Here is a 144,179-nt window from a genome sequence, read left to right on the forward strand (position 1 = left end):
GTGACCTGACAGGCTGTGAGCAACTATAGACAGAAGAATAGAATGTGTAAAAAGCAAATAAAAGAAGCAAAAATAGCAACAGAAAGAAGGATAGCCACAGAAAGTAAAACGAATCCCAAAATGTTCTTCACCTATATAAACAACAAAAGACTGAAAATGTTGGTCCCCTCAAAAATAATCTGGGTGTAATGGTGGAGGGGGAAGAGGAAAAGGCCATACATTCTTCTCTACTGTATTCACAGAGGAGAATCCCATAACAGAGGACATGACTAGGGATAATATAAATCCTCCCATAAATCTCACCTGCCTAAGTCACCGGGCCCAGAAGGTATCCATGCTAGAGTTTTTCAAGAATTAAATACTGTGTTAGAAAGACCTTTATTCCTAATATTTAAAGATTCTATTACGACAGGGATTGTTCCACAGGACTGGTGCATAGCTAATGTGGTACCAATATTCAAGAAGGGGTCAAAGAGTGATCCTGGAAACTACAGGCCCGTAAGTCTAACATCTATAGTAGGTAAAGTATTTGAGGGGATTGTAAGAGATGCTATACTGGAGTATCTTAATGAAAATAATCTTATGGCGCAGCACCAGCATGGATTTATGAGGGATCGGTCCTGTCAGACTAATCTGATCGGCTTCTATGAAAAGGTGAGTTATAGACTGGACCTGGGGGAGGCTGTGGATGTTGTGTATCTGGACTTTTCAAAGGCATTTGATACTTTGCCGCATGAAAGGTTGGTCTACAAAATGAGGATGCTGGGACTCGGGGAAAACGTATGCAAATGGGTAAGTAACTGGTTGTGTGATAGAAAACAGAGGGTGGTCATTGATGGAACATATTCAGATTGGGTTTTAGTTACTAGTGGGGTACCACAGGGGTCAGTGTTGGGTCCACTTCTTTTTAATATTTTTATTATTGATCTTGTTGAGGGGCTACAGAGTAGAATCTCCATTTTTGCAGATGATACTAAACTGGGTAAAGTAATCAGCACAGATGAGGATAATATCATATTACAGAGGGATTTGGAGAAGCTAGAGGCTTGGGCGGTCAAATGGTAAATGAAGTTTAATGTGGATAAATGTAAGGTTATGCCGTAGAAATAATAAATACAGTTATGTGCTAAATAATAAAACACTGGGTAAAACTACTTCCGAAAAGGACCTGAAGGGAATTGGTGGACAGCAAACTCAACTTTAGTGATCAGTGCCAGGCAGCAGCTGCCAAGGCTAATAAAATAATGGGATGCATCAAAAGAGGTATAGATGCTAAAGATGAGAACATAGTTTTGCCTCTTTATAAATCACTAGTCAGACCACATATGGAATACTGTGTACAGTTTTGGGCTCCGGTATATAAGAAGGACACAGCTGAACTGGAGTGGGTGCAGAGGAGGGCAACAAAGGTCATTAAGGGAATGGGTGGGTTACAGTACCAGGACAGGTTATCAAGCTTGGGGTTATTTACGCTAGAAAAAAGACTTCTTAGGGGCGATCTGATCACAATTTACAAATATATGAATGGACAGTACAGAGATCTTTGTAGTGGTCTTTTTACTCCTAGGTCTGTAACCATGACAAGGGGGCATCCTGTACGTCTAGGGGAAAAAAGATTTCATCATCAGCATTGACGCGGGTTCTTTACTGTACGAGCGGTAAGACTGTGGAACTCTCTGCCACATGATGTTGTCATGGCCGATTCATTAAATAAGTTCAAGGGAGGCCTAGATGCTTTTCTTGAATAATATAATATTACAAGTTATGGGCATTAGATTTCCGGTGATACGTTGATCCAGGGATGGTTCTGGTTGCCATTGGAGTCGGGAGGGAGTTTTCTCCCTGTGGTGGGGCGGTTGTCGTCTGCCTCGTGGGGGTTTTTGCCTTCCTGGATCAACACAGTAGGATTTCCCTAGGTTGAACCTGATGGACTCTTGTCTTCTTTCAACTTTATTTACTATGTTACTATTGTCTCTCTGCCAGTCACTTTTGTAGCTGCTTTTGCCTCTGGTCACAAGAGATTTTAGTTTATGGCCCCATGAACTATGGGGCCCCATGAATCCTAGCTAAGACTCACAAATGTGTCTTCGACAAAGATGTGGCACCCTGCACCAAACTGCAGTCTGGTGTGGGATCAGTGATCTCTTGGCACCTATGCCTCCATCACCTGTTGACTCTTTGCCCTTCCTTGGAACACTTTTGGTAGATACTAACCACAACAAGAGATGTAATCACCCAGCTCTCTCACTGTCACAATTTGACCCTTTTAAAAGTCACTTTGATACTTACATTATCTTAAGGAACTTAAGGACTTCTAACAGGCGCTTTTCACACGATGATCAATGCTATTCATGTCACCTGTTCCAAGTCACAGCTGCCTCTATATATCTAGACCTTATCTACATTGTGTAGACATGCTGCATTTTCCCTGATGTCAGAACTGACATCATTACCATAACTACAAGATAACCAGAAATAAGAGGTCTGGATGTTCCTGTACAGTCAGCGATGATCTCTGCACTGAAGTATAATATGAGATTATAGACTGTAAGAAATCCATAGAGGTCTGATCAGAGTGTGGAGAAGTGGCACAGCCATAGATGAGATCAGGAGAATCATTACACCTTCAAGTTACTACACAGACACAAATACAAGATATAATTCTTTATTATACAGTTATCCCTCAACGTACAAGAGCCTCAGGCTACAATATTTTCATCATACAATGTTTGTCTTTGGACAATCATAACAAGACCAGACTCAACATACAATGCTACAGTCAGGATCAGTGGCACATGTGAATATCTAGATGATCAACCAATAAAAGTGGCAATTTTACTGGTAAAACCCCAGTATTACTGCAGTAATTGGCTGTCTAGAATCTCCTCTCTACAGTATAGTGTGATACTACATGTCCTGTACTGCTGTGTGTCTAGTATCTCCTCTCTACAGTATAGTGTGATACTACATGTCCTGTACTGCTGTGTGTCTAGTATCTCCTCTCTACAGTACAGTGTGATACTACATGTCCTGTACTGCTGTGTGTCTAGTATCTCCTCTCTACAGTATAGTGTGATACTACATGTCCTGTACTGCTGTGTGTGTGTCTAGTATCTCCTCTCTACAGTACAGTGTGATACTACATGTCCTGTACTGCCGTGTGTCTAGTATCTCCTCTCTACAGTATAGTGTGATACTACATGTCCTGTACTGCTGTGTGTCTAGTATCCTCTCTACAGTACAGTGTGATAATACATGTCATGTACTGCTGTGTGTGTCTAGTATCTCCTCTCTACAGTACAGTGTGATACTACATGTCCTGTACTGCTGTGTGTGATAGTACAGTGTGATACTACATGTCATGTACTGCTGTGTGTGTCTAGTATCTCCTCTCTACAGTAGTGTCATACTACATGTCATGTACTGCTTTGTGTCTAGTATCTCCTCTCTACAGTATAGTGTGATACTACGTGTCCTGTACTGCTGTGTGTGTGTGTCTAGTTTCTCCTCTCTACAGTACAGTGTGATACTACATGTCCTGAACTGTTGTGTGTGTCTAGTATCTCCTCTCTACAGTACAGTGTAATACTAGATGTCCTGAACTGTTGTGTGTGTCTAGTATTTCCTTTCTACAGTACAGGGTGATACTACATGTCCTGTACTGCTGTGTGTCTAGTGTCTCCGCTCTACAGTACAGTGTGATATTAAATGTCATGTACTGCTATGTGTCTAGTATAACCACCCTACAGTATAGTATGATACTACATGTCCTGTATTGCTCTTTACCTTTGCCCAGATAAGTTGCTCCTTTAGGCACCAGGTGGAGGCAAGCTTCATTTTATTTTTCTGGGACCCTGTGTCATCTGTACAGGACCCTGTAAATGCTCCAGGCCAGTAGCGAAATTTGACGGGGGGCAGGGGGGGCGGCCGCCCCCGGGCCCACTCTGGCAGGGGCCCACTCAGCCGCCCGCCATCTTAAGCTCCCCGGCCGCCGCCATTTTAATCCGCTGCGTACGGCCTCAGGCTGACGGGGGCGAAATTTGACGGGGGGCAGGGGGGGCGGCCGCCCCCACTCTGGCAGGGGCCCACTCAGCCGCCCGCCATCTTAAGCTCCCCGGCCGCCGCCATCTTAAGCTCCCCCGGCCGCCGCCATCTTAATCCGCTGCGTACGGCCTCAGCGCACCGCTGCTGGTGCGTGCGCCGTCCTGGCCCGCCCACCTGCCAATCACCGCTGGCGCCGCGCTGTTCCGTCTCCCGCGCTCGCACCAGGACTCAGTGCCGGACGGCCGCCTAATGACTGCTGCAGCACACCGACAACCCAGCTGGTAAACAGGCCGATGTGGACACAGGGGGAGTTGGACATGAGGACACAGGGGGAGCTGGAGCTGGACATGTGGACTGAGGGGGAGCTGGACATGTGGACTGAGGGGGAGCTGGACATGTGGACTGAGGGGGAGCTGGACATGTGGACTGAGGGGGAGCTGGACATGTGGACTGAGGGGGAGCTGGACATGTGGACTGAGGGGGAGCTGGACATGTGGACTGAGGGGGAGCTGGACATGTGGACTGAGGGGGAGCTGGACATGTGGACTGAGGGGGAGCTGGACATGTGGACTGAGGGGGAGCTGGACATGTGGACTGAGGGGGAGCTGGACATGTGGACTGAGGGGGAGCTGGACATGTGGACTGAGGGGGAGCTGGACATGTGGACACAGGGGGAGCTGGACATGTGGACTGAGGGGGAGCTGGACATGTGGACTGAGGGGGAGCTGGACATGTGGACACAGGGGGAGCTGGACATGTGGACTGAGGGGGAGCTGGACATGTGGACTGAGGGGGAGCTGGACATGTGGACACAGGGGGAGCTGGACATGTGGACACAGGGGGAGCTGGACATGTGGACACAGGGGGAGCTGGACATGTGGACAACAGGGGGGGCTGGACATGTGGACACAGGGGGAGCTGGACATGTGGAAAACAGGGGGGGCTGGACATGTGGACAGGAGCTGGACATGTGGACACAGGGGAAGCTGGACATGTGGACACGGGGGGAGCTGGACATGTGGACACGGGGGGCTGGACATGTGGACACAGGGGGAGCTGGACATGTGGACACAGGGGGAGCTGGACATGTGGACACAGGGGGAGCTGGACATGTGGACACAGGGGGAGCTGGACATGTGGACACAGGGGGAGCTGGACATGTGGACACAGGGGGAGCTGGACATGTGGACAGGAGCTGGACATGTGGAAACAGGGGGAGCTGGACATGTGGACAGGAACTGGACATGTGGACACAGGGGGAGCTGGACATGTGGACACGGGGAGCTGGACATGTGGAAAACAGGGGGAGCTGGACATGTGGACACAGGGGGGGCTGGACATGTGGACACAGGGGGAGCTGGACATGTGGACACAGGGGGAGCTGGACATGTGGACACAGGGGGAGCTGAACATGTGGACACAGGGGGAGCTGGACATGTGGACACAGGGGGAGCTGGACATGTGGACACAGGGGGGGCTGGACATGTGGACACAGGGGGAGCTGGACATGTGGACACAGGGGGAGCTGGACATGTGGAAAACAGGGGGGGCTGGACATGTGGACACAGGGGGAGCTGGACATGTGGAAAACAGGGGGGGCTGGACATGTGGACACAGGGGGGGCTGGACATGTGGACACAGGGGGAGCTGGACATGTGGAAATGGGGGGTGGGGGATGGACATGTGGAAACAGGGGGGGCTGGACATGTGGACAGGAGCTGGACATGTGGACACAGGGGAAGCTGGACATGTGGACACGGGGGGAGCTGGACATGTGGACACGGGGGGCTGGACATGTGGACACAGGGGGAGCTGGACATGTGGACACAGGGGGAGCTGGACATGTGGACACAGGGGGAGCTGGACATGTGGACACAGGGGGAGCTGGACATGTGGACACAGGGGGAGCTGGACATGTGGACACAGGGGGAGCTGGACATGTGGACAGGAGCTGGACATGTGGAAACAGGGGGAGCTGGACATGTGGACAGGAACTGGACATGTGGACACAGGGGGAGCTGGACATGTGGACACGGGGAGCTGGACATGTGGAAAACAGGGGGGGCTGGACATGTGGACACAGGGGGGGCTGGACATGTGGACACAGGGGGAGCTGGACATGTGGACACAGGGGGAGCTGGACATGTGGACACAGGGGGAGCTGGACATGTGGACACAGGGGGAGCTGGACATGTGGACACAGGGGGAGCTGGACATGTGGACACAGGGGGAGCTGGACATGTGGACACAGGGGGAGCTGGACATGTGGACACAGGGGGAGCTGGACATGTGGACACAGGGGGAGCTGGACATGTGGACACAGGGGGAGCTGGACATGTGGAAAATAGGGGGGGCTGGACATGTGGAAAACAGGGGGGGCTGGACATGTGGACACAGGGGGAGCTGGACATGTGGACAGGAGCTGGACATGTGGACACAGGGGGAGCTGGACATGTGGACAGGAGCTGGACATGTGGACACAGGGGGAGCTGGACATGTGGACACGGGGAGCTGGACATGTGGAAAACAGGGGGGGCTGGACATGTGGACACAGGGGGAGCTGGACATGTGGACACAGGGGGAGCTGGACATGTGGAAAACAGGGGGGGCTGGACATGTGGACACATGGGGAGCTGGACATGTGGAAAACAGGGGGGGCTGGACATGTGGACACAGGGGGAGCTGGACATGTGGAAAACAGGGGGGGCTGGACATGTGGACACAGGGGGAGCTGGACATGTGGACAGGAGCTGGACATGTGGACACAGGGGGAGCTGGACATGTGGACAGGAGCTGGACATGTGGACACAGGGGGAGCTGGACATGTGGACACAGGGGGAGCTGGACATGTGGACATAGGGGGAGCTGGACATGTGGACACAGGGGGAGCTGGACATGTGGACACAGGGGGAGCTGGACATGTGGACACAGGGGGAGCTGGACATGTGGACACAGGGGGAGCTGGACATGTGGACACAGGGGGAGCTGGACATGTGGAAAACAGGGGGGGCTGGACATGTGGACACAGGGGGAGCTGGACATGTGGAAAACAGGGGGGGCTGGACATGTGGACACAGGGGGGGCTGGACATGTGGACACAGGGGGAGCTGGACATGTGGAAATGGGGGGTGGGGGATGGACATGTGGAAACAGGGGGGGCTGGACATGTGGAAAACAGTGTGGGACATGTGGAAAACAGGGAAAGGGGGACCTGGACATGTGGAAAACAGGGGGAGCAGGACTCGCAACTAAGCTGAAGGGGCCTCCAGTCATATATAGTGCACTGTCCACTGAGCTTTCCCATCCCAAGGGGTTTTCTGATTCAACCCTACTTGGCCCAGTTCTCTCTGGCAGCTTCATAGAGGAGCTGGGGGCTGATCTGGAGATCCTGGGGGGAATGGGTGCAGAGGTCCGACCCCTCCAGTCTCCTACGAGATAAGGGACAAGTATGTTTAAATCAGAAAGCTGTGATTCAGATCACAGAGAGCAGGGTGCAGCAGCCTGTAGTGGCTGCCCTAGTTAGCTAGTGATTGAGCCTGCGGTACCTCCCTGCGAGTGATGCACCTGTCTTAGGCAGAATGCAAATGATCTACCTCTATGGTATATGGGTGAGTCAGTGTATAGGGAAAATAATAGTCTTTGCATAATGGATTTAACTTTTTTTTAACAGTTTTAACTACAGATCTCAGGTGAACCTGTTATACTGCCCATACATCCATGACATTGGGATAGTGAGCGACTCCGATGAGAAGACACCCCATGTAAGTCACTGTATTTATCTGCGCTTTAGTCACTTATATGTTGTGCAGAGCCTTTGTACCATTGGTATATACCTGTACGGTTTATGGGTCAGTTTATAGGGAAAATAATGTATTTTTGTTTTTTTTTACAGTTTTAACTACAGATCTCAGGTGAACCTGTTATACTGTTATACTGCCCATACATCCATGACATTGGGATAGTGAGCGACTTTGATGAGAAGACACCCCATGTAAGTCACTGTATTTATCTGCGCTGTAGTCACTTATATGTTGTGCAGAGCCTTTGTACCATTGGTATATACCTTTATGGGTCAGTTTATAGGGAAAATAATGTTTTTTTGTTTTTTTTACAGTTTAAACTACAGATCTCAGGTGAACCTGTTATACTGCCCATACATCCATGACATTGGGATAGTGAGCGACTCCAATGAGAAGACACCCCATGTAAGTCACTGTATTTATCTGCACTGTAGTCACTTATATGTTGTGCAGAGCCTTTGTACCATTGGTATATACCTTTATGGGTCAGTTTATAGGGAAAATAATAATTTTTTTTTGTTTTTTTTACAGTTCAAACTAGAGGTCCCAAGAGAACCTGTTATGCTATCTATACATGCATGAAATCCACATTTCCAGCTGAGAAAGTAGAGTAAGCCAGAAAAAAGTGTATCGTAAGGTACTAGATGCATCTGTGAAATAAACCATAACTCTTACAGTCTTTAAAGGACAACTCCCGCGGGACCTCCAAAAAAAAAAAAAACACAGACACACACAGACAACATACTCACCATCTCTCCGGTGACGATCGCCACTCGATTCGCCCGCCGTCCGCCTCTCCGTCGCCGCCGTCGGCCATCCAGCGATGTCTCCGAATTCCGGGTCCAGGGGATGGAAAAAGGCTGCCAGTGCGCTTGCGCACCGGCAGCCTTTTCATTGGCTGGAGCGCATCACATGGCTTCCAGCAAGCTCAGCCAATCAGGGCTGAGCAAGCTGGAAGCCATGTGATGCGCTCCAGCCAATGAAAAGGCTGCTGGTGCGCATGTGCACCAGCAGCCTTTTCATCCCCATTCACTTTGCATGAAGACGCCGAGGAGGAAGAAGACCCGGACCGCCCCTCGGCTCTGACGTCGTCATCACCAGATGCTGCCCCGGAGAAGAGGACCGTGACGATCGTAATAGGTAATGTATACATTCCTTAACTTCCGGGGTGGGGGGTCGGGGGTCCGAAAGTGGGGGAAGGGGGCCAGGCCGGGTATTTAACCACATTACAAAGTTATATAACTTTGTAATGTGTGTTAAATGAGCAAAAAAAAATTTTTGTGGGAGTTGTCCTTTAAGTAACATAAAAAGAACAAATAATTAAATATGGATACGTAGGAGGCACCGATATAAGGGATGTTACTGTCAAATAAAACAATCTTCCCTAAACTTTTTTTACTAGCTTTTAGTGACATATTTCACAGCAAGCCCCATGAACATAGCCTGCCAATAGACAGGACCTGTCCCATTGACAAGAATCCTAAGAAACATTATTGTGCATATTCTGTGACCTTTGATCAGGGAGCTGCTATTGTCTCATACTAGTGTTGACCCACTGTCTAGTTTTTCCCACAGCAACTAATCAGAGGTTAGGACTCATCTTACCAGAGCTTGTTAAATGATAAATCTGTTGCTGTGGGAAAAAAACAGATATTGTGAGTTTCAGGCACATTGATAATGCTGTTACTACAATCTGGGCCAACATGTCAGTTTTACCATAGGCCATGTTCACACTGTATAATAAATATGGATGGAAATAAAGAACATGATCATTATTTTAGGCCGTACTTATCCAAATACGATTTTGCCCTTAATTTTAAGTTGTAAGAACCTAGCCTTAGAATTTTTTTTCTTTCAGTTTTAATTAGAGATTTGAGGGGAACCTGTCATACTAGCCACCCATCCATGCCTACCACATTTCAAGCTTGGAAGAATAGAGTAAGCCAGAAAGACGCCACAGCAAGTCTTTTGCAAGTTACTGGATGCACCTGTGAATTGAACCATTACTCTTACAGTCTGTGAGTAACATCATAATAGGAACATGAAATGTAGAACTACATTACATAGCCTAGCTTGCAATATTATTAATTGTAAAGCACTGGTATAAGGAATTTCACTTGGAGAATGAAGAGTTACAGTAAAATAAAACGTGAAATGCTAAAAATCATTTGACAGTTTATCACTTTGATACTTATTTAGTCCACTTATTTTTTCTATGCTTGCAATTTTTTCCTAGGGTATGTTCACACTGAGTAAATTAGGCGGAATTCCGCAGCATAACTTTCCGTAGCGGAATTCCTCCTGCCAGTTCTGCTGCGGAATTGCACCTAATTTACTCGATGTGAACATACCCATTTACTTACTGTACTTTGTAAAATTTAATAAAAGAAGTTTTACACAAAAAAATCACACCACACATCAATCACTGTGATCATAAGATATGGCTGGGTGAAACCAGGGAGTAAAGTGCTCTGATACAGGCTTCATGTCTCTACTCCAGACTTGTCTAAAGTTATTGGCAGTAAGGCTAGATTCACACTCACAGTAAAATTACAGTAAAATATGCTGCATTAAAGTCTATAGGAAAATATCAGTTTGTGAAAATATTTTAAACACATTTTTTTTTTTTATGTTTCCACAGACGTATGTTCTAGACTTTAATGTAGTGCAGTATTACATTTAAAATACAGTTGTCTTTTTATAACAATTTTAGGGCCAGATCTTGCTTTTATTTTACTGTTTGTGAACATAGCATAACACGTCAGTATTGTATGGGGCGGGCCGTAAGACATAGATTTTTAAGGGATATCTTCCTGGTTATCCTCCTTGTTTTTATATGCTCCATATCTTACTAGACAATGACGTATTTTGTTTTTTATTTTATTGTCTTCATAATTAAATAATTTCAAAGCAAACTGACAGAATATTCATATCTTTATTATCAGGTTTCGTTGAGAGACAGTACCCTGACCCAAACTTGCACTGGTTCTGCACTGATTAAGAGATGACAGCACTTGATAAAGGTAAGGAGTGCCCTTAGATGGGTGCTATTCTAGTGGAAAAAATGCACTAATTCCACTCCACGGACACCACTAATATGCAGTACAGATAAATGCCCTAGCTGATAATCCACCACATACAATTTTTACTGTCCCAGCTGGGCCAGCCCAACTGCTTGTCTGATCACCCATATTGGCATATGTGAATTTGGATCATCAGACCTGTGGTTGGGTTTGAACTTGTGGCTGTAATACAGACATTAAAGTTATGTTCATATTAGATTAGTGTAAACCTGTCATATAATCAGAACTTGTCATTGAGAGAGAGAGAGAAAGTAAGAATCTGGGAAACTGGGAGAGAGAGTTTTCTCACTGAGTTCCTCAATTTTCTTTTTAGGCTAGAAACCATGGATAAAAAATACAAGTCGGGTGCCCTGAAGCGCAAAGAAAGAGAGCAAAAGAAAAGGCAACTTAATTCTTGTACTCCTTTGACAAAGTTTTTTTTTGTAAGCCAACCACCTGCACCTTCAGAAAAAAATAATGATGTGTCTCATGAAAATCAGTCAGGCAGCCTGTTAGTGTCTAACCAAGAAGACACAACTACAATAGTGCATGACAACACCCAGGTTCCCCTGGAGCACTCACAAGAAAGCCAACAACATGATAACTGTAGTAGTGATAAAGACATAGCCGACTTAAGCAATCCAATTGCTAGTTTAAACACACCTAACAGTCCTACTAATCAGACTGATGAGCTTGATGGCAATCCAGGTCTTAGCAGCAGTGCATCTGGTCCTGATGGCATATTCACATTAAACACTGAGGAGCCTTACCCTACTGATCCATGTCTTTTCATAAACAATACTCTTACTACTGACATAGTAAGAGTTCTATTGGAACATGGACCATGTCAGCCAGGTTTGAATGATCACTATGATGATTTTCCCTATAATTTAGAAAAAAGGCGATTCAATCCATCTTGGTACAATCGTAAAGTGGGAGACTCGTGCACAGTTATTCGCCAGTGGTTAATTTACTCTCCAAAAAGTAATCGTCTCTACTGTTTCTGCTGCTGGCTGTTTTGTCTGAGAAATGAAAATGGGGTTCTTTAACTTTAAAAAAGGTCTTGAAAAAATAGAACAACACGAAAGGTGTAATACGCACCGAGAATCTGAGAAAACATTTCTTTTGACTAAATACCGCATAAGTAAGGACAGCACTGTCATTGCAGGGCTCATTAGAGGTGAGAGGGAGAAGATAGAGAATAACAGAAAAATTCTTCACAGGCTTATAGATGTAACTCTTTTTTTAGCAAAACAAGGTCTTGCATTCCGGGGTCACAGGGAACATTCTGGCTTGGGTGACCCAAATGTCAATGAAGGGAATTTTTTGGAGCTGCTTAAATTGCTAGGGCAGTATGACTGTGTTCTAGAACATCATCTGAAAAATCCAGGAAGCCATGTAAGATATCTAAGCTCAGAATCCCAAAATGAGCTGATTTCTGCACTTGCATGTGAAGCTTTAAGCACTATCATAAATGAAGTGAAATCAGCAAATTTCTTTTCTGTAATTGTTGATTCCACAATTGATGTAACAAGGATAGACCAGTTCTCCTTATCGTTAAGATATGTTACAGAAGCAGGTAATATCACTGAGCGTTTCGTTAAATTTGAAAAACTTGCAGATGGCTGTGCTGAGTCATTCTATGATATATTAATTAACATACTCGCCAAAGAACTTGGCCTGAATCTAAGTCTAATGAGAGGGCAAGCCTATGATGGGGCAAGGACAATGTCAGGCCACTTAATGGGGTTGCAAGCTAGAGTGAAGCAACAGTGCTCTGAAAAAGCATTTTATGTTCATTGTTGTGCACACAATTTAAATTTAGTTCTAATTGATGCTGTGTGTGCATTATGCAGTGTTAAAATTTTTTTTGGTACACTTGAAACTCTGTACCTATTTCTAACATCCAGCTTACCTAGATACAGAATTCTGGAGGAGGAACAAAATAAAATCCTGGAAGGGACAGTATTAACATTAAAGAGGCTCTCCGATACACGATGGGCTTCCAGGAAGCAGGCAACTGAAGCAGTAATTAAAAGCCTACCTGCTATCGTTGAGGCTTTATGCCGTATTAAGACACACAATGCCTCCACCCCAAAAACTGCTGCTGAAGCAGATGGTCTGGTAGCAAAACTAACCACTTATGAATTCAAGCTAATGCTAGTTTTTTGGAATACACTATTAAGTAAAACATATGTCCTTTCGAACTACCTACAGAAAGAGTCATTGGACATTAATACAGCTGTACATCTAATTGATGCATGCATGACACAAATCAGAGAGCTGCGATCAGATGAGGCTTTTGCAGCCATAGAAAATGCAGCTATGGACTTGGCTTCCAAGTGTAACCACACTACTTCATATCATGAGGGAAAGGTTCGTAAGAGGAAAAGATTTTTTGATGAAAATGCAGAAGATGAGCCAATTGTGGATAGCCGTGCTCGCTTCAGAACGGAAGTATTTTATTATATAATAGATGTTTTTGTAGAACAGTTTGAGCACCGTTTTTCAGACTTTAGAGAAATTGCCAAATTGTTCTGTCCACTTAATAGCAAATACTTTCATGAATCAGATGTTACTGATAAAGTGATCAAGCTTGCCCGTTTTTATTCAGGGGATGTGTGCACAGAACCAGAGGTAGTGTTAGCAGAGTTCCTTACATTGCGTGATATGTACAGTGAGCTGTCAATAGAGAAGGAGATGGTGTCCACTGAACAAATTTTACCATTTCTCATTGCCAATGACATGCATCGAGCCTTTCCAAATTTAAGTATACTTTACCGCATTTATTTAACTATTCCTGTTAGTAGCGCAAAAGCGGAGAGAAGTTTCAGCCGCCTGAAACTTATTAAAACACGTCTGCGTACATGTATGCATGAGGCCAGACTGTCTAATTTAACGTTGCTCAGTATTGAGAGAGATATTGAAATTGATAAAGACAAGGTGGTTGGCAGATTCTCCAAAGTGAAGCAGAGAAAAATGGCTTTATAAGAAGTGTCTTTTATTTCTATGTAGTTCACTGGACTTATTGTGTAGTTCCGTTTTTTTTTTTTTGTTTTTTTTTAAATCTAATGTACCATTAAGGTACATTGCTAATTTGTTTTTTTAACTTTAGCGCTTTGCGCCGGATTGTGGTCCTTCTTTTTAAAATGGCACCCAGTTCCTGCTCTCAGTGCTGGTTTTTCCCCGATCACCATCCTGGCTCGGAACACTGTGAGCAGGCCCGCCGCCCCCCAGTGCGACAAAACCTCCTCCTCTCTGTGACACTGCTCCATTACAATTAATGGATCTGCGTCACAGAGGGGGAGAGGATATGGTCACACTGGGGGGCGGCGGGCCTGCTCACACTGTTCCGAGCCAGGATGGTGATCGGGGAAAAACCAGCACTGAGAGCAGGAACTAGGCACCATTTATATGGGTTAATCAATTTTTGATTAATCAATCAAAGTTTTTTTCTGAACTAACATAAATATCAGTTTGGTGGGTTCTACAGAATAGAAAATGTCTGTGCCCTTCTGAGATTACTTCCTCATCTCAAACTATTTATTGAAACAAAATCCAACATCAGTGGTGGGTATACTCCAACAACAAATGTCTCAGTAACTTGTCATGTTGAGCATCAATTACAGCTTGACTGTGACCTCTCCTGCTGTTGCCATTTGCCTTACTGTCTTCTGAGGTTGAATTATGAGCCTCTACATGTCAACTAAACTGACCTCATAATTTCTCTATGGGATTCAGGTCTGAAGAAAGTGCGACCACTCCATGTGGAGGTCCCCCAGTCTCCAGCAGCAGCTCCATGTGAGGTCCCCCAGTCTCCAGCAGCAGCTCCATGTGAGGTCCCCCAGTCTCCAGCAGCAGCTCCATGTGAGGTCCCCCAGTCTCCAGCAGCAGCTCCATGTGAGGTCCCCCAGTCTCCAGCAGCCGCTCCATGTGAGGTCCCCCAGTCTCCAGCAGCCGCTCCATGTGAGGTCCCCCAGTCTCCAGCAGCCGCTCCATGTGAGGTCCCCCAGTCTAGCAGAGGTTGTTCATGCAGAGACAATAACTGGATTACTTATGGACTTTTCCATTTACCATTCACAAAGTGCAGAGAAGATCTGTATGGACTAGACACACCTGCCCTGTGCACTGTAACACCACCACTAAACACACCTGCCCCACACAGTGTAACGCCACCACTGCTAGGCACACCTGCCCCATACACTATACCACCACCACCACCAGACACACCTGCACTGTACACTGGACCACCACCAAAGGCAGCTGTGTCTGATGCATAGCTCTCTCCTTCTAAGCTGGACAAGGGACCAGTGGGCCTTGGTGCGGTTTACTTTTCATCAGTGAACAGCACCAAGGCCCACTGGTCCCTTGTCCAGCTTAGAAGGAGAGAGCTATGCATCAGACACAGCTGCCTTTGGTGGTGGTCCAGTGTACAGTGCAGGTGTGTCTGGTGGTGGTGGTGGTATAGTGTATGGGGCAGGTGTGCCTAGCAGTGGTGGCGTTACACTGTGTGGGGCAGGTGTGTTTAGTGGTGGTGTTACAGTGTACAGGGCAGGTGTGTCTAGTCTATACAGATCTTCTCTGCACTTTGTGAATGGTACATGGAAAAGTCCATAAGTAATCCAGTTATTGTCTCTGCATGAACAACCTCTGCTAGACTGGGGGACCTCCCATGGAGCTGCTGCTGGAGACTGGGGGACCTCCCATGGAGCTGCTGCTGGAGACTGGGGGACCTCCCATGGAGCTGCTGCTGGAGACTGGGGGACCTCACATGGAGCTGCTGCTGGAGACAGGGGGACCTCACATGGAGCGGCTGCTGGAGACTGGGGGACCTCACATGGAGCTGCTGCTGGAGACTGGGGGACCTTACATGGAGCTGCTGCTGGAGACTGGGGGACCTCACATGGAGCTGCTGCTGGAGACTGGGGGACCTTACATGGAGCTGCTGCTGGAGACTGGGGGACCTCACATGGAGTGGCTGCACTTTCTTCAGACCTGAATCCCATAGAGAAATTATGAGGTCAGTTTAGTTGACATGTAGAGGCTCATAATTCAACCTCAGAAGACAGTAAGGCAAATGGCAACAGCAGGAGAGGGCACTTGTTTCAGACCTGAATCGCATAGAAAACCAGCTGGATCAGCTGAGTCCAATGTAGAGGCTTGTAACTCTGTACCCCAGAGCCTCAATGACCCGAAGGCTGCCATGCCTCAGCAGACATTAAGGCGACTTGTGGATAGAATGAGACTTCGTTGTCAGCTGTAGTTGATACTCAATGGCACATGACAAGTTATGCAGACAGTGACATGTTGTTGGTGTACCACTGGTGTTGGCTTTTGTTTCAATAACTTGTTTGATGAGGAAATCACTATTGCTGCTTCTACCTTAATGCCCTGTGGTATAATATCACTAAAGCATGAACTTTTTATGTGTATTTCACCCTCAAGCCAAATATTCCTAACTTTTTGTGAGTAGTATATGATGACATATTCTTATAAATATGTTAAAAGGTTTTTGATCATCTAGCATTAGTTGAACAGTTTTTTTCTGTCTGATAGAAAACAATTGTGTGTGTGTTGGCCCAGCTGTACATGTGATTTGTACTCACCTACTTCTGTGATTTGGCAGGCATCTGTTTAGTATTCTAAACTGTATGTAATGACATTAAACTGATATCCTACTTTGAGTTTGGTTCATCTACTGTTGTCAAATCTTGCTAAAAGGGCCCTCACTTCTCTTTGATTTATTGTTAAATGTGCAATCTGTATCTGTAAAAATGTGATTTTTTTTTTTGTGTATGTATGTACTCCCAAAATTGGAAAAGTGCTGTGATATGTTTGTGCTATACAAATAAAATAATAATTATTTAATATCAAGGTGGTGTGGATGTACATTTCCTTTTAGGCAGCTGGGCTAAGTATATCAGTCTGCTTCTATACTTTGAAAAGCATTTATGATTAGTACTTTAAGGGGTTACCCAGGATTAGTACAGCATAGCCACTTTCTTCCAAAAACAGTGCCACACTGGTGTTGTGCAGTATTAAAACTCATCTCCATTTACTTCAGTAGAATTGAGCTTCAATACAACACACACACACACACAGGTGTTTTTTTTCTAGAAGAGAGCAATCATGTTTTTTTATCCTGAAGAACAGCTTTCATTTTATGTGTCTATATATGTAAATGTAGAAGCCTCTAACACTGCTCTTAATCTTAATTCACTATGAGTAATGGAGCAGAATATACCCTTTATTATTTAGAAAGCATTGTTGTCAAGTGAGGTTCCCTTTGGGTAACATAATCGGTTGGGGGCCCACTCAGACTTGCTCGCCCCCCCTAGGCTGAACCCCTAGCTACGCCCCTGCTCCAGGCCTTTACATAGGAAGTAACATACAGTCTTCGGTAGCTCTGACTGTTATATGTAAGGACTTGCTTCATTCCTATTATTTATCTGCTTATTGTTCTTTAAATCTTTATATTGGGATGACATTTGGGGCTTTGGAACCAATTACCAGTTTTCCATAGAGTTGTGGTCTCACCATACAATTGTTGTCCTGAAATTTCCCTGGAGCAAATAGCGAAAGGGATACATGTGAGTGCATTGGCTGCCCATAAAGAGGGATAGATATTTATGTTTGTAGTCTGATCTCCCCTTAAGGGAGATCAGTTGTTTTTCATATTTAAAGCCTATTTTACAGGAAGAAGCATGATCAATGGTTGGTTACTGGGCAGAGTTCAGTAGGTATTCAACTAATTGGTCAGAATCCAATGTGACATCATCATACCAGCTTGTTAAAAGTACCAGATGCCGGTAACCGTTTATACAGTTATTTCAAGACGAAGAAGAAGGAGCTTATCCCTATACGTCAGGCATGTCCAAAGTCCGGCCGGAGGGCCATTTGCGGCCCGCGTTCCGAACTTTTACGGCCCCCCAGGTATCCAGCTTGCTATTATCTGCCTGTGTTATAAAGCATATAGCATGTAAAATGGTCGGCCCTCGCACATGTTCACTTCATCAAATTTGGCACTCTTCGAAAATACGTGGTGGACATATCTTGCTGCGCAATGGAAGATCTTTATTATAAAGTACTGTCCAGAGCATCGGGTTTAGGTGGAGAGGACTGGTTGAAATGAAACAATGCCTTTGCATTACCACCAAGGATGAAGAGGCTATACCTACCAGGTCCGGTGTACGAGCTTCGGGACTCCCGGGGTCTGGCAGATCCGTTATGGCCGACGAGGTGATTGATCCGAGCAGCCCGTTTCATCTGCCTATTGCCAATGCGGGAAGATCCGGTCAGATGACAGGATGCTAGAGGCAGAACCGGAGGCGGGGAGGAGTACATCATTCGCAGGCGGTCCGGAGGGCGGCAGAAGAGAGCGAGGAAGATGGAGTAGCCTATCCAGCCTTCGGGCAGTAGCCAGAAAGGGCAGTCTAAGAAGAGGAAGACGCCAGCTGTTAAGGTTTCGGATCCCATTCCTGCAGCGGTGGAGAAGGGGGCCAAGAGGGCAGATAATATGGGTGAGTGTGGTGCGTTTAGCGCCCCCCCCCTGCGATGCCGGTTGTTGGTTCATATACTGGGCAGGCTGTTTCTATTGATAAGACCTTGTCTGGGATCGCCACATTATTAAACATGTTGGGCAGTGATAAAATGTCTAATACTGTTGATTTAACTAAGTGTATGTCTCCCCCTACTAACATGGGTTTGGACTCCTTTGGGTCTGCATGGGTTAATAAGTCGGTTGATAATGAGATACCTGTGTTGGACTGTTTTTGCTCTAGTGGGTCTCAGGCTGAACAGCTTGTCCCTGCCACAAAGCCTGGTATACCTGATGTATGTTTTAAAGAGGTGTTGCCATTTAATGTCTCACCTTTGGGCTTTTATCTGACTCAATCTACTAAGGATAAGATTTGGAAGTTGGAGTTTATTGATTTGTTTTCGTTGTTGCTACAATTCAAAGTGCGTAAAGATGACAAGGATGTGAACGACAAAAAGAAACCTGTTATTTATAAATCCTTTAATAATTGGTTGCAAGCTTTTTGTATTTACTCATCTGTTTTGGGGGAACGTTATCCAGCTGTTTGTTCCTCCCTTTTTCAGCATGTCGACATAATATTGGATGCGTATCGTAGCTTTGGCGGTACGGCATGGCTACATTATGACGAGATGTTTTGACAAAAGTTGTCTGTATATCCGAACCTAAAATGGGGACAAAAAGATGTCGGACTGTGGATACAATTGATGATCCCGCAGAGGAATCGTCCTACGGTGTTGGCCACTCCAGCACAGTCCTTTCGTAAGGGACTGTGCTTTGCCTACAACAAGTCTTCCTGTAAGTGGGCACAGTCGTGCAAATACAGGCACGAATGAGCACACTGTGCCGGATCTCACCCGGTGTCCCAATGTTTTAAAAGATTGGGTCACAACGTGCAACAAACAGGTGTTGTCAGAGATTCGGTTCCAAAAAGCACTGACACCTGTGAGACAGGACGTAATGCGCAAATGGCTAGACCGGTACCCAAACACACGGATGGCTGACTTGTTGATCTTTGGCTTTGAAAATGGCTTTCCGGTTCCCAGTTATACGGGTAAAGGCTGTTTGTTTGCTGATAACTCTAAGTCGGTGTTGTTTAATAAGTCCGAAGTGGATAAAAAATTGACCAAGGAGTTGAGTGATGGGAGGGTTGAAGGTCCTTTTCCATCCCCTCCCTTTTCTGATTTCAGAATTTCTCCGTTAGGTCTTAGTCCTAAAAAAGAGCCACACAAGTTTAGGCTTATACATAATCTTTCTTTTCCCGAAAGGTTCGTCTTTAAATGACTCGGTCAATAAATCTCTGGTGTCCGTTCGTTACAGTTCTTTTGATACCGCACTTGATTTAGTTAAGTCATACAGGCGGGATGCCTTGTTTTTTAAGGCCGACATTGAGTCGGCGTTTAGACTGTTACCCGTTTGTCTGACAGGTTTTAATTCTCTTGGCTTTATGTGGCGTGGTAATTATTACTTTGATAAATCCCTCCCTATAGGTTTCTCTATGTCCTGCTTTTACTTTGAGTCTTTTTCGTCCTTTCTGGAATAGGTGGTTAAGGAGAGGTGTGGTGTCAGTTCATGTTGCCATTACTTGGACGATTTTTTATTTGTAGGGGGTTCGAGTTCGGGTGAAAAGTTGTTATCCACGTTTGAAGTGGTTTGTTCGGAGTTTGGTGTGCCTTTGGCCCGGAACGTCCTTTTTTCAGAAATGGTTTGGTATAAATTCGATATCTGCTTGCTTTGCGATAAAACAATTGTTGAAGGGGGTACGTTTGTCTAGGGGTTCAGTTCCGGATGGGCGTAGGCCTGTTACATACCCTATGTTGTTGCTTTTGATGAATGCTTGTGATAAAATTTGTTTGTCCACATATGAGGCTGTCCTATTTAAAGTTTCTTTTTCCTTAGCATTTTTTGGTGCCTTCCGTATCGGCGAAGGATATGGTTTATTTGTCTATTAGACGATCCAAAACTGATTTGTCCGGTAGGGGTTCAACGCTAGTTCTGGGATCTATTGTGGGTAGTGGCCTGTCCTGTTCGTATGACTCTTGAATACCTGTTGGTCCGTCCGTGTTCGGCTGGTTCCTTTTTGATACATCAGGATAGTCTGTCTTTATCCAGATATTAGTTCGCCTTTGTTTTTAGGAAATGTTTGGCGGTATTGGGGATATTGACTTTCATTCATTATGCATAGGCGCGGCGACCGAGGTGTTCAGAATTGGACTAGCCCCCCTAACATTCAAACTATTGGTAGATGGACATCTGATAAATAAAAGTTATATATTAGACCTCATCTGTGTTTTTGATTCCTTTCAGGTCCGACGCCAACTATCGTTTGGATTTTTAGACACTCCTTCGTTTACTGGGCGCACAGGCATGCATTGAACAGATCATATACTGCTAACTTAGGTCTGGAGGGTGTGTCAGTATTTTGGGCGGGAGTGAGAGGGATGCGTTGGCAGAACTTGGTAGATCTGGTGGAGGGTGTTTGCAGGGTCTGGCCGTCGCCCGACGTACTTATCATACATTTGGGTGGTAATGATGTCGGTCGTGGTCGGACTGACTTGTTATTTAGTGATTTTAAACTTACGTTTAGGGTTTTGCATTCTCTATACCCGAATACTGTCTTGTGCTTTTCAGAAGTCATTCCGAGGTTAGTGTGGTCGTTTCCTGGTTACACTTATCTCGATATGATTAGACATTGTCTTAACAGAGGAATGTCTAATTTCATGGCCACGGTTGACGGGATTTGCTATCGTCACTTGGATTTGGAAGGTTTTGTGCCCGGTCTTTATCGGGTAGATGGTGTCCATCTATCCGATGTAGGCTTGGATATTTTTAATCTAGGGATGCAGAGCATTATTGAGTTGGCCTCGGCTCGGTTGGGCTTATGCTCGGCTGCGCCGGCATTGGTGGGTGGGTCACCCGAGGATAATTAGGGGTGGACATTGTTGTTGTTGTTGTTTTTTCCTGCTATTTGGTTAGGCTTAATTTTTATTTAATATATAATTCGGACTTTAGTACACAGTTTTTAATGGAATTTATATATTGTTATCTTTAATAAATAAAGATAAGTTTTTGATACATGTTTAAGTTGAGTAAACCTTAAATAAAATCCCGTGGCCATGTATACCACATTCTTCGGAAATTGTTGTCTGTGTCTTAATTTTTAGATAAATGGGTTTGGGCATATGCCATTTGCACATCACATGGAACTAAATAATAGTGTATGGTGAGGGACCACTCTAAACTATCCTAAGATTAATATTTTAGTTACTGGTTTCTTCAACATCCCATCACTCCTCCTGTACAGAGCATCACCCCATCATTCCAATCTCCCCATCATTCTTCCTGTGCAGAGCATCACCCCAACATTCCAATCTCCCCATCATTCTTCGTGTGCAGAGCATCACCCCATTATTCCAATCTCCCACATGATTCTTCCTGTGCAGAGCATCAACCCCATTACTCCTCCTGTGCAGAGCAATACCCCTATCATTCCTCCTCTGCAGAGCATCTCTATCCTCAGAATCTCTCCCCAATCTTCCGCCTCCTGCAGAACATAGCGCCAGTCCCTTTCTCCACACTATGGCCCTGCAGTTAGACGCTGCTCATACATTCAGCTCCCCGGCTCCCCTGCCCTTGTATCTCTCCTCTATGCCCCCCTTGCTCTGTATCTCTCCTCTATGCCCCCCCCCCTTGCCCCTGCCCTGTATCTCTCCTCTATGCCCCCCCCCCTTGCTCCTGTATCTCTCCACTAAGTCCTGTTTTTCCCCTGTATCTCCTCTATGCCCCCACCCCCCTTGCCCCTGTATCTCCTCTATGGCCCCCCTGGCCCCTGTATCTCTCCTCTATGCCTCCCCTTGCCCCCTGTATCTCCTCTATGCCCCCATTGCCCCTGTATCTCCTCTATGCCCCTGTATCTCTCCACTATGCCTCCCTTTGCCCCTGTATCTCTCCACTATGCCCCCCCTTGCCCCTGTATCTCCTCTATGCCCCCCCCCCTTGCCCCTGTATCTCCTCTAGGCCACCCGGCCCCTGTATCTCCTCTATAGCCCCCGGTTCTCCGGCCCCTGTATCTCCTCTATACCCCCGGGTTCCCCGGCTCCTGTATCTCCTCTATACCCCCTGGTTCCCCGGCCCCTGTATCTCCTCTATACCCCCTGGCTCCCCAGCTCCTGTATCTTCTCTACAGCCCCCTGGCTCCCCGGCCCCTGTATCCCCTCTATACCCCCCGGTTCCCTGGCCTCTGTATCCACTCTATACCCCCCGGTTTCCCAGCCCCTGTATCCCCTCTATACCCCCTGGTTCCCCGGCCCCTGTATCTCCTCTATACCCCCCGGCTCCTGTATACCCTCTTTAGCTCCCGGCCCCTGTATCTCCTCTGTACCCTTCGGTTCCCCGGCCCCTGTATCTCCTCTATACCCCCCGGTTCCCCGGCCACTGTATCCCCTCTATAACCCCTGCTTCCCCGGCCCCTGTATCTTCTCTATACCTCCAGGTTCCCCGGCCCCTGTATCTCCTCTATACCCCACCCCCCCGGCCCCTGTATCTCCTCTGTACCCCCCCGGCCCCTGTATCTCCTCTGTACCCCCCGGCTCCTGTATCCCCTCTATAGCCCCCGGTTCCCCGGCCCCTGTATCTCCTCTATAGCCCACCCCCCCGGCCCCTGTATCTCCTCTGTACCCCCCCGGCCCCTGTATCTCCTCTGTACCCCCCGGCTCCTGTATCCCCTCTATATCCCCCGGTTCCCCGGCCCCTGTATCTCCTCTATACCCCACCCCCCCGGCCCCTGTATCTCCTCTGTACCCCCCCGGCCCCTGTATCTCCTCTGTACCCCCCGGCTCCTGTATCCCCTCTATAGCCCCCGGTTCCCCTGTATCTCCTCTATAGCCCCCTGTTCCGCAGCCCCTGTACCTCCTCTATACCCCCCGTTTCCCCGGCCCCTGTATGCCCCCGGTTCCCCGGCCCCTGTATCCCCCCTATAGCCCCCAGCCCCTGTATAGCTCCTCTATACCCCCCAGTTCCCCGACCCCTGTATTTCCGCTATACCCCCCGATTCCCGGCCCCTGTATATCTCCTCTATAGCCCCCGGTTCCCCGGCCCCTGTATAGCTCCTCTATACCCCCCGGTTCCCCGGCCCCTGTATATCTCCTGTATACCCCCCAGTTCCCCAGCCCCTCTAGCTCCTCTATAGCCCCTGGTTCCCCGGCCCCTGTATATCTCCTGTATACCCCCCGGTTCCCCGGCCCCTCTATAGCCCCCGGTTCCCCGGCCCCTGTATTTCCACTATACCCCCCGGTTCCCCGGCCCCTGTATATCTCCTCTATACCCCCCGGTTCCCCGGCCCCTCTATATACCCCCCAGTTCTTGGCCCCTCTATCCCCCCCCGGTTCCCGGCCCCTCTAGCTCCTCTATACCCCTCGGTTCCCCGGCCCCTGAATATCTCCGCTATACCCCCCGGTTTCCCGGCCCCTGTATATCTCCTCTATACCCCCCGGTTCCCCGGCCCCTGTATATGTCCTCTATACCCCCTGGTCCCCCAGCCCCTGTATATCTCCTCTATAACCCCCCGGTTTCCCGGCCCCTCTAGCTCCTCTATACCCCCCGGCTCCCTGGCCCCTGTATTTCCGCTATACCCCCCGGTTCCCCGGCCCCTGTATATCTCCTCTATACCCCCTGGTTCCCGGCCCCTGTATATTTCCTCTATAACCCCTCCCCCCCGGTTCCCCGGCCCCTGTATCCCCTCTATAGACCCCGGTTCCCCGGCCCCTCTATACCCCTCAGTTCCCCGGCCCCTGTATACCCTCTATAGCCCCCGGTTCCCCGGCCCCTCTATCTCCTCTATACCCCTCGGTTCCCCGGCCCCTGTATATCTCCGCTACACCCCCCGGTTCCCCGGCCCCTCTATCTCCTCTATACCCCCCGGTTCCCGGCCCCTCTATCCCCTCTATACCCCCGGCCCCTGTATATCTCCTCTATAGCCCCCAGTTCCCCGGCCCCTGTATTTCCGCTATACCCCCCGGTTCCCAGGCCCCTGTATTTCCGCTATACCCCCTGGTTCTCCGGCCCCTGTATTTCCGCTATACCCCCCGGTTCCCCGGCCCCTGTATATCTCCTCTATACCCCTGGTTCCCCGGTGCCTGTATAGCTCCTCTATAGCCCCCGGTTCCCCGGCCCCTTTATTTCCGCTATACCCCCGGTTCCCCGGCCCCTGTATTTCCGCTATACCCCCTGGTTTCCCGGCCCCTGTATTTCCGCTATACCCCCCAGTTCCCCGGCCCCTGTATATCTCCGCTATACCCCCCGGTTCCCGGCCCCTGTATATCTCCTCTATACCCCCCGGTTTCCCGGCCCCTGTATATCTCCTCTATACCCCCCGGTTTCCCGACCCCTGTATATCTCCTCTATGCCCCCCGGTTCCCCGGCCCCTGTATATCTCCTCTATACCCCCCCCCCCCCCCCCGGTTCCCCTGCCCCTCTAGCTCCTCTATACCCCCCGGTTCCCCGGCCCCTGTATATCTCCTCTATAACCCCCCGGTTTCCCGGCCCCTCTAGCTCCTCTATACCCCCCGGCTCCCTGTATTTCCGCTATACCCCCGGTTCCCCGGCCCCTGTATATCTCCTCTATACCCCCCGGTTCCCGGCCTCTCTATCCCCTCTATACCCCCCGGTTCTCCGGCCCCTGTATATCTCCTCTATAGCCCCCGGTTCCCCGGCCTCTGTATTTCCGCTATACCCCCCTGTTCCCCGGCCCCTGTATTTCCGCTATACCCCCTGGTTCCCCGGCCCCTGTATTTCCGCTATACCCCCCAGTTCCCTGGCCCCTGTATCCCCCCGGTTCCCCGGCCCCTGTATTTCCGCTATACCCCCCGGTTGCCTGGCCCCTGTATATCTCCTCTATACCCCTGGTTCCCCGGCACCTGTATAGCTCCTCTATAGCAACCGGTTCCCCGGCCCCTGTATTTCCGCTATACCCCCCGGTTCCCCGGCCCCTGTATTTCCGCTATACCCCCCGGTTCCCCGGCCCCTGTATTTCCGCTATACCCCCCGGTTCCCCGGCCCCTGTATTTCCGCTATACCCCCGGCCCCTGTATATCTCCTCTATACCCCCCGGTTCCCCGGCCCCTGTATATCTCCTCTATACCCCCCGGTTCCCCGGCCCCTGTATATCTCCTCTATAACCCCCGGTTCCCCGGCCCCTGTATATCTCCTCTATACCCCCCGGTTCCCCGGCCCCTCTATCTCCTCTATGCCCCCGGTTCCCCGGCCCCTGTATATCTCCTCTATACCCCCGATTCCCCGGCCCCTCTATCTCCTCTATACCCCCCGATTCCCCTCTATCTCCTCTATACCCCCCGGTTCCCCGGCCCCTCTATACCCCCCGGTTCCCCGGCCCCTGTATATCTCCTCTATACCCCCCGGTTCCCCGGCCCCTGTATATCTCCTCTATACCCCCCGGTTCCCCGGCCCCTGTATATCTCCTCTATAACCCCCGGTTCCCCGGCCCCTGTATATCTCCTCTATACCCCCCGGTTGCCCGGCCCCTCTATCTCCTCTATGCCCCCGGTTCCCCGGCCCCTGTATATCTCCTCTATACCCCCGATTCCCCGGCCCCTCTATCTCCTCTATACCCCCCGATTCCCCTCTATCTCCTCTATACCCCCCGGTTCCCCGGCCCCTCTATAACCCCCGGTTCCCCGGCCCCTGTATATCTCCTCTATACCCCCCGGTTCCCCGGCCCCTGTATATCTCCTCTATACCCCCCGGTTCCCCGGCCCCTGTATATCTCCTCTATAACCCCCGGTTCCCCGGCCCCTGTATATCTCCTCTATACCCCCCGGTTCCCCGGCCCCTCTATCTCCTCTATGCCCCCGGTTCCCCGGCCCCTGTATATCTCCTCTATACCCCCGATTCCCCGGCCCCTCTATCTCCTCTATACCCCCCGGTTCCCCGGCCCCTCTATCTCCTCTATACCCCCCGGTTCCCCGGCCCCTCTATCTCCTCTATACCCCCCGGTTCCCCGGCCCCTCTATACCCCCCGGTTCCCCGGCCCCTGTATATCTCCTCTATACCCCCCGGTTCCCCGGCCCCTGTATATCTCCTCTATACCCCCCGGTTCCCCGACCCCTGTATATCTCCTCTATACCCCCCGGTTCCCCGGCCCCTGTATATCTCCTCTATACCCCCGGTTCCCCGGCCCCTCTATCTCCTCTATGCCCCCGATTCCCCGGACCCTCTATACCCCCCGGTTCCCCGGCCCCTGTATATCTCCTCTATACCCCCGATTCCCCGGCCCCTGTATATCTCCTCTATACCCCCCGGTTCCTGTATATCTCCTCTATGCCCCCGGTTCCCCGGCCCCTGTATATCTCCTCTATACCCCCCGGCCCCTGTATATCTCCTCTATAACCCCCGGTTCCCCGGCCCCTGTATATCTCCTCTATACCCCCCGGCCCCTGTATATCTCCTCTATAACCCCCGGTTCCCCGGCCCCTGTATATCTCCTCTATACCCCCCGGTTCCTCGGCCCCTCTATCTCCTCTATGCCCCCGGTTCCCCGGCCCCTGTATATCTCCTCTATACCCCCGATTCCCCGGCCCCTCTATCTCCTCTATACCCCCCGGTTCCCCGGCCCCTCTATCTCCTCTATACCCCCCGGTTCCCCGGCCCCTCTATACCCCCGGTTCCCCGGCCCCTGTATATCTCCTCTATACCCCCCGGTTCCCCGGCCCCTGTATATCTCCTCTATACCCCCCGGTTCCCCGGCCCCTGTATATCTCCTCTATACCCCCGGTTCCCCGGCCCCTGTATATCTCCTCTATACCCCCCGGTTCCCCGGCCCCTGTATATCTCCTCTATACCCCCCGGTTCCCCGGCCCCTCTATCTCCTCTATGCCCCCGATTCCCCGGACCCTCTATACCCCCCGGTTCCCCGGCCCCTGTATATCTCCTCTATACCCCCGATTCCCCGGCCCCTGTATATCTCCTCTATACCCCCCGGTTCCTGTATATCTCCTCTATGCCCCCGGTTCCCCGGCCCCTGTATATCTCCTCTATACCCCCCGGCCCCTGTATATCTCCTCTATGCCCCCGGTTCCCCGGCCCCTGTATATCTCCTCTATACCCCCCGGCCCCTGTATATCTCCTCTATACCCCCGGTTCCCCGGCCCCTGTATATCTCCTCTATACCCCCGGTTCCCCGGCCCCTGTATATCTCCTCTATACCCCCGATTCCCCGGCCCCTGTATATCTCCTCTATACCCCCCGGTTCCTGTATATCCCCTCTATGCCCCCGGTTCCCCGGCCCCTGTATATCTCCTCTATACCCCCCGGCCCCTGTATATCTCCTCTATAACCCCCGGTTCCCCGGCCCCTGTATATCTCCTCTATACCCCCCGGCCCCTGTATATCTCCTCTATAACCCCCGGTTCCCCGGCCCCTGTATATCTCCTCTATACCCCCCGGTTCCCCGGCCCCTCTATCTCCTCTATGCCCCCGGTTCCCCGGCCCCTGTATATCTCCTCTATACCCCCGATTCCCCGGCCCCTCTATCTCCTCTATACCCCCCGGTTCCCCGGCCCCTCTATCTCCTCTATACCCCCCGGTTCCCCGGCCCCTCTATACCCCCCGGTTCCCCGGCCCCTGTATATCTCCTCTATACCCCCCGGTTCCCCGGCCCCTGTATATCTCCTCTATACCCCCCGGTTCCCCGGCCCCTGTATATCTCCTCTATACCCCCGGTTCCCCGGCCCCTGTATATCTCCTCTATACCCCCGGTTCCCCGGCCCCTGTATATCTCCTCTATACCCCCGGTTCCCCGGCCCCTGTATATCTCCTCTATACCCCCCGGTTCCCCGGCCCCTGTATATCTCCTCTATACCCCCCGGTTCCCCGGCCCCTCTATCTCCTCTATGCCCCCGATTCCCCGGACCCTCTATACCCCCCGGTTCCCCGGCCCCTGTATATCTCCTCTATACCCCCCGGTTCCTGTATATCTCCTCTATGCCCCCGGTTCCCCGGCCCCTGTATATCTCCTCTATACCCCCCGGCCCCTGTATATCTCCTCTATGCCCCCGGTTCCCCGGCCCCTGTATATCTCCTCTATACCCCCCGGCCCCTGTATATCTCCTCTATACCCCCGGTTCCCCAGCCCCTGTATATCTCCTCTATACCCCCGGTTCCCCAGCCCCTGTATATCTCCTCTATACCCCCCGGTTCCCCGGCCCCTGTATATCTCCTCTATACCCCCCGGTTCCCCGGCCCCTGTATATCTCCTCTATACCCCCCGGCCCCTGTATATCTCCTCTATACCCCCGGTTCCTCGGCCCCTCTATCCCCTCTATACCCCCGGTTCCCCGGCCCCTGTATATCTCCTCTATACCCCCGGTTCCCCGGCCCCTGTATATCTCCTCTATACCCCCGGTTCCTCGGCCCCTCTATCCCCTCTATACCCCCGGTTCCCCGGCCCCTGTATATCTCCTCTATACCCCCGGTTCCTCGGCCCCTCTATCCCCTCTATACCCCCGGTTCCCCGGCCCCTGTATATCTCCTCTATACCCCCGGTTCCCCGGCCCCTGTATATCTCCTCTATACCCCCGGTTCCTCGGCCCCTCTATCCCCTCTATACCCCCCGGTTCCCCGGCCCCTGTATAGCCCCTCTATGGCCCCCGGTTTCCCAGCCCCTGCATTGCCGGCGTCTCCTCCACAACATTTCGCCACACTGACACAATCCCCGCCCCTTCCCGGTCACATGACCCACAGTTAACCCCTTCCACCCCGGCGCCTCCCTCGCACCTTTGCTGCTGAGGGCGGAAGCGGAAGTGTCAACAAGGTAGAACGGTGAGTCAGAGGCTGTGCGGTGTACTGTGTGCGGTGTGTGGCTGCGGAGAGCGACTGCTGCTGTGGGCGCCATGTGTGTATGTGTGCTGTCTGTAACGCGGCCTCATACAGCCCGGCTCAGCAGGCGAGCTGCCATTGTTGACATCACGGAGTGTTAGCTGTGATTTACGTAGGACTGCAGGTGACTGCTGCCGCCTTACACATTCAGCTCTGCTACATCTTGGTGTCATGGCTGCCTATGACGTGTGTGATGCCTGATCGTCCCAGGGGACCCCCAACCCAGTGATCAGTGGGCCCCTCTATAAGATGCTGATGGAGATGATGTGCTCTCCAAGCTGTGAGGCTCCATCTGCTGCACAACTACAACTCCCATCCTCATCCATTGGCTGTAAGGGCATGATGGGAGTTGTAGTTCTGCCATAAGCTGTGGACCACTGTGGTAGGAAAGCTCATAAAGAGCAGTTATAGGTTTTATCCTCATCTCATCTAATGGTATATTCACACAATGCGGACCGGGTCACTAAAAATCTGCATGTGAACATGCCCTATAAAGAAACACTCTAATAAGGTGGTCAGGATGTCCGCTGTCAGCTGCTGACAACCAATATTTAATAATAATCTTATAGTGCCAACATCTACTGCAGCGCAGAGGTAAATGTACAAACTGACCGGTGACACAAGGAGTGAGCGCCTGTCTCCCAAGAGCTTACACTCTATGAGGGAATATGGTGGGCAGAAGAGACCACTTAGTGACACTTTTATGATTCACTCTTGGATTGAGTTTACTGCTGATCCAAAAGGCGTCTGAGGTGCACATATGGGGGGGTTGTTCCAAATTGTCCGTTCATGGACCACAATTGCGGAAGTTGGGAAGGGCCTCTAAGACAATGGCAGAGCAGACAATGTAAAGTGCAGCTCCGGCTGTGGTGATTTGGAATGTAGGCGCACATGAAGGTGCTTGCATTCTTAATCAAAAGAAATGAAGTTCATTCGGCCGGGATGAACTTCAATGACACCAGCCGTTCTGTGACACGCCCGGGTCACAGAACGGCCGGTGTCTTACATAGTGTGAACCCGGCCATAAAGTACAATTTGACCTGCAAGAAGCATGCCCTCATATGGGTCTGTAGATAGGACGATAAGAGCTAGGCGGCAGTCACACTGGGCAGTTTTCCAGCCAAAACTAAGTGGGTTCAAAAGTTATGGAAACTCTAAAGAAAGGACTTGTAGTTTTCCTTCCTGTTGAATCCACTTATGGTTTAGCCTAGGGGTTGGCAGGTAATGCATCAGTACAAATGGACAGCACGCGGATGGTACATGTTGTCCGATTAAAATGCACCCGTTGACTTTTATGGGAGCCTACGTTCCGCAAAAAAAGGATCTCATTTCTGCAGATCCTACTGTTTCTCTAAAATGGATCAGCGGCCAAAAACATATGTTTTCAAAACGGATGTGTGAATGAGGCTAGAGGGGAGCACAACTCAAGCATGCTCAAGTCTCATCGTTCGGTATTTGATCACCGGTAGCTGTAGAAGTTGGATGCAGCCCTTAGGCTTTCTGAAAAACCTGGATACAGCTTTAGGGTACGTTCACACTTACCGGATTCGCAGCTGATTTTCTGCTGCAGATCCGCAGCAGATTTCATTTAATTAACTGAACACAACATCAAATCTGCACCATCAAATCTGCTGTGGATCTGCTGCGGATCCTGTAGGTGTGAATGCACCCTTAAGCTATGTTCACACACTGTCAAAATGACGGCTGTTTTTATTGGACAACCGATAGCTGTTGTTTTATAATAACTGTTATTTGTATAATAATGGCCGTTGTTATGAAATAACATCCGTTATTTGTCGTTAAATAATGTTTGTCCAATCAAAGCGGCCATCATTTGACGGTGTGTGAGTATAGCCTATGGCTGTATCTATGTATCCAGGCCAACTAACAATGATTAATATGGCCATACAAAAGATGTGATAAGCCGACAGATTTCTGACCCCCTTTTTTAGGATTTTCGACAATGATCGTTCCGTACAATGGAGCCAAGTCAGATCACATGACTACAGCTGAATGTATTACTGTCATAGTAAAACTGTACAATACTGTAACCTCTGTGAATCTCACCATGCCTGTGTTATATCCTTCAGATTACACACTACATGGAACCTGCTGCTTAGTAAAATGACGGATCAGGAGAACAACAACAGCATCTCAACAAACCCGTTTGCTGCTCTCTTTGGGTCAATTGCAGAAGCCCGGCAGTTTGTAGCTGGACAGAAGGAGCAACAGCGACAGCAAAATGGCAAGTAAAATATGGAGGGTGAAGCCAGGGTACTTATTGGCATAAGGTTAAAAAAAAACAAAAAAAAAAACCTCCCCTCTTTTTTTCTTTTGAACCTTTAGACTTGAGGTGCCCGATTTAATGGGGTTCTTAAACAACCACTGTGTGGAGGTTTGTGAGCAGTGTTAGGTGACTCCTCCTTAGGCTGGGTTCACACTGCGTTTTTTCAATCCGTTTTTTTAAAACTGATGCATTTGTGTGCATCCGTTTTGATCCGTTTTTCCATTGACTTCCATTGTTAAAAAAAAAACGGATCAAAATGGATCAGTTTTTTTTTTTACGGACACAAATACGTAGCTGACACTACTTTTGTGTCCGTTTTTCATCCGTTTTTTTGCAAAAAATGGATTTAAAAAACTAATTGCAAAAACGCAGTGTGAACCCAGCCTTAGGGTTATCTGCCAGGAGTGGATTTGAAAGGAGTAGAAACCTCAGTCTTTCCTTTATGACCTGTTCTCTGTTTATAGTCTGTTCCTGGCTTTGGCTTCAAAAATCTGTCTGCTAAATCTCTCTGTGTAAAGGCACCCTTATGCAGCATTATATGTTACACATTGTTGCTAATGGCATAAGACTTGTGCATTAGTAACCTAGTTGTCTCCTTGACCTGTGTAGAATATGCTGGGGAGAGTCAGGACGACTCTGACAACAGTGTCTCGGAGAGCCTGGATGACTGTGATGACTCTGTGGCAGAAATAAATCGCTCATTTCGCTCCCAGCAAGAGATATGTGAACAGCTGAATATAAACCACATGATCCAGAGAATCTTTCTCATCACATTGGATAACAGTGAGTAGGAGTGGATTCACTTTTTACAGTTTCTGTATTCCGCAGAAGGGTCCTAGGTTAAAGGGGTTGTCCAGTGAGAAATTTTAGTAGTAAACAAAAAAAAAAATCTTTCTAATAAACTGGTTTCAGAAAGTTATAGAGATTAGTAATTTACTCCTATTTCCTGCAGGAAATGTTGTTTTTTTTTCAGTCTGACACAGTGCTCTCTGCTGAGACAGGAACTGTCCAGAGCAGAAGCAAATTCCTATAGAAAACCTCTCCTGCTCTGGATAGTTCCTGTCTTGCACAGAGATGTCAGCAGAGAGCACTGTCAGAAAACATTTCTTGCAGGACATACAGCAGCTGATAAATACTATAAGACTTGAAATGTTTAAATAGAAGTAAGTTACAAATCTATATAACTTTTTGATTTGAAAGAAAAAGATTTTCGCTGGATGACCCCTTTAATATTTCAATGTATAAGTATTGTATGTGGCTACAGAGGCTATTATTAATGGATACAGGGGGCACTGCCTCCGCCTGGAGAAAAGAAGGTTCAATCTCTTTACAATGAGAAAAGTGAATCTGTGGAACAGTCTACCACAGGATCTGGTCACAACAAAAACAGTAGAGAGCTTCAAAACCGGCCTAGACAAGTTCTTAGACCAAAATAATATAAATGCATATGTATAGAACCTATCATCATCTAACCCCTTCCCTGTATCCTCCCCCTCCTTGTATATCCCCCTTCCCTGCATCCATCCCCTCCTTGTATATCCCCCTTCCCTGCATCCATCCCCTCCTTGTATATCCCCCTTCCCTGCATCCATCCCCTCCTTGTATATCCCCCTTCCCTGCATCCATCCCCTCCTTGTATATCCCCCCTTCCCTGCATCCATCCCCTCCTTGTATATCCCCCTTCCCTGCATCCATCCCCTCCTTGTATATCCCCCTTCCCTGCATCCATCCCCTCCTTGTATATCCCCCTTCCCTGCATCCATCCCCTCCTTGTATATCCCCCCTTCCCTGCATCCATCCCCTCCTTGTATATCCCCCTTCCCTGCATCCATCCCCTCCTTGTATATCCCCCTTCCCTGCATCCATCCCCTCCTTGTATATCCCCCTTCCCTGCATCCATCCCCTCCTTGTATATCCCCCCTTCCCTGCATCCATCCCCTCCTTGTATATCCCCCTTCCCTGCATCCATCCCCTCCTTGTATATCCCCCTTCCCTGCATCCATCCCCTCCTTGTATATCCCCCTTCCCTGCATATATCCCCCTTCCCTGCATCCATCCCCTCCTTGTATATCCCCCCTTCCCTGCATCCATCCCCTCCTTGTATATCCCCCTTCCCTGCATCCATCCCCTCCTTGTATATCCCCCTTCCCTGCATCCATCCCCTCCTTGTATATCCCCCTTCCCTGTATCCATCCCCTCCTTGTATATGCCCCTTTCCTGCATCCATCCCCTCCTTGGTTGAACTCGATGGACATGTGTCTTTCTTCAACCATATTAACTATGTAACTATGTTGGATGTATTGCTGTAATTGATAAGGATGATAAAATTTCTATATCCCACAGGTGACCCCAGTATGAAGAGTGGCAATGGTATACCTCTACGTTGTGTGTATCTGGAGGAGCTAGGTTCTGAACTCGATGGACAGGACTGGTTGGATATGGATAATGTAGAACAGGTAAAGTACATGACAAAAATGTCAAGATTATTTGTAATAATTCTTTTTTACAAGCCTAATATCACTTTTTACAGGCATGCAAGTCATTTGATTAAAGCAAGGAAGGGGAACCTTCGGCCCCCCAGCTGTTGGAAGACTACAATTCCCATCATGGGAATTGTAGTTTTGCAACAGCTTGAGGGCCGAAGGTTCCCCATCCCTGGATTAAAGATTGCATAGTTTCTTATGAATTTTATGATCCTGATTTCAGGCCTTGTTTACACGACTTCTTCTCCCTGAACCGGGGAAGTACATGATCTGCATGACCTCCTCAGGGGCTCCCAATTTGTCTGCAGAACGAGATGCAGGGGAAAAGCATATAGTTCCATTCCTATTCTCTTGTTTCCAGAGAGCCAAGAAAGAGGTAAGCGTTCCTCACTGCTGTTATACTGTGCAGGATACATTTTGTAACATTTTGTAACCCGATGTGTATATATACTCGTCTCCACAGGTCACTAAAGTGCCAGAGAATCTGCTGCCATATGCGGTGCGCTGTAAGGCTTTAACAGTCTCAAATGCACGCACTGTTCTGCTTACCCCAGAGATATACCAAGGGCAGGATGTCCCAGCTCAGGTGGTGGACCTCATGCTTGAAGGTCTACGTGGAGCAAGTAAGTCCTTGATAATTTGCAGTCTTATATAAAGCATAAATATGCTCTGTAGCTATGTCTAGCTTGCTAGATTGGTGGAATCCATGAGTTTAAGATGGGGGGAGGAGGTTGAACACTTCATGTCCTATTCTAATCTAGATTATAGCCTTGCTTGCTTCTTAAAGTGTTACTGTTGTTATAAAAAACCTTTGACATGTCACAGAGACATGCCAAAAGTTTGAGTGTTCAGACCCATACTGATTGGGAGAGGACTGCTCTGCAGTGTAACCTCTCCTCCCTCCGTGTAAGAAAAAAAAGAATCGGGCTCCATAGACTTAGGGCCCTATTCCACCAACAGATCTGACGACAGATTATCTGCCAAAGATTTGAAGCCAAACCCAGGAACAGACTATAAACAGAGAACAGGTCATAATGGAAAGACTGGATTCCTCCTCTTTTCAAATCCACTCCTGGGTTTGGCTTCAAATCTTTGGCAGATAATCTGTCATCAGATCTGTTGGTGGAATAGGGCCTTTACACTATGAGCCCGACTCATCACATAACAAGCAGCTGGGAGAGGACCGCACTTAGCTCGGTCTCGCAGTTTAGTCTCCTGATTGGTACAGGTCCGAACACTCAGACCCGGCCCGATTAAAACTTTTAACATGTCTGTTTTTTATAACGACAGTGACACTTTAATGACAGAAGTAGGCATCATATTACATACGCTGTAGAAATAAACCCTAACAAACCGGGTTAATCTCTGTTTAATGCTCCTGTTTCAGACTTTGATGAGATAGTGGAATTTTTGGAAGAGGTAATCGAAGCCCTGCTGGCCGATGAGGAGGTGCACTCCTTCAGTGAAGTTTTTCATCCTGTATTTGATGTGATCCTGGAACGTATCAAGGACTTGGATCTTTGCCAGATGCTGCTCTACACCTACCTTGATCTCCTCCTGTATTGCACCCGTCAGAAGGACATTGCAAAGGTGACTTGCTGTACTTGGAAGCCGTGTGTTACTGGGTTCATTTTATGTCTACTTTTGATTTGCTATCTAGTTTTGCACAAATAATCTGTTTTACTTTTCAACTTACCTTTTAATGTATACAGACAGAGATATCATATCTGTAAGGCTATACACATTGTGCCCCTTTAACAGTATGTCTTGAGAAGCATTGAATATTTCAAGAAACCATCAGTTTCTCCTTAAAGGGGTTGTCCCCTCAAAAGCTATTCCTTACCCTGACTGTAGGGTATAACTATCGTATTGGGGGGGTTGTGGTCTGATTTCAGGGACTCTCCGTGATCTCAACACCCATCAGAATGGAGTGTCGGGATGCACATGCTTCGTTGCTGCTCCATTCATAATCTGTTGGAGTTGTGAAGCTGGCTGAATGCTCCCACAGAGAATGAATGTGACGGCAATGTGCATGTCCTGCCGCTGGTCCCAACAATCTGCCCTCTTCAATTAGATAGTTATTAGAGATGAGCAAATCGGGTTCGAGTCCATCCCAACCCGAACGTTTGGCATTTGATTAGCGGTGGCTGCTGAAGTTGGATAAAGCTCTAAGGTTGTCTGGAAAACATGGATACAGCCAATGACTATATCCATGTTTTCCACATAGCCTTAGGACTTTATCCAACTTCAGCAGCCACCGCTAATCAAATGCCAAACGCTCGGGTTCGGATGGACTCGAGCATGCTCGAGGTTCGCTCATCTCTAATAGTTATCCCTTATCATGAGAATAGAGGAAACCTTCTGATCATGGGACAACCCCTTTCAACCTGACAACGGACTTTCTCAATTGTCCTCTTCTTTCTTAGGTTTTTGTGAAGTATATTCAACCTCAAGATCCATCAAATGGACACCAGTATCAAAAGACATTGCTTGGGGAGATCCTTAGTATTTCCTGCCTTCTGCGGACCCCAGGAGTAATAGAAAATCATGGCTACTTTGTGAATCCCTCACGCTCCAGTCCACAGGAAATAAAAGTGCAGGAGTCCAATATACATCAGGTAGTGTAAGTCACGGCTTAAGGCCCAAAATAGAAACTTATCCTATTATATACTAAGATACTAGAACAGTTCCATGTCCTGTCTGTATCATTAATTCAATTTAACCTCTTTATTTTACCTAGTTCATGGCTCAGTTCCATGAGAAAATTTTCCAGCTTTTGAAGAACCTTCTCCAGTTGTCTCCAGATACCAAGCATCTCATCTTGTCCTGGTTGGGAAACTGTCTACATGCCAACGCAGGGCGTGCTAAAATCTGGGCCAACCAAGTTCCTGAAATCTTCCTACAGACGTATGCCTCGGACAGCTTCTTCCTCAACCTGGGTGCGGCTCTGCTTCGGCTGTGCCAGCCTTTTTGTAAGCCAAAGTCAGCTCGCTTGTTGACATTCAATCCCACTTACTGTGCTCTTCGAGAGATCAATGAAGAAGAACGAAGGAGTCGAAACATACATATGAAGGGTGAGCAGAAACTCCACATAAGCATGCATCTATGTTTTTGGCAATGGATACCGCAATACCCTAAACCATCCATAACCTGTGTATATCTTTAGTAAATGTCCTTATATTTGTATACAGGGCTGGACAAAGAGACTTGTCTTATCCCCCCTGCTGATGATCAGCAACCAGAATTCCCTCAGAACTTCAACTTGGTGACTGAGAATTTAGTGCTGACACAATACACCCTTCATCTAGGCTTTCACAGGTATCTCCTAATCTTAGCTCTTATTTGTACAGCCTTAGTCTAATTTAAGGGACACTGAGGTTTTTTTTAAAAAAACATTGACTTGTTTTGGTTTAGATTAGGTGAGATCAGAGTTTTTTTTCATAATGTATCTATAGGGTCATCCCAGGGTGTGTACACAGAGTGAGGAGAGCCACACACTTTGCCCCGCTAGTTCTAACAATTATTTTGGGTCAAAACACCTGGACTCCAACCAATCAGAACTTCAACCAAAAGTTTTTGAAAACTCAGGTACCTTGTAGGTTATGGGCTTGAAATGCTGGGCCCCTCGAGGCTTAGCATAGCAGAACAGAAATAGTGTCAAAAACATTGTCATAAGGGACATTGTCAAAGTCTTGTTTGTTTTTCTCTTGCCATAAGTAGATATGCTGTTAGATCAGCCAATTGGAATAGAGGGATCTGATCCTGGTTTATCAGGTGTTTTGTTGACCAAAGAAAGCATGTTAATGAATTTATTGTGTTATGTGCATACAAGTTTATAGGAGTCACTTTTATAGTGATCAGGAGTAATCTTGTTTATTTTATTTTAAAATTCTTTATAGGTTGCATGAACAAATGGTAAAAGTAAACCAAAGCTTACACAGGCTACAAGGAGCATGGCGTGATGCCCAGCAAAGTGGCAGCCCCAGCGCTGAGAACCTACGGGAACAGTTTGAGCGACTCATGACCATCTATCTGTGTTTGAAAGCAGCACTTACTGAACCTCAGACTCTGCAGAATTGCCTCCACCTCCAGGTCTCCACTGCTCTTCTCTTGGTGCAGATTGCTTTGGGGAATCGGGGGACAGAACCAGTCTCGCTTACCTTTCCCATACCTGATGTGCAACACAGTGCCCTTGCATACGTACCAGGTACTAGAGCTTATATTTACTGATGTTGTATCTCAATTGCTGCACATCCCACCAGGAAAACTTCCACTACTTTATAGTTGATGTTATATACAGACAAATGATTTTCATGCAGTTTTTTTTTAGCTCAAGACAAAAGTGGATCCAGCAGGAAGGAGAAATCCTTTTCTTCTATAGTTGTCATTTTTTCATCTTCATTCCACTTCTGCTTGAAAACTAAATGAACTGTCACAAAAATTACCATAAAAACAACAACAACTAAAAAAAAAAAATGTTAACCAGTCAATGCTGGTTCTAGACTGGCATCATAGTATAAACAGTTTTGTGCAAATCTTTGTGTGCTTCTACATAGATCATGGAGGGGTATATAGTATCAGCAGTTCATGACAATAATTCTCTCACTGCAGGTGCATATAGAAAATAGCAGCCTCTAACCCCAGGTTTTTGTGTTTGTTTTGTCTGTGCCTGTATAAGCAAGTTCAAAAAGCATACAATGTGGCATGGTTTAATATATACATGTTCACACCTCTTTCCGATCTGCAGAATTCTTTGCTGATAACTTAGGAGACTTTTTCATCTTCCTGAGAAGGTTTGCGGACGAGGTTTTGGAGACTGCTGCAGAATCTCTGGAACAAATTCTGGATTTTATTACTGTCTTTACAGGCAGCGTTGAAAGGTAAGTTATGGTATATATGGCATGGTGTAATTGCTGTAACTTTTTCTGAGTGAAAAGTCAACAGATACCAAGCAAGACCAGTAAAATTGGGTTATTTCTGAGATTTTTGTTTCTATCTAACTATGCTCAGGGCTTATTTATATAAAAACAAAACCCTATGTTATCTCCATGTTGGTCCCGGCTGCGCTGCATATCTTTATGACGGTGTCTGCACAAGGGTCTTCCCACTCAACCAATCAGTAGCTGCAGCCATGTCCCACCTCAGCCACTGATTGGCTTAGCCAGAGGTCCTTTTGCTGACAGACACAAGGAGGTAGTTGTATATACATAATCTCTGGACTAACCCTTTAGGGTAGCTGCACACGTACTCTATCCCAGAGGATTTGATGGTGCGGATCCGCAGCAGATTTTATCTACATAACTGAACACAGCATCAAATCTGCACCATCAAGTCTGCTGCGGATCCTCTGATCTACTGATCTGAACTAGAGATTAAAAAGAGAATTTTGCAGTTTTGCAATGCTTTGTATGATCAGTGGGGACAGGAAGTAGAAGCTGAACACCATGTGCATTCTGGATGGTGGCACCAACACCTTCACTACTCTAGACTACAAGGAAGGCTAGCATTATTCCCTTCACTACCCTGAATAAGACTTTTTTTTTTTTTTTCAAAACTGACTGACTTAAAATCAAAATTTATTCTGTTACTAAAAAGACTATTGAATGAATACTTTCAGTATAATCTATGAAAATCATTGTCTTTTCTGTCTAGGATGAAAAATCCCCACCTGCGTGCCAAGCTGGCAGAAGTACTGGAGGCGGTCATGCCTCACTTGGAACAAACTCAGAACCCACTTATTTCCAGTGTTTACCATCGCCAGAGAATCTTTTGTTCCTACCGACATGCGCCACGTCTGGCAGAAGCGCTTATAAAGGTGTTTGTGGACATAGAGTTTACTGGTAGGTGGTTAAACAATTCTGAGCTATAGTAGTCCAGTAGATACATTGCATGCCACATTTTATAATCTACAAACCATGTATCTTTAGGTGACCCACATCAATTTGAGCAGAAATTTAACTACCGACGTCCTATGTATCCCATCCTAAGATATATGTGGGGGCAGGACACTTATCGGGAGAGCATTAAGGTGTGTAGAGATTAATTCTATCTTCTTATCATCATCACTTATCTGTTCCCATATAAAATATTCTGAATGGATCTTCTTCTATAGAACCTGGCGGATTATGCAGCTAAAAATCTTGAAGCTGTAAACCCTCCTCTTTTCCTGCGCTTCCTGAATTTGTTAATGAATGACGCTGTATTTTTACTAGATGAGGCCATACAGGTAAGAAAATAATCTAGTGCAACCTTTAAAGGGAACTATCAGGAGGTTAGACACATCTAACTTGCTGATAGCACCCGGGACACTGAGACAGAAGGTATGTGTCTTACCTTCTTCCTGGGTGAGCTCACTCCATTGATTATGAATGGAGCGTATAGCTGGATGACGCTGTGGGGGCGGGTAGTAATCTAACAGTGCTCCCGCCGAAGATTGTGCCGTCTAACAGCATGGGATCGGTGCCGAGGAGGAAGATAAGACCCATATGTTCCTCCTCAGCATCCTGGGCGCTATCAGCAGGTTAGACTCAGACCCATCTGCGTCTGTATCCTGCCATTAGTGGTGAGCTGTTGCATTTTTTGTGTATTTGCCTGTCACATAAAGGCCATATATTTTATAGCCTCTAAGTGACAACCTTATATTGTTTGAGGTTGTTTTGCTAAACATTATTCATTTCTTTAAACCAGTACCTGAGCAAAATAAAAGTTCTGCAGATTGAGAGGGACCGAGGAGAGTGGGACGGGCTGAGTGCTGACAACCGAAGGGAAAAGGAATCCAATCTACTCTTGTTCGGACAGCTAGCCCGCTTTCACAATATTATGTCCAATGAGACAATTGGGACTTTGGCTTTCCTCACCTCGGGTAATGGTGCAGTTCAACATTTCTAACATCATTTATTTGCTGGTGATATCTTCTGTTTAAATATTATGATTGCTTTAGATTTTATTTTCTATAATACCCTAAGGGTGGCAGCACAAAGTATTCGGCCTAATTATTATTTTTTTTGTCACCTTTAGACATTCGCTCGCTATTTGTCCAGCCATTTCTAGCGGAACGGATCATCTCCATGCTGAATTACTTCCTCCAGCATTTAGTTGGCCCTAAGATGGGAGCTTTGAAGGTAAAAGATTTCAGTGAATTTGACTTCAAGCCTCAGCAGCTCGTCTCGGACATCTGCACCATCTACTTAAACTTGGGGTAAATATGCCACAGAAAAATAGCCATGGAATCCTGGTATAAGGTTCAGAGCATACCTTCATGCAGCTGATTTCATAACTTAAATAGTAAAAAAATATATTCTCTCTGCTTTAGAGATGAAGAGAATTTCTGTGCCTCAGTGCCAAAAGATGGTCGCTCCTATTCTCCAACACTGTTTGCACAAACTGTGCGAGTGCTAAAGAAAATTAATAAGCCAGGGAATATGATAGTTGCATTCACAAACATGGCTGAAAAAATTAAGGTGAGATAATATAACGCCACCTTTTGAGTTTGACTTTTCCTTCTTTTTATTATTATGTTGACATACCATCTCCCGGTTCCTACCATGGACAGCAGGGACTTGACTTTGGTGCAGTTGGCATGATGAGTGACATCTATACAGAGCTGTTGTGGCCTTTTGTATGTCACAGGCCAGGCCTAAAAGAAGCCTGCTGCCTAGAGCTGTAGGCGACAGAGCCAGTAGCAGTGTTAAAAGCAGTGTTCTCCGACTTGGAATTCTGGGAAAAGTGTCATGGATTCCCCAGTACTAGCAACTGACAGAAGTTAGGCTTTTTGGGTCTAGGGGACAGTCTCCTCCACTATGTTCACTATTACTTTTTACTGTACTGTAGAAATGCAGCATATCATTGTCTTTTTATAAAGCTTTAAAGAAATGCACATAGTCAAAATAATTATTTATAGAAAAAAAACCTGATTTTAGTCCTTAGCAGATCAGCAGCAAAGAGAAGAGGAGACATACGCTGATGCCCCTGATGAGTTCCTGGACCCTATTATGAGTACAGTCATGTCAGACCCTGTTATCCTCCCCTCCTCTCGGGTCACAGTGGAGAGGTCTACCATTGCTCGGCATCTACTCAGGTAACGGCTCCAAATAGACGTTATAATCTAAATCATCTTCTACAATGTATAAGGCCAAACTGAGTCATATCAATGCCTCGGGAATGTTAAAACTTAACTTTTATTATATTCTAAAATATTCACCATATAATCAAAAACTTATAATGTACACCTACACCAATCACCAAAAAAATCCAAACTCAGAAAAAACACCTATAAACCATAATTGCCATTCATTTACTGGTCTTACCGAAGTCTAGTGCCAGAGGTCTGGTCTTATCACTGAGATTTGCTGCATGTACCATACAAAATACAATAGGGAACTCTTATGATGGAAGTCCCTATACCTATTCCCCAGGTGCGGGATAGGGTAAAATTTAGGCCAGAGTGTATTGGTCGGTAGGGTGGGAGTGACTATCTGCCCCTCACTAGGGGGACCCTACCCTAACCTGCCCTAGGCAGAGTTAATGCCCTAAAAAGGACGGCCCCGCTCCTGGATCCTAGCCCTAGGCTCCTATGCTCCTCCTATCTCTAGTGACGGCTAGCTGTCTCACTGTTTGGCCCTATGATATCTCAGGGGGCTAGTGACACCCTTCTAAACGTATATATCTTTACCATACATAATAAAGTGCATTTGTATGAGGAGGTGTAAATGTTCAATAAAGTGCTTCCATATGGTAAGGTGCACTCTACATTAAAGTGTATCATGCATAAAGTGACAATGCCATGTATTGCACTACTCACTATCTACTCACTATACTTTATTATGTATATGTATATATACTCACTATACTTTATTATGTATGGTAAAGATATATACGTCTAGAAGGGTGTCACTAGCCCCCTGAGATATCATAGGGCCAAACAGTGAGACAGCTAGCTGTCACTAGAGATAGGAGGAGCATAGGAGCCTAGGGCTAGGATCCAGGAGCGGGGCCGTCCTTTTTAGGGCGTTAACTTCGCCTAGGGCAGGTTAGGGTAGGGACCCCCTAGTGAGGGGCAGATAGTCACTCGCACCCTACCGACCAACACGCCCTGGCCTAAATTTTACCCTATCCTGCACCTGGGGCATAGGTATAGGGACTTCCATCATAAGAGTTCCCTATTGTATTTTGTATGGTACATGCAGCAAATCTCAGTGATAAGACCAGACCTCTGGCACTAGACATCGGTAAGACCAGTAAATGAATGGCAATTATAGTTTATAGGTGTTTTTTCTGAGTTTGGATTTTTTTTGGTGATTGGTGTAGGTGTACATTATAAGTTTTTAATTATATGGTGAATATTTTAGAATATAATAAAAGTTAAGTTTTAACATTCCGAGGCAGTGATATCTTGTTGTATATTTGGGAAGAGAAATATCAGTTATTGGCAGTAAATTTTTCAAACTTAGAGTCACTGTCGTATTTTTAATTTTTTTGCAGAAATCAATAGTCCAGGCGATTTTAAGAGGCTTTGTAATTGGGTTTATTAGCCAAATATGCCATTATCTGCATTCAAAAAGCCTTTTCCCAGGTCCCCCCCTCCCTCCTCTTTCCCATTCACTGCAAAATATCAGGAAATTGTGACTTGTTGCATCAGACACAACCTTGTCTGTTCTATAGAGAGGGGAGGAGGGAGTTAGTCGGCAACAGAGAACAAAGGATTACACAACACGGAGGTGGGTGACAGCCGTATTCAAAGGTCAGTTCTGACTGTCAGAGGAGATAGCCGGGTGATTAACTGTAGATTAACTCTTTGTTGTCCTGTTTTGGTGCCTCATCTCTCTCCACCCCTCCCCTCTCCATAGACAACCATGAAGACAGGGGGTAGAGCTTCAAACTGCTTTTTCATAAAAAATGCATTTTTCGCCTAATAAACCCAATTACAAATTTTCTTAAAATCGCCTGTACTAAGAACATAGGCGATGTATACAAAGTTTTACCTAATTTAAAGAGATGTTTTGTCTGGCAGTCCAACACCCTTCTAACATATGTGACCAATCAGAAAATATTTTTGATATCTCTTTTTCACAATTAATACCACAATCACCTACTATCAGGAAAAGTGTTAAATTGCAGGGTTACCCCACTGATGAGACCCCCCCACATATCACTAATATGAGTCCCCCATTCCACTTTCATTTTCACGATCAATGAAGGTCTCTTCACCTGGATCTCCCCCTATTAATTAAGTTTTATCACATGAAGTGAAATGATCTCCATACTTTAAGATATTCAATAACATATAATTGTGTCTACCATTTTTTTTTTTTTTTTTTTGCAGTGACCAAACCGACCCATTCAATCGCAGTCCTCTAACTATGGATCAAATCAAACCAAACCGAGAACTAAAGGACAGGATCTTGAAGTGGTTGTCCGAGCGGAAGCAACAGAGTGAAGACAACAGACATTAAGCTTCATAGACTGACTGACTTCATCGCTTTCTAGCAGAATTGTTCAGAACCTGGTCATGCACTTCCCCTGCTGAGCAGCTGGATTATATGGGGAGAGATGGGGGCTGACCTCAGGACCTACATACCAGAAAGCAGCTACAGGGGGATCCTGCAGCAAAAAAAAAATATTTTATCATATGTAACTTATATTTAACTACATATCTGCCAAAGTGGTCTTGAGGAGTCACTTTGTCTATTGCCTGCTGTTGTAATTTGGGAATGTCTGTAAGACTCTAGCACAGTAGATACTATATCAGCCATTACACACATACCCATTTTATGTGATCCAGCTCTGGAATCTAAAGGCACATCCTCAAATATGTAATTTATGTAATTCATGAATATATTTTATTTTACACATTTACAGCAGAGGTAGGCGAGCTTTTTTTATTTTTCAATATTGTCAGATAACAAAACTACTGTCTTGCTGTGAATTGAAGTTCAGCAAGGATGGCGACTTCACGTGAACGATTTTTAACCTTTGTGGTAGAACTAAGCCTGTACATTGAGACACGGTTAGGTAGAATAGTGTGGGGAAATACAGGCGGGAAGAGGTGTGGTCTCAATGTGTAACTGGATATTAGGTAGATTCTGGCTGTGGACCTGTGAATGTGTAATAACCTGGGTTAATAAATTATAAACTGTTTGTCTTTGCTTTACACATTTTATTTTAGAATCTGTCTATTGATAACTTGTTAGTCTAAGGGCCCTATTCCACCGGACAATTATCGTTTGCATAATCGTTAACGATCTCAAACGACCGCTATTGCGAATGACCTGAAAACGTTCACTCATTTCCATGGAACGATAATCGTTACTTATGATCGTCGTTGCGATCGTTTTTTCTTCGCTATTTATTCGCTATTGCGTTCGTATCTATTGCGAACGACCGAACAATGTCTTATTCAATGCGAACGCTTTGCGAACGAGCAACGATAAAAATAGGTCCAGGTCTTATAAAGCGATCAACAAATTCTCGTTCGGTCGTTAATCGTTAACTGCATTTCAACCGAACTATTATAGTTTAGATTCAAACGATTTAACGATAATCTGAACGATAATCGTCCGGTTGAATAGGGCCCTAAGAATTGTTGCTGGGTTATCATTCCCATAGATTCACATATGCAGACACTATTACAGTTTGTGAAAGATTTACATCTGCATCAGAGGCTATTAGATGTTTCACTCACCTCACACATAATGTGATCGTGACACCATTAGGTAAAAAAAAGCTCCAAAATATTAGTATATTAAAGGGGTAGTTCACCCCAAAATGTTTTCTTTCAAATCAACTGGTGCCAGAGATTTGTAATTTACATCTATTAAAAAATCTTCAGTGTTATAATACTTATCAGTTGCTGTATGTCCTGCAGGACCTGGTGCATCTTTCCAGTGTGACATAGTGCTCTAAGCTGCCACCTCTGTCCATGTCAGGAACTGTCCAGAGCAGGACAGGTTTTCTATGGGGATTTGCTACTGCTCTGGAGAGTTCCTGACATGGACAGAGGTAGCAGCAGAGAGCACTGTGTCAGACTGGAAAGAATACACCACTTCCTGCAGGACTTAAAGTAGCTAATAAATGCTGGAAGGCTGGAGATTTCTTTAATAAAAGTAAATTACAAATCTCTGGCACAAATTGATTTGAAAGGATTTTTTGGGGGGTGAACTACCCCTTTAAGCTAGTTTCACACAGGGTGCATCCACTGTGAATTTAATGCAGAAAAGTGGATCTGAATGTATATCCTCACTAAATGGTACAGTGCTAAAAGTGGATCTGCATGTATATCCTCACTAAATGGTACAGTGCTAAAAGTGGATCTGCATGTATATCCTCACTAAATGGTACAGTGCTAAAAGTGGATCTGCATGTATATCCTCACTAAATGGTACAGTGCTTGGTGTCGATTCAGCATTGTAAATACAGTGGTGCCTTGGATTACGAGCATAATTCGTTCCTGGACCGTGCTTGTAATCCGAATTCACTCTTAAACCAAAGCAAATTTTCCCATAAGAAATCATAGAAATGCAAAAAATTGGTTTCACACCCCAAAAATAATGATTTATTATTCTGAATAACATGTAGGAGCCTGCAGACAGCGGGAATCAGACGCCGAGAGTTCTGGCTCATACGAACCAGAAATCCGGCAGGTTCGCTCATCTCTAGTGAGCACATACATGCAGCACTCTCTGTCCGGGGAGAGAGTGGTTACAGCTACGAAGAGATTACCTCCACCGTCCGCTCCCCTGGTACAAGCCCCAGCCTGAAGTGCATCTGCTATGATTTGAAAGGTGAGGGAGAGTTCCTGGGTCAGAGTACAGAGCTGTAGACCCCACTATGCAGACTGCCGCTTCTCCACTCCCCCTCCCACCCAGTACAGGGTGCTCTTAAACCAAAGCAATGCTCTTAAACCAAGTCTCAATTTTAAAAAAATTGAGTTCTTAAACCAAAACCAAGGTACCACTGTATACCATTAATCCAGTAATGGCTGCAGCAGAAATTTGTAGGGGCCGGGGTATTGAGAAGTATTAACATGGAGTGCAAGACCACACTAGAAAGGCCCACCAGGTGTGATGATTAATCTGGAAGGGGCCCACACCTACTGTAATATGGGGCGGAAGCACTGGAGCAGCATGATGCTTCCGGAATTGACAGCAGTTGAGTTGTTAAAGGACACCCTTTTAAAACTCCCTCAGGTACATAGTCCGCTCTAAATACGAGCAGTGTACAGAACTATCAGAGGCACCATAGCCTTATACTGTACACCCACAATGTAAAGCTATGGTGCTTCCAGAAGTTCTGTATAATGCTAGCATTAGGAGCAAACTACATACCTGCTGGAGCTTTATGAGTGTATCCTGCAAAAATATAGGTACCCTTTAATAGCGGTCTCAGAGGCTGTTTGGTGGTGAGTGTACTCTGTACACAGTTTAAATACATCATGCGGGAATATATAATTCAGCCAGCAAAGAGTAGCAAAACTGTACAAAACTTCTGGGCAAAGTGGATGTTTGTGCAACATTTTGTCACTGGGGAATGACACATTACACTTCACACATACTATGCACAGCTCACATACATTGCACTGCATACACATACTATGCACAGCTCATATACATTACACTGCATACATACTATGCACAGCTCATATACATTACACTATACATACTATGCACAGCTCATATACATTACACTGCATACATACTATGCACAGCTCATATACATTACACTGCATACATACTATGCACAGCTCATATACATTACACTGCATACATACTATGCACAGCTCATATACATTACACTATACATACTATGCACAGCTCATATACATTACACTATACATACTATGCACAGCTCATATACATTACACTATACATACTATGCACAGCTCATATACATTACACTGCATACATACTATGCACAGCTCATATACATTACACTATACATACTATGCACAGCTCATATACATTACACTGCATACATACTATGCACAGCTCATATACATTACACTGCATACATACTATGCACAGCTCATATACATTACACTGCATACATACTATGCACAGCTCATATACATTACACTGTATACACATACTATGCACAGCTGATATACATTACACTGCATACACATACTATGCACACAGCATACACACTGCACAGCTGACTTATTACACAGCATACACACACTGCACAGCTGACTTATTACACAGCACACACACTGCACAGCTGACTTATTACATAGCACACAGCATACACACACTGCACAGCTGACTTATTACATAGCACACACACACTGCACAGCTGACTTATTACATAGCACACAGCATACACACACTGCACAGCTGACTTATTACATAGCACACACACTGCACAGCTGACTTATTACATAGCGCACACACTGCACAGCTGACTTATTACACAGCATACACACACTGCACAGCTGACTTATTACACAGCACACACACTGCACAGCTGACTTATTACACAGCATACACACACTGCACAGCTGACTTATTACACAGCACACACACTGCACAGCTGACTTATTACACAGCACACACACTGCACAGCTGACTTATTGCATAGCACACAGCATACACACACTGCACAGCTGACTTATTACACAGCATACACACTGCACAGCTGACTTATTACACAGCATACACACACACACTGCACAGCTGACTTATTACACAGCATACACACACACTGCACAGCTGACTTATTACACAGCATACACACACTGCACAGCTGACTTATTACATAGCACACACTGCACAGCTGACTTATTACATAGCACACACACACACTGCACAGCTGACTTATTACATAGCACACAGCATACACACACTGCACAGCTGACTTATTACATAGCACACAGCATACACACTACACAGCTGACTTATTACACAGCATACACACACTGCACAGCTGACTTATTACATAGCACACTGCACAGCTGACTTATTACATAGCACACACTGCACAGCTGACTTATTACATAGCACACACACACACTGCACAGCTGACTTATTACATAGCACACAGCATACACACACTGCACAGCTGACTTATTACATAGCACACAGCATACACACTACACAGCTGACTTATTACATAGCATACACACACTGCACAGCTGACTCTCTTAGCCTGCGTCAAGGAGCAGTCATGTGACCGTGACGTCTTCCCTGTTGTAGAGAGGATAGGAACCGATCACAATCATAGCGCGAAACTGGGAGGCGTGACGTCAGCAGTCCGCGCTGCTCCTACTTCCGCCGTGGTGATGCCGGTGCGGGCGCTGAGTGCTCGGCTGTAACGCTTATACAGGACATTGCCAGGTGACGTCCCCACAGGCTTCATATCATGTGCTGCGCCAGTACAGAGCATTGTATACAGCCGTCCTGCAGCCTCATTCACTGTGTTTACATACATCATATACAAGATGTTGCCATGCTGCAGAGCATGCTGGGAGTTGTAGTTTTGCAATCACTGTAAAGCCATATACTAGAAAACAGTGGTATACAGTACATCCCTGTAGTGATGTATACAGGTCACCCCCATAGTAATGGTACCTGTCACCCCTGTAGTGATGTATACAGGTCACCCCTATAGTAATGGTACCTGTCACCCCTGTAGTGATGTATACAGGTCACCCCCATAGTAATGGTACCTGTCACCCCTGTAGTGATGTATACAGGTCACCCCTATAGTAATGTTACCTGTCACCCCTGTAGTGATGTATATCTCATCTGTAGTCACTTATACAACTCCTATAGTAACAGATATCACTGTGTCATCTTATTCTATCACATCAGGAATGCTCTTCCAAGAGTCTTTGTCCGGCACACAATCGCACGTCATTTACATATTACATGAAAGTATATATTCTGGTTACAGATTCCTTTACATCAGTGCTTTTCATGTTGTTCGCCCCCCTTCTGCACTTTGCTCAGTTACTGTCTCTGACAGATTCCCTTTAAAGGGGTAGTTCTCAAAAAACAATTTCTTTTAAATCAACTGGTATCAGAAAGTTATACAGATTTGTAATTTACTTCTATTAAAAAATCTCATGTCTTCCAGTACTTATCAGCTGCTGCAGCACTTTGTCAGACTGGAAAGAATACACCACTTCCTGCAGGACATACAGCAACTGATAAGTATGGGAAGACTTGAGATTTTTTAATAGAAGTAAATTAGAAATCTATATAATGTTCTGACTGACACCAGTTGATTTGAAAGATTTTTTTATTTGTTTACTACCCCTTCAAGCCCCTTTTGTTAAATTACAAAAATTGCTAAACTTTTTCTTTCAGAAGCCGATGAGATTCAGTGATGCCTTCGTTTCGGCAAGTTGGGGAGAAGCAGTTACCCCATGAAATTATATTTATGTCATGGTCTCCCAAGAGGGATCTTATTGCACTTGTCAACAAAGCTGGAGAGGTAAGTGACCAAGTTAGACTTCATTTTCAGTGCGGCTGGGGGGGGGGGGTTAATCCTTACTTTATACTTTTAATTTTTTTATTTTGTCAGGCAACCCTTTAATTTTATAGAACTTTAAAAATGTTATATATGTGTGAATAGTACAGGTGTGTCTATCATCTGTCTGTATTTTACCTGTTATGCTGTCCTGCCAGGTGTTGCTCCATAGACTGGCAAATATTCAGAGAGTTTGGATTTTACCCCCTAATGAGAACACAGGAAAGGAAGTGACATGCTTAGCGTGGAGACCTGATGGCAAAAGTAAGTGGTCTGCTTTATGTTTTGTCTGTCTCTTTACTATGTTACATTTCTTTGTTTATATGTTTGTACCCATAGTATTGGCTTTTGGTCTGGCCGACACCAAGAAGATAGTTCTTTGTGATGTTGAAAAGCCTGAAAGCCTTCATTCTTTCTCAGTGGAAACGCCAGTGTCCTGCATGCAGTGGATGGAAGTAACGGAGGAGAACAGGTAGGTCCATAGGAGGATTGCAAAAGCAGCACAGAGATTTTGACTTAGGGTCCTATTACACAGGCCGACTACAGCCGATCATTTTAGTTACTGGACCTATTAGACGGCCCGATAATCGGGCAGTAAGGGCTGCATGGACATTGTTAGCAATGTCCATGCAGCCCTTCCCTAAACAACTGATACCTTACCCCTCCTCGCTCCCAGTCTTCTCTCTTGTGCTCCGCAGCTTTCCGATCCTGGTGGCTGCAGCGTCTGAGTGGCCTGTCAGCTGACAGGCCAATCACAGGCCTCGACAGTCCCGGATTGTGATTGCCTAAGCGGAAGCTGCGGAGCACAGGAGAGCAGATCGGGAGCGGGGAGAGGTAAGGTATCAGGTGTTTGGGCAATCGTCAGCCTTCGGCACCCAGCAATTTTAGGTTCGAGCGTAAACCCTGATTCAGCCGGTTATTTCTCCGTGTAATAGGGCCCTTAATTTGTGAGAGTGAGAGTATGACCATGCACAGAACTTCAGGCTTTTATTCTATGTGCTCCTATGATAATTTGATAATTTGCATTCTCTATTTTTAAATATCCTTTTTATATTTTATCCTAGTGTGTTAAAGTCATTTTATAGTTCAGAAGATGAGTCCAGTGTTCTTCTTCCAAGGTTGCCTCCATTGCCCAAAAAGTAAGGATATATTGTTGCTTTACTTAACTTTTGTATTTCACTGGAATAGGTAAAAAACATACCTACCTATTAAAGGGGTTGTCAGCTTTAGCTCTTCAGGGTGCTCCCAGGCTTTTTTGTGGCCTTTTTCTGGTCTCCAAAAAACTGCCATAGATTATCTTGGTGTTTTTTTGGCATGATAGCCTTTTTTATGTCTTTGGCATTTTTGAGGCAAACAGAAAATATTCCTTTAACCCTTTGAGGACCAGGCCCAAAATGACCCAGTGGACCGCGCAAATTTTCATCTTAGTGTTTTCGTTTTTCCCTCCTCCCCTTCTAAGAGCTCTAGCACTTTCAGTTTTCTATCTACAACCCATGTAAGTGTTTGTTTTTTACAGGAATAGTTGTACTTTGTAATGGCGTCTTTCATTTTACCATAACATGTATGACGGAATTCCAAAATTAATATTTATGAAGATATAAATTGGTGAAATCGTAAAAAAGAATGCAATATGGTAACGTTTGGGGGGTTCCTGTGTCTACGTAATGCACTATATGGTAACAGTGACATGATACCATTATTCTATAGGTCAGTCCGAACACAACCATATGCAGGTTACACAGATTCTCTAATGTTATATATATTTCTCGTGCGTCTTATTGGGGGACACAGACACCGTGGGTATAGGCTGCTGCCACTAGGAGGCTGACACTAAGAAAAAACAAAACAAGTCGGCCCCTCCCAGCAGGCTATACCCGCCCACTGGCACTGAGCTAATTCAGTTTAGCTTAGTGTCAGTAGGAGGCAGACGCAGGTCTGGTTGCTCCAGACCAGTTTCTGCTTGTGTTTTTTTCTGTAAATTTAACTCTTTCTTTTTACAGGTCGGGGCACGGTGGGTCATTTAAAGACTCACCCTGATCCCCCCCTCATGCAACCAGGGCACAGACCCTAACTGGAAAGGGGCTGTTTACCCTAGGTTGCCACCGGCCGGACCCAGCGCCCAGGACACAGACTAGCCCTGCTGTCTGTTTGCTCCTTATGCGGACTTGCTCCGCCAGCCCCTGCCCGCCCAGCCCCCCAAAGCTGCGCGCGGCAGCGCGGCACAGTGCCGGCAGAAGATCCTATGGGCTTCAGAGGGGTAAGTAGTTCCTCCCCGGCTCTCTCTTCCCTCCCTCCCGTGGGTTGTACGGGTCCCCCGGTCCCCTCCAGCGGACGCCGCCCCCGCCCGCCGCCCTCTCCCGCCGCCCCCTACGGCGGCCCCTCACATGCGCTTCCGGCTCCCGTGTCCCCCGCATCCTCTTGCGGCGTTCCGGTCTTACTACCGTCACCGCATGCGGGGGTCGGGTCCTGGGATGCCGGTCTTGTAGGTGCCGGGTGCGGGGCCTCCTCTTCTCCTACGGGCCGCGACTTCCGGGGTCCGGCCCGTGACTTCCGGTTTCGCGGCCTCCTCTGTCCGCACGCCGCTCTTCCCGGTCTTTTTTTGTATTTCCCGCGCGCGGTCTTCTCTCCCGCGCGGGCCGACGCCTGACGTCACCACGCACGCACGTGACGCGTCACTCCGCTCGTGACGCGCTCCTGTGCAGCCCGGTCGGTACAGCAGACTGCAGCTCCCCGGTCGCAAGAGCCCTCATTCTGTGGGACTACAGCCCCCAGCCTGCCGTTCCTGGCCAGCTTCTTCTGCTCATCTTGCCCTCAGCAGCCGTCCTGTGCCCTGACCGGACCTCGGCCTTTTTTTGTCCGGATTTGTCTGGTAAGGCCTCTCTGGGACTCTTATGCCTGGTTGTTTTTTCTATTACTGTCCTGAGTTTTTCACTGTATGTTTTTCTGTTATTCTGCAGGCTTTTTGGTTACTTCTTAGTCTCCAACAGCTGCCTGCCTGAAGGAATTCACTAGCTGGCTGGTTTTACTAATATAGATATATATATTTATTTTTTTCATTATGTCTGACTCAAGATCTGAATCCACACGCCGCCAGCATCCTCCTCCTTCCTCTGTTACCTACTATTTCTGTACGTCTTGTAACACTAAATCTGCTTCTGGCCACTCTCAGCCTCTCTGCGCTGCTTGCTCCATGCAGTCCTGTTCGTCTTTGTCCCCTACTCAGGACCCCCCACCGGAGTCTGAGGAGTCTGCCCCGGCCTGGGCGCGCTCTCTCTGCCAGTCAGTGTCGCAGATGGCTCAGTTGTCTCAGTCTGTGGCGGCCGCCCTCGACCGCCTGTCTGCTACTTCTTCAGCGCCCGCCCAATCCCGACCGGCAGTCAGTGGCGTCCGTCCCGGCAGGAGCCGCTCCCACAAGCGTCCTCGCCGTGCCTCTTCTCGCTCTTCCTCTGGCTCCCCTGGAACTAGCCTGGCCCCCACGCATCTCTCTCCTAACAGGCGATCCCATTCGCCAGGAGATCTGTCGGATTCAGAGTCGGTTTCCAACTCTGATCCTGAAGATGTTTCTCACGCGGCTTCCACTGTGGACAGCCTTGTGGCCGCAGTCCGCGATACCTTCCAGTTGAAGGATGCTCCGGACCCATCACCTGCTGATGAGGTCTTTTTCCATAAAAGCGGCCACCGTGTCCGCAGCACTTTCCCCAGTCACAAGGAATTTGATGACCTGTTTTCCAAATTTTGGAAGACCCCAGACAAGCGTTTCTCTAAGCCTAAACACTTGTCGGTTCTTTATCCTTTCCCCGAAGACCTCGTGTCTCGCTGGTCAGGTCCACCTTCTGTGGATCCCCCGATCTCTCGGCTGACCAAGGTCACGACTCTTCCGCTGGACAATGCGTCGTCTCTTAAGGATTCCACTGACAGACGCACTGAGTCCTTAGCTAAGTCAGCTTTTGAGGCCGCTGGCTCCTCTCTCCTTCCCACACTTGCTTCCACTTGGGTGTCTAAGTCCATTTCAGTGTGGGCTAAGCAACTGAGGGACGGCCTTACATCTGGCGTATCGGCCGAGGACTTGGCCGACCTCGCCCAACAGGTTCAGGACGCGGCTCAGTACCTCTGTTCGGCTTCTCTGGACGCTGCAGCCTGTTCGGCTTTTGCGTCGGCCAATATTGTAGCCATTCGCCGGTCCTTGTGGCTTCGGGAGTGGCGGGCTGACAACGCTTCCAAGCGTTCTCTCACCAGTCTTCCTTTTGCGGGCTCTCGTCTCTTCGGGAAACGTCTGGATGACATAATTTCCGATGCCACGGGGGGGAAGAGTACCAATCTTCCCCAGCAGCGCCCCAAGCGTCAGGATCCCCGTCGCAAACCAGGCTCCTTTCGTTCCTTTCGGTCGCTTCCGCCGTCTCGCTCCGGAAAGTCGGCGGCCCCTCAGAACAAAAGGTCCGGTTTCTCTAAGAACCGTTCTTCCTGGCAGGCGCGATCTGCCGCCTCCCGCCCACCCTTTAAGCCTGGCACCTCCAAGCCCTCCTCCTCCTGAAGGTTTTCCTCCACCCGGATCTCCTCAGGTGGGCGGCCGCCTCCTGTTGTTCCGGGAGGTCTGGCTTGCTCATGTTCAGGACGCCTGGGTGCGAGAACTGATCTCACAGGGTTACAAGATCGAGTTCGTTTCCGTTCCCCGCGATCGTTTTTTCCTTTCTCGTCCTCCCAGGTCCCCTGCCCTGGCGGACGGTTTTTTCCAGGCCATCCCTTCCCTCCTCTCGAAGGGAGTGATTGTTCGCGTCCCTCCTCTTCAACGGTTCCGCGGGTTCTATTCGAACCTATTCGTGGTTCCGAAGAGGGACGGTTCGGTGCGTCCAATTCTAGACCTCAAGCGTCTGAATCGTCACGTCCGACTATCTCACTTCCGGATGGAGTCCCTGCGTTCTGTGATCGCATCTCTGGAGCCAGGCGAGTTTCTTTCTTCGGTGGATATTCAGGACGCGTATCTTCACGTGCCGATTTATCCTCCTCATCAACGTTTCCTGCGTTTTGCAGTAGGGGAAGAGCATTATCAGTTTGTGGCTCTTCCGTTCGGCCTGGCTTCGGCTCCGCGGGTTTTCACGAAGACCATGGCGGCTGTCATGGCTCTTCTTCGGGCTCGAGGTGTCTCAGTAACTCCTTACTTGGACGACATACTCGTCAAAGCCCCATCCAAGGACCAGAATTTAGAGAGCCTCCACATCACCCTGGATACGCTCTCCCGCTTCGGTTGGCTGCTCAACCGTTCCAAGTCCTCCCTGGTCCCTGCCCAGTCCATCGTTTTTCTGGGGATGCGGTTGGATTCAGTACAGGCCCGCGTTTTCCTTCCAGAGGACAAGTTGCAGTCCCTTCAGGCCAATATCAGAGCTCTTTGCAGCCACCGCCCTGTGTCCATACGTTCCTGTATGAGGGTTCTGGGGAAGATGGTGGCGTCTATGGAGGCGATCCCTTTTGCCCAGTTTCATTCCCGCCCCCTGCAGCTCTTCCTGCTGTCACGGTGGGACAGGTCACTCCCCTCTCTAGATCGGAGGGTGAAACTACCGGCTCGCCTCCGCCAAGACCTTCAGTGGTGGTTGCGGTCTCCGAGCCTCTCTCTGGGTCGCTCCTTCCTTCCCGTTCATTGGCAGATTGTGACCACCGATGCCAGCCTGCGGGGCTGGGGAGGGGTTTGGAACGATCTGACGGTTCAGGGAACCTGGTCGGCCAAGGAAGCTTGCCTCCCCATCAACATCCTCGCACTGCGGGCGATTCGGCTCTCCCTTCTGCACTGGCAGACACAGCTCCACGGTCTCCCCGTTCGGGTGCAGACAGACAACGCCACTGCAGTGGCTTATGTGAATCATCAGGGCGGGACCCGCAGCAAGGCCGCCATGATGGAAGTGGCGCTGATCCTCTCCTGGGCGGAGGAAACCGTGCTTGCCTTGTCCGCTGTTCACATTCCGGGTGTGGACAACTGGATGGCCGACTATCTGAGTCGTGCACGGGTGGATCCAGGGGAATGGACCCTGCATCCCGAGGTGTTCTCCCAGATCTGTCGCAGGTGGGGGACACCGGATGTGGATCTGATGGCGTCTCGCTTCAACCACAGACTGCCGAAGTTCGTCTGCCGGACGAGGGACCCTCTGGCTCTGGCCTCGGACGCCTTGGTGATTCCCTGGCGTCGGTTCAGCCTCCCTTACATCTTTCCTCCTCTCCCGCTTCTGCCGCGGGTGGTGAGAAAGATAAAGTCGGAAGGACTTCCGGTAATCCTCGTGGCCCCGGACTGGCCACGGCGCGCCTGGTACACGGATCTCGTGAACCTCGCCGCCGACGTCCCCTGGCGTCTACCAGACCGACCGGATCTTCTCACTCAAGGTCCGCTCTGCCACCCGCGTTTAGCCACGCTACGTTTGACGGCGTGGCTGTTGAAACCTGGATTCTGAAATCACGTGGTTTCTCTGATGCGGTCATTAGGACCATGATCAGGGCCCGGAAGCCTGCATCGGCAAGGATTTATTATCGTTGTTGGAAGGCTTTCCTCCGTCACTGTGAGGCCTGTTCTGCGCCTCCACTTCCCTTTTCTCTGGCGCAACTCCTGGCCTTCCTCCAGGCAGGTCTGGACGCAGGCTTAGCTCTGAGCTCTCTTAAGGGCCAGGTTTCTGCCCTTTCAGTTTTTTTCCAGAGACCATTGGCGTCAGTTCCTCAAGTCAGGACTTTTCTCCAAGGAGTGGCGCGCATTGCACCTCCTTATCGGCACCCAGTTCCCCCGTGGGATCTGAATCTCGTCCTGGATGCTATGCAGTCCCCTCCGTTTGAGCCCCTCCGGGAAGTGCCTTTGGCCATCTTGTCCTTTAAGGTGGCTTTCCTGGTGGCGGTTACGTCTGTCCGGAGGATTTCGGAATTGGCAGCCCTTTCTTGCCGTCCTCCCCTGCTGGTGTTGCACCAGGACAAGGCGGTACTTAGGCCCGTGGCTTCTTTTCAGCCCAAGGTGGTTTCGCCTTTCCACCTCAACGAAGATATTGTTCTTCCCTCTTTCTGCCCGGCCCCCTCTCATCCAAGGGAGCGCGCGCTCCACAAGCTGGATGTGGTTCGCGCCCTGCGCATCTATCTCTCCAGGACAAAGTCTCTTCGACACTCGGACTCACTCTTTGTCATCCCTGAGGGTCCTCGAAAGGGGTCAGCAGCGTCTAAGGCGACCCTGGCTCGCTGGGTCCGCTCCGCCATCGCTCAGGCTTACCGGAGTAAGGGTAAGTCGCCCCCGTTCCGGATTGCAGCTCACTCGACTCGTTCGGTTGGGGCTTCCTGGGCCATTCGTCATGGGGCCTCAGCTCTTCAACTCTGTAAGGCCGCCACGTGGTCCTCGCTGCACACCTTTTCTAGGTTTTACCGTGTGGACACGTTTGCATCGGCCGATGCGAGTCTGGGCCGCATGGTCTTGCAGGCAGCAGTGGCTTCTTCCTCTTCTTAGCTCCACTCTGTCTCTTCCCACCCAAGGGACTGCTTTTGGACGTCCCACGGTGTCTGTGTCCCCCAATAAGACGCACGAGAAAGGAGGAGTTTTTACTCACCGTAAACTCTCTTTCTCGTAGTCTTCATTGGGGGACACAGCACCCACCCTCTGTTGTCTGATTAAGGTTGCCTGTTGGCCTGTGTTTTTTTCAGATTTTGAGTGTGGACTGTTTTTTCTTTATGGTTGTTTCGGCTCCTCCTACTGCTTTTTCACTACTGAATTAGCTCAGTGCCAGTGGGCGGGTATAGCCTGCTGGGAGGGGCCGACTTGTTTTGTTTTTTCTTAGTGTCAGCCTCCTAGTGGCAGCAGCCTATACCCACGGTGTCTGTGTCCCCCAATGAAGACTACGAGAAAGAGAGTTTACGGTGAGTAAAAACTCCTCCTTTTTTTTTAAATGAAATCCTTTTTTTTGGCAATTAATTATAAATAAAATAGCCCTATTGTGACGCTTATAACAGTTTTATTTTTTCACCTACGGGGCTGTATGGGGTGTCATTTTTTCCGCCATGATCTCTAGTTTTTATTAATACCATATTTGTGAAGATCGGACGTTTTGATCACTTTATTATTTTTTTTTTTTATATATAATGTAACACAAAATCGGTAATCCGCGCACTTTTTTCCCTCTTTTCGTCCACGCCGTTTACCGTTCACAATGACGCTTGTTATATTTTAATAGATCGGACAATTACGCACGCTACGGTATATTATATGTTTATTTTTTTTTATATGTTTTATTTATATAATGGGAAAGGGGGGTGATTTCAACTTTTATTGGGGGAGGGGTTTTGGGGTAGTGTATTGGTGTTTTTAACTTTTTTTTTTACACATTTGAAGTCCCTTTGGGGGACTTTTACATACACTACTTTGATTTATACACTGATCATTGCTATGCCATAGGCATAGCATTGGTCATTGTTATCGGCGATCTGCTCATTGAACCTGCCTGTGCAGGCTTAGTGCAGCAGATCGCCGATCGGACCGCACGGAGGAAGGTGAGAGACCTCCGACGCTCCGTTTTACTGATCGGGACCCCCACAGTCACACTGCGGGGGTCCCGATCGGTAAGTGACAGGGGACTCCCCCTGTCACTTACACTTAAACGTCGCTTTAAGTAGTTAATGGCACGCGGCAGCGCGATCGCTGCAGCGTGTCATTACCGGTGAGGTCCCCGCTGCTGATTCAGGGGGACTCAGGGGGAATTGATCTACCCCTTGTGAAAATGATAAATTCAAGGCTAGACCAACATTATAGTGTAAAAAATTTAATATTTCATTTTCACTCCACATTGTTCCACATTTGTGCCCGTCACCAGTGGGGTCCATATGCTCACTCCACCCCTTGTTACATTCCTTGAGGGGTGTAGTTTCCATAATGGGGTCACTTGTGGGGGGTTTAACTGTCTTGGCAACACAGGGGCCTTTTAAATTCAACATGGCCCCTCGAAATCCAATCCAGCCTCAAAAAACCAAATGGCGCTCCTTCCCTTTTGGAGGCTTACCCTGCACCCGCATGGTGCTTTATGTCCACATGTGGGGTATTTCCGTACTCAGGGGAAATTGCTCTACACATTTTGTGGTTTTTGTTTTTTTCATCTTTTAGCCCCTTGTGAAAATGAAAAAATCAAGACAAGATCAATGATTTAGAGTAAAAATTTTAAAAAAAATTTACATTAAGGGTATATTCACACGAACTGGCTCGCAGCGAGATTCTCGCTGCGAGCCCGGCAGGTCCTGGCAGTTCCCATATACTACATACTTGCTGCGGTCTAAACGACCGCAGCGAGTATGTAATTCTGCCGCCCTTAACCCCTTCTGCTCCCGGCCGGCTCCCCCACTGTAAGCATACTTTACCTGTCCTTGCTGCACGGGGTCCCGGCGTCCTGCTCTCCCGTCCGGCCAATTAGTGTGTTGCCCAGCCGCAGCCACTGATTGGCCGGACGGGAGAGCAGGACGCCGGGACCCCGTGCAGCAAGGACAGGTAAAGTATGCTTACAGCGGGGGAGCAGAAGGGGTTAAGGGCGGCAGAATTACATACTCGCTGCGGTCGTTTAGACCGCATCAAGTATGTAGTTTATGGGAACTGCCAGGACCTGCCGGGCTCGCAGCGAGAATCTCGCTGCGAGCCCGTTCGTGTGAATATACCCTTAATGTTGGTCTAGCCTTGATTTTTTTCCATTTCCACAAGGGGTTAAAAAATAAAATAAACGCGAAACGTGTAGGGTAATTTCCCCTGAGTACGAAAATACGCCACATGTGGACATAATGTGCCATATGGGCACAGGGCAAGTCACCAAAGGGACAGAGCGCCATTTAGAGGCTGGAATGGAGGATGGAGGCCATATCGCAATTACAAAGCTCCTGTGCTGCCCCCCACAAGTGACCCCATTCTGGAAATTACTCCCCATAAGGAATCTTAACAAGGGGTGCAGTGAGCATATGGACCCCACTGGTGACTGGCACATATGTAGAACATGTGCCGTGAAAATAAAAAATACAATTTTTTTCACTTTCACGTCCCAAATGTGGCCTTCACCAGGGGTCCATATCCCCGCTGCCCCCCTTGATAAATTCCTTATGGGGTGTAGTTTCCAGAATGGGGTCACTTGTGGGGGGTTTCTACTGTCCTGGACGCACAGAGGCTTTGTAATTGCATCATGGCATCCTCTAATGGGAATGGCGGCTATACTATATATACTATATACTATACTTAGCTGGGGAAAAGGGACAATTGTAATTTATTTGGCGGTATAAGGCCAATTATTAGTTTATAAGGTTGAAAATGACAGGAGTCCATCAAATTCAACCTGTGTTGATCCAGAGGAAAGCAAAAAACCCTCGTGAGGCAGACGACAGTAGCCTCATCACAGGGAAAAAAATTCTTCCCGACTCCATAATGGCGATCAGAATAATCCCCAGATCAACGTGACCCCTGAAATAGTAATAAGGGACAGAATTTAGAAAATGTAGAACCCCAATGACGTGTGGTACGCCTTGAAGCGATCCAGTATGCAGAGGCCGGGGCGATCAGGACAGGTGACACACTGGAAAATGGTGTCCTTCCTGATCCCCCTGTTACGCCACACTCTGCACTTCTTCTGGGGTCTCCTGTTTTCCAGTGTGGGGGACGTCACCTGGAAAATGTTGCCCTGGTGCGATACGGGGTCCCTCACATCCAGAAGCGCTGGGTCCGCTCCATGGCTGCTAAATATTAGGGCTCTATTACTGCTTCTGATATTTTCGGATCATGCCGCAAGCTACAGTAGCTCGGGCAGCGAGGGACCGGAAGAGGGGGTGCTGGTATAAAAGTTATCCCTGTACAGGTGGTAACCTTTATCCAGCAGTGGGAAGATCAGTTCCCGGACGATCTTCCCACTAACTCCGAGGATGGGGGGGGGGGGTCATCTGGGGGTGGATTTGGGTGTCCCTTCCTTCATACACTGTAATGGTACATGTACACTGCAGAATGGCGAAGGATAACCCTTTGTGCATTCCGCAGCTGGCACCCAACGGCAGACTGATGCGGGCGGATTTCGCTCTCCGTCCAATGTGTTCATTCTTTGGACGGACGATGGAATCCGCCCATGCATAGGATGGAGTCTGAGATGGGTGGAGACACACGATCGCATCAGTCCGCTGGCGGGTGCCAGCTGCGGAATGCACAAAGGGTTATCCTTCGCCATTCCGCAGTGTGCACGTACCCTAAATTTGTAAATATAGGGATTGGTATATGGGGTATGTAGTGGTGTAGTGTAAAACTTTATTCAATGTAGTGTAGTGTAATATAGTGTTTTTTTTACGGGGGGGGGGGTTAACATTCAGTATAAAAAAAAAACCTACGCCAAAAATGGTGTTGCTGATAAATGCCACACTTATGTGCGGCACTTATCAGCAGACCGTGGCAGTAGGATATAGAAAAAAACACCCTACGCCAAAAAGGAGGAGTTACTGATTAGCAGCGCACTTACGTGCAATCCTGATCAGCACTCAGCGGCGTAAGGGTGCGGAAAATACTAAAAAAAAAAAAAAATGTGGAAAAAAAACAAAAACATTTACTACATGCTGAACATCCCTATAGCTGCTGATAAGTGTATGACACTTTTCAGCCACTAGAGGGCAGCAGAGTGCCGAAAAAAAAGTCGAGGACATCCGAGGGGCCGACGGAAAAGGCCGAAGACCCGAACGGAAGAAGATGACGTCACGGAACCCGGAAGACACCGATCGGGACCCCGGGAACCGGTGAGTATGGCCAAATACCTGCTCTGGACCCCTCCGCTACCTAGCTGAGGGGTCCAGGGCAGGTATTTATTACCTTTGAGGACTTTGATCATGGTGATCGGCCGGCCGGTCACGGCGATCGGGACGTTGCACCCTGGCCACCATTACTTTTAACAATAATGGCGGTCGGTGCTGTCTCGGACAGCACCGTCCGCCATTATTTTCCGGGTCATCGGGTCACAGACGGCCCGGAAAGGTTCCGATCGCCGCTATTGGCTGATCTAAACTTATCAGCCAATAGCAGCGATCGTCGGCATGGGGGGGGGGGGGGTTAACAACCCCCCATGCCGACAGGGAGAGATGGCCTGCAGTGTATTTCTGCAGGCCATCTCTCCCGATCGCATGCGGCCGGTCCGCGGCGCCCTCTTAAAGGACCCGCGTACCGGTACGTCATGGGTCCTTAAGAGGTTAAACAGACATCAAAAACACAGTGTGAACCCAGTCTCAGACAATTTTTGTTATGATGGTCTCCTGTAATAAGCATTAGGACTGTGGAGCCGGTAAGCCGCAGTTCCAACTCCAATTCTGACTCCTGAATCTTATCAGGGACCGATCCCGACTCCAGCTCCTTCATAAATGGCCAATAATTTGTCCAGCTAGTTTAAAGTTGACCTGGCTCAGCAGCTTCTTCCTAATGTCCTACATGATCCTGGGGCGACTTCTGAGGGAATAAGGAAAGATATAAAGCAGCTTCTCCTGTGTGTGCAGTGGATGCAGCCAGTCTCCAGCCTCCATGTCCTGAACAACTCAGAACTAGACTAGATGGGGCAGGTGGTCTTTTATGCTGACAATCTTCTATGCCAGATACAAGTGATATAAAGGTCAGACATAGGCCCAGATTTATCAGATCCCTGTCAGTGTCCACACTCTTGAATCAGCTGAGCCCCATGGGAACTGCCTGCTCAGCTGTGCCCCGCCTCACTCACTGATTGGCTGAGCGGGCGTTTCTGAGTGGGACCATAACATCACAGGATAGGCAGCTTGGTGGGGGACCATGAGCAGTGACGGTTTGCTGCAGTGGCATGGGGACTGGTAAATAGAACTTCTTTATTATGATCCCACCACCATGAAATTCATATGAAAACTCAATTATAACATTTTGAAAGATTTTTTTTTAAAGCTGGAGTTGGTACATTTTATTCCAACTCCACAGCCCGGATAGGCATATGCATTTGCTCCACTGCATGGGGTGGGGTTGGGCATCAATTTCCACAAATCCTATGACTGTATGTCAAAAGGTAAACATGTTTCTTATGTATTTCTGTTTGTTTTTTATAGTTACAATACCACGGCTAAAATATTCAGGTAAGGCAGAATAAAACATGGCTGTAGAGTCATTGAAACTAGAAAAACGAAAGTATTAGTACAAAAAAAATATAAGAAGTAAAGCTTTTTTATTACCCCGGTGCATAGATATAGCTATTACATGCTTGTTATGGTGCCCCCTTGTGGTCATATGGTAAATGCATCTAACAGAAATACTGTGTACACACACAGGAGCACTATTTTTAAAGTGATTTGCTGGGACTTTTACATTGATGGCCTATCCTAAGGGTCTTATTAGACGAAACAATTTTTCATTTTCTCTATTTAAAGTTAACAAGAATTAACTTTATAGTCGTTAGTTACGATCGTAATTTCGATCGCTCGCATACTCTGTGCTCCTTCTGATCTCAGTGAACGAACAATATGTACATACAGCGAAAGATTTGCGAACGATTAACAACGATTTTATGGTCAGCTAAAAAGATGCGATCAACGGCACGCAAACGCATGTGTACTCACAGAAAGATTATCGCTTAAATTCAAACGGTATTAGGATTTTTCGCACAATAATCTTTCCGTATAATTGAGCCCTAAGTTTAGGCATCAGTATCTGATAGGTGGAGGTCTGATTCCCAGTATCCCCATTGACTAGCTGAAGCTCTGGCTGTCCAGACCGGATGGGAATTGTAGTTTTGCAGCAGCTGGAGGGCCTGAGTTTGGCACTTCTGCCATGGAGTGTAATCTGACAGTCACAGAGCAGTCCTCTTATGTATGAATCTGACATGATACCAGATTATAAGTGTAACTAACTGTTCTCATTGTTTTTCTTTGTCATAGTGAAGAGAAATCTGATGAAATAATAAAGCTTTTGGGAGATGTGCGGTAGGTATAAAATGACAAAAAATGTCTATAAATCTTTCATCCATATGCTCTCCTTATTTTTCTGGAAACTACAAACCTGAGTGTATATAAGCTGACGGGTACTTGCTGGGATTTCTATATGCTCTATGTGGTTGGCACTGTATCTACACCCCAACGGTGAACTCCTACCACTGTAAGATGCCATTTTATGGCAGACTTTTGACTCCAAATAATTTCATAATGATGGACATGACTGCAATCACAGCCATCATTATGAAATAACGACCGTTATTTTGGCACAAAATGATGCCCCCCCCCCTTCCTAAAAGAAGGCCATCAATTGGCCAAGCAAGACTGAGTGTGAACATAGCCTTAAAATGAAATGACAAAAAATTCATAACATGGTCACCAAATGACATAGCTAGTAATCTGTATTAGTCTATCTGTTACCCACTAGACTTTTCATCAAGGTCTGCTTTTACTGAACTGAAGACATCACTTATTTTACTGTCTGAGTATAATACATTTTTTTTCCCCCCATCAGACTTAATGCTTTGGTCCTTGGTGGAGTCTCAGGGGAGATTGAAATCTATGCGTATGGCATGTACAAGATTGCCACAATTACAGAGGTATTATATCTATCAGTGTTTATTATAGTTCACTTCAAATAACCTAATGTTATATTCTTTCTGGTTGCATTTTACCTAAATGTCAGCACCATCAGTTATTAGTGGTTGGCCACATTGGATTTACTTTCTATTATTTATGTAGCACAGCACTGTACTCTACGTGTGTTCCTTATTTAATATTAAACATTTATTTATTAATAAAAAAATAAATAAAAATATATATATATATTTATTTATTTAGTATTAAACATTGTAGTGTACCTCCAATTTTATATTGGCCCATGCTCTACTACATGCAATATCAGCTATGTATTCTTTCCTACAAGCATTGTTAATGGAGGAGCTATACAATGGCTAATGAAATGTTCATGTGTAAACAATATGGCCCCACAAGGCTTCAGTTTCTTGCTATACATGGTCCTTACCATTAGAAGAACACCCACAAGTGTTGGTAAGATTTGTACCACATTACCTATTTCAGGTGAGCAGGTCTGACCACTGGGCTACTGGCAGAAGTGTTTGGGTGGTATCGTAATTCTGTGTATGGCATCTTTTTTTCAGGTCTTTGGGTCATGCCTTGGCTTATGCTTATCCAGTGATTTAAAGTCCCTTTCTGTTGTTACTGAGCTTACAACAAACACAAATCCTGAGATAACCTATTTCCAGGTGAGTGAGTATATTCTATATATGAAGGACATATTGATTGTCCATATTTGTTCTTGGTTCTCCTAATATGTTCTATCTTTCACAGCTGGATACTAGTTTGCTGTCTGAATATTTACCAGAGGTCACTCGAATGGCAAGAAAGTTTACCCACATCTCAACTCTTCTTCAGGTATGTTTGTAGTGTTCCGCTGTTACGTTGTAACTCCAGCTTTGTTTCCATTGGAGGCAATGCAGGCGCTTGGTATCATTTTTGTTTCTCTTTGTGAGACAAATAAATGCCGGAAATTTATTTCATGTGTATGTTATACCAGTTAGACAATACTACATTCAATTGAGTTTTAATGCATGAAACAAGAAAAAAAGGATGCTTTGGATTAAAATTGGAGACATATGGAGGAACAGCGAGGAGCTGTGGAAGCCTTATGCCGTATTATAATTGTATACATCCTATAAGCATCCTATACCCTTATGTTTGAGTCCTAAAGTACAGGCCAGACTGATATCACATTAGCAATAGGTTAACAAGATGAAGTGTATGCTCAGTAGCTCATTCTGGAAAGAGGCTTCTATGCACTTTTATTTATCATTTCTTTTTCTTATAACAAACATTTTCCTTGTGCTGTTTGTAGTATTTAAAGTTATCTCTGACCTGTATGTGTGAAGCTTGGGAAGAAATTCTAATGCAGATGGATTCTCGGCTAACAAAGTTTGTACAGGTGAGTATGCGTTCATTTATTATGAATTGGTTACTATTTAAAAGGGTAGTTTTAGAGAAAAAAAAATCTTTAAAATAAACTGGTGCCAGAGATGTCTAATTTATTTCTATTAAAAAAAAAATCTCAAGTCTTCCAGTACTTATCAGCTGCTGTATGTCCTGTAAAAAAAATTGTGTATTCTTTCCAGTCTGGAGAGCAGGAGAGGTTTTCTATGGGGATTTGCTACTGCTCTGTACAGTTACTGTCAGGAACAGGGGTGGCAGCAGAGAACACTGTCAGACTGAAAATAATGCACCACTTCCTGCAGGACATACAGCAGCTGATAAGTACTGGAAGACTGGAGATTTTTTTTTATAGAAGTAAATTACATATTGAAGCCTTCCATAGAAATACATCTGACATAAGAAACCTTGTGTGAATGGAGGCTAAACTTAATGGAAAAATTAAATCTGTGTTACCTATTACTTCCAGATTCTTGCCAGTGTGTGTGCTGACACCTAATAGAACCCGATAGAACAGTGCAGATATTAACACAGTCTTCTCTTTGCTTTCAGGAAAAAAATACAACAACTTCTGTTCAGGATGAATTTATGCAGCTCCTGCTTTGGGGTAAAGCGAGGTAACCTGCTTTCCAGCCCAGACTATGAATACTGAGGCAAAATTCCCATCTCTGGTTTTGAAAGTTTACCAACAATGCTTTAACACATTGCGGGCCATTTAATAAAGTAATATCTTTTTACTTTTTCTTTGCCATTAGAGTAGACAGTCATCAGATTTTGTTTGAAGACTGTCTACTCTAATGGCAAAAAAAGGAAAGTTTTCGTAACTGTGGGCCAGTGTGTTGAAGGTCTTGCTAACATTACTTCTATTTTTGTTTTCTTGCCTTTAGTCCCGAGCTACAAGCATTACTGATGAATCAGCTGACAGTTAAAGTGAGTTTTAGTTTATCTTTTGTCAAGTCAAATCTGCAAAGGTTAAAGTGACATTGTGACCCTCTTTCTGTGTGAGGACATCTCTACACAGCTGTAAATCCAAAATTCTGCCGTTTTCTACCTTACTTTATAATAGATTACTTGGTGCTTGGTCCAGTAATTATCATCGGTAAATTTTGCCACCTGGGCGGGACTTCACGGCTGCAGCGCCACTTGGCCCTGCCCCATCCCTTCAGCAGACATTGGAATGGGCTGTTCTAGAGGGGGTGGGGCCTAGGCTCTAGGCTGGCCTATTCCAGTGACTGCTGGGGAGAAGGCCTAGATGGCGATGACATCACAGAGGGGCTGGCCTGCCCAACAGTTGTGGGCGGGGCCAAGTGGTGGTGTGCTTGTGAAGCTCCCCCCAGATGGCACAGTCCACCGACAAAAAAAAGCATTTTTTACTGGACTAAGCACCAACAAGTCTATTTTAAAGTAAGGTTTGAACAGTGCAGAATTTAGGCTTTACAGCTGTGTAGAGAAGTCCTCATACAGAAAGGGGGGTGAGTGTCAGTAAAATATAATAACTGTCACTGTTTTCAGGGGTTGAAGAAGCTAGGACAATCTGTTGAGTCTTCATACTCCACTATTCAAAAGCTAGTGATCAGTCATCTACAGAGGTAAGGTCCACTATTGTAGTCATTGCGGGTTTCCGATTGTTATACCAGTCATTGCAAGCTGATACTGGTCATTGCAAGCTGATACTGGTCATTGCAAGCTGATACTGGTCATTGCAAGCTGATACTGGTCATTGCAAGCTGATACTGGTCATTGCAGGCAGTTCATTCTTTTTTTATGCAATTTTTCCAATACATTACAAACCATAGCCAGACAACGAAACAATTAGAAAACTCACAGGCATCAGGGTACATAAAAGCAGACCAGCTAGTAGATCTCATCAGAAGTCTCATGCAGGCTATGGGAATATGAATCTGGAAAGTCAGTGCCTGAGACAGCATAAGCGTCCCATAATGTTGCTTCATAGCCGGAAGGAGTATAGGATCTGGATAGCAATCTTGATACCTCAAGCCCTAAATCAAGGGCTGTAATAACAGTATACCCCAACAGAACACATACCATAGTCATTCACACACCATTTACACCCTGCCACCTACCTGCCCCTCATCCCCAGCTCCGAGAAATGAACAGCCTCTTGTCCTCATGTCTGTATTGGGGTGACGGTATCTGGTACCGCTAGCCACTGTAGCCAGATTTTGTCAAATTTTGGGGGGCAATTCCTTTTTTCGTAGAGCACCCTATATAAAGGAATGTATGGATTGACCAGAGACTTCCAGTGTGATAGGGAAAAGCAGTTCATTCTTTACATTATTACAGACACCACCATACACTGTCTCTGACCTGCTTACATACAGTATACTACTCATGTACATACATTGGAGATATACATTCAGGAACACTCCCAATGTTTACCTTTAATAAAAACATGACGACACTAGTTGGTGTGTATCCTCTTTCCTGTTTCTGATCCTTATGACAAATCCACCCCCTCCCCTCCATCTACTGTATGTATAAAGGTGGCCATACACCTTCAAAAACTGACAACAAAAAGTTTGTCCGTCAATTATCTTTCTAGCCTGCAGCCTGTCCTCTCCATACACAGGAACATTTCACACTGCTGATCATTCCTGTGTTCTCTATGGGGAAGGCAGAGGTAAGCCGCGGAGAGAGAGAGAGAACCTTTAGTTTGCCTTTAGTTTGCCATTTAGTTATTGAAACAAGGGCCCATATCATTTATCTATAGAGATGCCTCCTAAAATGTAAATGGTACAATTAATCGAACCATCTAAAGGTTCTGTAAATGAGTGCCGACCACAGGTGTGTTTATAAGGGTCCTTAGTCAGTCCTAGGTGAGGAGCAGAAATGTTAGATCCTAAGTAATAGACCTATAATGCCGAACCATGTTTGTTCTGTAGAAGTTGCTTTTTAACCGTTTAAATTTACAAATTAATAGATTATATTTCATAGTGATGTTTGGAATCACCTTTGATTACATTGCTGCTTTTCCTTAAGCGGTTGTCCAGCATAAATCTTTTTCTTTCAGATCATCTTGTTTCAGAAACTTATATAGATTTGTAATTTACTTCTAGTTAAAAATCTAAAGTTTTCTTATACTTATCAGCTGCTGTATGTCCTGCAGGAAGTGGTGTATTCTTTTCAGTCTGACTCAGTGCTCTCTGCTGACATATCTGTGCGAGACAGGAACTGTCCAGAGCAGTAGCAACTCTCCATAGAAAACCTCTCCTGCTCTGGACAGTTCCTGTCTCGGACAGAGATGTCAGCAGAGAACATTTTGTCACACTGTAAAGAAAATGCCACTTCCTGCAGGACATACAGAAGCTGACAAGTATGGGAAGAGTTGAGATAGAAGTCCTTTACAAATTTATACCAGTTGATTTGAAAGAAAAAGATTTTTGCTGAAGTACTCCAGAAAAAAAATTCTTTCAAATCAACTGGTGCCAGAGATTTTAAATTTTCTTCTATCTCAAGATCTTAAGTCTTCCAGTACTTATCAGCTGCTGTATGTCCTGCAGGAAATGGTGTATTCCTTCTAGTCCTTTGGAGAGCAGATGTTTTTTTATGGGGATTTGCTACTGCTCTGGACAATTCCTGACATGGACAGTGGTGGCAGCAGAGAGCGCTGTCAGACTGGAGAGAATACACCACTTCCTGCAGGAGATAAAGCAGCTTATAAGTACTGAAAGAATGGAGATTTTTTTTAAACAGAAGTAAATTACAGATCTCTGGCACTTTCTGACACCAGTTGATTTGGAGGGGAAAAAAAATTTCACTGAAAGACCCCTTTAATTCCCCACTGTGGGAAAAAAAATATATTTGTATTATTTCTGAGGTTTCTGTAACTGTTCTTAATACTACTGAGATTGTTGCGTACATAACTGTGTGAGGGATTACATAAGGTATGTACTCTGTTCTTGCAGTGGGTCGGAAGCTTTGCTGTACCACCTTAGTGAGCTGAAAGGCATGGCCCTATGGAGGCAGAAATACGAGCCACTTGGCTTGGATGCAAAAGCAATTGAAGGTATGTTCAAAGCCCAGGTACCATACACATGCGATAGCTGTACGCCAAATATTTGGAATCTTTATACTTTGATTGGCAGCTGGGTGACTATGACATTTGGGGAAACCATTGGGAGTTGCTATCAGCTGGTTGTTTCCAATTCAGCCTTATGGGCAATGCTGTTTCATGGACAGATGGGGCATTAACAGAATGACCCTTCCTGTCCTTTACTTTTATTCAGTCATCAGTCAAAGATGTGCTCCACCAGACCTGCATAATATACAGAAGGACCTGAGGGAAAGGGATTTCTATTTAGGCTTGTTATATGATGGCTTCTATCCACTATAATACACATTGGTACTATTCTCTGCTTACAAGCGTTTTCTAGCAAGTCATATCTAATATGGTGCAGTGAAGATTCTGCATAATATACAGGATATTTTATGACTCTGTGCCTACCAATCTTAAAGATGAGATGCGGGTAGCTTTACTCCAGAATCCATCACCCTGACAGCTGGCCGGAAATTATGCAGTTGCAAGTCGGACTTCTTAAATAATAGACAATATTTGTCATCTAACAAACTTGGTAAATTAGAGGTCAGGTAAGGGCTACATTGGGAGTTTTTATAACGCATCTGACTTTCACTTTTGAGTGACAGCTGCAGACCACCACTCAATTCTCAATGGGGAGAGCGCTCAGGTGGTGGGTTGATGACTGAGACAATTCATACATTGCAGTGACGTCATGGGCCTTCAAGGGAACGATTCCCCATTGAGAACTGAATGGTGGTGACTATGTCTAGGCCCCTATTAGCATAACTAACAGCACCAATAGCTAGTGTAGGGGGCTGCAGAAAATATAATATACAGCTGCATAGAAGCAGCTCAGCATGGTTGATGGTGGTTGATGTTTTCGGCCCCACACACTTGTTCCATGATGTGTATTAAGAGAAGAAAGATGGCTGTTCCATGTTCCTGTGAGACACATAGCTGTACTACTATATTCTGAGGGATGGTAGGCCATGAAATGGGAGATTAGATTATATGGCCATAAAGCCAAGAAAGATGTCGTAGTTTTTGTAATAAAGAGGAAAATTTTAAGAGAATGAATGATTTGGCCTTAAAGTAAGAGAAAACCCCTTTGGGAGTCTTAAGTATCCATGTGAATAAATATGCTCATTTTTTATTCTGTTGCAGATGCCGTAATGTCAGTGGGTTCCTTCATTCTTAAAGCAAATGAGCTTCTCCAGTAAGAACCATTTGATTGTATTGGTGATGAATTTCATGGGTTGTAGTTATGGGTAGGTCACCCCGTCGCCCATCATGTAGAAACATTTACAGGGATTCACTTAAATATAGCTGTACATTAGTTTCTAGCTAGGAATAGATGTAGTATAGTCTGTGGTCATAGCTTAGATACCATATATGCATTATTAATGTGGCTTATATTATCCAACATTGATACAGACTTTCTGCCTTCTTTCAGAGTCATAGACAGTGGTATGAAAAACTTCAAGGCATTCTTTCGATGGCTGTATGTAGGTAAGAAGGATGACCAGTTTTTCTTCTCTATGGGATACAAAGAGTGGCACATAACTAAGGACCAATTCCTTTCAATACAGTTAGACATTTATCGGTATACAGTATGTTCAGCTTAGAGTGACTTATATTAGGACCGTCTATAATGAACATTGGTTGTCTTTGCAGCCATGTTGCGGATGTCAGAAGATCATGTTCTACCTGAATTAAATAAGGTAATATATCAGTGTTCAAAAATAACCACTTCTATCTATCTATCTATAGTAGAAAATTACTGTAGCACTCCAGATGCGGTGAAAAAAAATGGGTTTGTTTATTTGCCCATGAAACAGTGTGTTATGGGCAAATCCATTTTTTCACAGCATCTGGAGTGCTACAGTCATTTTCTACTATATTTGGCTCTACCGTTGGTTTCCGGGAACGACCGCAGGCACCCGCCTCACGATTGACCGAGTGCAGCGACAATTTGTATTTTTGTATCTATCTATCTAAATATGATATAGAGCAGCACAACAGGATCAGGTAAGTTGGTGCCAGCGGATAGTCCCTGCCAGGGACACAGTCAGCTACTCAATGGAAATATATTCCGCAGCACACAAGGATAAGTGCAAAAAAAAGGTTGGCTTTATTACATCAGTGAATAAACAAAACTCGGCATACGGTGAGACGCGACGTTTCGATGATCTCCGATGATCACGCTTGAAAATGATGATGGAGATCATCGAAACGTCGTGTCTCACCGTATGCCGAATTTTGTTTATTCACTGATGTAATAAAGCCAACCTTTTTTTTGCACTTATCCTTGTGTGCTGCGGAATATATTTCCATTGAGTATCTATCTATCTATCTATCTATCTATCTATCTATCTATCTATCTATATAAAACGCCTCTCACTTCACCTTTACATATTTCAATGTGGGTATATATTGGAATATCATCCGAAAGGTATTCAAATATATAGAGTGGGGCAGTAATAAGGCCTCAGTAGATTGCATGGTTTATTGAAGCATAGGTCTGTGCTGTGGGCATGCCATGTTACACATCTGAATACTTTTTTTTTTTTTTATGGTACTTCAATTTATACTCATGGCAGAGGGGATGCAAATGAGGCCTTAACCCTTAGGCGACCCTGGACGTACCCGTACGTCCAGCGCCACCTCCATGTGTTCAGAGCGGGGCCGCGCTTTGAGCCGCCGCAGTCCCGGGTGCCGCTCGTAGCCCGGGACCGTGGCTATTAGCAGGCACGGTCTGATTTCCGTGCCCGCTATTAAAGTAATCGGATGCAGCTGTCAAAGTTGACAGCTGCATCCAATTACTTAAATGCAGCCATCCCTGGTGTCTAGTGGAGTGGATCGCTCCTCTTGGACGTTGTCCCGGAGGAGCGATCCACACATCTTACTGCTTCCGGTGTCAGCGCTGTAATGGCGCTGATCCCGGCTCGGCACTCTATTGCTTCTGGCTGCCAGAAGCAATCAATGTGCCTATCTCATCGATCAATGAGAGATCAGTGTACTTATACTAGAAGTCCCCCAGGGGGGCTTCTAGTATAAGTGTAAAAGATGGAAAAAAAAGTGTTATCAATAAAAAGTCCCCTCCCCTAATAAAAGTCAGTCACCCCCCCTTTTCCCATGTTATAACTAAGAATAAATAAATAAACATGTTTGGTATCGCTGCGTGCGTAATCGCCCAAAATATGAATTAATCACATTCCTGATCTCGCACGGTAAATGGAGTAAGTGCAAAAAAATCCCAAAGTGCAAAATTGCTCATTTTTGGTCGCATCAAGTCCATAAAAATTGTAATAAAATAGATAGAAGAACACATTATGGCGCAAAAAATGACACCTGACACAGCCCCATAGACCAAAGGGTAAAAGCGCTATAAGCCTGGGAATAGAGCGATTTTAATGAACATATATTTGTTAACAATGGTTTGAATTTTTTACAGGCCATCAAATACAATGAAAGTTATACATGTTACATATCGTTGTAATCGTAACAACTTGAGGAACATATATAACAAGTCAGTTTTACCCCAAGGCAAACGGCGTGAAAACGAAAACACCCCCAAATAACAGAAATGCGCCTTTTTTCTCAATTTCACCACACATTGAATTTTTTTCTGGTTTTGCAGTGTACTTTATGAAAAAATTCAGCCTGTCATTGCAAAGTACAATTAGTGGCGCAAAAAATAAGGGCTCATGTGGGTTTCTAGGTAAAAAAATGCAAGTGCTATGGCCTTTTAAGCACAAGGAGGAAAAAACGAAAACGCAAAAATTGAAATTGTCCCAGTCCTCTAAGGGTTAAAGGTCAGGTGACTAGTATCAACATTTTTTTGTTTGGTTATTTGTCTATGTGTAGATGACTAAGAAATGAAAGGCAAAGAAAAAGCAAGTGTGCACCCCACTGATACAGACGCAATAAATCAGTCGGAATGACATTATTTTAGTAAATCCCAAAAAGAACACCAAAGTAGTAAAAGCACTTAAAAATCCCAAAAGGGATGTATGAAAATAACAGGTAAACCGGAAGATAATCAAGATATTACCTACACTGAGCTGTCTTCAATATACTGATGCCATGTATGAGCGAAATTAAGGAAAATAAACTGTTGTTACAGTAGTAACTACAGAAGGAATGGATTAGGATGGTCTAAGAGTAACTACCACACTTTACATTAATAGTCACCAATCAGAAAAAATATATATTTTTAAACCCATTAAAAAAAAATGATCTCTCAATGTGCAAATACTGTATAGACAAGGGAAATGGAAGTAATATCCTGGGATATATCACTCAGTGTAGATGAATGCCCACATGCTATAATAAGTAAATAAAAGTAGTTCAGTACACATGACGTAATGCTCAGTAAGCTATCACTAATGCAAGTGCAACAATAAAGACCACCCCATGTAATGCAAAGGAAGGAAAAGGTGCAACAATTTGGGTGGAGTGGATTTATTGCGTCTATATCAGTGAGGTGCACGCTTTATGTGTCTTTCTTTTTCTTTGCCCTTAATATATGATTGTTTATTGACATTGAGTGGCACCCTTTGGGTTTAGGTGCATATTGGTAGAGCCCTCTTTTCTTCTTTTTTTTTTCATTAGATGACTCAGAAAGACATTGCATTTGTGGCAGATTTTCTGACTGAACACTTCAATGAGGTAAGTCTCCATTATAATTACATAGTAGTTATGCAACATCATGAAGGTTTATCTTTACTTTAGTAATGCAGTATTTTTTCTTCTGTAGGCACCTGAACTGTATAACCACAAAGGCAAATACTTCAATGTAGAACGTGTTGGTCAGGTAAAGTATTTTTCCTTTTGTCATTACTTCCTTGATAACCTAGAATCTTTCCTCACTTTGGAATCTATCATCAAGATTTTTGCTATATGATGGGCATGCATCCTTGGGTCTCTAAAGGCCCTATTACATGGGTCTGGAGGATATCGTACATGTCGGCTGATCGTTGCCTTTTAACAGGAGCTACTACACCAAGCAATTATCGTCCATAAAGGCCAATAAACGCTTGGTGTAATAGGACCTTTAGTCAGAAAACAACAGGGCCCCATGCTTTAGGAAGTGCCACAGCCTTAAAGGGGTTTATCCCAACTGACAATGTTATCCCCTGTCCACAGGATAGACAATAACTATCTGATCACAGAGGGTCCACTAGGGCACCTTGTAATCTCGATTGTGCACGCATGCTGCCACTTAATTCATTGTCTATGAGACAAAAAAACTCTGTGATCAGATAGTTATCCCCTATTCTGTGGAGAGGGGATAACTTTGCAGGTTGTTAAAACCCTTATAATGCCTGTGGCCAATGGGTGCAGAGTGCAGACATCTGCTCTTCATGTCCTTTGAAATATTTCTGTGGCGTGTCATAAGATGTGTAAAGGTGAAACCTAACTCTCTGAAATCTCTTTAGTATTTAAAAGATGAAGATGACACCTTGATGTCTCCCCCTAGTACAGAAGGAAACCAGTGGTTTAACTTCCTCCAGAACAGTACACCTCTGAAAGGTAAAGTACAAACTAGAATCTATGAGAATAAGTATAAAAGCTGCAGCACCCACTGTTCAACAGTAATATATCCCATTTATTAAAAGCGGGTCAGGACACAACCAGGCAAAATTAGGAAGAGTAACACAGCACCATTGTATTTTCTTTAGTCTCTGGAGTAAACAGAGTAATAATTAATATTCATTAGGCCTTTCCAATAGATAAGTCTTCAATATTAGATCCATACATTTCCTGGCCAACTCCCAAAGCTAAGTAATGAACAGGTCCTTTCTGCCATACTTAGCAACAAAACGTACAATGTTTTGAAGAGCAGTATTCAAACAGCAGCTGATTCAAATAATAAAGATGCTGCAGCTTTCTCATCACTCATGCGGCTTCTTTTTTATAGTAGATTGCCTGGGATGCCAGAATTCACTTCCCGAAAATCTAACCTTAAAGCGACTCCGTACCCACAATCTGACCCCCCAAACCACTTGTACCTTCAGATAGCTGCTTTTAATCCAAGATCTGTCCTGGGGTCCGTTCAGCAGGTGATGCGGTTATTGTCCTAAAGAAATACTTTTAAACTTGAAGCCCGTGCCCTAACTTTGCACAACCTCTCTGTCCCTCCTCCCCACCCTCTTTATCATTAGGAATGCTCCAGGCAGATTGTCTCCTATTCCCCACCTGTGTCAGCCCGGCACATGGGCTGGATCCTTAAGGCACCTGTGCAATGTTCAGCATGAAGAAAATGTTTCTGTGGCTTTCCTAATGCTGAAGAGGGTGGGGAGGAGGGACGGAGGGGTGGTGCAAAGTTAGGGCAGAGATACTCCCGTTTGGCACGGGCTTCAAATTTAAAAGTATTTTTTTAGGACAATAACTGCATCACCTGCCGAACAGACCACAGGACAAATCTTGAATTAAAAGCAACTATCCGAAGGTACAAGTGGTTTGGGGGGGGGGGGGGTCAGATTGTGCATACAGAGTCACTTTAATGGCCTGTCCTGAGGCTTATCCTGTGGCCTGCTGCAAACCATATCAATACCACTGACAATTTTGGAGTTTGCATTTCAACAAGATCTATGGCTTTTGTTTTCAGGGGTGTCTGTCTGGAGTTTACACATCCTAGCACCTGAGAAAACAGTGGACAAAAGCTGTCCTATTGACATGAATACGAAAGATGTCTGGGCATGCTCTGTGATGTTACTTTATTGGATCAGATCTGCAGGGCAGCTAATATTAAAAGCAATGGAAGCTTGGAAAAAACGCTTGAAATAGTGTCCAAAACACCTGTCTTTTAAAAATCCGCATGTGATACTGATTTGGCAGCTGTTTTGCAGGCGGTTTATTCAAGTGTTTTTTACTAAGCTTGTAAACATTAAGGTGAGAAAGAAAGAGATAGTAAGCCCCCTACTCTGATGACAGGGGAGCAAGTTATACCATTTCATGCCCTATATCATCTGGCTAGTAAATCAAGAGACATGCACAACACAAAGTATCATATGCTTTTTTTTTTTTTTTTTTTTTTTTTTTTTTTTAGATTACAAAAAATCTATTTTATTACATAATTAAAACCAGCAATACAATAAATACATGTCAGGAGGTCTAGCATTGAGGCAGCAACAACTGCAGAAATCAGTCTCTATTCACATGGTGATGGTAAGACTTGCTATCTATCGCTTAATAAACCCGGTTGTTTTACTTAGTGGCTATACCATAAGGGTGGGTTCATACCGAGGAACTCTTGTGAATAATGTCCACGGAACTCCACAGTATGTCCGCGCGCACGGACGCACACCACTCCATGGGCCGGCGCACTCCGCCATCCGCCGAAAGAAGCGACATGTCACCTCCCCCGGCGGACGGCGGAACACGCCGGCCCACAGAACGGCGTCTATGGAGCTGGCGTACTACACACTGCGGAATTCCGCAGACACCATCCGTGTTAATTCCCCAGCATGAACCCACCCCAAGACAATACACAAGTGTGTCGTCCCAACAAACATCCTGATCAAATCAAAAAAATCGTGTGCTATGCTTTTTTTTTTTTTTGTTTAAACAGCTCTTTTATTTTCTTCATAATAACATTACATACTCAGGAAAGGCCAGGCACAGCTGAGCCCCTCCACACATCAATATACAAAAAAAAAATAGTTCAGAATAATTCCCCCCACCCCCCCCCCCACCCCCCCCCACCCCCCCCCACCCCCCCGCCCCCCCGAGGAAGAGAGAGATAAAGGCCAGAACGAAAGAAAGAGAAAAGAAAGGGGAGAAAAGGGACTCTGCATGACTAAATTAGGCACCCCCACCATCAATCCAGGGACCCCACAGCTTGTTATACCTTTGTGTAGCCTTCCGGGAGCAACTCATTGCCCAGTACAACTCATATTGCCTCACCCTACCCACCAATAGCCTCCAATCTTCCAAAGAAGGGGGGATATCCCCAAACCACCTCCTTGAAATTACAACTTTTACCAGGGAGCTTAATTTATTCAGCAGTGACCCCATTGCCCCATCATTGCTGTAACCGCCCAACAGGAATTTAGGGACCTCTGCCCCCACAAGAGGGCCAACCACACCCTCTATATAATCCTTTGTTTCGGACCACAAGTCCTGCATCTTAGGACAATCCCATATAAGGTGCCAGAGATCCGCTTCCTCCGCAGAGCATTTTGGACAGCAAGAATTGCCTCTGCACCCTCTCCTAAATAAAACCTTCGGGGATAAGTATAGTCCATAAAGGATTTTAAGCTGTATTAACCTATGTGAGGGGTTAACAGACACATACTGTATACCCTCCACTATATTCCCCCAAACGTCATCAGTTAGAATCCCAATTCTTAATTCCCACTTCTCCCTGGCCCTGTTCAAGTGACCTCTACTTCTAGTTTTTAACAATCGCCTATATATCTCAGTGAGACACTTTTTCCCGGTCATGGGGGACCTCAGATACTCAAAAAATTCATGCCTCTGAATATCCCATATCCCTTTATTTAAAGTGTTCCTGAATGCGTGACCTAACTGTGTATATCTAAACCAATGTATATTAGACCGTGTAAATTTGAGTTTAAACTCCTCTAAAGATATCAAAGTCCCTTGTACTATTATTTGTGATATATATTTGATCTCTCTCAGCTCCCATCCAAGGGGGTCCTGAAGCGAATCAAATTCCTTTAGGTGACTATTCCCCCATAGAGGGGAGAACTGAAAACTCCCAGTGACACTACACAGTTTTTTAAGTGCCTTCCATATCCTAACGTATAATTCCACATGTGAAATAATTCTAACTCCTCCAAACCCCCCCTCTAAACCCCCCAAAAAATCCTCGTAAACATATCTAGAATTCCCCAATATAAACTGAGTAATTGGTGAGACTTCCCATTTCCTGAATGTCTGGGCCCCCATAGCAAGGAAATATAATCGGAGGTCGGGCAAAGCCATTCCCCCTTCCCTACCTCTCTGAGTCCAATTATGATATCTTATCCTAGGTCTCGTTTTCCCCCAGATAAAAGAGTTTAACATAATTTCAATCTTACTAAACCAGGCATCCGGGATCCATACTGGCGCAGAAAATAAAATAAATAAGAATTGAGGCAAGATAACCATCTTAATTATTCCCATACGGTCGGCCATTGATAATGGAAGCCGGCCCCAGAATTCAATTTTCTTTTTGGTCTTCAAATAAAGCGGATGCAAGTTAAGTGCGATATACCTGTCCATTCTAGCAGAGAGCTTTATACCAAGGTAATCGATCGAGTCATCCATGTCCACCACCTTAACAACTGGACTAGACATATGAAATTCCTCGCCAACAGGCAGCAAGGAGGACTTAGTCCAGTTAACCTTTAGTCCAGAGACCTTACCGTATTCAGACACTATCTATTACTTTCCGAACGGCGTCCTCTCCTCCCTCCAGGAAAAGAAGAATATCGTCCGCATAAAACAGGAGTTTCTCATCTCTGCCCTGCAGACCAAATCCTCTCACTTCATTGGACATTTTCATTTTTATAGCCAATGGCTCTATAAAGAAAATAAACAGCAAGGGGGACAGAGGACACCCCTGTCTTGTCCCCCTCCCCAAATTAAACCAGTTTGTAGCCCTGCCACTATCAACAACCTTAGCTATGGGGAAGGCATATAGAAGTCTAACCCATGCAATAAACTGATTGCCGAGGCCGAATGCCTCCAATACCCTCCACAGGAACCCCCATTCCACCCTGTCAAAAGCCTTCATGGCGTCCAAGGACAGGATGGAATGGGGGGCCCCCGACCCCAGCTGCACATTAGCAAAAGCCCTCGAAATATTATCGAAAATGACCCTGCCTGGAACAAAGCCTGTCTGCTCAGCCCCGATCAATTCCGGGGTAACCTTGCCCAGTCTAACTGCCAGTACCTTGGCTATTATTTTGCAGTCACAATTAATAAGTGAGATAGGTCTGTAGGATTCTATATATAGCGGATCCTTTTGTTTTTTCCCTATTAGGATTATGCTTGCTTCCCTCATGGAGGGAGGGAGGACGCCCCTCGAGCAGGATTCATTGAAGGTCTCAAGCAACCATGGCAACAGGATATCAGAAAATTCCCTATACACGGCGAACGGTAGTCCGTCCGTACCTGGGACCGATTGGCCCTTACAATTCCCCAACGCATTGCTAAGATCGCCCAACGTAATTGGGGAATTCAGAACCTCCCTTTTATTATCCTCCAATCTTATTATCTCCAGTTGACCCAGCCAGTCCCTCATCTCTAAATCGTTTCCTTCCATTTCTGAGCTATAAAGCTCTGAGTAGAAGTCATGAATGACCCGATCAATCCCCTCCCTAGAATTAGTCAGTTTGTCGTTTTTATCATATAAAGCTGAAATGGAACTCCTTGGTTCATGGCTCTCGATTATTTTTGCCAGAAATTTACCCGGTCTGCCTGCCTCAGTAAAATATCTGCGTCCCTTAAAGAAGACTGCGTGTTGGGCCTTAGAGACCAGGAAGGATGAGTACTGTGCTTGTTCTCTCCTCAGTGCTTCCCCATTGTCCCTAGATGGCATCTCCACAAATTTCTCTTCTGCCTTACAGACCTTTTCTTTAAGCTCCTCTTCCTGAGCCCTAAATTCCCTCTTTTTACGACAAACTTCTCGATAGAGGATCCCCCTCAAGTACGCCTTCATTGTGTCCCACACTATCAAGAGGTCAGTTGAGCCTTTATTGCTGTCCCAAAAAGCCCTTAACTCTTCCCTAATCTTCTCTTTATCTTTAATAATGGTCAGCCAGTGTGGATTAAATCTAAACACCTGATGACCTCTACCCTCGTACCAAGGCCCTCTAATTCTTACCACTAATGGGGAGTGATCCGACACCGTTCTTGCTTCATATGAGACACTATGAACCCATCTTAAAAAGTGGTCATTGCAAAAGACCAAATCTATTCGGGAGGCAGTCATATGAGTTGTACTAAAACATGAGAAAACCCGCCGCTCCCCATAGAGAGAGCGCCAGATGTCCTTCCACCCCGTCTCTCGAATAAATTTAGCCAAAGGCGTACTATGTGGGGGTGCTGATTGCGAACCCCCCCTTCTATCCAAGTTGTTATCCATCACCGAGTTTAGATCACCACACAGCATAAACGGAGGGTCCCCCCCTCTCCACTAAAAACCTAAACAAATCATATAATATCTGTGGTGAGAACTGGGGAGGAATATAAACAGATGCCAATACCATCTCGGTACCAAAGATATTGCAATGTAAGAAGATATATCTTCCTCTATCGTCTATCTTTTTGGCCAACAAAGAAAATGTTATTCTATTATGAATGTAAATGGTGACTCCTGATGAATATGAGGAAAATACAGAGTGGTATGTCCGGTTGGCCCAGCGCCGCGACATTCTACCTAAGGTCTCTGCCGAGCAGTGGGTTTCTGCCAAGCAGATCACTGCTGGCAGGTGCCTGTTTATAAGATCAAACATGGCGCATCTTTTATTCCGATCCCCCGTTCCTCTCACATTCCAAAATAAAACCTTAAGTTCTTCTCCCATTTATACAGATAGGAAAAAAAAAAAAAAAGAAGCCCCCCCTCTCTCCCCCCCTCCCTCTCTCCCCCCCTCCCTCCACCCCCCCCCCTCCCTCCACCCCTTCCCCCCCTACACCATGGCCACCCCAACTAGTGGACAGCCTCTATTCCAACCGTCTGTACCCACCCTCCTCCCCCCCCACCCCCCCAGCAAGAATCCACTCCCACAGGCCGGGCCCCCTAGCCCCACAAGGCATGCAAACAGAAAGGAAAAAATATGACAAGGGCCAACCACCCTCCCATGTGGAATTAGTCACACCCCCTCTCCATCCATCCAGGCCGAGGCATCCTGAGGATTAGCAAAAAAGAATGTCGCATCTTTATAGATAACTCTAAGCCTGGACGGAAAGATAAGGGAGAATGAGATCTCCGCCTGCTGCAATCTCTTCTTAACTTCCCTAAAACTCATCCTCTTAAGTTGTGTGGCCCTGGAAAAATCAGGAAAAAAAGAGATCTTGCCCCCATTGTACATCACTGGAGATTTCTGTCTCGCTAGTTTCAGGATTGTATCTCTGTCCCCTGAGCAAATGGTTTTAATGAGCAAAGTTCGTGGGGGGCTGCCTGGAGCCAATGGTTTCATCGGAACTCTGTGGGCGCGTTCTAATCCAAACATACTAGAGAATGCCTCCTGTCCAAAAATCTCCAGCAGCCAATTGTGACAGAATTTTATTTGAGTCTCCCCCTTCAATGTTCTCCGGCAGACCAAGAATCCTAACATTCGACCTCCTGGAGCGATCCTCCAGGTCCGTAATTTTCGCCTGTGCCGCAGATAGCTGTCGTGCGTGGTCATTAGTTATTCGTTTCAATTCTCCAACCTCTTTCTCTATTGTGGGGACGACTCTGTCATACGTGTCTATTTTATCCCTTATTTTGTCCATATCACCTCTCACAAAACTTATATCTGCTGACAGAGCTCCAACCGTCTGAGCCAAGTCCGAGACCAGCTTATTGCAGGATTTGATCTCCTGCATAATATTGTCCAAGGTGACTGTAGGTTCCAGATTCGTAGGCCCTAGTACAGGCTCCTCCCCCTCCTCCTGTAGAGCAGCAAATCTGGAGCCCCCCACAGAGAGACGGCTCCCGTGCTGATTGGCCCCTGCTAAGGGGGATTTGAGATATTTCTCCAAGTTTGCCGCTTTCTCTTTTGGGGAGGCTACTGCTGGAGTCTTTTTAACGGCTTTGCCCGGCATTTGGCCACCGTCTCCCCTGCTGGGAAGAAAAAAGAATGAGGGGTTGAGGCCCCACCAGGAGTTCAAGAGCGTTGGGCCAATACAATAAAGTGTGCCATCCCTTACAGGGTACTCACTACTCCTCTGGAGTCAGTCAAAATAAAGCTCTATGCGTATTTCTAAACACAGCCTCCTTGTCCTCCTGCATCAAAAGATATCAAAGACACATTAATTTCCGGCCTCCAGTGCCAGTATCGGGCACCCAAAGTTCTACCGCTGCTCCCTTGAGTGTATTGGTGGTCAGCACAAGGAGCCCCCCTAATGAGTCCATGCCTAGCCCAGTAATAAGGCGCGAGGCGTCATAAGCGGCGTTGCAATATCAATCCAGGGGCCTCAGCCACCTGGCAGGGCGGGCGGGAAGAGGGGGGGCACGGGGGGGGGGACGGAGCCAGGGAGCAGCGGCGGGCAAGACAACCGGCCCACCGCCACCCCGAGGCAGCCCCGACCCCCCCCCCCCCCGGACCCCCGACCGCGCACCCGACCCCCGCACCCACATCTCCTTAATAGTACACATGGGGGGTGGAAAGCTCTACGACCACAGTCCAGTCCAAGCATATCATAGGGGTTTTACCGTATTATCTCCAGAGCGTTTTATCGTTACGTCCAGCCGAGGTCCCGCCAGCGCATCACAGCATGGAGGGCGGAAGAAGGAGAAGGAGGAGCTCCTTATCACCTGACCGAAGGTCCTGGACGGAATGTCCTGTCAGCTGCATACGTCCGCCGAGCCCCTCGCAGCCCGGCCGGCGGAAGCCCCCAGCCAAATCCCCGCAGCAGGTACATAATTGCCAGTCAATCTCTCTGTGTCCCGACCTTTACCCCGCAGTCCTCGGACCAGGCCCCTGGGTTCAGGCGTTTAGCTTCGGCGTCTCGGGTAGCCGGGATCCGCGGCATGCAGAGGGATCCATCGAGGGGGTGGGAGGGAGGAGAGCAGGTGCGTCCTACGTCATGACGCTCCGGTGACTGACAGGTAAAGTATCATATGCTTAAGAAAAACTTAACCATAAAATTATCATCTAGTAAAGGAGCATTGCAAGCAGTTGTATAAATTATGTGCTGTAATACTAGAAACGTGTAGGATTAATGTAAGGCTCTTTCCTTTACAGAGAGTCCATTGCTGTTCCCTTACTATCCAGAGAAATCACTTCATTTTGTGAAACGACATATGGAAGCAGTTATTGACCGATGCCTGGCTAAACCTGCTGTAAGGCTTCTTTTAATTTTATGTATTTATTTAACACATCAAACGTTACTGTTATTTGTAGTACCTTTTGAAATGTGAAAAGTTTAAGATTGCATTGATGTGATCCTTGGATACAGCCAGGAGGAGTGTGCAGTAGTGAGCTCCATTCCCTGCTCGGCAGAATATCCCACTCATCCGCAATATACAATGAAGCGAACAAGTAATAACTAATTGACAGCTGAGAAAAAATGGACATTGCCTGGTGTGATCAGTAATTTTTGTCTGAGGACATGTCAAAGTTAGAGATGAGCAAATTTACAGCACTTTAATACTGTAAATTCACTCATCTCTAGTCAAAGGTTACTACAGATGACAGTAACGCTGCAACAATTAACATTTTGTTTGGTAATTTATTACTACTCCTATTACCTTACTTTATCTTGCAGGATGTTATAGGGAGGTCTGTCCAACAAAAACTGAGCATTCCTCTATATTGTGCATCAGAGAGGTAACGTTCAACTCATGTTCATTCCTTGAAGCAGATATATATAGATCAGTTAATCTGTAATGGTGTACTAATAATATTAAAAGGGAAACTATCAGCAGGTTAGACAAATCTAACCTGTTGGTAACTCCCTATTGTGCACAGGGCACTGAGGATAAAAGTCTCTTACCTTCATCCTCGGCACAGTTTCTGTGCAGTTTATTCTGAAATCCTCTGCCTGGTAAGCACTGGGGCAGGGCTACGGGCAACAAGCATCGACCCAGGGGCCGGCCCCTCCATTGGTAATCATTAGAAGGGGCAGGGCCAGCTGAGAGCCGTAGTCCTGCATCGCGCAGCGATCCTCCCCCAGCCGGCCCCAGTGATCATCAATGGAGGGGGCTAGCCGAATTGGTGCCCAGGGAGCAGTAGCCCCGCTCCCAGTGCTCCTAACAGCTGACCAGGTAGAGGATTTCAACAGCACAGGTAACATAGATACCTTCATCCTCAGCGCCCTGTGCACAATGCAGAGCTATCAGATTAGTCAAACCTGCTGATAGTTCCCCTTTAAGGATAAGGAAATGCACAGAATTTTAAAATGATCATCAGATTTGTAAGTTTGCAGAAGAGTGTATTTATCCGTTTTAAGAGAATTATTTACAGCTGTAAGAGTCACATTGGAAAAGTTTTATTGCATTTGAGAGGAAGAGTTCTCTGAGATCACACTGCTTCAAATGATCCCATAGACTCCTTGTAGTGCTCCCGGTTGTCTGCACAGTGGTTCTCTGGCAATAGCATCTGGTAATGGAAGAATCCCACAGTGGTCTATGATGGACCAGAAGTTTGCTTATAATTTGAGTATAATCAATCAGTACTATAGTAGGGCTTAATGTTTTTCTGATTATTATTATTTTTTTTTTTTCTTTTTCTTTTTTGCAGTGAAGATTCTTGTCCAAGGCTAATTTCTCTACCATCTCTGTAAGATATTTACTACCTCAGAACTACATATTTTTTGAAAATTGTAGTGATCTCGTTTATTAACCACTATTTCTATCTCTTGTTTTGCAGCTGGAATGATAAATCACAGAATCTCCACTATGTCATGTTCCGTATGAGGGAGAGCTCTGACACTAAGCTGTTTATATTCAGGCAGCCTACAGATGTTTCTAGGTATTAACAGAATAAGTACTGGACTAGAATGAGTTTATTTTAAGTTTCTATTTTTGTCTAGATTTTATAGAACTTGTTGGGCTTGTTGAAATCCGAATTCCAAAAATTGTCAGTAGTATTAAAATTGGTTGTATGTTCTGTAACCCTTAGGGCTAGCGCAAGAGGGTAAAGTCTGCATGATGTGAAAACAGCACTAATTTCTACATTAAGGTTACAAACACACTTGGCGGGTCTGCAGCGAGTCTCCATGCTGCGTTTTTGCAGCGAGACTCGCTGCAGATCCCGGCCCTATACTTTTAATGGCAGACAAACACGCAGCAGGGATGTACATCCCTGCTGCGAGTTTGTCTGCAGCCCACCCCATTAACCCCCCGGCCGCGGGAGCTGATACTTCACCTGATCCCGGCTCCGGCGGTTCCCGATGTCTTCAGCAAGCCGGAGCGGGGACCAGGTGAAGTATATGCTCCAGCCAGCAGCCCCGGCCGCCCGATCGCACCCCCGCAGCACCGATCGCACGCCCCACCACAGCAACGATCGCACGCCCCCCCGCAGCACCGATCGATTACACGCTCCCCTGCAGCCCCGGCCGCTCGATCGGGGGGGGCGTGCGATCGGTGCTGCGGGGGGGCGTGCGATCGGTGCTGCGGGGGGGGGGGGGGGGCGATTGGGCGGCTGGCTGGAGCATATACTTCACCTGGTCCCCGCTGCGGCTTGCTGAAGACATCGGGAACCGCCGGAGCTGATACTTCACCTGATCCCGGCTCCGGCGGTTCCCGATGTCTTCAGCAAGCCGGAGCGGGGACCAGGTGAATGGGGTTAATGGGGTGGGCTGCATCCCTGCTGCGTGTTTGTCTGCCATTAAAAGTATAGGGCCGGGATCTGCAGCGAGTCTCGCTGCAAAAACGCAGCATGGAGACTCGCTGCAGACCCGCCAAGTGTGTTTGTAACCTAAAAATGTGCAGTTTTACCTTTTACCCTAAAAGCCATTTCCCATTGATTTTAGGAAATTGACTTTGAACGCCCATTCTCAATTAAATCCAGTGGCGGATTATAACGTGTGCGGTTCGGGCAGCCCCCAGGGGCGCGAGGCATTTTGGGGGCCCATGGCTGTTTGAACTGCCCACATCTAATCTCACTGCAGCTGCACATCAGTCAGGTGCCCACCAGACAGTTCTCCTTTGGGCCCCGAATAACGTGCAGCTGCATGTGGGAGTTAACAAAACGTACCTCCCACATGCTCCCCTATCATGGCAGGTCTCCAAAAGGACAGCTGGGAGACCTGTAGCAACGCGGGAGCGTGTGGGAGGTAAGTTCTATTTATCTACATTAGGGAGCTGCACAGGGGGCCATTTACTAAAGGGGTCACTTTACAGGGGGACATCTACTAAAGGGGGCAATATGCAGGTGAAAATCTACTAAAGGGGTCATCTAATAAAGGGGGCACTATAAAGAGGGCCATCTACTTTAGGGGGACTACACAGGGGATCCTCTTCTAAAGGGAGCACTACACAGGGTGGCATTTACTATATGGGCTGCACCGAAGGCAATCTACTTTAGGGAGACGATCTATTGCAGGGACATTCACAGTGGATGTCATTCACTATAGGGTGACCTACATAGGAGGCCATCTACTATATGGGGGATGCAATATCTCCAATATAAGTGTCTCTGGGGGTGTCTAGCAGTCTCTTTTCTCTCTCCCAGTGTAACTGCTTACGTTTATAGCTAGTTTTTACTAGGAAAATATAAACCTATGAGGATCGCTTATAGGTTGGACTATTAATATGGTCACAGACTAGAGAGACTTAGAATTTCATGAATCCTGTGATACCAGCATAATATTACTTTGTGGGGGGCACAGAAGAGGCATTATTTGTTTGTATGAGGGGGCTCCTTACTTTGCATACATATTACTTATGGAAGAGACACATGATAATTTCTCCGTACTTGATGTATTATTGATTCACTCCCACCTAGCATAGACTATAGTAAGACAGCGTTCACACAAGACAGAATATATGTGCTTCACGTATAGAGAAGTATGAGAACATTACAAAGGACATGTTATAGGACAAGATGTGTTGCTAGAGGTTATTGTCATTTATTGTTTGCTGTGTTTTATTCCTAGAAGTGTGAATAAAGCGTTTGTTGCAGTGGAGTTTGGAAGTCCCTTGAACAGTAGTGCAAGTGAAAATCCAGGATCAGTGTGAGTATGGCCTGTGTGTAGTATCTTACATCGTAACCTAAATCAGTAATATGTTTTTCTGTTAGAGTAGATGACCAAAGCCTATTTCTTCTGTACAGTTCTTTGCAAACACATTACTATTAGTTGTTATATACTCAACAACACTGAACTATGGATAACACTTTTCCGAACCAGGCCAATACACTTTCTCCTTCATATATTCTTCCTTCTGTCCTCCTGGCTCGAGTCTTAATTGAACCTATCGAAAAAGTCTGTCTTTATAAGGAGTTATACTGCAGTCAGTATTTGTAAAGGTCTCTCCTTCATCACGGCTATTGAGCACTTGTTTATAATAGTTATATTATCATATAGGACTCTGCCCACATTGGCACAGTAGGCCCCGCCCCCTGTGCAGCCATTGAAATGGGGTAGCCTAGAGGGGGGCAGGGCCTAGGTGCTTATGTGGGGGGAGAAATGGGGCACCACTGCCATTAATCCCCGCCCCTTAGGCACTGTCCACCAACAATAACATGCATTTTTGAGGGGAGAGACCACCAAGAACTCCTTTATACAGTAAGGGTACGTTCACACATTCTTTTAGAGGAGAGTGGAGGCGCCCTATACTTAACATTGAGACAGCGAGGCAGGCGGAATTCCGAACGGAGTCTGCGGTGGGGATTCCCCTCGGAATTTCCGCCTCTTTTCCTCAGTGTGAACGCACCCTAAGATATCAAATGTCCAGAATATAAGCCTCAGAATGGTGCTGAGAACTCTGTATATGAAAAGGGGGGAGAATATCACTTTAATATTGTCTTTTTCTTAATGTTTAGACATTATAGTTGTCTTGATGCTCGTTTTTATGAAGATGATGTTCTGACTTTAGTATTAAGAGATAACAACGAACCAGAGGGAAAAGACAGGATTTTGTCTCTTCTTCCACTGTCTTCGATATATTCTGATGAAGAGACAGACTTTGAGTTTATTAGAGACACTGTTAAGAGGTAAGCAGTCATAATTGTCTTTATAGGGCCCAAGTGCAGCCCCCCAGGTGAAGATCGGCTGATTATTTTGGTGTCGGCATCCAGTCAATTAGTTGTTATATCCTGTGGATAGGCCATCAATTAAAGTGACTCTGTACCCACAATCTGACCCCCCCCCCCAAACTGCTTGTACCTTTGGATAGCTGCTTTTAATCCAAGATCTGTCCTGTGGTCCGTTCGGCAGGTGATGCAGTTATTGTCCTAAAAAAATACTTTTAAACTTAAAGCCCTTGCCAAACGGGAGTATCTGTGCCCTAACTTTTCACCACCCCCTCCGTCCCTCCTCCCCACCCTCTTCATCATTAGGAATGCCACTGAAACATTTTCTTCATGCTGAACATTGCACAGGTCCTTGACGATTCAGCCCATGTGCCGGGCTGCCACAGGTGGGGAATAGGAGGCAATTTGCCTGGAGCATTCCTAATGATGAAGAGGGTGGGCAAAGTTAGGGCACAGATAATCCCCTTTGGCACGGGCTTCAAGTTCAAAAGTATTTTTTTAGGACAATAACTGAATTACCTGCCAAACGGACCGCAGGGCAGATCTTGTATTAAAAGCAGCTATCCGAAGGTACAAGTGGTTTGGGGGGGCGGGGGGTCAGATTGTGGGTACAGAGTCACTTTAAAGAGGTCTTACCTGTACTACTTCCCAGTGTTCACTACTGCCCTTTGCATACATCTAATGGTGCGTTTACACAGAGAGATTTATCTGACAGATCTTTGAAGCCAAAGCCAGGAACAGACTATAAACAGAGAACAGATCATAAAATAAAAACTGGGATCTATTCTCTTCTCAAATCCATTCCTGGCTTTGGCTTAAAAAAAATCAGATAAATCTCTCTGTATAAACGTATCATAAGACAATGGAGCAGAACAGGTAAGGCCTTTTTCTGCTCCCTTACAAACCCTTTAAAAAACAGATGCACCAGTATTGTTGTATCATAAGGAATAGAATTATTGGGGCACATTTATCAATGTACGCCACAGAGAAGACCCAGGCTTGGATTCTCACAGACTCTACATGTATGGAGGCCATGATTCTATATGTACTCTACCTTACTATCTATAAAGCAGTGTAGTATAAGCAGCCATACAACCTCTATTATTTAGACTCAATCCCTAACAAGAAGGCTTATAAATCAGACATTGTAAGTGTGAATGTGTTGCACTGTGGAATCTGTTGGCGCTATACAAATAATAATAAATTATTATTATTATTATTATTATTATTAATGGGTTGGAGTTCAAAAAAATCCCACCCAAATCTGTATTTCCAGTATTTGTATAGACCTTTGGCTGTGGGTTATGTAGTATCCAAATGAATGGAGCATCAGCTTGTGTGCCCCGCCACCACTTCATTCATTCTCTATGGGACTCTGCTATGTTTGGAAGTCTCTTGGACAGTGAAAAGAGCAGTGGCCAAGCATGTGCACTGCTGCTCCATATCCTGTAGCTACAGGATAACTTATAATCTTGGGGTAACCCCCCCCAAAAAAATTTTTTTTGAAAGGGGATTTCTAATCCATAAATACACTTCCCAGTTTCCACGTTATCTTTCCATTAATCACTTGTGTTTTCATTGACACAAGATGTAGTGTTTTTTTTTGTTCTTGTGATATTGCACAGGCTGGAAGAGCAGTACGCTGACATCCCCTCTCGCACTGTATCTCTGGAAAGTCAGTGGCGCGTGCTGGAGAATATCAAAGCTCATTACGTGTCTGTAAACGGTATACGCAAAGTAGCATCTGTGGTAAGTACTATGTTAGTACCTGTGTGGATCAGTACACTTTAAAATAAAAAAAAATTACTGTGGCACCCCAGGACAGGCATACAGTTCCATTTAAAGGAAAGGTCCACCCCTGCAATGTAATTTATGTATAATTTCTGTGCATCTTAAATGAAAAGCAACTTTGCAGGTACTGTAGCTTTAATTAAATATCCTACAATTCTGAGTCTATATTTCCAGTGGAGACCTATGTGCGGTGGCCACTAAATAAGACTATTTAAAGGGGTAGTGCGGCGCTAAACAATTATTCACTAAATAACACACATTACAAAGTTTTATACAACTTTGTAATGTATGTTATGTTAGTGGATGGCCCACTTCCCCGTGTTCCCTCCCCCCCCCCCACGCTAGACACGGAAGTGTAGTGCTCTATACTCACCTGATTCGTGTCGACCCCTGTCCGACATCTTGTGACAATGATGTCATCTTCGGGAGGCCGGCCGAACCTCTCCGACCGTCCTTCGTGCAGGCCCCCTCTGCCGCGTCATCAGCTGCTCAGCCGCGATTGGCTGAGCATAACTGTGCTCAGCCAATCGCGGCTGAGCAGCTGATGACGCCGCAGAGGGGGGGCCGCATGAAGGAGGGCTGGTGCGGTCCGTCTGGTCTCCCGAAGACTACGTCATTGTCCCCAAGATGGCGGCCGGGGTCGACACGAATCTGGTATGTTTAGTGCACTACACTTCCGGGGGTGGGGGGGACACAGGGAAGGGGGCCATTCACTAACATAACATACATTACAAAGTTGTATAACTTTGTAATGTGTGTTATTTAGTGAATCATTTTCTAACGCCGCACTACCCCTTTAAAGAGTTGTTCCATTTGTCATACTTGCAAAGGTTGATCTTGCCTTTGCAAATTTACACGTGCCATAGCTCATGGTGTGCAGGGGCAATGTGTTCTCAAACGGTTTCTTACTGTATAATGCAATACCAAGTCATATCCATCCTACATCATTATCCAATAGAATAGTGTGGTCTAGTATTAAATACAGAAAATAGTTGTGATTTATTTTCCTGTCATGCAGCTAAGTTCCAATCTACGACATGTGCGAGTCTTTGAAATGGATGTGGAAGATGATGGAGAGGCAGACGAAGAAGAGGAGGAAGAAGAATCTTACTCTCAAGACGTAACTGAGGAAGACTTGGATCACTCCACAGAGGATGCACAGAACAATGGACTAGAAGCAAGAGATGTTAGAGAAGACAGTGTGGAGTACTGATGGTAGATGAACACAGAGACCTAGAGTCATCTTCTGTAGACTTCTGTGAAGCTCATTTAGCGATGTCTCCGTGTCAATAACAGGATCCAGAAAGAAAACTCTGCTTTGTATGAATGTTGTTTTTTACAATATTATCAAGTGAGTACTATTAACCTACATGACCAACCCTAGGTTGGTGTTTTTTGTTTTCTACTTCGAGCTATAAGGAGCCCAGGAAAGAAAGACTCTTACTTCTTTAAGCTGCGTTCACACTACGTATATTTCAGTCAGTATTGTGGGCCTCATATTGCAACCAAAACCAGGAGTGGATTAAAAACACAGAAAGGATCTGTTCACATAATGTTGTAATTGAGTGGATGGCCGCCACATAACAGTAAATAACTGCCATTATTTCAATATAACGGCCGTTGTTCTAAAATACCAGCAAATATTTGCCATTAAATGGCGGCCATCCACTCAATTTCAACATTGTGTGAACAGAGCCTTTCTGTGTTTTTAATCCACTCCTGGTTTTGGTTGCAATATGAGGACCACAATACTGACTGAAATATACGTAGTGTGAACGCAGCCTTAAGGGGTATTTCAGCAAGGATTCCTACATGTGGGAGCAGGTACAAGTGGCCCCAAATCTACCTGCTTGTTACTGGTGTAATAAATCCTAAGATTTTGTACACATTGTTTCATGTTTTTAATTTATGTGTATAGGAGTTAATAACACTTTGTGCATTTGTGATTTTTCTCCCCATAGTCGTAAAGCTCTGTTACATGAGGCGATAACACAGGTGTGCAAAAAAATATTTTTCAAGAGCTGTTTTGGTTATTCCAAACAATCTTTATGTTTTGGGTGCATTGAATCCAAAAGTAACCTCGTTTTGTCATAGGACATCACGTTTTTCTGACCATTTAGGTAACTATGTTAAATGAGGCAATACCTCAAATTAAATGAAAATAGACTTGAAAATGTATACATATTTTAACTGGAATAGCTCACTAACACTTACTAAAATAGATTCTTCCATTGAGGCTCCTCCTTGATACATGTACGCTTGTGAGTAGCATCTGGGATGTCTCTAGGAAGCACCCAACAGTAGTCTGCCATCATTGTAATGCTTCATCTTTCCTGGTATCTTCTTTCCATCTCTTTAAAGGGGTTATCCAGCACTACAAAAACATGGCCACTTTTCCCCCTCTTGTCTCCAGATTGAGTGGGGATTGAAACTCAGTTCCATTGAAGTAAATGGAGTTTAATTGCAAACCGCACCTGAACTGGAGACAAAAGCGGGGCAAAAGTGGCCATGTTTTTGTTGTGCTGGATAACCCCTTTAATGTCCTGAAGGAATTGTTCACCTTGCTCTTTACTCACAGCTCCCACATTTTCAGTAAAGTTGTCAAGGTGAGAATAGAGGAAATGCACTTTTAAATTCATCAGGCGACCTAAAGCTTGAAATGCTTTTAGCAATCACCCAACGATCTTTTTGTAGTCAGGATCTTTGTTATTGCCTAAAAATGTCTCTATGGCCTCTTTAAATGCAACCTTTCTTCAACTTTGCCTCAGAGAAGCATCAAAACTTGGTGATCAAGTGATTTTACAAATTTCTTCCTCAATTCCAATTTTATGTAGAGAGGTGGTAGAAGAACTTTATGGGGAGGAACCAAAGTTTCTCTGTGGACATTTTTCCCACCAGCTGTGAGCACCCTCAGCTGTCAACTTTTCTTGGTCCACTGATTTTGTCGGTCTTAACTGACCCATGGACACGGAAAAGAAGGGTATTTGATATACCCAGCTTGTTGTGTGAGCAGCATGCACAAGACCCACACAACCAACCATGGTCATATTTAAGTTCACAAAGAACCAATTCCAAGTTCTCGTAGCGTTCCTTGACGTTTACGGAATGACATACAGGGGTAGGGACCCTGTGGAATAATACTGCTTTGAGACATTTTACCCAGATGCCCTATGACAGCACCCCTGGAGAGGACCTCCCACCGCAGGACAGGAAACCTGAGAAGATAAAAGTCTGACACTCCTCTCCACACCTCAGTTCAGGTTTCCTGTCCGGCGGATGGGAGGCCTCTGAAGAGTCCCATAAGGGATGAAGTTACCTTCTCCACGCCAATGATAAAGAAAAAATCTTTCACAATCTAGATGTCAAAAGATGCCTCACAAAATACTTACAAACCACAGAAAATCAGAAAACCTGTTAGTACAGTTTTCAGGTGTTAACAAGGGCAAGACAGCCTCCAGGCCTACAATTAGCCGCTGGATAAAACAAGCAATTACTCTAGCATACACTTCTCAGAGTAGAGATCCACCTTCTTACTTCTCAGCTCATTCCACTAGGGCTATTGGCAGCTTCTTGGGCAGAAAAGGCTGATGCCTCCTTAGATCAGATTTGCAGGGCGGCTACTTGGTCTTCACCACATACCTTCCTACGCCATTATAGGCTTCAGCTAAATCCTCTTTCCGATCTGTCCTTTGGTAGAAAAGTTCTTTCTGCGGTAGTCCCTCCCTAATTAAATTTCTAGTTTTTCCTCCAGGGGTGCTGTCATAGGGCATCTGGGTAAAACCAGAATTACTTACGGTAATGATGTTTCCGTAAGCCCATGACAGCACCCCTGTGGTATACCCACCCATATTATTATTATTGATAATATTATTGTTTCATTGTTTATTTAAGTTTACTCACTAGTGAGAATTGTTGTTCCGCTGGAATACTCTTTAGAACTGAGGTGTGGAGAGGAGTGTCAGACTTTTATCTTCTCAGGTTTCCTGTCCTGCGTTGGGAGGTCCTCTCCAGGGGTGCTGTCATGGGCTTACGGAAACATCATTACCGTAAGTAATTCTGTTTTTTTAAGAATCTATAAAAACAATCATATGGAATTTTGAATTGACCCATCAAACTTTTGACATTGATGCAATAAACTAACTAATTTTCCTGGGTAAAGTAAGGGAAGAATTCCCTTTCACGATGTCTGAACCATGAAAAAGATACTCCTGGCAACTTTTGAGCCTTGATCTGAGTAACTCAGCAGCATTTTTGGGAAGATTCAAGTCTATTTTGGCCTTGTATCATCTTCAAAGTAAGAAATTGATTCATCATCTGGTTCTGGTATGACTTCACCTTTTCATTGAAGCTAATAGTTATCTCTTCCAAGGTAGCACGGGTCTAGATACTGGTATATCTGAGCCATGGGGGATGGGACGAATTGCTGAGTGAAGATTAGGGTATGAAATGGAATTCTTCCATTTTGAATTATACGCTTTCACATGACATGAACATGGGTAACAATCGTCACTCGTCTTTTGCTCTGGCCATATCATAGGAGTCCCATAACGGAAAGCTTTTTTCTTACCCTTGAACCAATTTCGGAGGTCCTCAACACACCATTTGCATACTTTGAGACACCCAAGCTTTATCTTGATCTCCAAGCTTTAGGCCATGTTCACACAACATATGCTTAGCATAAATCCCAGGCGTTGTTACAATTGGCAACAACAGCCATGATTTATGGTAAACATACGTTGTATTAAAATGAATGGAATCCCGGACGGAGCGTATATACACAGTATACGTTCCGACCAGGATTCCATCTGGCCACACAAAAAACTGACATGTCAGTTTTCTGCAGTCGCTATTCATTGAATAGTGGCCACACAGAACACGTCAGTTCCGGCTAGCTCCGGCCGCATGCTCCATTGTGTGCAGCAGTGAATTGGGATGCATGGGTACACGGGTGCACCGGCATCCGAATTCACTAGAAATTAAGATGGTACGGCTGGTACGGCAGTACCGGCTATGAGGATCTTCAGTAACAGCTGGTGTTATACACTATGTGAACATGGCCTTAGTCTGTATACTTTTTCACAGTCTAATATTTAGCTGTTGCTTCAACACGGTATATTCACCACAAATGGAACTGCGAATTAATACACTTCCGCTGAGCCATAATGCTAATTTTAGGAAACTTGGTTGAGTAACACAAACTGAGATGTAAAAGTGTAAACAGGTGAGAACCAAGAAAAAAAACCAATTGAATCATTCCCAGGCCTACGCATTCAGCTTGCAAAATGTTAATGCTTGTTTCATTAGCTCATGCTGAAAGTTATTATCTTTGAAAGTTATACTTTAAAATTTGGTTGAAAATCCTAAGATCGAAAAAATACCAAACATTTACTAAATCTGAAAACAGTTTAGCATTTTGTGGTAAATCCTGACAGCTGGGATTTTTAAAAAAAATTAGATGAAAATAATCAAATTTTTTGTTGCAGACCTGTGTTATCTGCCGAATCAGGCCAATTTCAGTGGATATTGTTCTGTGTAATAAAGACAACATTGTTGTCTTTCAACATATTTAAAATTATCGGCTGCCAACCACACATCGCTCCATGTAATAGCTGATGCGAGGGTAAAGAAAATAATAAAGACATGTACTTACCTCTCCGTGTTCCCCCAGTGTTTTCTCCTGCCTTATTTTTGTGTTCCCCACTCACTACAGCCACCTCCAGCACTTTCGAACTCGTCTCTGAAGTGACAACCAATCAATGGCCGCAACAGTGTCTTGTCATGGCCAGTGATTGGCTGAGCGGTCTGTCACTTTAGAGATGGAACCAGAAGTGTGAGCTACAGTTGCAGACACAGGTAAGTACATCTTTATTATCTTACATCTTTAAACCTAGGGCTGCACAGACAATGTGAAAGTTGTTCATGCAACCTTTGCTGCAAGATAATCGAGCCATATAATAGGCTCTGCAAGCTAGAGCCGATCTGACAGATTGGCCCTTTATTCCCCAGAATATCAGGCTGTTCAATATGGCGCTCAGAATTTGTGTAATTTACATATGACAAATGCGATTTTGCTTATGATCACAAGCAGTGTATCACAATGGAGCCTTTGACTGAAAAACAAAGTAAAAATAAACGACCTGCAAATACAAACTCCCTGGGTCTGCTGTAATCAAAATCATGTAGGGCCCTATTACACTGATATGTCCACACTCCTATCTACATGCAACTCCCTGTATATATGTGTATCATTAGTCTATTATGTGTTTAGTGCATGAAGCTATCGCACTACTACAGCAAAACAAATGTTTTCACCAGAAAAAGAAAAATGCGGAATTTACATAGCAAACAAATCTTTATTAATTCCATATAAAAACATGATTTAAAAAGAAAACCAAACATTAACAAGAACGGTGGCTATCCCGGAGGCAGTAACAACAAATTCTTATTATAATCACATGTGCTGAAGATCCCTGGCAAAACAATATATATAAATAGGCAGAAAATAAATCTGTGTTGATGGACTGTGTGCTCAGAAAAATGCCTTCTAGTAGTTAACCCTATCCTAGAGATGCAGCAAGAGTATACCTTTAGGCTATGTTCACACTACGTAAAACTACGCCGTAGTTCTCGCCTCAGAACTACGGCCGTAGTTTTGAGGGTGGAACATAGCCTTATTTTCAATGGGATACCGGCCGGAGCGTACACACATCGTACACGCTCCGGCTGGGATCCCATGCGGCGCCGGAAAAAAACTGACATGTCAGTTTTCTGCGGACGGAATTCAGTGAATTCCGGACGCAGAAAGACCTGTCAGTTCACACAGTGAAGCGAGCGGCTCCAGCCGCTTGCTTCACTGTGGGCTATGGGAAGCTCTGATGCTGGCACGCGCTGATGCATCCGCACCAGAGCTCCGCGGCCAGAAATATCACCCAGGCGGGATGATCCGGGCTGAGACTGGCCGTGTGAACATAGCCTTAAGACGCCACCACCCCGACGCATGTTTCGTTGCCTTCGTAGACATAGCGATTAGCCGATGCAACGATCATCAGCTGATCGTTTCTGGAGGTCCAAACCTAAAATCATTAGCCGCTGACCGCTCATCGCTACATGTAATAGCAATGCGCGGCTAACGATTGAATAAACTTTTCATACATTATCTCTCTACGCTCCCGTTCTTCTTCTGTGATTGGCCGAGTGGCCTGTCAGCTCAGAGAAGCTGCCTCGCGTGGAGCTGGAAAGCAAGCAGAGGGCAGGAGAAGACTTGGAGCTAGAAGAGGTAATGTGTGAACAGCTTAGGGCAAGGGCTGCACAGACAATACTAACGATGTCCGTGCAGCACTTGCTAAACAATAATTGAGCAGTGTAATAGGCTCAGTTAACAGATAATCTAGCAGATCAGTGCTCGTTTACATTGTTTATTGGGCAGTCACTGACCCATCTAATAGGACCCTTACTGGAATAGCCACTACTAATGGCTAAAGCCCCTATTCCACGGGCCGACTATGAGGAGCAAACGAGTGCTGTCAGGGCTTGTTTGCTCCTCATTCCCCGCTCGCTGCCACCGTCATTCCGCGCAGCAGCAGCTAGCGGGTGAGTGCGGGGGGGCTGCCCGGGTGATTGCTGATCGTCCCAGCAGCCCATAGAGGACGGCAGCAGATCGTTGCTATAATAAGTCTTTTGTCTTTCAACATGTTGAAAGACAAATGACTTCAACGATCGGCCGACATAAACGATGTCGCCTAATTGTTGCCTCCTATTCCATGGGATGATTATCGTCCGTAACGCCCGAATACGGCCGATAATCGTTCCGTGGAATAGCTGTGTTCCCACATGCAGCTAAAATGACCATGCTAATAATTCCAGTGACATCAAGCAGCCATTGGTGAGCGCATGGGGGCGTGCTTCTGGCTGCATGCATTCATCGGCATGTTATAATATAACCACAGGCTGTGCAAATCCAATCTGACCACTGTGGGGACCATGCCCCCACTTTTCTCCCCAAGAGGTGTTTTACACCAACATTCGATACAATATCCATTGTTTGTCCATCCAGTAAAGGTGATCAGCTTCAACAAACACCAGATGCGAATGTGTAATGTTTTACACAATCTGATTGTTTCCATGGTATAAGGTTCTGGTGAGCTTTGTACTATGATATTGACTGTACATGATTGTGCATGTACAGATCTGCTTCACCCGGTACTTATCGGCCATGATCCATTGCTATTTCTAATATTCTATTTTTATATTATTTTACATTTATTCATGTGTAATGCATCTGGGTAAGTCTTTACCATCGTAACCTATTTCGTTGAAGCAGCTCTATTCTGTTGCAAGAATCTAGTTATAACTTCCTTTCTCGCAACATCCTCCGAGTAGAAATTAACATTTTTGGTAACCCATTTATGGCCCAGTTAGACAACATCGGAATCATTCTTTGTTACTTTACTGGAAAATCCTGTTTTCGCTCTTTTCATTAGAGGCACAAAAGTCTGAGGATAAAACCACTGCCTTTGTTAGGTAACATTAAACCAAATGTGTTAGCTCGACAGCATATCCTTTACAACGGCGGACACTGACACTGGCGCCAGAGAAGCCGATCAACCATGTAGTCAGAGGGAGATCAACAGCAAGGAAGGGGTTACTTAACCCCCTCCCCTTGCTGGTGCAGTGCCAGAACAGTCTCGTTCCCATGCTGGAGGTCACCCAGCTTTCCCAGCATCCTGTAAGGTTAACCCTTTACTTGCTGGTGTGGGCACACTGTTTTTTTTTTTTGGTTTGTTTCTTTCTTTTCTTTTTCATATACTGGTATGCAGAGGTTTGTGTCGGATTCGTTGGACTAGGTCTCTGACCAGTGGACTTTAATAAAATGGTCAACGAGGAGATTGTTGCGATTGCTTTCAGTTAAAGGAGGTGCGGCACCCGGCACCCAAGTTGGCCCCCCAGGAGCAGGGGGCCCTGGGGGCATTAGTGTTAGTCCTAATAGGGGCTATTGCCCTAATAGCCCTATTGACAGCGCAAGAAGCCATAGGCTTCCCGCCCCGTCGGCCCCCGCCCTGACAGATCAGCAGCGTCCTGTGGAGTCCCGGGCTGCGCGTCACCACTAAGCTCTGTGCGCGCCGCGGCGGCTGGGACTTCCCGTACGCGCTCCCTGTACCGGAAGTCCCAGTCGCCGACATGCACACGGAACTTAGTGGTGAAGCGCAGCCCGGGACTCTACCAGGGAATGGCTGATCTGGCAGGGGAAGAGAGAAGAGACCCGTGACCGATGGGGGAGTGTGTTGTAAGGTGAGTTGGGTTTTGTTTTCTTTTTATCAGAGAGGGACAACATAAGGGGCTATATGGAGGATGGACAGCACTGGGGGCTATATGGGGAATGGACAGCACTGGAAGGGCTATATGGGGAATGGACAGCACTGGGGGGGCTATATGGGGGATGGACAACACTGGAGCGCTATATGGGGAAAGGACAGCACTGGGGGCTATATGGGAAATGGACAGCACTGGGGGGGGGGCTATATGGGGAATGGACAGCACTGGGGGCTATATGGGGAATGGACAGCACTGGGGGGCTATATGGGGGATGGACAACACCGGAGGGCTATATGGGGAAAAGAGCACTGGGGGCTATATGGGGAATGGACAGCACTGGGGGGGCTATATGGGGGATTGATAGTACTGGGGGGGCTATATGGGGGATGGATAGCACTGAGGGCTATATGGGGGGATGAACAGCACTGGGGGGGCTATATGGGGATGAACAGCACTGGGGGGGCTATATAGGGATGGGCAACACAGGGGGCTACCTATAGGGGGAATGGACAATACTGGGGGGGGTATATGGGGAATGGACAATACTGGGGGGGGTATATGGGGGATGGACAACACTGGGGGGGCTATATGGGGGATGGACAACACTGGGGGGCTATATGGGGGATGGATAACACTGGGGGGGCTATATGGGGGATGGAAAACACTGGGGCGGCTATATTGGGGATGGACAACACTGGGGAGGCTATATGGGGGATGGACAACACTGGGGAGGCTATATGGGGGATGGACAACACTGGGGGGCTATATGGGGGATGTACAACACTGGGGGGGGGCTATATGGGGGATGTACAACACTTGGGGGCTATATGGGGGATGTACAACACTGGGGGGCTATATGGGGGATGGACAACACTGGGGGCTATCTGTATGGGGGATGGACAACATAAGGGGGCTATCTGTATGGGGGATGGACAACATAAGGGGGCTACACAGAAGGGTCATCTAAAGGGGACTACACAGATGGGGCCTTATACTATAGGGCAGGGATAAAGAACCTTGGCTCACCAGCTGTTGCAAAACTACAGGTTTAGCTTTGGCTGTCCAGGCATGTTGGGAGTTGTAGCTTTGCGACAGCTGGAGAGAAAAGGTTCCCTACCCCTGGTATAGGGGATGCACAGAGGGTGTCATCTAATATAAAGGGACTACACAGAGGGGGGGCTCTCTAGGAGATGCACATGGGACCATCTATAAGGTGTCTACAGTTATGGCCAAAAGTTTTGAGAATGATACAAATATTAATTTTTCCAAAGTCTACTGCTTCAGTTTTTAAAATGGCAATTTGCATATACTCCAGAATGTTATAAAGAGTGATCAGCCTAACAGCAATTACTTGCAAAGTCAATATTTGCCTAGAAAATGAACATCATTGCAGCCCTGCCTTAAAAGGACCAGCTAACATCGTTTCAGTGATTGCTCCATTAACACAGGTGTGGGTGTTGATGAGGACAGGGCTGGAAATTAATCTGTCATGAATAAGTAAGAATGACACCACTGGACACTTTAAAAGGAGGCTGGTGCTTGGCACCATTGTTTCTGTTCTGTTAACCATGGTTATCTCTAAAGAAACACGTGCAGTCATCATTGCACTGCACAAAAATGGCCTAACAGGGAAGAGTATCGCAGCTAGAAAGATTGCACCTCAGTCAACAATCTATCGCATCATCAAGAACTTCAAGGAAAGAGGTTCCATTGTTGCCAAAAAGGCTCCAGGGCGCCCAAGAAAGACCAGCAAGCGCCAGGACCGTCTCTTAAAAGTGTTTCAGCTGCGGGATCGGGCTACCAGCAGTGCAGAGCTTGCTCAGGAATGGCTTCTCAGCCAAGGGAATCGGCTCTCTCACAGTCTTGTCTAAAAACACAGCCATGAATAAAGAATGGTACCAGAATGTCCTCCAAGAGCAACTTCTCCCAACCGTCCAAGAGCAGTTTGGCGATTAACAATGCCTTTTCCAGCATGATGGAGCATCTTGCCATAAGGCAAAGGTGATAACTAAATGGCTCAGGGAACAAAACATAGAGATTTTGGGTCCATGGCCTGGAAACTCCCCACATCTTAATCCTATTGAGAACTTGTGGTCAATCAACAAGAGACGGGTGGACAAACAAAAACCAACAAATTTAGACAAAATGCAAGCATTGATTGTGCAAGAATGGACTGCTATCAGTCAGGATTTGGTCCAGAAGTTGATTGAGAGCATGCCAGGGAGAATTGCAGAGGTCCTGAAGAAGAAGGGTAAACACTGCAAATATTGACTTGCTGCATTAACTCATTCTAACTGCCAATATAAGCTTTTGTTACTCATAATATGATTGCAGTTATATTTCTGTATGTGATAAAAAACATCTGACAAACACACATAAAAACCAGAGGGCAGCAGATCATGTAAAAATATAATATTTGTGTCATTCTCAAAACTTTTGGCCATGACTGTAGAATGTTTTCATTCACAGTCAGCAAACAGAGATCTAAAGCTACACTACACCTTCCGGAAACAGATGGCCGTTCTACAGCACATACAGCTACACCATGCACCTGTCAGATCTGTTACATCATGAGCTAGTATGGAATACATACTGGGGTGATGTGTTGCAATCAGAGAGATGCATGATGGGAAATGTAGTCTCCTGGCTAGCGCCATCTTGGATATAGATCGGCTTTTTCAAAAACTTGTACCTCAGGAATGGCAGCAACTAGAAAGACAGGAGACAGCTCAAAATACTCAGGGGGACTTGGTGAGTAAGAAGTATTTAATTTTTTAACTCTTAGGTGGATAAGAGCTGCATTCACACGTCCGTATGCTGGATGTATATCATGGACTAAACACATAGTTTCTTATAGGACTCCCTGCAACATAATTCATTATACAGTGAGCTACTGTACTGAAAGGCTCATCATAATGAATTATGATGGAGGGAATCCTATAGGAGGTGATATGGTCAGGCTGTGATATACATCCAACATACGGATCATATATTTTGTGTGTGTATATATATATATATGCATTTACGTTATTTTGGTCTAAGAACTTTTCTAAGCCTGTTTTGAAGCCCTCTACTGCAGTGTTTCTCAACCTTTTCAAGTCAAGTACCCCCAAGCGACGTGATGCTCCAGCCAAGTAACCCCAAGGATGCCATCTATTATAAATGTAGATTCACACATACTTATTACAGCAAAATCCACGGTGACACTGTACTGTTATGGCCTACGACTTTGCATTCTAACAGCAGGACAATCATTTTAGGCTCATGGCTTTACCTTTATACTTCCTTCCATTTTTCCTACCTATAGGCTCCCATACAGTAGTAATTCTACTGTTTTGTGTCATCTGCAGTACAGTCAGTGTGTGGGTTGCCCCCTATGTAGGATCCCCTGTATAGTAATAATTTCCCCTTCTATGACTCTCCCATATATAATGATGCCCCCTTCCCTTCACTGCCCCATAGTAAATGACCCCTCACCTGCCATGTCCCCATATTAAATGCCCCGTGCCCTGCTGTGCCCCCAAAGTAACGCCCACCCCCCCAACACAAAAAAGTCATACTCACTAGTGATGAGCCAGCATGCTGCAAAGATTCGGGTTCAAGTTCGATAAAACATCTAAACAATTGTTTGTTTAGCTGTTTTAATAAAGTTTCAGCTTCCTGGGAAAACAGGGAATCAGTAATTCAGGAATCGGCATTACCGGGGTTAGCGATCCACTGCAATAATGCCGATCCCTGTAATGGTTAATATATTTAATTAATAAAACAAAGTTTTGTTCTAAAAAAGTTATTTTCATTGTTCAATAGTTTAATTAAAACGAATTTATACTTGTGCAATTAAATATACTGTTAAAATAAATATATATATATATATAAATAAATGTATATATATATATTTATTTATTTACAGTATATTTAATTGCACAAGTATAAATTCGTTTCAATTAAATTATTGAACAATGAAAATAACTTTTTTAGAACGAAACTTTGTTTTATTAATTAAATATATTAACCATTACAGGGATCGGCATTATTGCAGAGAATCGCTAATCCCGGTAATGCCGATCCCTGTATTACTGCTGTTTCCTGTCCATTTCTGTGGTGTTTCCATAATTTTCTGAGGTTGACAGGTTTTCACAGGATCTTCCCTCTGCCGAATTTAGTTCCCCTGCAAAAATGCTCGAGTTTCCCATTGACTTCAATGGGGTTCATTACTCGAAACGAGCACCAGAGCATCGGGAAATACTCGTCTCGAGTAACGAGCACCCGAGCATTTTAGTACTCACTCATCACTAATACTCACCTAATCTGGAACTGGAGTGGGTTTCCTCTCTTCTCCAACCTCTGAGCCGCGGGAAAATCACATCCAGGCTTGGCGCTGCAGAGTAAGGTCCGAGGGGGATATAGGGCTAGGTGATGTGATTTGGCCTACTTGCACCGTACCTGTATGACTACACCTATATATATATATATATATATATATATATATATACAGGCCTGTGAATTAGAAGCACCAGCACATAAAAGTAAAGAGTCCCTGATAGGGTTAACGAATAGTTGGGACATTTCTTACCTGGGAAACTTCTGATATGGACACAAAAAGAAATGTTTTGTTTCATGAACTGTTTCACTCAGAGACATCTTAGGCTAGGTTCACACTCTGTATCTGTGCGGCTGTATTGCGGGCTGTAAATCATCGGCGGTATTTTTCCGGTTCATGCGTACGCTGGAAAGTATAGGATATACGGCTGCACAGTGCACACTATGTATGAGCCTACGGCCCGATCGTAAACGGACCCGTAAAAAATGAACAAAACCATTGTTTGCGGCTTGAACTGTGCAAATTCACGGCCGTGGATTGACAGGCGGTCCATACGGAGTACTTCAAAAATAGCCGGTAATAATGCCGAATGCCGATGCCTCTAATAATTAATATATTGAATTAATAAAACACTTTGTAATAAAGTCCCTTTCGTTGTTCAATAATTTAATTCTAATGAATCCATCATTTTGCAATTAAATATACTGTTAAAATAAATATATATATAAATAAATGTATATTTATATATATATTTTTTGACAGTATATTTGCACAATGATGGATTCGTTAAAATCAGTTTGATTTTATTACAACAAAAATGTGTTTTATTAATTAAATATTAATTAGTACAGGATTAGTATTTAAAGGATTAGTATTTGAATAAAAAAAAATTTTTCACTTGTGTGTTGTATTTATTTCTTTACTTTATAGACTTAGTAGTGGAAGCTGTCTAATAGACGGAATCCATTACTAAGTTGGGGCCTAGTGTTAGCCGGTATAAAATGGCTAACACTAACCCCCCATTATTACCCCAGTACCCAATGCCACCAGGGGTACTGGGAAGAGCCGGGTGCCAGTGGTCCCGGAGCGTCAAAATTGACTGTAAGCTCTTAAACCAAGTTACTCTTAAACCAAGGTACCACTTTATATATACTGCTGGATATACCACTATATGGTCACTGCACTATAGTCACTTATAAACCTGCAGAACCTCCTGTCCACTGCTGGATATACCGCTATATGGTCACTGCACTATAGTCACTTATAAGCCTGCAGAACCTCCTGTATACTGCTGGATATACAGCTATATGGTCACTGCACTATAGTTACTTATAAACCTGCAGAACCTCCTGTATACACCGCTATATGGTCACTGCACTATAGTCACTTATAAACCTGCAGAACCTCCTGTATACTGCTGGATATACCGCTATACGGCCACTGCACTATAGTCACTTATAAACCTGCAGAACCTCCTGTATACTGCTGGATATACTGCTATATGGCCATGGCACTATAGTCACTTATAAACCTGCAGAACCTCCTGCATACTGCTGGATATACCTCTATATGGCAATGGCACTATAGTCACTTAAACACCTGCAGAACCTCCTGTATACTGCTGGATATACCTCTATATGGTCACTGCACTATAGTCACTTATAAACCTGCAGAACCTCCTGTATACTGCTGGATATACCGCTGTATGGTCATGGCACTATAGTCACTTATAAACCTGCAGAACCTCCTGTATACTGCTGGATATACCGCTATATGGTCACTGCACTATAGTCACTTGAACACCTGCAGTACCTCCTGTATACTGCTGGATATACCTCTATATGGTCACTGCACTATAGTCACTTATAAACCTGCAGAACCTCCTGTATACTGCTGGATATACTGCTATATGGTCACTGCACTATAGTCACTTAAACACCTGCAGTACCTCCTGTGCACTGCTGGATATAACCAGGGCAGTTTCTAGAGCATTTTGGAAACAGGGCGAATCTTGATAAAAGCGCCCATTCCCCCCCCCCAGACAGTTAAATACCTTTTATAATAGTATGCAATGTATATATGGGGGTAATGCAGGTGGACATTACTGCTATATGGGGACAATCCTGGGGGACATTACTATATGGGGGAAAATGCAGGGGGACATTACTACTATATGGGACAATGCAGGGGGACATTACTACTATATGGGGACAATGCATGGGGAAATTACTATATGGGGCATTGCAGGGGGAACATTACTACTATATGGGGGTAATGCAGGTGGACATTACTACTATATGGGGACAATGCTGGGGGGACATTACTACTATATGGGGCAATTCAGGTGAACATTACTACTATATGGGGACATTTATGGGGACAATGCAGGGGGACATTATTACTATATGGGGACAATGCAGGATGACATTACTACTATATGGGGCAATACATGGGGACATTATTAGTATATGGGGACAATGCAGGGGGACATTATTACCGTATGTGAATGTGGGGCAATGCAGGTGCCCAAAGCAACCAATCACAGCTCAGCTTATATTTTACCAGAGCTGAAAACTGAGCTGTGATTAGTTGCTGTGGGCAGTTTACACCAGGTGTATATTTACACCCTTTCATAAATCTCCCCCTATAAGTATTAGAGATGAGCGAACCGGGCCGAGGTTCGGGTTCGTATGAACCTGAACTCTCGGCAATGATTCCCGCTGTCTGCCTGCTCCGTGGAGAGGGTGGATACAACCTTGAGGACCGCCTGGAAAACTGGGATACAGCCATAGGCTGTATCCCTGTTTTCTAGGCGGTCCTCAGGCTGTATCCACCCTCTCCACTCTCCCCACCATTGTCACCATATAGTAGTAATGTCCCCCAGCAATGCCCCATATAGTAGTAATGTCCCCTGCATTGTCCCCATGTAGTAGTAATGTTCCCATATAGTAGTAATGTCCCCCACCATTGTCACCATATAGTAGTAATGCCCCCCTGCATTGCCTCATATAGTAGTAATGTCCCCCTGCATTGCCTCATATAGTAGTAATGTCCCCCTGCATTGCCTCATATAGTAGTAGAGGCCCCATATAGTAGTAATGTCCCCCTGCATTGTCTCATATAGTAGTAATGTCTCCATATAGTAGTAATGTATCCCAGCATTGTCCCCATATAGTAGTAATGTCCCCCCTGCATTGTCCCCATATAGTAGTAATGTCCCCCTGCATTGTCCCATATAGTAGTAATGTCCTCATATAGTAGTAATGTCCCCCTGCATTGTCCCATATGGTAGTAATGTCCCTATGCATTGTCCCCAGGGGCGGGCTGGGCCGGCGGGCAGGGTGGCATATGCCCCCCGGGCCGGTCCCCCCCAGGACACTTAAAGAGTCACTGTCGTATTTTTTTTTTTTTGCAGAAATCAATAGTCCAGGCGATTTTAAGAAACTTTGTAATTGGGTTTATTAGCCAAATCTGCCATTATCTGCATGTAAAAAGCCTTTTCCCAGGTCCCCCCCTCCTTCCTCTTTTTCATCCACTCTGAAAAATCTGAAAATTGTGACTTGTTGCAGGAGACGTACCCTGTCTGCTCTAGGGAGAGGGGAGGGGGGAGGAGGAAGGAGGGAGTTAGCCGGCAGCAGAAAGCAGATAACAGAGGATTACAGGCACAGAGCTGGGTGACAGCTGTAATCGGAGCTGAGACAGGTCACTGGTGATGGTCAGTAGAGATATCCCGTGAGGGATTTGTAGATTAACTCTTTGTTGTCCTGTTTTGGTCTTTTCTTTAGCTCTCTCCATAGGAGAACAATGAAGACAGGGGGGAGAGCTTCAAACTGCTTTTTCATGATAAAAATACATTTTTCGGATAATAAACCCAATTACAAAGTTTCTTAAAATCGCCTGGACTATTGATTTCTGCAAAAAAAAAATTCACGACAGTGACACTTTAAGGGCCGCAGAGGCCGGATGTTAATTTGGCCGCTCTGCCTCTTTAAGGATCCCGGAAGTAGCGGCCGCTGCGCTGTGACACTCTCTGCCTCACACTTCTCTTCACTTCATTGGTGGTGCAGGCAGCCTGCTGCATCAGGGAGTGAAGAGAAGTGCACTGCCCATGAAGGAGGGAGAGGAGGACGCCGGCCGGGAGAGGAGCCGCCCACTGCCAGGACTGGTATCTGGGGAGGGGGTCTGGGGGGGTCACTGTGTAGTACTGGGGTCTGTAAGACACCAATACAATACAGTAGCCTAGCACTGGCTGGAGCAGAGGACACTCACCTCCCTGTCCGGACAGCCAGTGTTTCCTCCGTGATTCTGCAGTGTGATTAGCACTGCCTGCTCCTCTCTGCTCTGGTCAGACCTGATTAGAAGAGGCCAGAGCAGCAGAGAAGCATGGACCTGCTAGTGAGTATATTGGGGAGGAGGGGGGTTATTGTGCTTTATTCTACAACATGTGACTCTCCAGTTATTGCAGAACTACAACTCCCATTGTAACCTGGTGGCAGGACATGATGAGAGTTGTAGTTTGGTAACAGCTGAGGAGCCACTTGTTAGGAAGCAATCATTTAGGGGTACAGTTTATTTAGTGTGGTCTCCAACATGTGACTCCTCAGTTAGTGCAAAACTACAACTCCCACCATGCTCTGCTGGCCAGATATAATGGGGGTTCTAGTTTAGGAACAGCAGGAAGGTCACAAGTTGGAAAACACCACACTAAATAAACTGTACCCCTAAATCATTGCTTCCTAAGGCCCCCTTCACACGTCCGGAAAAACCATCCGGATTTCCTATCAGGAAATCCGGACGGATTTCCGGACCCATAGACTTTAATTGGTCACGGACACCCTTCCGGATTTTTCCGGAAGGGTGTCCGTTCCGGAAAATATATCCGGAAAAAATAGGACATGTCCTATTTTTGTCCGGAATTCCGTCCCGGACGCCCCCATAGAAGGCTATGGGGGCGCCGGAATCACGGGCGCTTTCCTGATGTACATCAGGAAAGTACCCGTGATTCCGGATGATTGAGAGCCCGCCGGCACCCCCGCTGCCCGAACGCCGCGCCGCCACCACCCAAGGGATCCCTGCAAGCGGACATCAGCTGCCGCCGCCCGGTGACCCAGCAGCGCCGCATCGCATCACCCCGCGCCGTATCGCATCACGCCGCCGCCCGCTGACCCCGCCGCCGCATCGCATCACCCCGCCGCTGCCGCCCGATGACCCCGCCGCCGCATCGCATCACCCCGCCGATGACCGCGCCGCATCACATCACCCCGCCGCCACCCCGACCTCTGTTCCCCCCCCCCCCCCTCCTCGAGTCCGCAGCAGGTTGCACCCGCCCGCCCGGGACTCCCACCAGCTGCCGCCGCTGTTCTTCCGCCGCCGACAGGTGAGATACACAGCCCTCTCCCCCCAATACTAAAACTCCCACCATGTCCTGCTAACAGGCCATGATGGGAGTTGTACTTCTGCAGCCTGTGGCCATCCAGGTTGCAGGAGTACAACTCTCATCATGTCCCTGTTGACAGGTCATGATGGGAGTTGTACTTCTGCAGCCTGTGGCCATCTAGGTTGCAGAAGTACAACTCTCATCATGCCCCTGTTGGAAACACTTTTTTTTTTACTCATCAGGAAATCCTGAAGGCTTTTCCTGATGATTTCCTGATGGTAAAAACGGATTACTGTCAGGAAATCCTGATACTTTCCTGATGACTTTTGAGGTCTCCTGATCAGGATTTCCTGACAGTAAAAACTGACACGGACGTGTGAATGGGGCCTAACAGTGGCTCCTCAGCTGTTACCAAACTACAACTCCCACCATGCCCTGCTGGCCTGATATAATGGGGGTTCTAGTTTAGGAACAGCAGGAGGGTCACAAGTTGGAAAACACCACACTAAATAAACAGTACCCATAAATCATTGCTTCCTAACCAGTGGGTCCAGTTTTGCCACTGGTAGGGAAACAATAATTTAGGGGAGGCGGGGGGGGGGGGGGCATTTATTTAATATAGTGTTCTCCAACATGTGACTCTCCAGTCGCTACAAGACTAGAGCTCCCGTAATGTCCTGCTGACATAATGGAGGTTGTAGTTTAGGAACAGCTAAGGGGCCACTGGTTGGAAAACAGTGATTTAGGGGGGACAGTGGTACAGTACATTAGAGGGGACAGTGGTACAGTACATTAGAGAGGACAGTGGTACAGTACATTAGAGAGGACAGTGGTACAGTACATTAGAGGACAGTGGTACAGTACATTAGAGGGGACAGTGGCACAGTACATTAGAGGGGACAGTGGTACAGTACATTAGAGGGGACAGTGGTACAGTACATTAGAGGAGACAGTGGTACAGTACATTAGAGAGGACAGTGGTACAGTACATTAGAGGGGACAGTGGTACAGTACATTAGAGGGGACAGCGGTACAGTACATTAGAGGGGACAGTGGTACAGTACATTAGAGGGGACAGTGGTACAGTACATTAGAGGGGACAGTGGTACAGTACATTAGAGGGGACAGTGGTACAGTACATTAGAGGGGACAGCGGTACAGTACATTAGAGGACAGTGGTACAGTACATTAGAGTGGACAGTGGTACAGTACATTAGAGAGGACAGTGGTACAGTACATTAGAGAGGACAGTGGTACAGTACATAGAGGACAGTGGTATAGTGCATTAGAGGGGACAGTGGTATAGTACATTAGAGGGGACAGTGGTACAGTACATTAGAGGGAAGAGTGGTACAGTACATAGAGGACAGTGGTATAGTGCATTAGAGGGGACAGTGGTACAGTACATTAGAGAGGACAGTGGTACAGTGCATTAGAGGGGACAGTGGTTCAGTACATTAGAGAGGACAGTGGTACAATACATTAGAGGGGACAGTGGTACACTACATTAGAGGGGACAGTGGTACAGTACATTAGAGAGGACAGTGGTACAGTTCATTAGAGAGGACAGTGGTACAGTTCATTAGAGGGGACAGTGGTACAGTACATTAGAGAGGACAGTGGTACAGTTCATTAGAGAGGACAGTGGTACAGTACATTAGAGAGGACAGTGGTACAGTACATTAGAGAGGACAGTGGTACAGTACATTAGAGAGGACAGTGGTACAGTACATTAGAGGGGACAGTGGTACAGTACATTAGGGGAACAGTGGTACAGAACATTAGAGGACAGTGGTACAGAACATTAGAGGACAGTGGTACAGTACATTAGAGGGGGCAGTGGTACAGTACATTAGAGGGGACAGTGGTACAGAACATTAGAGAGGACAGTGGTATAGTACATTAGAGAGGACAGTGGTACAGTACATTAGAGGACAGTGGTACAGTACATTAGAGGACAGGGGTACAGTACATTAGAGAGGACAGTGGTACAGTACATTAGAGAGGACAGTGGTACAGCACATTAGAGGGGACAGGGGTACAGTACATTAGAGAGGACAGTGGTACAGCACATTAGAGGGGACAGTGGTACAGTACATTAGAGAGGACAGTGGTACAGTACATTAGAGAGGACAGTGGTACAGCACATTAGAGGGGACAGGGGTACAGTACATTAGAGAGGACAGTGGTACAGCACATTAGAGGGGACAGTGGTACAGTACATTAGAGGACAGTGGTACAGCACATTAGAGGGGACAGTGGTACAGAACATTAGAGAGGACAGTGGTACAGTACATTAGAGGGGACAGTGGTACAGAACATTAGAGGACAGTGGTACAGTTCATTAGAGAGGACAGTGGTACAGTACATTAGAGAGGACAGTGGTACAGTATATTAGAGAGGACAGTGGTACAGTACATTAGAGGGGACAGGGGTACAGTACATTGGAGGGCATAAGTAATATAGTTTATTAAGTAGGCAGTGGCAAACTACATTGTGGACACAGTATAAGACAGGGACAGTGGCACTATTTAATATAAACACAGTTAATAAGAGGCACAGTTTATCCGGAGGGGGGGGCAGTAGTATAGTTCATTAGGACAAAGGGGTACCATTTATTTAGCACAAAGGGGGGGCTAACTGCAGATGGAAGCACAAAGTGGGGGCCCAACTAGTGATGAGGGCAAAAAGGGGGGCGCAACTACAGATGGGGCATAAAGAAGGGGTCTTACTACAGATAAGGACACAATGATCGATCCTAACTACAGATACAGGCATAAAGTGTAGAAGGGATCTAAGTGTACAAAGAAGCACAGAAAAAGGAAACAACTACACATTGATCTTCAAAGAAGTCTCTGTTACTCTTTAAAGGCACTATGGTGGAGAGTTTGTATAGAGGTGGTTAAAGGTGCTGTAAAAAAGTAAGGTCCTGAAGATGTTTGTCTGGCAGATACTGCTGGGATGATTTGTGGTTGGAAGAAGTCTTTATGATGGAAAAGGAAACCTGACCGACTCTGATCAGAGAAGACGTCACCTGTGAGTCACTGGATGTGTCTGCACTGTACTTACACCTCTATTTGTTTCGGGTAATATTGGCCCCTGTGTGGTGGAGTGTAGTACCAGTATAGTAGTAATGCTTGTGGAGTGACAGTATTATTAAGTAACCATTTATAATGTAGTTACTGTGTGATTATAGTATGTGGTCATGGTGTGGGGGTATTATTGGTCCCTTTTATAGTAGTATCATTGGTTATATTAGTATACAGGCTTTGGTCAGTAATAGTATGATGTCCATGTCCATACCAGGTACAATCCAATCCAGTGCAGATTAAACTCTGGCCTTATATAAAAATCCTGGGCCAGGGGAACATAAAAAAGAATCTATACTTACCCATCCCCATGCCCCTGCAGCACAGGGTCACCAGTTCTCTCACAGCTGCCGTTATCCTGTTCCTCACGTTCCTGCATTGTCATGTCCCGGCGGGAAGTACCCACTCTCCCCAGTGCGTGACGTTGCAGGACCAGGAGCTGCAGGAGGCCGGTCTGTGAGCAGAGACGCTGCACTGCGGGGGCACAGGGACAGGTAAGTATGGATTCTTTATTATGTTCCCCTCACCCCCTGCCCGCTTGGGATGTTTAGGTTCGGCAACAGTTCTCCTTTAAGTATTTGTGCCCTGACGATTTTCCGCTACTCAAGGGCCACTTCTTTGTGCTTGCCCCCCAGGCCAAAGTTTGCCAGCCAGCCCCTGATTGTCCCATATAGTAGTAATGTTCCCATGCATTGCCTCATATAGTAATAATGTACCCCTGCATTGTCCCCATATAGTAGTAATGTCCCCCTCTATTGCCTCATATACTAGTAATGTCCCCCAGCATTGTCCCATATAGTAGTAATGTCCCCCTTCATTGTCCCATATAGTAGTAATGTCCCCCAGCAGTGCAACCATATAGTAGTAATGTCCCCCTTCATTGTCTCATATAGTAGTAATTTCCCCCTGCATTGCCTCATACAGTAGTAATGTCCCCCAGCATTGTCCCCATATAGTAGTAATGTCCCCCCTGCATTGTCCCATATAGTAGTAATGTCCCCCTGCATTGTCCCATATAGTAGTAATGACCCCCTGCATTGCCTCATATAGTAGTAATGTCCCCCAGCATTGCCTCATATAGTAGTAATGTCCCCCAGCATTGTCTCCATATAGTAGTAATGTCCCCCAGCATTGTCCCCATATAGTAGTAATGTCACCCAGCATTGTCCCCATATAGTAGTAATGTCCCCCTGCATGGTCCCATATAGTAGTTATGTCCCCATCTAGTAGTAATGTCCCCCTGCATTGTCCCCATATAGTAGTAATGCCCCCTGCATTGTCCCCATATAGTAATAATGTCCCCCCCTTCATTGTCCCCATATAGTAGTAATGTACCCCTGCATTGTCCCATATAGTAGTAATGCCCCCCTGCATTGTCCCCATATAGTAATAATGTCCCCCCCTGCATTGTCCCCATATAGTAGTAATGTACCCCTGCATTGTCCTATATAGTAGTAATGCCCGCCTGCATTGCCTCATATAGTAGTAATGTCCCCCTGCATAGTCCCATATAGTAGTAATGTCCCCAGCATTGTCCCATATAGTAGTAATGACCCCCTGCATTGCCTCATATAGTAGTAATGTCCCCCAGCATTGCCTCATATAGTAGTAATGTCCCCCTGCATTGCCTCATATACTTGCCTCATCCCCTCCTTGGTTGAACTTGATGGACATGTGTCTTTTTTCAACCGTATTAACTATGTAACTATGTAACTATGTAATGTCCCCCAGCATTTTCTCCATATAGTAGTAATGTCCCCCAGCATTGTCCCCATAAAGTAGTAATGTCACCCAGCATTGTCCCCATATAGTAGTAATGTCCCCCTGCATGGTCCCATATAGTAGTAATGTCCCCATATAGTAGTTATGTCCCCCAGCATTGTCCCATATAGTAGTAATGCCCCCCTGCATTGTCCCCATATAGTAGTAATGCCCCCCCTGCATTGCCTCATATAGTAGTAATGCCCCCCTGCATTGTCCCCATATAGTAGTAATGTACCCCTGCATTGTCCCATATAGCAGTAATGCCCCCCTGCATTGCCTCATATAGTAGTAGTGTCCCCCTGCATTGTCCCCATATAGTAGTAATGTCCCCCAGCATTGTTCCATATAGTAGTAAAGTCCCCCAGCAATGCCCCATATAGCATTAATGTCCACCTGCAATACCCCCAAATAGTAATAGTGTCTCCCTGCATCCCTCCCCCCCCCACCCCCCAATAAAAAAATAAGGGAGATCGGGAGGGGGACGGCGCAGAAGACATCAGTGGGGTCTAGAGGGAGGGGGAGAGGTGCCCACATATTTGTCCTGTATATACTGGTTATATTGGTAATATTTGTGTTTATATAGTGGATTTTATCCATTAACAGTATAGTGCATGGGTCTCCAAACTGCGGCCCTCCAGCTGTTGCGAAACCACAACTCCCTTCATGCCTGGACAGCTGGAGCTTTGGATTTGGCTGCCCAGGCATGATGGGAAATGTAGTTTTGCAACAGCTGGAGGGCCGCAGTTTGGAGACCCATGGTATAGTGGTATTAGTCATTATGTGGTGGTAATAAAAGGCATTGTATGGCGGTATTATCTGTTACATGTATACTGCTATTATTGGTAATATTGGTCTCAGTACATAGAATTTGCTCAGTAACACTATGGTGGTGATAAGATTCCTCCTTGTACACTGGTATTATTTGGGAACTGTATGAAACTACTTGGTTATATAAAATATTATCATTCATAGAAAATTGTCTTCCTATGTTAATGCAGAGCCGGCTCCAGGTTTTTGCCCCTCATTCATTCACTATGCACCCATCACCCACACACAATATGCACAATCACTTGAGACACCACTAACATACACACTGGTTAATGTTTTATATTTATGTGTTTGATGAAAGCTGCTATTACTGTAACTAGTAGATGGGCAGAGTGCTAGGTATCTGCTACAACACAGCGTCAGTGCCGCCCATCACCTGATGAAGAGGAGCAGTGCAGGAGGGTGCGCCATAGGCCTGTCAGCTGTCACTGGTGTTGTTAGCTGCTCACCATTCCCACAATACAGAGCCGTGTAAGAGCCACTCTGTCCCTGTGGAGGTCCTGAAGGTAATACAGGTGCATATGCTGTGTGCAGGGACTGTAGGGCAGAGTAGACATGACATGTGGGTATGGGCATGCCACTGCATTATAGAGGAAGCACTGTATACAGACTTAAAGAGTCACTGTCGTATTTTTTTTTTTTTTGCAGAAATCAATAGTCCAGGCGATTTTAAGAAACTTTGTAATTGGGTTTATTAGCCAAATCTGCCATTATCTGCATGTAAAAAGCCTTTTCCCAGGTCCCCCCCTCCTTCCTCTTTTTCATCCACTCTGAAAAATCTGAAAATTGTGACTTGTTGCAGGAGACGTACCCTGTCTGCTCTAGGGAGAGGGGAGGGGGGAGGAGGAAGGAGGGAGTTAGCCGGCAGCAGAAAGCAGATAACAGAGGATTACAGGCATGGAGCTGGGTGACAGCTGTAATCCGAGCTCAGACAGGTCACTGGTGATGGTCAGAACAGATAACGGGTGAGGGATTTGTAGATTAACTCTTTGTTGTCCTGTTTTGGTCTTTTCTTTAGCTCTCTCCATAGGAGAACAATGAAGACAGGGGGGAGAGCTTCAAACTGATTTTTCATGATAAAAATGCATTTTTCGGATAATAAACCCAATTACAAAGTTTTTTAAAATCGCCTGGACTATTGATTTCTGCAAAAAAAAAAAATCACGACAGTGACACTTTAAATCACAGCAAGATTTTACTGATACAGCCGCACTTTCGGTTCTCCCAGCATCATATTGATACATGATGTCGGGAGGGCTGCGAGTCCACTGCGCAGCTGCACGCTCTGTAGGGCCCGTAGATCACGGAGCATGAGAATAAGGTCTTAGACTATTGACCATGTCTAAATTAACCCTTGGATTACTGGATTTTGTGGGCTGATGGGATTCGTTTGCCAGTGCTGCTTTTTGGTCCCAGTCGGGCACCGCTATGGCACTTTATGATGTTGTAATTTGTGCACTGTATGACACTACAGCAGGGCCTAAGTGTCCATGTGGCAAGTCAGGCAAATGCCAGATGAGCCGATGTGCTAAGTGGGCCAGTCCATGAACAGATTGATGGCTGGTTTTCCTTGGCACTGCACCCTCCCTGCACTAACAACACAGCAAGACATCCGTCAGATTGGTTTCCTGTATCCGGCTTATTGATGGACAGGAATCTTAGGTGCAGGGGTCCCGCCATCTCCTGCTTGCTTATTACAAGGTTCCTGAGTCAACAACAACAAAAGCAGATGAGAATAGAAATGTATGTGGTGTGTCCTGCTGACTGATATGTGTAGTGAGAATGCTAGATTTATTGTCAATAGTACATCTCCATTGTATTTAAAGAGGATGTACCATCAGGTACATCCTCTTGAATTTGACCCACCGATAGAACGGCGCCATCATGGGGAAGTCGGTGCCTCGGTCCGTTTTTCGAACGGCGGCCCGTTTCCGTGTACAGCGCCGTTCTATGCATGGGTACCAGGCCAATGCCCAAGCACAGGAGGCAGGCCGGCCCGTCCCCAGTGGGAGGGAACTCTGACACGGCTCCATTGATTCTAAAGTCATAGAGGGGAGGGAATTCCCTCCCACTGGGGGCGGGCCGGCCTGCCTCTTGTGCTTGAGCACCGGCCCGGTACCCATACATACCCATACGTAAACGGGAATCGGGCCGCCGTTTGAAAAACGGACCGCGGCAACGGCTTCCCCATGATGGCGCTGTTCTATCAGTGGGTCAAAATCAAGAGGATGTACCTGATGGTACATCCTCTTTAAGGTTCTTTACAATTTCTAGAATACCAGCCCTTTCTTCCGGGTGCCTTGCTTAGTCTGGCCTCTCCCCATTGACCTGTCTGGCACGGGTGACCCCACCAGGAGTATTACTCCTGCCAGCTTAGCTCAATGGATCACCAAAGCACGCAAGCTCCCTCACCACGTCAAGGTGAAGGCACCATGAGGGAGCCCCTCCACCCTAGCCCGATTACGCATCCCAACCCTTAATTTACCTGTCCTTTGCTAACGCAGACCCTCCTGGCACCCTTCCTAGCGCAGGCTCGCCCCAGTCTTCTTCTTCCTCTTCCTTCTCTTCTTCTATTTCTCCTCTTCTTCTTCTCCTCTTCTTTCCAGCCCAGGCCCGACCCAGCACCCTAAAACGGACCCTCCCGGCACCCTTCCCAGCCCAGGCCCGCCTCTCCTCCTGCCCTATATGAGGCAAATAAATCATCCAGATGTAAAGGGCACCCTATTTGCCTCTAGATTTTAAAGGGGTCATCTAGGGAGGCAAGAAGGTTTTACCTCTCCTTGCCAACAGGTGGCTCACTTCCAGTTTGGTCACATTTTATCCTGACACCAATTCAGCAGGCTTGAAGGGGGTGGGCTGAAAGGGATGGGGCGGCACTATGTTGTAATCACTGCATGTGGGCGAAACCAGGCCTCCATAGGTGGCCAGTGTGCGCACAATGTTGTAATATCTGCAATGTTATCCACACATTGGCCGCCACTGGTTTTGCCTGCATGTGGCGACTGCAACATAGTACCTGCCCCACCAGTAATTCAGCTCAACCTCTTCATGCTAGTTGGAAAGATGTTGGGATGAGATGAGCCAATACAGGAGGTGAGCCTCCGTGGACAGAAGAAAGGTCCTACCTTCTCAGCGACCTGGATAACCCCTCTATGGGCGCCTCCTCCATACTCCTAGCTGTTATGGGAGTCTATTCCTCCTATTTATGATGATGGTAAAGGGGGCCTCCTCCTGCCCCATTTGAGGCAAATAATCCCCCAGATGTAAAGGGCACCCTATTTGCCTCTAGATTTTAAAGGGGTCATCTAGGGAGCCAAGAAGGTTTTACCTCTCCTGGCCAACAGGTGGCTCACTTCCAGTTTGGTCACATTGTATCCTGACACCAATTCAACAGGCTTGAAGGGGTGGGCTGAAACAGATGGGAGGGCACTATGCTGTAATCACTGCATGTGGGCGAAACCAGGCCTCCATAGGTGGCCAGTGTGCACACAATGTTGCAACATCTGCAATGTTATGCACACATTGGCTGCCACTGGTTTTGCCTGCATGTGGCGATTGCAGCACAGTACCTGCCCCATCACTGATTCAGTCTGCCTTCTTCATGCTTGTTGAAAAGTTATTGGGATGAGATGAGCCAATACTGGAGGTGAGCCTCCGGAGACAGAAGAAAGGTTCTACCTTCTCAGCTCCCTGGATAACCCCTCTATGGGCGCCTCCTCCATACTCCTAGTTCTTATAGGAGTCTATTCCTCCTATTTATGATGATAAAGGGGGCCTCCTCCTGCCCCATACGAGGCAAATAATCCTCCAGATGTAAAGGGCACCCTATTTGCCTCTAGATTCTGAAGGGGTTATCTGGGGAGGTAAAAATGTCTTACCTCTCCTTGCCAACAGGTGGCTCACTTCCAGTTTGGTTACATTTTATCCTGACACCAATTCAGCAGGCGTGAAGGGGGTGGACTGAAACATCCGGGACGTCACTATGCTGTAATCACTGCATGTGGGCAAAACCAGGCCCCGCTCGGTGGCCAGTGTGCACACAATGTTGCAGTTGGTAATATTGTGTACACATTGGCCGCCACTGGTTTTGCCGGCATGTGGCGATTGCAGCATTGTACCTGCCCATCATTGATTCAGTCTGCCTTCTTCATGCTTGTTGGAAAGGTATTGGGATGAGACGAGCCAATACTGGAGGTGAGCCTCCGGAGACAGAAGAAAGGTCCTACGTTCTCAGCTCCCTGGATAACCCCTTAAAAGGTGCCTCCTCCATACTCCTAGGTGTTATGGGAGTAACTTCCTCCTATTTATGATGTTAAAGGGGGCCTCCTCCTGACCCTTACGAGGCAAATAGATCCTCCAGATGTAAAGGGCACCCTATTTGCCTCTAGACTCTGAAGGGGTCATCTGGGGAGGTAAAAATGTCTTACCTCTCCGTGCCAACTGGTGACTCACTTCCAGTTTGGTTACATTTTATCCTGACACCAATTCAGCAGGCGTGAAGGGGGTGGACTGAAACATCCGGGATGGCACTATGCTGTAATCACTGCATGTGGGCAAAACCAGGCCCCGCTCGGTGGCCAGTGTGCACACAATGTTGCAGTTGGTAATATTGTGTACACATTGGCCGCCACTGGTTTTGCCGGCATGTGGCGATTGCAGCATTGTACCTGCCCCATCATTGATTCAGTCTGCCTTCTTCATGCTTGTTGGCAAGGTATTGGGATGAGACGAGCCAATACTGGAGGTGAGCCTCCGGAGACAGAAGAAAGGTCCTACGTTCTCAGCTCCCTGGATAACCCCTTCATAGGTGCCTCCTCCATACTCCTAGGTGTTATGGGAGTAACTTCCTCCTCCTGACCCATATGAGGTAAATGATTCTTCCCGGTGTTCAAGGCGCCTCATTTTACCTCTTGATGTCACTGGCGCCACCTCTCCAAGGAACCTCAGATGGTATGAAGTCCTCCCCTCATGCTGTGACCTAGACAGGAGATATACCAAACAAACTGTTATAAATAAGGAAACTATAATAAATACATAAACATAGTCATACTACATAAAATCAGGAAAACAGTGAGAATATGGATACTCACTTTTTAGTTGTCCTTGATCTCACAGCAGCAGCAGAATAGGGAACGAAGTCTACAAGAGAAAGAGAAATCATTAAGACTTTCCGTAGATCAGACATATCTTCTGGTGACACATAGGGACGGGTGGAGAGACCTTACACTGGATAGAAGGGGTCACAGATGTCCTAGGGGGTGGGAAGTAGAAGCGGGTAGTGGGCAAAGGGCAGCTGTTTTATATACACAGGTTCAGGTATAAGCAGTGCTGTGCTGGGTACAAGAGATGGGTCCATACATGGCCTATGGCTGGTACCATGTAACCTATTTTATACTGGACTGTATCACGTACATGAGGTCTTTATTGGGTTCATATTTGTTACTCGTAATATTATATGTATTGATCAAATTCACTATTCAGTTCAGCAGTGTATCACACAGTAGAACATAAAAAAGACCATCCTTTTCTAGGTGTAATGCCTAGGAAGTGCTAAGGGGGTCCTGCCATCCAATGTGTGATTTCTACTCTGTTAGGCCGCACCTGAATCGCATTGTTCCCAAGTAATAAGGGTAAAAAAAGGGTGACAATGCTGGAGCGCTGTTCATCCCATAATAGTCATAATTGACGTGAAAATGCATTATCACTTGTACTAACCTGGATAGTATACGGCTTCTCCGGCTGCTGCTTCTTCTGGAAAGGAGAAATAACCAAGCAATGGTCAGACATATATATTATACAGCAAAGCTTTTGCTTGTATGTATGTGCTGACCATAATGTACCACGTGTGTAAGTGTACTAGTTTAGGAAAACTTGTTTACATCAGATTTCTCCATTCTTCAGTGTCCTAAGGAGCTTTAGGCAAAAGCCAACATAAAATCATCACTATCATTTTTAAAAAATTTGGAAATATTAAATTTTAAGTACAAGTTCTTTGGCCTTTCAAATAAATGAAGAAATGTAGAGCCCCCTGTCCTCTTAGTGATTCTCTCTATGCACAGAAACAAAGCAATTCCACGCAGACACAAAGTTATAGGCTTTGATCGCTCACCTAGGCGCGATGACGACGATGGTCTCCTCCTCTTCCTCCTCTTCATCCACTTCCCTGTATATGTAACATAAAGCAGCTCATAGCAATATATAGTTATTAGGACAAAACACTGAACAGATTGCAATGGACTTCAGGTGCAGATTCTTGCCTTTTCCGTGGTGAATGCCAGGCATAAGCTTCACTCACCTGATGAGAGATTGGGGGAGGGGGGCGACAAGGTGGGAAGCAGGCGGGCCCAGAGCCCGGGTGGGCTATGTCCGGCTCACTGGGGCTGCTGGGCGACTGGGTCGCTACCCCTCCAGCGCTGTTGTTGTTGTTGCTGCGTTGGTCGTCGTGTGGGGCTGCACCATTTTGTAGTTAGGTACCCACACGTGTCAGGAACCTTGAGGTGGTGTGTGGGCTTATGAGATGATCAAAATGTGACTGACTCCTGATCTTAGTAGTGTATAGTGCTAAGTGTGTGTATTAGTAGTGTGTATAGTGCTTAGTGCGTGTGTTAGTAGTGTATAGTGCTAAGAGTGTGTATTAGTAGTGTGTATAGTGCTTAGTGCGTGTGTTAGTAGTGTATAGTGCTGAGTGCGTGTGTTAGTAGTGTATAGTGCTAAGTGTGTGTATTAGTAGTGTGTATAGTGCTTAGTGCGTGTGTTAGTAGTGTATAGTGCTAAGAGTGTGTATTAGTAGTGTGTATAGTGCTTAGTGTGTGTGTTAGTAGTGTATAGTGCTAAGAGTGTGTATTAGTAGTGTGTATAGTGCTTAGTGCGTGTGTTAGTAGTGTATAGTGCTGAGTGCCTGTATTAGTAGTGTGTATAGTGCTTAGTGTGTGTGTTATTAGTGTATAGTGCTAAGAGTGTGTATAAGTAGTGTGTATAGTGCTTAGTGCGTGTGTTAGTAGTGTATAGTGCTGAGTGCGTGTGTTAGTAGTGTATAGTGCTTAGTGCGTGTGTTAGTAGTGTATAGTGCTTAGTGCGTGTATTAGTAGTGTGTATAGTGCTTAGTGCGTGTGTTAGTAGTGTATAGTGCTTAGTGCGTGTGTTAGTAGTGTGTATAGTGCTTAGTGCGTGTGTTAGTAGTGTATAGTGCTGAGTGCGTGTGTTAGTAGTGTATAGTGCTGAGTGCGTGTATTAGTAGTGTGTATAGTGCGGCCATGTCTGTTTTGTCTCCAGAGAATTGTCTGTATGTTTTCAGCTGTGCTGCTTCTTCATACTTACCAGATGGTCTCCAGGCTGGGGCGCCATTCAGAAGGTGGGAACTTGAATGGTCTGTAACATAGAACATATATGTTTGGTTAGGATTATTTGTTAGGAATTTTAAAAACTTACAAAAAAATGTAATCTATTGTGATATATCAGTAACATGATCTTTAACCCTTTAACATTTTATTTATTTATTTTTTTTTAATCAACTGGTGTCATAAAGTTAACCTCTTAACGACGCATGACGGGTATACCCGTCATGCGGCCGTTAAGAGTAAACAGAGAGGGCTCCCGGCGTGAGCCCTCTCTGCAGCGCGCGGTCCCCGGTTGCTAAGTGCAGCCAGGGACCGCGTGTATTAGCCGGCGCGGCCGATCGCCGCGGCCGGCTAATTAACTATTCAAATGCCGCTGTCAAAGCTGACAGCTGCATTTGAATAGCAGCTGTGCCCCTTCTCCCTGGTGTCCAGTGGGGGATCTCCCCCCCGGCCGGGGCTCAGCGTCGGAATGACGCTGATCCCGGCTCGGCAATCTATTCAGATGGTCTGCAGCAGACCATTATAATAGAGCACCGACCTGATGGATCATTGCTCTATTATATACACAGGATTGATCTCAATGGGAGATCAGTTCTGTGTATATAAAAGTCCCCCAGGGGGCTTCATATTACTGTAAGGGAAAGTAAAAAAAAAGTGTTTTTAATTAATAAAAAATCCCCTCCCTAATAAAAGTCTGAATCACCCCCCTTTTCCCATTTTACAAATAAAAATAAATAAATAAATAAATAAACATGTTTGCTATCGCCGCGTGCGTAGTCGCCCGAACTATTAATTAATCACATTCCTGATCTCGCACGGTAAACGGCGTAAGCGCAAAAAAATCCCGAAGTGCAAAATTGCGCATTTTTGGTCGCATCAAATCCAGAAAAAATGTAATATAAAGCGATCAAAAAGTCGCATATGCGCAATCAAGGTACCGATAGAAAGATCACATCATGGCGCAATAAATGACACCTGACACAGCCCCATAGACCAAAGGATAAAAGCGCTATAAGCCTGGGAATAGAGCGATTTTAAGGAACGTATATTTGTTAACAATGGTTTTAATTTTTTACAGGCCATCAGATACAATAAAAGTTATACATATTACATATCGTTTTAAGCGTAATGACTTGAGGAACATATATAACAACTAAGTTTTTCCATAGGACACACGGCGTAAAAATGAAGCCCCCCCATAAAAAAATAATTGCGTTTTTTTTTTCAATTTCACTGTGCATATAATTTTTTTCTGGTTTCGCAGCATATTTTATGGAAAAATTCAGCCTGTCATTGCGAAGTACAATTAGTGACGCAAAAAATTAGGGCTCATGTGGGTCTGTAGGTGTAAAATGCAAGTGCTATGGCCTTTTAAGCACATGGAGGAAAAAACGAAAACGCAAAAACGAAAGTTAGCACGGTCCTTAAAGGGTAAACAGATTTGAAAATTATTTTTATAAAAGAATCTAAACTCTTCCAGTATTTATAATTTGATGTATGCCCTGCAGGAAGTGGTGTATTCTTTCTGATCTGACATAATACTCTCTGCTGCAGCCGCTGTCCATGTTAAAGGGGTAGTGCGGCGGTAAAGAATTATTGACAGTTATGCTCAGCCAATCGCGGCTGAGCAGCCGATGACGCTGAAGAGGGCGGCCGGCACTCAGGAAGCTCGGAGGGATTCGGCCCGGCCGTCCGAAGACTACATCGCAGACTGAAGATCGGAGACGAGTCGGCACGTGACAGGTATGTATAGCGCACCACACTTCCGGGTACACGGGTGGGGGTGGTGGGACACGGGGAAGGGGGCCATTCACAGACATAACATACATTACAAAGTTGTATAACTTTGTAATGTGTGTTATTCTGTCAATAATTCTTTACCGCCGCACTACCTCTTTAAGAACTGTCTATAGCAGTAGTAAATCCCTGTAGAAAACCTCTCCTGCTCTGGACAGTTCCTCACATGGACAGAGGTGGCAGCAGAGAGCCCCATTAATATTGACACATGTCCCAGACTATTCTCATGTCCCTTTGCCAACAGTACTGTATGTGTTGTGAGATAGTTACCTGAATGCCCGCGGCGCCGTCTTCACTGCCTTCTTCCATCTATTACAAAACATGAACAATAGAGGAGTATTACATATTATGAGAGGTCACAGTCATTCATCCAGGGGCAGCACATTGGGGGAGATTTATCTAAAATATTAAGTGGGAATTTGTTTGTTGTGTTAGATTTTTACTGAAAGGTAATAGGAAAAATAAAGTGCAACCAGTGCTTTTTTCTGTGCAATGTTTTTCCTCAGATTGGGTGTGTATGTGGTCAGTGGTGTTTCTTCCTATTGCAGCATGCTCTAGGGATGTTATTTGTTTAGATGTAAATGTTTGTGGCGTTGTAATAGTATATTTGTATATTTGTATTTTTGATGTTACAAATTGTGCGAATAACAGAGGAACTGTTGAATTACATCATCTATGAATCATATGATTTGTTAGGGGAGACACATTAGAAAAATTTTCAACCAAAAATTGCTGGTAATAAAACACCTGATTTGGAAATGGAAAATACATGTAATGTCATAAAATAATGAAAGTTATGATATTTTCAGGTACTCCGGAGAAAAAAATTGTTTTCAAATCAGCTGGTACCAAAAAGTTATACAGATTTATAAATTACTTCTATTAAAAAAAAAAAAAAAAAAAAGAAAAAAAGTCTTCCAGTACTTATAAGCTGCTGTATGTCCTGCAGGAAGTAGTGTTTTCCATCCAGTTTGACAAATTTACAAATCTGTATAACTTTCTGGCACCAGTTGATTTGAAAAATAAGTGAATGAAAATAAATAATTCTCTGGCGTACCTCTTTAAGGCAAAAAAGCCACATAAAAAGCATATGTGAATCAGATAAATCTCCCCAATTACTTAATTACTTTACAACAATGTACTTACGCTCGATCCGGAAGGTCCAACTCGATGTCTTCAATGGTCCTGTGAGCCAGGGAACAGATAGGACAGTGAGAACACAACTATAGGGAATCATTTACACCTGAATACAATTAATACACGTCAGACCAGACAGGGAACGGATCCATTACTTACGTTCTCCATCCGCAAGGTTTGCAAAATTGTGTAGGTGTGAATGCAGCCTTAACAATTCTACAGTAATGATTGGTATCTATGAAGGTGAATTTACACTGTGTTTGGTGTTAGCTGTGCTTTTACATACAGTTGTGGTATAGATCCCAATGTATCCTGGTCAGATGTATGATAGTAGGACGCCCCTCTTATGTGTTGGCTATTAAATGTCTGTGGGCATGTGGGTATAGACATTGACAATAAACTACCATCATGGTGGGAAGTCAGTCACAAGTGTACATTCACAGTAAAGAAATACTAACCAAACTTCTGGTTCTTCATCTAAAAAGGGAAAAAAAGAAAAGGAAAAAACTGTTTAAAAATAGTCGTATAAAATCTCTGATCATGTTAAATGACATAATCTACATAACACAGTGTCATAGTACAGAGATCAGTCACTTGCCGGCATCTGATGACCATAATATGGCTGCATTTCAGTGTCTGCATTGTGGAGGGGAGACAAGACCCCCTATGCAGTCATATATCTCCCTGTGTGAATGCACCCTAAGGTAAGCTCATGTTCCTCTATGCAGGATCTATACTGGCATGAGGCTTAAGGATTTGTCATCTTAAATGAGTATCTTTTATTTTACCTTGTAATGTAATGTGTAGCTAAGAAAAATGTGTTTATTGAAATAAAAAAAAATATTGGGGATTTTTTTCAATTTGTAAGTTGTTTTTTGTTTTTTTTTTTACTTTTTTTTTCTTCTAGAGTGTGAGTTTGCCTAAGGGCCTTTAGGACACAATTGCTTGTACAGAAATATCATGGAATGGATGAACTCACCCTCCTCGTCGACATCCTTGGCTGCCTGCAATAGGAAACACGGGGTAAGTACAGGATAGAAATATGTCGCTCGGGGTATTATAGAAAGGTACATTTACCTTGACGTATTCCGGTGTCTGCAGCTCCTTGATGAATAACGAAGCTGGAACCTGTAAAAAAAGAAAAACAAAAAAGGATGAAGATGAGCGAGCACCAAAATACTCGAGTGCTTGTTACGTTAGTCAAGTATTTTTCAATGCTCGAGTGCTTGACTTGACTAATGAGCCCGAGCCCCATTAAAAACAATTGTAGACTTCAGTACTTAACCAGGTGCCCCCGCTCAGCAGAACAGAGGGTATCTGAGTAATCTGAGAGTGACAGTCTGTAGACTACGCTCAGCCAATCCGCAGCTTCTGCGGCGATAGTGAAGATAGATACCAAAGTAGAAAGCATACGTCCCCGCTCCGACACCCCCCCTCCCAATGCAGTTTAAAGCAGTGTTTCTTAAACTTTTTCTAATGGAGCCTCACCCAACAGATAAAATGATACCTGGGCCTCACCAGACTAACCAAGAGGATGCTGGGGCCTCACCATCTGCGGTGGAAGTCCAGGCAAATATAAAAAACTATTGCTCAGTTTACCCTTCCTGTGTCTCCTAATCTCTATATACCACTAAATAAGTACAAAATAAGTCAGTAGTGTCCCTAAACCAGAGATTGTTGCAGTCAGGGAAAGGACTGTGAAACTGCCTCCCCAGCTGGGCCTCACCAACAACTAGGGGGCGCCTCACTGGTGAGGCCCGCCTCACAGTTTGAGAAGCACTGGTTTAAAGCGTGCCTGCCACGATGGCCCTTCCAGATTAGAGCGAGATTCTCTGTTAATATCATATGACTGTGTCTGTATACATGGGGACCCAGCCTTCCAGATTAGCAGAGGATCTTACCACTGATTCGGGATGGCCGATCGTGTCAGGTACTTTGAGGCTATGCTCACACACAGTATTTTTCCTCAGTATTTGGTCAGTATTTTTCAACCAAAACCAGGAGTGGATTGAAAACACAGAAAGGCTCTGTTCACACACTGTTGAGCGGATGACCGCGATTTAATGGAAAATAATTGGAAAAATAATGGCAAAAGTACTTTTCTGGAACATAGCCTAAGGCTGTGAAAATGCCTTATGCTCAGCAGACGAGTAGCCCAATACTCGAGTGAATACTATACTTATTAGAGTGTTCTTGCTTTAAAAAAAGAACATTTGTGATTTGTTACTTGCTGTACATCAAATGTTCTTACAGTTTTGTTCTTTTATCACATATAAGAAATGTCCTGCTTTATAAATGTCCTGTATTATAGATATTTGTTATTATGGATGAGTATCGGGTGATTGTCCCATGCTGGAGAATATACAGTATTAGGCCTCACCCCAAGGAAAACAGGTTCTCAGCCTAAGGAGCTGTGCGTGTCTGGGGTCTGTACAGATATAGGGGTCTGGTCTGCAGTCTGTAGTTATTTAAGGGGTCTTTTAGGAGGCCGATATTTATGGGATATGTTCTTTAGAACATGTCAAAGTTTTTTTCTTTTTTTAAGTGATCGTGCCTATTAAAATCAACTCTGTGCCCACAATCTGACCCCCCCCCCCCCAAACTGCTTGTACCATCAGATAGCTGCTTTTAATCCAAGATCTGTCCTGGGGTCCGTTCAACAGGTGATATAGTTATTGTCCTAAAAAACAACTTTTACACTTTCAGCCCTGTGCGAAACGGCCATGGCCTAGAGAATCTGTGCCCTAACTTTGCACCACTCCTCCGTCCCTCCTCCCCGTCCTCTTCACCATTTCTCCTACACATTGCACAGGTGCCTTAACAATCCAGCCGTGTTCTCACAGCTGATGAATAGGAGAAATTGTTCTAGGGGCATTTCTAATGATGAGGAGGTAGAGACAATTGAAGAAGAAGAGACCATGGCAGCACTGGCAGCCATATATGTGTATATATACTGTACAATACTGTGCTAATTTAAAGGGGTCAGACACACTCTAGGTTTAAGTCTTTTTAAAAGCCTATGCATGATTACAGTATGGCAGATAGACTTACAGTGTTAGGCCGCTTTATACGCTGTATGGTCACATGTCTCTCCACACACCACCATGGTATGGATGGATGGTATGGTTGTTCAACTTGTAGTTCTCCAGGAGTTTCAGGACTACAACCCCAATCATGTCCTGCTGACAGTTTATGATCTGAGTTGTAGTTTTGCAGACTGAGGATCTCAAGGTTGCCGAAGTGAAAACCCCCACCATGCCTTGTTGATCAGGAGTTGCCATCTTTAAAGTGGTTATGCAGCGAAAATCTTATTATTTCAAATCAACTGGTTTCAGAAAGTTATATAGATTTGTAATTTACTTCTATTTAAAAATCTAAAGTCTTCCCATACTTATCAGCTGCAATATGCCCTGCAGGAAGTTGGTGTTTTCTTTTCAGTCTGAGACAATGCTCTCTGCTGACATCTCTGGCAGAGACTGGAACTGTCCAGCACAGGAAAGGTTTTTTAAGGGAATTTGCTGCTGCTCTGGACAGTTCCTGTCTCGGACCGAGGTGTAAACAGAGAACTATCAACAGAGAGCGCTGTGTCAGACTGAAAAGAAAACAACATTTCCTGCAGGACATACAGCAGCTGATAAGTAAGGGAAGACGAGATTTTTTAATAAAACTAAATTACACATCTATATAACTTTCTGACACCAGTTGATTTGAAAGAAAAAGATTTTCTCTGAATAACCCTTTTAAAGTGAATGTACCACCAGGTACATCGCTATGAGATGTTTACATGAATAGATCGGTGCTGGCACAGGGATGCTGGCAGCGTGCTCCTTTTTTTTTGAACCACTGCCTGGCTTCCGCACAGGTCGCCGATCTATTCCCAAGCAACGGCCGGGCATGAAGGCCGGCGCGTGTCTGTTAATGTAAAAAGCCCATAGCGATGTACCTGGTGGTACATTTACTTTAAGACTGTGGCTCTTCAGTTTGCAGAACTACAGCCCCATCATGTTTCATTGACAGTCCATGATGGGAATTGTAGTTTTGCGGACTGTGGCTCTCTAGGTTGCAGAACTACAACCCTCATCATGCCCTGTGGCTCTTCAGGTTCCAAATCTACAACCCCAGCTTTTACTGTCAACAGGGCATGATGGGAGTTGTAGTTTTGCAACCTGTGTTTATTCTGTGTGGAGGCATTCCCCACTAATTATTTTTGCATTAAAGGGGTTATCCAGCGCTACAAAAACAAGGCCACTTTCTTCCAGAGACAGCACCGCTCTTGTCTCCAGCTTGGGCGGAGTTTTGCTGCTCAGTTCCATTGAAGTGAATGGAGCTTAATTGCAAACCACACCTGAACTGGAGACAAGAGTCATGTTGTCTCTGAAAGAAAGTGACCATGCTTTTGTAGCACTGGAGAACCCCTTTAATATGTTGCCAACCCATAGCTTTCCATCTTTCCAATATCAATTTATTATGGATTCTGCACAGTTTTTCTGCTATCAACATGCATTCACCCCCACCAAACGCATAGAATCATCAAATCTCAGTCCAACCTGCCACCACTCCCTGCTCGTAGCCCCCACCCACCGTGTCGAGATCACGTGTCCTCCGTCTCTTCAATGGGCCGGGTTGTCTAACCCAGGTCACTGAAGTGAAGGAGGACACAGAGATAGTGACAGCTGCTACTGATCAATGTCTCCCTCCGGACACTGTGTGCCCCCCCCCCCCTGCCCTTGAGCTCACCTGCCGCCCCCCACACTGTGCCCCCTGATTGTGCCCCCCGCAGAGTGCGGCCCCCCTGCAGCCCCCTATGCCACCCCCCGCAGAGTGCGGCCCCCCTGTTCACCCTCGGACCCCCCCAAAACAGTGCGCCCCCCCCACACACACACACGGTCTGTGTGTATGATATATAGTATGTAAAGTGCACATGTGTGTGTACATGTATATCACCTGTAATCTCAGCAAGATTGTCCATATGACCCTGCTGATCTGTCACTTGTCAAAAATTAAGAACTGTCAGGGTCTTAATCTCCCCGGCTCACCTTAGGATCCTATTACAGGAGCGATATCTGCTAAAACAGGCTGATTTGGCAGATTATCACCAACGATCAGCTGGTGAAATGATCATCGGCTGATAGTTTAATTTATTCCAGCTTAAGGGTGCCTTCACACGTACCGATTCGCAGCAGATTTCACGCTGCAAGTTTGCAGCAAAATCCGCTGCGGATCCTGGTACTGTGAAGGTCTATGCCATCTATGTGGTTACATATCCGCAGCGGATATGTAACCCGACCCCTTTAACCCTTACAGCCCCGTGGCGCTGCCACGCCGAAGCTCACTGATTGGCTGACCGCCGGGAGATGCCGGGAGGCTCCGAAGCAAGCAGGAGCCTGGAGCAGGTGATGTATGCTCCGGGCCGGAGCTGTGGGGGTTAAAGGGCCAGGTTACATATCCGCTGCGGATATGTAACCCCATAGATGGCATAGACCTTCACCTACCAGGATCCGCAGCGGATTTCGCTGCAAACTCTGCGAATCGGTACGTGTGAAGGCAGTTAAGTTGAGCTAGTGACATAGCAGAGTTGAGGCAGTGGAATAGCAATGTCACTGCCTCAACTCTGCTGTGCCGCTGCCTCAACTCAACTTGGACACAGATCTGCTTTATAAATTTTTTTTTAACTAGGGAACCACAGCAGCTAGAAAGACGGGAGACAGCTCAAAAAACTCAGGGGGACTTGGTGAGTAAGCTAGGTGTAACCGGATGGGTTTATTTCAGAAAATTAAAGTGTCTTATTGGTGTGATGAGAAGGAATGTATTATTTTAATATTTTATATATATATATATATATATATATATATATATATATATATATATATAGGCCTTGTATGGATTTGTGTGTAAAAGTCATTCTCACATCTATGTTTCAACTGTCCAGCCATATACCTTCACAATAGTGTAAACATTGGAGGATACAGTTGTTTGTTGCTATTGTTGTATGGCTGACTGCAGTATGATATACTTGGCTTCCCTAAGTACCACCATAACTTACCAATACCCCAACTCCCCACCCAGGGCTCATCCCCAATTCCGAACACTACCCCCGTACCCAGTAAAGACACAACCAGCATATTGGAAAAAGGCCGTGTTGGCCCTATTTATTAATACCAACATTATTTCCAATAAACATCATAAATAACATACCCAGAAAATTGTGCATAAAACATATAAACTCAACATAACAGCACACAGTGTAGGGACCTGAGTTTGACCTGGAGTAGAAGGTCCCCTTGGAGACCCCATTTTACTTCATTCTGACTCCTCTGCCCTCAGCCGCACTCGCCGACCCAAAGGCACCAATTCCCCTGTGGGCTTATTGCCCGACAGGACCCACCATAAATCCAGTTGGATGCATGTCTCTCACTCATGCACCTACAATTTGCCTCCAAGGGGCCCCCTTCTACCCCGCCAATCCAAGACCACCATAGACCACAGAACACCAACTAAGGGAGGGTGGGTGGGACTTTCACTTTCCTGACTAGGCGGGCAGTGACGTATTTCCGCCCGCCTCAGCTCTTATACCCCACCTAACCCCTCCTCCCACGTGACTCTCTCTCCTCCACCCTGACCAGTTAACCCTTTCCCCTAATGACAAACCATCCTAGTGCAGCCTGATTCAACTGAGTCAAGCCGCACTACGCTAGGGCTGCGCCTCCGCTCCGTTGCTCCCAGGAATGGACCAGCTTTTCTCATCCCTGTTCTCATCGGTGAGAGCGATGGAGGATAGGGCACTATTAGCAGAGCACAAACTAAGTGAGGTGATTGATGCCCATAATACCCTATCAGAAACATGCAGACGTTTGGAAGATGAAACCTTGTTATTACGCAACAAAACTATGGCACTTGATGATTATAACCGCCGCAATAATTTGAAACTGCGGAATGTGCCGGAATCTGTCACTAATGGAGAGCTGCCAGTGTATGTACGGAAGATATTCAAACATGTGCTACCCACCTGACCTATCTATTGACTGGGTAAGGAGAATTCCTAGACCACACCACCTGCCCTCTACCATACACAGAGATGTGGTTGTCAGGATGCACTCTCTACGCGGAAAATCCGCAATTCTAGCGGCTACTAGAAAGGGAGGAGGACTCGGAGGATTATAAAGACATTTCTGTTTATTCCGACTTATCCCCGGAGACCTTGAGACGCCGCAGACTGTTCGCTAATTTAACCACCGTGCTCAGAAACAATGGAATTCAATACAAATGTCTCCTGTCTGCATGTCTACTAATATTTCACCAAAATGCCAAGCACTTCATCACCACTCCGGAGGAGGGCCAGCGTTTGATGGACTCATGGACCACCGTTTGAACGCTTTTCTAACTGGACTGTCATTAGATCCCCACATATAGGCCGAACTCTGTGCCCCATATCCCATCTAGGCGTGTAGCTCTAGTAGCACCCCTTCACGCCGATATATAGCCTACGCTTTAACCTGCTTCATGACATAATCTTTCTTATTGTATGTTGGCTGCTGTTGCAACCTCTGTTTGTTCTTTATATATCCTGTTTTAGCGTATTATTTAATCTGTGTTTCATTTCACTGGCATTTATGCCCATGTGCGGCACTATCTCCATTGTCCTCATTAGAGTTATATAAGTTACGTATACCCAAAGGAGCATCCCACTTCTTAATTTCACTTGCTAATTTTTTTTTATCATCATGGCGGGGGACTGGTGCCGCATATGGACAATAGCTCATTTTCTTTGCTTCATATGTTAAACGTAATATCTGAGCATTAATGGTGTTGGTAACCCTTTATTACCCGCTCTTCTCTTGCTATGCTGTAATCTTCGTATCTGCTTCATATCCTTGCTGTACTAATAACATTTGGAAAATCTTAATAAAAACTTATTGAAACAGAAAACATGGAAAGGTGATATTGCAGCCAAAGGAAAATTATGTGCCATCCCGTGTGACGGCGAGTCTCTTTTTGGTCCAGTCCTTGACTCCTTGCTGGAGAAGGCCTCGGACAGAAAAAAGGGATTCCCCCCGGTCAGCCTAAATCTCAGGAGAGCCAGGCCAAAAAAACAGTATAAAAGGCCCTTCCGTCCTAGACAGGACTCAAATAAGAGGTTTAAAGCCCCGGGTAAAGGTAGAGGGTTTCTTTTTTCCGGGAGGGACAAATCCAAAAATCCACAATGATGTTTGTCCGATGGGGGGGACGTCTGTCCCTTTTTGCCCCAGCCTGGGGGGAAATCTCCTCCAGTTCCTGGGTTCTAAACACTGTGTCTCGGGGTCTTCTGCTGGAATTCAGCAGTGTCCCGAGGGACAGATATCTTCCCACCAGACTTGTCCCAAACAAGGAGAAGCAAGCAGCTATGGAATTAGAGGCGCTCTCCTTGATTCACAAAAATTTAATAGTACCAGTCCCCGAAGACCAGTGGGGGACGGGGTACTATTCTCCCCTCTTTTTAGTAAAGAAGCCGAACGGCTCTTTCAGAGTAATTATAAATCTAAGAGGTCTGAATGTTCATCTAAAATACAAAAAGTTCCGCATGGAAACACTGAAATCTGCTCTGCATCTTTTATTTCCAAACTGCCTGATGGCGTCAATAGATTTATAAGATGCGTATTACCACGTCCCGATTCATCCATCTCATCAAAAGTTCCTGAGGCTAGCTGTGAATATCAAGGGACAATGGTGCCACTACCAGTACAGGGCACTGCCGTTCGGAATTTCACAAGCACCAAGGGTGTTCACAAAGATTGTAGCAGATATGGACGATTTCCTCCTCATCTCGGATTCAGTTCAGTCTCTCCTTCTCCATCTGGACCAAGCTTCACAAATTATAAAGTCTTTGGGTTGGAACATCAACACAAAGAAGTCAAATCTGATTCCATCACCCAAATGCATCTTCCTAGGAGTCCTACTGGACTCTACAGTCCAAATGTCATACCTGCCAGAGGTCAAAAAACAAATAATCAGAGAGAAAGTTCAGAACCTTTTCTTAACCTTCAGACCATCCTTGCGAGAGGCAATGTCTGTCTTAGGTCTTTTGACCTCAACAATCCCAGCAGTAAGATGGGCCCAATTCAGAACAAGACCCTTACAACAGAACATCCTGTTCAATTGGAACGGAGCACAGGAGACACTAGACCTACCCTTCCCCCTTTCATCCGAAGCAAGACTGTCACTTCGGTGGTGGTTAGATCCGATCAATCTATCAGTGGGCATTCATTGGTCTCCACATCCATTACTGAGAATCACAACGGACACAAGTCCTTGGGGTTGGGGGGCTCACATGGGCTCCCAGATGAGACAAGGTCAGTGGCCCCTTCAAGTCAAGCACTCATCCTCAAATTACAAGGAGCTGCTGGCTATCCAGATGGCCCTTCAAGCATTGAAAACTCAGATCCGCCACAATCACATACTGATCTACACGGACAACATAACAGCAGTTGCATACGTAAACCGGCAGGGGGGCACAAGATCACAGACTCTTTTGAATCTGTCATCGCAAATTCTTTTCTTCGCAGAGGAGAATTTAATGTCGCTATCAGCAGTACATCTAAAGGGAAAGCAAAACAGGGTAGCGGACTTCCTAAGCAGAGTACAGCTAAATCAAACAGAATGGTCCCTAAACAATGAGATCTTCCTTCTCATAACAAAAAGGTTCGGCAACCCGTCCATAGACCTCTTCGCCGCGAGACAGAACTGAAAGCTACACAAGTTCTGCTCCCTAAATCCTCTGGAACATCCGACGGCAGTAGACGCATTCTCCCTAAATTGGGGGAAAGAAAAAGGGTATGCATTCCCCCCATTCAAACTGATCCCAAGAGTCATCAAAAAAATCAGAGAGGACAAAGCGACTATTCTGCTAGTAGCTCCGTTCTGGCCAAGAAGGCCGTGGTTCACCTGCCTAAGAAAGATGTCAACAAGTCAGCCATGGGTTCTTCCAGAAATAAAAGATCTCCTGTTGCAGGGCCCAGTAGTGCACCCAGAATCCCGGAGTCTCCACTTGACTGCTGAGCGAGGCATCCTAAGAAGAAGAGGCTTCTTGGATCGTGTAATAGATACCCTACTTGCTAGTAGGAAGGACGTCACCTCAAACATTTACTTTCGTGTATGGAGGGCCTTCCTTAGTTTCTTGAAGGGTAGCCAGGATCCATTAGATCAGCCTAACATCCCCTTAGTTCTTAGTTTCCTCCAAGCGGGACTGGACATGAACTTGAGTACAAGTACCTTGAAGGTCCAAATCTCTGCATTGAGCTCATTTCTAAACTATAAGTTGGCCGACAACTCTCTTGTTAAAAGATTCATTACTGCCGCCTCCCGTCTAAATCCTCCGAAAAGAGTTACAGTACCTCAGTGGGACTTAAACTTAGTTCTGGATGCTCTAACAGCACCCCCCTTTGAACCATTGCAGGATCTGTCGATAAAGATGTTAACCATCAAGATGTCTTTTCTCCTCGCCATAACTACAGCAAGAAGGGTAGGCGAGCTACAGGCGTTATCTGCTCATCCTCCTTACACTCAGATCTTTGAAGATAGGGTGGTCATGAAGACTCTTCCCGCTTTTTTGCCCAAAGTAGTTTCAGAATTTCACAAAAACCAGGACATTATTCTCCCTTCTTTTTGTGATTCTCCAAAAAAAATCAAAAGGAGGCCACTTTTCACACGTTAGACGTTAGAAGGTGTCTGCTTAAAGGGAACCTGTCACCCCCCGTGCCGGGGTGACAGGCTCCCGAACACCCGTTAGAGCCCCCTATACTCACTTAATCCCGCCGGGTCCCGCTTCTGGAGGTGGTCGGGTGATGAAGATCTCAGCCGCTGCAGCCCGGTGCGCGCGCTGAGAGATGAGTCCAACGCTCATAGAGAATGACGGAGCGCTGGACTCTCCTGTCATTCTCTATGGGTGTTGGACTCATCTCTCAGCGCGCGCGCCGGGCTGCAGCGGCTGAGATCTTCATCACCCGACCACCTCCAGAAGCGGGACCCGGCGGGATTAGGTGAGTATAGGGGGCTCTAACGGGGGGTCGGGAGCCTGTCACCCCGGCACGGGGGGTGACAGGTTCCCTTTAAATATCTAGAAGTCACTAAAGAGTTCAGGTCCTCAGAGAACCTATTACTGCAGTTTTCAGGCCCAAGTAAGGGGAAAGCGGCCTCTAAAGCTTCAGTTAGTAGATGGATCAAGCAGTGTATCTCGCTAGCTTACACTAGTAAAAAGAAAGATCCTCCTGCATTCTTCACTGCCCACTCAACCAGGTCAGTAGCAACATCTTGGGCAGAAAGAGCAGACGCTTCATTAGATCAAATTTGCAAAGCTGCCACCTGGAGTTCTGTCCATACATTTTTCAAACACTATAGTGTTCAGCTTAGGCCAGTTTCTGACCTAGCTTTTGGCCGAAAAGTCCTTTCGGCCGTAGTCCCCCCTAGTTAGTTCTATTACAAATCTAGTTAGTTCTATTACAAGACACGATTACTTACGGGTAATCTTGTTTTCGGTAGCCCATGACAGCACCCCTCAAATATACCCTGCCCGTTAAATTGTACCTAGAGGTGGCTGAAGAATTTTTTCTTTGTATATTCTGTGTTATATGTTTATCTCCGCTGGAGTACTTGTTAACGAACTGAGGTCTGTGGAGAGGTGTCAAACTTTTATATCCTCAGGTTTCCTGTCCTGCGGTGGGAGGTGCTCTCCAGGGGTGCTGTCATGGGCTACCGAAAACAAGATTACCCGTAAGTAATCGTGTCTTTCCTGCAGAACATACAGCAGCTGATAAATATTGGACGACTTAAGATTATTAAATAGAAGTAAACTAGAAATCTATATAACTTTCTGAAACCAGTTGATTTGAAAGAAGAAGATTTTCACCAGAGTACCTCTTTACTCCTGCGAAATTGATTTTTTTTTCCATTCAAATTAACTGGTGTCATGAAGTTATATAGAGTTGAAATTCACTTCTGTTTAAAAATCCCATGTCTTCCAGTACTTATCAGCTTCTGTATGTCCTGCAGGAAGTGGTATATTCTTTCCTGTCTGACACAGTGCTCTCTGCTGTCCATGACAGGAACTGTCCGAGCAGCAGCAAATCCCTATAGAAAACCTCTACTGCTCTGGACAGTTCCTGTTCTGGACACAGGTGGCAGCAGAGAGCACTGTGTCCACTTCCTGCAGGACATACAGCAGCTGTACTGAACGACTTTAAATGTTTAAATAGAAATAATTTACAAATCTGTATAACTTTCTGACACCAATTGATTTGAATAGATTTTTTTTTTTGCCGGAGCACCCCTTTAAAGTTAAAAATAATCTGGGACGCATGAATATTTGGTTACAAATTCTATTTCTGGCCGGATTTCGGACGCCTTTTTTTTACCATAAAATACTGACGTATTATGCAAATCACTGTCATCATTTGTATAATATAGCTGTATTTTTGCTTGAAAATGACAAGACGTCTGTAAAGCGGCCGTGGAAAAGGTTGTTTGAACATAACCTTAGGGTTTACTCAAACTAGTTTTTTTTCCCACAAAAATGCCAATATAAATGCTACAATTGGCGCCTGGCATTCTATGGCTCATAAATGCTGCAGCCAGAGCAGTGAGGAAATATAAAAGACGATGCCCACATGACGTTTCTGGGTTTATTCAGCACACTTTGTAGTTTTTTCCCTCTTCCAGTTTTGCTGAATGGCAGCAGGCTATGTGTTTGGGCGTTTTATTACAGAAATATTGGCAGTTTTCTCCCATGCCAGAAAATTGCTGAAAAAAAATCACCAAACACAGAACAATGCCAAAGAGCAGAAAAATACCAAACCCAGAAACGTCCTGTGTATATGGGGGGAGATTTATCCAACACAGTTTACAGTGAAACTGTCTCAGTTGCCCCTAGCAGCCAATCAGATTCCACCTTTCATTTTTCAAAGAGTCTGTGAGGAATGAAAGGCGGAATCTGATTGGCTGCTACAGGGCCACCATCAGGGAAGTATTAGTGGTACAGTTGGCAGGGGCCCGATCCCAGACTAAATTCAGAGGGGCCCGGCCGACCTGACAGCTGGACTGCACTCAGCTCCCTCCTATACTCAGGCAGGAGGGTGCACACACAGGCAGGGCCCCCTCCTCACTACCCCGCCCCTCCCCGCCCAGCTTAGGGTCCTATTACACGGAGCGATATCTGCTAAATCAGGCTGATTTGGCAGATTATCACCAACGACCAGCTGGTGAAATGATCATCGGCTGATCGGTTTCATTTATTTCAGCTTAAGGCCCCGTTCCCACTGAGCAAAACTAGCGGAATGCCATTAGCCTCCCGCTCATAATGGGATTCTATGTGAGGGGTGCGCTCCTGCTCTGTCCACGCTGAAGAATGAACATGTTCATTCTTCAGCACGGACAGGGCAGGAGCGCGCGCCTCCCATAGACTTCCGCTAGTTTTGCTTAGTGGGAACGGGGCCTAAGGGTGCCTTCACACGTACCGATTTGCAGCAGATTTCACGCTGCGAGTTTGCAGCGAAATCCGCTGCGGATCCTGGTACTGTGAAGGTCTATGCCATCTATGGGGTTACATATCTGCAGCGGATATGTAACCCGGCCCCTTTAACCCCCGCAGCCCCGGCCTGGAGCATACATCATCTGCTCCAGGCTCCTGCTTGCTTCGGAGCCTCCCAGCATCTCCCGGCGGTCAGCCAATCAGTGCCCGGCCCGGAGCATACATTACCTACTCACCACCGCGGCTGTGTGAGGCTCCCGGCTTCCCTCACTCCTGATCAGCCAATCAGTGCTGCCGTGCATTGATTGGCTGATGAGGAGCAGGGAGCTTACTACAGCCGTTTCGCCAAGCAGGTAATGTATGCTCTAGGCTGGAGCGGCCAGGGATTAAAGGGGCCGGGTCACATATCTGCAGCTGAATGAATATTTCGCTGAGGGTATGTGACCACATAGGCCTTCACTATACCAGGATCTGCAGCAGATTCCGCAGCGGATCCGGTACATGGGAAGGCACCCTAAAAATCATTGGCCTTTGGGATACACATAGTGATGCATGCCCTGCGGACGATGATTTTTAGGCCAGCTGATGAATGTGCAAAAAAATTAAAAAACCTTATGCACACCTCTCCATGTCACTTTGAAATGGAATAAAGCTATTTTTTCAGTTTCCTTAAGACAGAGTTCTGCAGATTTCTTTATATATATATATATATATATATATATATATATATATATATATATATAGTGATAATCTGGGGGTTACTCACTCGCTGGGATCGCCATCTCCTGGGTCTGAGACGGTTGGCACATCGCAAATTGCAGTCCAGTCAGCGCTGTACAGTTTTATACTGATCACAGTCAGCTTTTTTTATCCGTTCAAAACATAAGACACAAGCAACACTTTGCAAAAATAAAATAAAACCTGGGCTGTCTAGCCACTGACTACAACACAGCTTCCCTAGCTGCACTCCTGAGCCTACTGCTCAATACTTCCAGGTACACTGGTCTCACCCAGACTTCTTGTCTGTAGCTCCCACAGGCCTAGCACTGCCTGTGTTCTCCCACCCTGGGAGTCTTCACCTTGGAGTCTCTGGAGTCTCTAATAGAGCTTCACCAGGAGGTTTCAGAGCCTCATTAGCTCTAGGGCTGGAGTGGAGTATCTGGACCAGGAGCTCCACCTGAACTCCAATTCCCACTCCAGAGGCATAGAACTGCCTCTTACAGCCCCACCATGCCACAATATATATACATATATATATACACACACAAATACACAGCCCTTGCTGTATGGTTTTCGAGTGGTATATGGGCTCAGTAAGCAAGTGCCAATCTAGCAGATCAGCGCTCCCTTACATTAGTGATCAGGCCATGTAATACAGCCGTTACAGTGCAACTGATTATGGGAGATGGGTTCCATTATAGTCTATGGAGCTTATTTCCTGTGATCAGCTGGACTGTGTGGAGTGACCCATGCTACTGTGCACTGAGCTGGGGAGTGACCCATGCTACTGTGCCCTGTGCTGGGGAGTGAGCCATGCTACTGTGCACTGAGCCGGGGAGTGAGCCATGCTACTGTGCCCTGTGCTGGGGAGTGAGCCATGCTACTGTGCAGAGAAGAAGGGAGACAGGGGGCGCTTCCTCATGTGATAAAAGATAGCCCGGTGGATGGTAACAGGGTCTTACAGGGATCCACTCACCTGGGTAGGTTGTGCAAAATTTAGGCACAACTCTATATGCAGCATGAAACAGTGTACTCCGCAGCTGTACTGGGGGATGTCACCACCAACGGTGGGAGAAGCAAATGTAGATGTGTAATCAGCTGATTACAGGACCGAGAGTCAAATCCACACCAGAATATAGTAGCGCAGGAGTATATGAAATTGCACACAGCGGTGCAGCCAGGAATTATCCAGAGGTAGATGGCATAATATATTCTTTATTACAACGCGTTTCGGCCCTATATCGTCTAACATGGGCCTTTATCAAGTATCAAGCTTTATCAAGCTACTGTGCCCTGAGCTGGGGAGTGACCCATGCTACTGTGCACTGAGCTGGGGAGTGACCCATGCTACTGTGCACTGAGCCGGAGAGTGATCCATGCTACTGTGCACTGAGCTGGGGAGTGACCCATGCTACTGTGCACTGAGCCGGGGAGTGATCCATGCTACTGTGCACTGAGCCGGGGAGTGAGCCATGCTACTGTGCACTGAGCCGGGGAGTGATCCATGCTACTGTGCACTGAGCTGGGGAGTGACCCATGCTACTGTGCACTGAGCCGGGGAGTGACCCATGCTACTGTGCACTGAGCCGGGGAGTGAGCCATGCTACTGTGCACTGAGCCGGGGAGTGACCCATGCTACTGTGCACTGAGCTGGGGAGTGACCCATGCTACTGTGCACTGAGCCGGGGAGTGATCATGCTACTGTGCACTGAGCTGGGGAGTAAACCATGCTACTGTGCACTGAGCCGGGGAGTAAACCATGCTACTGTGCCCTGAGCTGGGGAGTGACCCATGCTACTGTGCCCTGAGCTGGGGAGTGACCCATGCTACTGTGCCCTGAGCTGGGGAGTGACCCAGGCTACTGTGCACTGAGCCGGGGAGTAAACCATGCTACTGTGCCCTGAGCTGGGGAGTGAGCCATGCTACTATGCACTGAGCTGGGGAGTGAGCCATGCTACTGTGCCCTGTGCTGGGGAGTGAACCATGCTACTGTGCACTGAGCCGGGGAGTGACCCATGCTACTGTGCACTGAGCTGGGGAGTGAGCCATGCTACTGTGCACTGAGCTGGGGAGTGACTCATGCTACTGTGCACTGAGCTGGGGAGTGACCCATGCTACTGGGCACTTTACTTGGCTATAGCTAACAATTGGAAGGGGTTTAGACTCTTACCAGTCTAAACTTTATACATATTGCACACACATGTTAAATGTTAAAGGGGTACTCCTGCCATAATTGATATTTAACTATTGTATTGCCCCACAAAAGTTATATAACATCTAAATATACTGTCTATACCGCCTCTGGCTACACAGTGCTATATTATCTGCACTTACTGCGACCGGAAGTCTTGAACTCTATAGAAAAATACTTTCATTACGTCTTGCTGGCTAGGATCAGGTGCCATCTTAGGTCAGTGACGTGTCTGCTTGGTGGTCCTGGTCCTAGCATCGGGGCAGGTAAGAGGCTTTTTCCCTGCCCCACTTCCCGTCTCTCGCGATACTTGGTAACATCAGATACAGAGGCAGGGACCCTCACTATCTGCTCAGTTACCAAGTCTCACAAGAGACAGGAAGTGGGGCAGGGAAAAGGCGGCCTCCTAGTCTCTTACATGCCCCGATGCTAGGACCAGGGCCACCAAGCAGACACGTCACTGACCCAAGATGGTGCCTGATCCTAGCCAGTGAGATGAGACAAAAGCATTTTTCTATAGAGTTTAAGACTTCCGGTCGCTGTAAGTGCAGATAATATAGCCCTATGCGCCCAGAAGGGGTAGTGACAGTATATTTAGATGTTATATAACTTTTGTGGGGCAATACAATAAAATAGGAATTTTGGCTGGAGTACCCCTTCAATTCAAATGACAGTAGTTCTTATAGGGTACTTGCCACAAAGTTAATGTCTCCGGAGTGGCGTGCAGATGTAGCTGCTGCTGGGAGTTCGAGCATCATGTTTTTATTATAACTAATAGGGCTCCTGCACGGAACTTGGCTGGCGTGAGACGTATCCTAAGCAACTGGTTCTGTACACTACTCCGGAGATGAAAGTTACAGATACATCGCAAATGTTTGTGATTTTTGCTTTTGCTAATGGGGGGTGGGGGGCTGACACTTTGGCTGTATGGGGCCTCAAAATTCTGATGGCGGCCCTGGGTTGCTAGGGGCAACTGAGTCAGTTTCACTTTACCTCATGTTTGATAAATCTCCCCCATGGTGTTTCATATTCCCTAAATGACTCTCAGGTAACATCTCATTTATGAGCCATAAAATCACCATGCACAATTTTGGCACTTCTATTGGTGTTATTTCCCCCCAGAAACCCCCAGTGTGACAGCACCCTCACACACACACATTTTCAGGTTTTTTGGGGGGGTTTGTAAAAAACACAGTGCGTCATTCTTTTTCTTTTTTGTTGGAAAAACTCAATAAAAATGTTAAAAAAAAGGTGTAAAATAGAAAGTGGTATAAAATACTAATTTTTACCTCATCTTTAGCCTGTGATTGGTTGTGATTGATTCAGGGTATTTTTTTCAATGCGTTTTTTTTGTTTGTTTTTTTTTACTTTTTTCATATCTTTTCACACAGACACTTTTCAGAGACTTTTTTTGTCAATTTTTTTTTAATATTATTCATTTTTATTAATATAGAGAAGCCTGTGAGGAAACACATAACAAAGACTCCATACCCCATGTGAAAATATTTGAAGCCACAGATTCACAACAGAATTTAAAGTGTTACTGTATAAAAAAACAAAAAACTTTTGACAAATCACTCCATAAGTATTGATTGGTCAGGATCTTAAAGGGGTTGTTCGCCAAAATGCTTTTTTC

At 45.9% G+C, this 144,179-nt stretch overlaps 2 protein-coding genes and 2 long non-coding RNA genes across 6 annotated transcripts; 3 read left to right on the forward strand and 1 right to left on the reverse strand.

Annotated features, from left to right (window-relative positions):
• Positions 1-7,518: 7,518 nt before the first annotated feature.
• LOC138769747 (uncharacterized) lies at positions 7,519-11,936 on the forward strand. 2 transcript variants are annotated; one of them, XR_011359302.1, is made up of 7 exons: positions 7,519-7,805; positions 7,937-8,035; positions 8,159-8,249; positions 8,376-8,454; positions 9,703-9,862; positions 10,790-10,867; positions 11,241-11,936. It is a non-coding gene; the product is annotated as an uncharacterized lncRNA (long non-coding RNA). The 2 variants fall into 2 exon arrangements; XR_011359301.1 differs by having other exon boundaries at positions 7,520-7,805; positions 8,376-8,481.
• A 17,246-nt stretch (positions 11,937-29,182) lies between these two features.
• On the forward strand, positions 29,183-45,236 carry UBE4A (ubiquitination factor E4A). 2 transcript variants are annotated; one of them, XM_069947684.1, is made up of 20 exons: positions 29,183-29,273; positions 31,421-31,575; positions 32,227-32,400; positions 33,961-34,073; positions 34,324-34,476; positions 34,564-34,723; positions 35,488-35,690; positions 36,527-36,718; positions 36,841-37,174; positions 37,292-37,418; positions 38,000-38,307; positions 38,848-38,980; positions 39,753-39,940; positions 40,028-40,128; positions 40,213-40,326; positions 40,788-40,962; positions 41,118-41,298; positions 41,413-41,560; positions 42,020-42,177; positions 44,422-45,236. In XM_069947684.1, exons 2-20 carry the CDS (start codon positions 31,455-31,457, stop codon positions 44,549-44,551), a joined length of 3,213 nt encoding a protein of 1,070 aa, XP_069803785.1. In that variant the 5' UTR covers positions 29,183-29,273; positions 31,421-31,454; the 3' UTR covers positions 44,552-45,236. The 2 variants fall into 2 exon arrangements, with proteins under 2 accessions (XP_069803785.1, XP_069803784.1); XM_069947683.1 differs by lacking the exon at positions 29,183-29,273 and adding an exon at positions 29,284-29,454.
• Positions 45,237-49,292: 4,056 nt separating this feature from the next.
• Positions 49,293-92,661, forward strand: ANAPC4 (anaphase promoting complex subunit 4). Its single transcript, XM_069947976.1, has 29 exons — positions 49,293-49,429; positions 50,405-50,531; positions 50,726-50,831; positions 50,907-51,039; positions 51,632-51,706; positions 63,624-63,650; positions 64,449-64,493; positions 65,017-65,101; positions 65,663-65,767; positions 65,853-65,936; positions 66,397-66,483; positions 67,038-67,102; positions 67,373-67,415; positions 67,998-68,074; positions 70,412-70,512; positions 71,689-71,740; positions 71,978-72,033; positions 72,199-72,245; positions 75,139-75,195; positions 75,284-75,340; positions 75,966-76,059; positions 84,432-84,529; positions 84,955-85,016; positions 85,929-85,967; positions 86,058-86,159; positions 88,288-88,365; positions 89,175-89,345; positions 91,010-91,133; positions 92,194-92,661. Exons 2-29 carry the CDS (start codon positions 50,424-50,426, stop codon positions 92,386-92,388), a joined length of 2,373 nt encoding a protein of 790 aa, XP_069804077.1. The 5' UTR covers positions 49,293-49,429; positions 50,405-50,423; the 3' UTR covers positions 92,389-92,661.
• A 29,314-nt stretch (positions 92,662-121,975) lies between these two features.
• On the reverse strand, positions 121,976-126,615 carry LOC138770071 (uncharacterized). The gene is made up of 5 exons (XR_011359388.1): positions 126,596-126,615; positions 126,147-126,185; positions 125,271-125,309; positions 123,184-123,234; positions 121,976-122,029 (listed from the first exon to the last, which is right to left on the reverse strand). It is a non-coding gene; the product is annotated as an uncharacterized lncRNA (long non-coding RNA).
• Positions 126,616-144,179: the final 17,564 nt, after the last annotated feature.

The sequence above is a fragment of the Dendropsophus ebraccatus genome, chromosome 12, assembly GCF_027789765.1.
Source record: "Dendropsophus ebraccatus isolate aDenEbr1 chromosome 12, aDenEbr1.pat, whole genome shotgun sequence".
Classification (NCBI taxonomy): domain Eukaryota; kingdom Metazoa; phylum Chordata; class Amphibia; order Anura; family Hylidae; genus Dendropsophus; species Dendropsophus ebraccatus.

Coding starts and splice junctions, on each gene's coding strand:
- UBE4A (XM_069947684.1), top strand. CDS start 31,455: ATGACGGATCAGGAGAACAACAACAGCATCTCAACAAACCCGTTTGCT. Junction 36,719..36,840: donor AGGAGTCCAATATACATCAG/GTAGTGTAAGTC, acceptor TATTTTACCTAG/TTCATGGCTCAGTTCCATGA. Junction 38,981..39,752: donor TTTACAGGCAGCGTTGAAAG/GTAAGTTATGGT, acceptor TTTTCTGTCTAG/GATGAAAAATCCCCACCTGC.
- ANAPC4 (XM_069947976.1), top strand. CDS start 50,424: ATGCCTTCGTTTCGGCAAGTTGGGGAGAAGCAGTTACCCCATGAAATT. Junction 50,832..50,906: donor GTGGAGACCTGATGGCAAAA/GTAAGTGGTCTG, acceptor TTGTACCCATAG/TATTGGCTTTTGGTCTGGCC. Junction 66,484..67,037: donor GGCTAACAAAGTTTGTACAG/GTGAGTATGCGT, acceptor CTTTGCTTTCAG/GAAAAAAATACAACAACTTC.